Source organism: Rhineura floridana, chromosome 1 (genome assembly GCF_030035675.1).
Source record: "Rhineura floridana isolate rRhiFlo1 chromosome 1, rRhiFlo1.hap2, whole genome shotgun sequence".
Taxonomy (NCBI): domain Eukaryota; kingdom Metazoa; phylum Chordata; class Lepidosauria; order Squamata; family Rhineuridae; genus Rhineura; species Rhineura floridana.
Genome location: NC_084480.1, coordinates 129,458,179 through 129,564,307, shown reverse-complemented (window position 1 = coordinate 129,564,307; position 106,129 = coordinate 129,458,179). Strand labels below are relative to the sequence as shown.

At 42.5% G+C, this 106,129-nt stretch overlaps 1 protein-coding gene across 1 annotated transcript; it reads right to left on the bottom strand.

Moving 5' to 3' along the window:
• Positions 1 to 25,218: 25,218 nt before the first annotated feature.
• On the bottom strand, positions 25,219 to 93,795 carry MUSK (muscle associated receptor tyrosine kinase). Its single transcript, XM_061631899.1, has 17 exons — positions 93,571 to 93,795; positions 87,137 to 87,263; positions 82,730 to 82,881; positions 77,903 to 78,030; positions 77,099 to 77,240; positions 68,342 to 68,466; positions 60,406 to 60,565; positions 57,262 to 57,268; positions 52,821 to 53,087; positions 46,656 to 46,831; positions 45,664 to 45,687; positions 44,531 to 44,619; positions 43,520 to 43,679; positions 40,178 to 40,367; positions 37,778 to 37,969; positions 32,786 to 32,934; positions 25,219 to 29,744 (listed from the first exon to the last, which is right to left on the bottom strand). Exons 1-17 carry the CDS (start codon positions 93,647 to 93,649, stop codon positions 29,062 to 29,064), a joined length of 2,850 nt encoding a protein of 949 aa, XP_061487883.1. The 5' UTR covers positions 93,650 to 93,795; the 3' UTR covers positions 25,219 to 29,061.
• Positions 93,796 to 106,129: the final 12,334 nt, after the last annotated feature.

Below are 106,129 nucleotides of genomic sequence, written 5' to 3'. Positions count from 1 at the left end.
TCACTGCTGTATGGATGTTTCAATCGGGCATAAAATTAGTCGGGAAAGTTGTATCACGTGTTACACTGATGTTCAACTGCGTGGGTTTCCTCTTTCTTGTATCAGTTTTCAGGCTCCTTTGCACATTCCACCGTTAATTCCTTTGTATAAGCACTTTCCTATTTTACATGATCCATTTTATACTTGAGCTCAGCTTTATAAACTCAGATGAAAGATGTTATGATTTTATTTAAAAATTCCTTAGAAGTTATTTTATACGTGATGTGAAGATATCCTAAGAATGTGTGTTTAAATTCACTTAGGCTTCCTGGACTTAAAGCTACTCACAGGCGAGGAAATGTCCATTGAAATGTCATAGAAATTCTCACTCCCTGTTGAAGCATAATTTCTACGAAAGGAAAAAAGTGGTTTTAAGAGGGAACTGAAGACTGGGAGTCACTTCTCTATGGGTGGCATTTCACCCAACTTCAGTAGTATCTGAATAACAGAATCACATCAGTTGATCAGATCACTAAAGAACCACACATATATACCCCAGAGCAGCCTTTCCCAACCAGTGTGCCTCCAGATGCTGTTGGACCACAACTCCCATCAGCCTCCCATTGGCAATGCTGGCTGAGGCTGATGGGAGTTGTGGTCCAACAACATCTGGAGGCACACTGGTTGGGAAAGGCTGCCCTAGAGTTTAATACTTGACAGTGTGTGAAAAGGTATACTGCCAGGGACTGAGATGTACAGTCTGGAACTCTACTGTGTATGCATGACCTGCACAGCTTAAGCAGGTGCACTAAGTGAAATTTAAGCTGCTTTTTACAAAACAAAACAAAAAAAACCATCATCACATTTTGCTCATAATATTCTGGCAACTCAGCCGAATTTCTGACTTGTACACACAAATGCCTGGCAACAATTCCAAACACTGTAGGTGATCAGTTTGCAATCCTAAGTAGGTAGCAGAAAGTATCTGTTTTGCAAAATAAGATTGAAAGACAAACGTACTGGTTGCACATATTTAGTGCATCCCTTGTCACTGTGAGAAACTCTGGACTGCTGCCTCATTTAAAGAACAGCATACCTTCAGCCTCTCAGGAGAGAATCCTTGGCTCTTCCTGAGCAGGATCAGGGCCAGCCTTAAGGGTGGGCTACCTGGGTGGTCTCCCAGAGCACCCAACTGGCAGGGATGGGAACAAGTTGAACTCTGTGGCTGTGTTTTTTGAATGTACTGTCTGCAGTGAACTAGGGTGGCAGAAAGCAAGTTGTATCTAACCTTTTTTTCAGGATTCTACAAGTTGTTTGGGTACTAACTACAACAATGATCTTTTCATTAGCTTTAAAGTTTATTTCTCTTTCAATTTCCACTTAGATGTCATTTGCGCCAGGTAAAAATCTGGAACACAGCTTTTCTTTGAGGCAATGTGAGTGAGCACTTAGCACTTCAAATACTATAAGCACTATAAGTACTATATAAATAATAATAAATAAAGCTGTAAGAGGTCAGCTGCTTTTTTATCTATAACTTTTCTTTATTATTTTTAAGGATAAAAATAATGGATGTTCTAAAATAAAGAATGCTTACCAAAAGATATTAACTGCTACAAACAAAATATTAAAAGTAAAACCTGTGATAGATGAGGAGAGAGTGTGGGACCTCAGGGAGGGGAGCTTGCAGTTGGAGCCATTTTGTGTGTGCAGAACATAATAAAGAATATAGGCCTACACCTCAATGAGGCCTGCAACTCCATAAGAGTTATCCTTTGAGACCCAAGCACACCACATAACAGAAGCTTCACTGGAATCCTAGAACTGGAGCAGGAGTGCATTGAAAACAGAACAGCAAATAAAAGGTCACTTTTCATAGGCATTGCTGAGGAAAAGCCTGGGAATAGCAGGGCATGTTACACTGCTATGTCTTGCAATCCTGCACAAGTAACACTTGGTAACACTGCAAAGCTGCAAGATTGCCCAGAAGGGGGGGTTAAACTGGAGCAATTTGCCCCAGGCACAAGCCCCCCGCCTCAGTTACTGTGTGTACCATTGGCCCCTGCCCTGACCCTGCCACATCGCACAGCAGAATTCTTGATGTTTTGTTTAAGTTTTCATAAAAAGAGGAAATGGTATATTGGGACATAAGATTACACTGAATTTTAATATATAATTGTAACATAATGGAACCTTTTTAAGTAACCAATGGGTAACGTCGTTACATTTTGCTAGTAACAGAACAACTAGCAATTTCTTTACTTTTTAGCAGCAACGGTAACGTTTTCTGCGTTACTTTTGGACGTTACCTGGAATGGGGGGGGGTCTTCTGCTCCTGTGATTGGTAGACAAAAGACATGTGCCTTGCACTGGGCTTCTGCACAGCTTCGCTTTTCCCTCGTGCTCTGTGTTAGGAGGCACAAGGGAGGAAGTGGAGAGCCAGACCGCGCAGGAGGGCAAGGATGAAGGAAGAGAAGGTAGCAGCAGCAGCAGCAGCAGAATGGAGGTGAGTGATGATGATCTGAGTGTGTGTGCATGCGTGTGTGCATGCGCACGTGCCCCCCCGTCCTGCTACTCCCCCCTGTGCTTGCCTCTTCTTTCCTCATTGCTACTCGCACCCAAACCTGCAGCTGTGTCACCTCAATGGGAAACAGCACAACATGACTTAGAAGCCTCAGGTTTCACCTCTGTCCTTTAAAACATGATCCCACTGGGGAGGGGGTGAGTGTGGGGCTTTCCTTCCCATCCCTGCCAGAAGAGGCTCTAGATCCCTTCCCATGCAGCCCACCAGCCTGCCTGCCTTACCTTGTTCAACCCTCTCCTCCCGGTGTACTGCCCTTTTCCTGTGCGTCAGTGTAAGGTCTGGGGGCTTTTGGACCCTCCCTCCCTATGCCACTCCTGTATGCTTGGTGGCTCTGAGCACCCCTGCAACTCTTCTCTGTCTTCCTGCTCCCTCCCATCCCTTCCCTGCCGATTGCTCTCTCCTCATGTTGTGCTCTCTTTCTCTTGCCGCCTCCATCAGAGTCTGTTTTTGGAGGAGGGGGGAACATGCACTGGGGGGAAGGTTCCATGTTTTTGCAGCTGCAGTGATTCTGTCCTCATCTCTGCCTTGTTCCTTCATGGCTGAGAGCGAATGGGACTGGTTTCAGCGAGAGGAGCTGATCTCAGAGTCCAAAATCTCCAATGTAAAAAAAAGTTTATACATATGTGTATATATTGACCCCATCCTCTGTCTCTGAGTTTGTGTGTGTGTGTGTGTGCGCGTGTGCACGTCTGTACCCAAGGAGAGCGTTCATCTCTGGGTTTGGCTTCCAGATAGATTTGATTTGGGGACTTTAAACTCCTTCCCCCCCTCTTAATTCCCTCTGTGCATTTGAGCACTGTTTCCTTTTCACTTGCTACTTTGATCTGCGGTCTCCTCTTTCTCCCCCTCCCCTTCCTAAATCCTTTCATAAATATCCATACTTTCAGGAGAATAAGTAAATAAATGTGCCAGGCTGGTAACTTAGGGCAGAGTTAGCAAGGGCAAGGGACGTTTCCTGATAAGTTGTAACAGGCTACTTCCGATAGTCCAGTGGTTCTCAAACTTTTTTGGTTCGCGGCACACTGTAAAACATAATTAAAAATATTTTAATATATTTTAAACTATGAATAAAAATAAACTATAGAAAACTATTACTTACCCTATACAAATGGGTTTCTTCTCATTTTTAAAATATACTTTCATAATATTTGAGGCACACCTAGCTACCTCTTAGGGTGCACCAGTGTGCCTGGGCGCACCATTTGAGAATCACTGCTATAGTCAGTTCTTGCTTGCTCCTCCACATCATGTGGCTGAAGAAATAATTGTACATGTTTCTCACAGGACAAGTAGAAACGTCCATTAAGAGTGTAGTTACTAACAGAAGGTTTACTGTAGCACTGAGAGCAGGGCTGGGCAATCGCCCCCCATTGGGGCCAATTTCGTTGGGGGTAATTTCTTCCTATTGGGGCTTATTTCTTTGGGGTTGGGTGTCAAGGTACCTCTTATGTACACTTACCTGTTGTTATTGTTATGTGCCTTCAAGTCTATTATGACTTAGGACGACCGTATGAATCAGTGACCTCCAAGAGCATCTGTCATGAACCACCCTGTTCAGATCTTGTAAGTTCAGGTCTGTGGCTTCCTTTATGGAATCAATCCACCTCTTGTTTGGCCTTCCTCTTTTTCTACATCCTTCTGTTTTTCCCAGCATTACAGTATTGTCTTTTCTAGTGAATCATGTCTTCTCTTGATGTGTCCAAAGTATGATAACCTCAGTTTCATAATTTTAGCTAATAGTGGCAGTTCTGGTTTAATTTGTTCTAACACCCAATTTTGTCTTTTCGCAGTCCATGGTATGCGCAAAGCTCTCCTCCAACACCACATTTCAAAGGAGTTAATTTTTCTCTTATCAGCTTTTTTCACTGTCCAACTTTCACATCCATACATAGAGATTGGGAATACCATGGTCTGAATGATCCCGACTTTAGTGTTCAGTGATACATCTTTGCATTTGAGGACCTTTTCTAGTTCTCTCATAGTGGCCCTCCCCAGTCCTAGCCTTCTTCTGATTTCTTGACCATTGTCTCCATTTTGGTTAATGATTGTGCCAAGGTATTGATAGTCCTTAACAAGTTCAATGTCCTCATTGTCAACTTTAAAGTTACATAAATCTTCTGTTGTCATTATCTTAGTCTTCTTGACATTCATCTGCAGTCCTCCTTTTGTGCTTTCCTCTTTAAGTTTCATTATCATCATGGTTTGTGGGTGGGTAGGAGGCGACAAGGAGGAGGTGGAGAGTGAGACAGGGTGGAGTAGAGAAAACAGTTATGTTAAAAAATGGAGTGGAGGGAAAAAGCCGGAGGGCAAGAACATGGATAAAGGAGGAAAAGGAGGCAGCAGCAGAATGGAGATAAAGAACTGTGGAGGTGAAAGATGGCAACGTGTGTGTGTGTGTGTGTGTGTGTGTGTGTGTGTGTGTGTGTTTGCACTTGGCACATAAAGTGCCCTCCACCACCCTCTCTGGCTACTGTGCAGCATTTGCAGTATTTTAACTTTTTTGCATCTCAGGGGGAAATGTTTGCTTGGGTGAGTGTCCCTTAGTTGGTGGCAGGACAGGGTCCGGGAGGTGGTTAAGTGAGAGAGATTATGCTTGCTGGCGGGGGGGGGGGTTGCACTTGGTTTGATGTGCAAAGATCTGAGTAGTGGCCTCTGCCTCCCTCCCCACGTCCCTTACCAGTGGAGAGACCACCATTCCTATCATGGATAAAAATAATGATTCTGCCACCTCTGTATGTGTGTGTTTATTTTTAATGTTGTTTTAAGATACTTAGATATGCAGCAGCCAAGGCCAGCACCTTGTAGGCATTTTTTTAAAGTAACTGAAATGTAACTGTAGTGATTACTTTTGAGAAAAAGTAAAGTAATAAGTTACTTTCAGAGCAATTGTAATTATAATGGTAATTACTACTTTTTTGGGCCATGTAACTGTAACTGTAATTTATTACTTTTTAAAAGTAATCTTCCAAGCTCTGCCTCTTCCTGGGCATGATGAGTTGTTGTGTGTAGTTGGGCATGATGAATAGTTCTGTATGAAACAGAATATATGCTAATTTGAGACTTAATTTGGCTGTAAAATGTATCCTTGGGAGGCTGGAAGGGAAGGTCTTGCTTATTAGCTAGGTTTGCAGTATAACTGTATGGGTATCTAAACCAGTCATGGTAAGGTAAAATCTTTATGTTTGGTTAGCAATAGATATAAGATTGTTCAGGCAGGTTTATGATTGGCCCAGGCTAAATAGCCTCAGCTACAGCGTTTGTTGTAAGGAGAAAAGGAACTGGGAAGACCTTAAGGAGGGATTCTGTGGCAGAACAGGTAGCCTATTCTTGTTACAGAAAAAACTCCAGGCCTGCTGGGGAAAGAGTTCAAGGAGTGAGTGAGTGAGCTGATCACCACCTAAGATTTCCAAGCAAGGTGCCACTGGAGAGTAATTTCTGTGGTAGTTACCACAGGGAAAGGCATAGAAGTGGTATGAGGCCAGGCCAGGTCTTAAAGGAGAATCCTTCCTGAGTGAGTAGTGGAGAAGGCCAGCAGCAGGCTAGAACCAGAAGACCTGTGAGACTGAGCCCCAGGAAGCAGAAAGAAGCTTTGCCAGAAGGGGTTTGGAATTTGGAGGTACTCAGGAGAAGCCAACCCGATCCCTATTCCCTTATCCCCATGTAAGAAAAAATGAAGCACATCTATCATTCTGCTTGATCCCAGGGCAAGGAGGAACTGCAGGTAAGAATTCTCACATGTAGTCCGTGCATGCATTAATTATCGCATGTGGCCCCCAGCTTTGCACACACATGCATGGGGCCTTGTAGGGGGCATCAGCAGAGTCCCCAACATCATACCTGCACTGGACCCCATGAACCCTTTGCAAAGCTGACTACGAAAGCACTCTTTGCCCAGCATGCTATTTCTCCTAGGACCGGCCCTTACCCAGGAATGAGCCCCATTAAATATGAGGGGGGTTACTCATGTGTAGAATTTATTTTATTTATTTATTTTATTATACTTGTATACCGCCCCATAGCCGAAGCTCTCTGGGCGGTTTACAGTAACTAAAAACATTAAAACAAATACAATTTAAAACAGATCTTATAAAAACAATTTAAAACACAATTTAAAAATTTGAACAGTATAAAGCTGTGCTGTTCTCAACCCCAAATCTATATTAAGAAAAAATCCTACAAGGCTTGGCAGCCCTTTCTTCCACCTGCCTTTTAAACGAGGTGACAGGCCTCTAGAAGAATCTGTCCCACCTTTTAATCAAGCATGGGGATCCTGTTGTTGGACTACAACTCCCATCACCTCTGGCCATTGGCCACATTGGTTAGGCTTGAAGGTAGTTGGAATCCAGCAACATCTGATGGTCCCTCCAGACATCCATTTTATTGGGCATTCATGATTATTTGCGCTCATGAAGGTATCAGGGCAATTACATTAAATCCTCCTTTCAGTATTGTTCACAATAGGCTTCCCATCCCAGTTTTAGAAGAAGGCTAGTGTGATGGGTTGGGGAGGTTAATCACTTAAAAACTTTACTAAACAACTAAAAAGTGTTTTAACAGTATGCTTAATGTTGTGATTGCTGTTTGGCCTTCTGCTGACTCAGGGAGCCTGCTTCTTGCATGCAATAAAACAGCTTGTGTGTGGTCTGAAATGCCACACAAGAATTGTTGGATGTCTACTTTGGAAGGAGATCTTTTGAACTTTGGTCTTCTTTAAAATTGGAGACCTTCATTTAGAATCTTATGGAATGATATATTTGGGAAGGCAGTGAGGGAATAGTGACCACCCCACCTCCACTGAGTTGAACGGGAGCTGCACAAGAGCACTAAGTGGGGGAAAGCCAGCAGCCAAGCAAGTTGGCCTCATGCAGTGGGGAGGCCACTAGCTGCCTGGCAGGTCAAGGAGAATTGGAAGGGGGGGGTCAGAGAACCTTTTGTTTGTTTTGTAACTGGGACTGCCTCCGTGCTGCCATTTTGTGACTGGTTCCACCTTGAGTTGGTATGGGCCCTGAATCATTTAAATACCTAGTGACAGCCCTGGGTTTGCTCCAGTGTCAAACAGCACTGTCAAACAACATAAGAAGTGAGGAGGCACACATTTAGGGCTGGTTCTAAAGGGCAGCCAGGTGGGGCTCTGGCCCGAGGGCCCGTGGCTACAGGGGCCCCTCTGCTCCCCTTCCACAATCCACATTGTTGGTTGATGGCAGCAATGCACGCGTGTACAGAGGCTTCAGCCCCTTAGGGAAACCTCGGCCACCATCTTGATTGATGGCAACCCTGTGCGCGCTGTGCGCACAGCTGCAAAAAACAGCAGAGAAAGGTAGGAGAAGCTGGGGGATGACGGGCGGCTCGGAAGCTCCTGTCCTGCAATCCGCGGCTCCTGATGCGGATCGCGGAAGGGGAGCGGAGGGGCCCAGGGCAGGCTGGTACCCAAGGTCCCCGGCATGCCTGGGGCCGGCCCTGCACACATTGATAATCTGATGCACATATTGCACTGTAAGAAGTCAGTGGTATGTATGTATGTACATCTGCATTTATATGCTGCTTAATGCCAAAATAGGCTTCTAAATTCTTTACAAATATAAAAACCAGTACACAAACATTAAAATATAAACATCTGTAATTAAAATATATGATAAAAGAATCCCGTTAAAGCAACACTTTAGCGGAAACAGGAAACTCAGACTAAGATCACGGGGGAATGCCTGTGGCAACAGGTGTGTCCTCAAAAGCATGTGTGGCTTGCAATGTGCTTTTAGGTGATCTGGAAGACCACAGCAGAAACAGAAGGAAATGCTGAAAGGCTTATCTGAACTATCTAGTGAAGAATGTTCACCTAGTGATGTTTCATCTTCTGGTTTCTTTTCACCCTCCATGTTTAGTTTAACTGTAATGGGTGGTTAAATGGTTTCAGTTCAATAGCCTTTCAAACAGCTCCTTATTGAAGAGATCAGAACAGTAATTTGCAATGTTAACTCTTATTTGCATCTGGGAGGTGTAAGACATCAATCGAAGCTAGGGATGGGGAACTTTTTTTCAGCCACATTCCCTCATGGCGCCACATTCCTTCATGGGCAACTTCTCGAGGGCAGCAATCCAGTGGGGGTGGGGCCAGAGGCAAAAGTGAGTGGAACAAAAGGTGTATAAAATCAAAGCTCTCTACATACATGCACATCCCCTTCATACGCATCTCTCTAGCCTCCATCCAGACAACCGAGGCATTATCCCAGTTGAAGCATACATTCCAGCCAGGCTCAAATACTCCAGGTGGGTGCAGAGCAGGGCCATGGAGGGGTGAAGCCTGAGAACAGGAGGTGTAGCCTGGAAAGAGAGCCAAGGGCCAGATAGAGAGGGCTGGAGGGCAGCATTCAGCATCTGGGCCTGAGATCCCCCACTCTGGGCCTAAGCAAACGTCTCTCCACTGAATCAGAACCTTTCCATGAGCTTTCCTGGAATTATTATGGGCACTCTCCTCTCTTGCTTTTATGTCAAAAACAGTCTTATCTTTCTAAACCCTCCAGAATGTAGTATACATCATATTTTATCCAACACATTTCAAACATTGCTGTCAAGTATCTAAACTGTTGGGCTCACTCAGTATAGTCTGGCATGGAAAAAGGAACATTGTTTTGAACCAGCTGCTTAATTGTACAGTAAGTGAGCCAAGAAGAATATTTGTGCTACATCTTGCTGAGTCAACATATGGTTTAGAATAAACAACATGCTCATTTTGCTTGGTGTGATGGTTTGTGTCATGGAAGTCTCTAAGAAAACATTATTGTGACTGAGATGCTGCAGCCTGTCCTGCAAGCTCCAAGAGAATGTTTATAGCACTGTGTTTATGACAATATAGTGATGAAGGCTTTGTCACTGGTTTATACCCAGCTTTTAAATACATAGAACGCTGTGTGCAGCTGAAGCACTCAGTCTGGAAGAATGTAGAACATGACTAAGGAATCTGTGACCTTCCTAACATAGCTGAGCTATAACTACCTGACCTTTGGACATGCTGGCTGGGGCTTATGGGAGCTGGAGTCTAACAACATCTAGAAGGTCATAGATTTCCTACATTTCCAGATGTATAAGATATGATGTTGATACCCCTTTTGTATTTAATCGTATGTGTTATATTTCTCCCTGTTAGCACCCATGACATGCAACATGGGAGCATTGTTGCCTTCATAGTTACCTTACTCTGGAGCTTCCTGGAAACATATAGCTAGCCCCTGTTGGACACAGGATGCTGGATCTGAAAGGCCAGCTTTCCCCAATCTGGCTACCTCTAGATCAGTGGTTCTCAACCTGGGGGCCATGACCCCCAAGGGAGCCGCGAAGTAATCCAGGGGGGCCACAAACAGTAAAGAAATGAATTATTTTTTTTAAAAAGTCTTCACTCCCTGAATGCTGTCTTCTCCCCACTGTTGCTGAAGACAATACCTCCCGCTTGCTCCAAATGAGAGGGAGGACTTTTGCTGAAGCAGCAGAGCATCTTTCAGGCACGCTAAGATCAGGTGTCTACCTATAAAATACATGGCAGACGCTGAAGTAGACTGAGGATGGAGCTACCAGAAGAAGAGGGGATTACTATTGCCGACTCCCGACTCCTCACACTGCCGCTGCTGACGCCCTTGCTCAGAACGAGAGGGCTTTTCGAGAAGCAACAAGAAGCAAGGCTGCAAGGAAAATTTACTTTCTCCCTTCCTTCCTGGCCGCCAGCCCACCTGCCTTTCTTGGCTCCTGCTTCACTGCCACCTCCTTTTAAAATTATTCTTATTTGCGAGGCCGCCAAGATGTTGCCTTCGGCCCAGACGGAGCCAAGGAGCAGTGAGGAAGCCCAGGACTTGCTTGCCCCCCATCTCTGAGACTAAGTGTGTGTGCCAGTGTCCCCCCTTTCTTCCACCTACACTCTACCCCCCAACACTCTACCCCCCAACCTATCTCCAAAAGGCTGTGGCAGTTGAGGGCCGCCCCCCAGATGCCTGAATGCCTGCATGTTCCTGCAGATGCTTGCAAGAGGGGCAGGTGTGTTTGTGTGTGTGCATGCGGTGATCTGTCGTCTGCTCCGCCCTCATTCCCCAAATGCAAGCTAACCAAGTCATCAGTTCTGATTATCATTCCAAGGCCTAAAAGCACTAACCACCCAACTTAATCCATCCACCCTGTTGTCTGCAGTGCATAATCTAGCATCTCCATCACCACCACATTGCTGCTTCTTGACTTTTTTTTAAAAAAAGCTCAGCAGCTCATCACTGTCCCCCACTGCTGTTGGGAGACAGGACTGTACATCTTCAAACTGTATGGATGGATGGGGAGGGGGATACCAATTTGTTTGGACTCTTGCATTAAAAATGTGCTCCTACTGGGAGGAAGGACGGGATATAAATCATCATCAACAACAACATCTAAACAACAACAATAATAATAATAAAAGAAAGCACCACCTCCCTGCAGATAGAAATAACATTATTAAGAAAAAAATGTCCAGGAAAGAAACCCAAAATTGAAGACCTTGTCTAAAAAAGACATCCATCCTTTTTCCTGCAGTGTTTTGCATCTCAATGTCACAATTCTCTCACATTTGGAGATGTGATTTTGCCACACACCATCTGAAAGTGTTCACTCCATTTCTACTGTTGGAGAATTTTGTATTTCTCCTTGGGTTCTTTTGCTGGGGGTCCTTGAATAAATGTTTTGAAGACACAGGCTTGGAGCAAAAAGGTAGGCCTTTATTGGATGACAAGTGTACACTTGGTCAGTCTCCCTCCTAGTGAGTGGAGAACTGCCCAATGGCACTGTTTGCCTGGGTTTTTTATACATTTCAGGACAAAGACTTTAGCATCTACCAATCAGGATTTAACACATCAGAATGACATAGACATGACAGTATTACACAGGCATTTTGCATAGGCATTGCATAGGTACTGTACTTCTCTGCATCGTGTTCTAGTGAATATGGTGTTCTAATGAATTTGGCAATGTTCAGAACTTCACATGAAAGTACATTTTCACAGTGAGCTAAGCATTTTAGTTAATGCAATCCTTTCTACGTCTTGGAGAGTACAGGGATGTTCAGTGTTCGTTCAGTGTTATCAATTGTTCAGAGTACAAATAGTTCCAAGCAAACCCACATGGTCAGGGGTGATAGCTCCAAAAAGAAAAAGATCTAGTTTCCTACTAAACTATTAAAATGTTATGAACCTTTATAGCTTTATAAAAGAATACATTTTGCTTATTGTTTATGTATATTGCATTCCCCATTAGCTATACATGTATGTATATATAAAATTCCCCATCACTACCACTTAAGAACTGAACATAAGAACAAAATCACAGTAGAAAACATAAGACTAAAGGAGGCTCAACGAATGTAGGATGAATCAGGAAAAGGCAAAACTGGAAATCAAAAGTGCTAGGAAGTCATAAAGAGGGAAGATAGGTACAGAGGTGAAAGCACTGACCCCCCCCTCCTCAAACAATGCACCATTTGTCTTCACAATCTAACATCCCTGCCACTATCACATGACTGCTTCTTGAGTATTATAATTTTTTAAAGCTCAGCAGGTTGGCTTAGGCTGGGGTCCACATACTGCAGCTGAAATGTATTTATTTATTTAATTATTATTGCATTTATATCCCACCTTTCCTCCAAGTTGCTCAAGATGGTGTATATGGTTCTCCCCCTCCTTCCCCTTGTATCTTTATATCCATGCCGCCCTGGGCTCCTGCTGGGAGGAAGGGCGGGATATAAATTAAATAATAAATAAAATAAATTCTTACACCAACCCTGTGAGATAGGTCAGGCTGAGAGACTGTGTCTGGTCCAAGGTCACCCAGAGGGTTTCATGACTGGGTGGGGATTTGAACCTGGATCTTAGTCCAACACTGTCACCCACTGGTGTTGGGAGACTTGACTGTACATATTCAGACTGTGGGGTGGAGGAGGGGCATACCAGTTTCATTGGACCTTCGCATTAAGAAAGCAACACCTCCCTGTCTGCAGGGAGCTTGATAGGGAAAGGGATATTTGGAGATGTGATTTTGCCAAGCACCATTTTTTCAGTTAACAGAGATTCAAATTACAATTGGGGGGGGTTGTGACGCCCTTCCCTGGCTCTCCCTGTCAGGTTCCTACCTGCTCGTGGTTACTGCCTGTCTCTAGGCACCACCAGGGACTCCACCAGTCCGGACTGTCCTTTCTTACGGTTTCTCTCCCCGCTCTAGCATAGATCTCAACAGATCCCCCTGCTAGGCAGCACCACCAGTCACGTCCTATAATCAGTAGTCCCAGAGACTCTGCCTGAGTCTCTCTATCTGGTTACCTCTGTGACTGAGTGCTAAAGCTGTCCCAATCCCTTTGATTTACTCAGACTGCTTATAATTCTGGTTTGCTCTGAATACTTGTGGTGTTATTCTTCCCTTCCCCGCTGCCACCATTTGTCACTCTTCAGCCTTGGTATTTACCTCACCCTCCCTTCTGGTCTGTGAAACCCCAGCCAAGGATCAGGCCTTTGGTAAACCAAATAAGTATTTTATTATATAACAGAGATAACAAGATTTCTTTAAAAGGCACTTAAGCATATGGTTACATCTATTCCTGAGGTACTGGTCTTAGTATTAATCCGAACTCCACCCTCTCCTCTCAAAACCCACCAAAACAACCCTCTCAAGTCCACCAACGTCCACCAACGTCCACATACGTCCACACCACATCCCCCTTCCTCTTTCATTCTACTTACCATGTATCTCCTATACAAACAGCACTTACCCTATTTACACTAATACAGGAACATCACATTCCCCCCCCTTAAAACAACGGCAGAGTATTATTCCTGTTCCAGGATTTATACGTCGCGTTAACAATATAAACAAGTCTCTCTGGGGAAAATGTCTTTCTTTGTTCCTCCGTCTGGTCACGTCACTGCAGTCCCAGCCACTTGCCTGGAAAGTCCATCGGCCAGTACATTGTCTTTGCCTTTTATGAACTGGAAGTCCACTTGATAGTCTTGTAGGGCCCAGGACCACCTCTGCAGCATAGTGTTATGGTTTTTCATAGTCTGCAACCATAACAAGGCCCGATGATCTGTTGTTACCGTGAATCTTCGTCCCCACACGTATGGGCGCAACTTGTTCAGTCCCCACACGACCGCTAGGCACTCCTTTTGGACCGATGAATAGTTTTTCTCCCTCGGCGTCAGCTTGCGACTCAGATACGCCACTGGATGTCTGGTGCCTTCTCTCTCCTGCAGCAAGACGACTCCCAGCGCGAGGTCTGACGCATCTGTAGCCACGATGAATGGTTGCTCATAGTCTGGTGCTATTAATATGGGTCCTTGGCACAAGGCTTGCTTCAGCAGATCAAAAGCCTTCTGACATTCATCCGTCCATACCACCCGCTCAGAACACTTCTTCTTTGTTAATTCATGCAAGGGGGTTGCTATTTCCCCAAAATTTCTCACAAACTTCCTATAAAAACCAGCCACACCTAGAAATGCCCTTACTTGTTTTTTGGTTAAGGGGATAGGCCACGCTTGTATTGCCTCCACCTTGCTCCATAAGGGGGTGATTTTCCCACTCCCCACCTTATGTCCTAAATAGATTACTTCCTTTAGCCCAAACTGGCATTTCTTAGCTTTTATTGTGAGGCCTGCTTTTCTTAAGGCCTCTAATACTGTTGTCAGGTGTTGGACATGCTCAGGCACCGATTTGCTAAAAATGGCCACGTCATCGATATAGGCCACTGCAAAATCTGACATGCCTCGCAACACAGTATTGATTAGCCTCTGAAATGAACTTGGTGAGTTCCTTAGTCCCATGGGTAAGGTCACAAACTCATATAACCCATCTGGTGTACTGAAGGCAGTTTTGGCTCTGGATTGCTCGTCTAGTTCCATTTGCCAAAATCCTTTACAGAGGTCTAACGTAGAGATAATGGTTGCTGCCCCCAATAACTCTAACATTGCGTCTACCCTAGGCATAGGATACGCATCTGGGACCGTGATTTTATTGATTAGCCGATAATCAATGCAAAACCTTGTCGTTCCATCTTTTTTCGGAACCAGGACAATACTTGAGGCCCAGGGACTGATGGATTCCCTGATCACTCCTAATTCCAGCATATCTTCCACCTCCTTTTTGATCTCACTCAAAACTTTCCCATTCACACGGTATGGCATAGATCTGATTGGGGCATGATCTCCAGTATTAATGGAATGTTTGGCTATACTGGTTCGGCCAGGTTTATTACTAAAGAGATTCCCATAGTTTTTCAAAACTCTCAAAATCTCTTCTTTTACTTCCTCCTTCACCTCCTCTGACCATTCCACTTGATCTACCCCTCCTTTGTCTTTGCTTTCCTGTACCAAATCCGGAAGTTCAGGCCCACTTCCCTCAGGGAATAAGGTAACTTGCAACACCTGTGCATCCCTGGTATGGTAAGGCTTTAACATATTTACATGAACCACTTTGCTTTTGTTTAATTGGTCTGTGGTGATTACATACGTCACTGTGTCAAGCCTTTCTCTGATGGTATATGGTCCTTCCCAGTTAGCCTGTAATTTGTCATGTTTCCTGGGTATGAACACCATAACCATATCTCCCACATCATACACACGTTCCCTGGCTGTTCTGTCATACTAGTAACTTTGCTTCTGCTGTGCTTGACTCAAATTCTTTTTCACCACCTCCATCATTGATGTTAATTTATTGCGGAATTCCAATACAAAATCTACTACAGATGTTTTGTACTCTCCCAGGGTTCCTTCCCATGAATTTTTTAATAGTTCTCACTTTTCTAGTAAACATGAGTTCAAAAGGTGAGAAGCCTGTTGACTCTTGAGGGACTTCTCTGTATGCAAATAAGAAGCATCCCAAACGTTCATCCCAGTCTTGTGGGTGATCTTGAACATAGCTTCTGATCATGCCCTTCAAAACGCCATTGAATCTCTCTGTTAACCCATTAGTGGCGGGATGGTAAGTAGTGGTCTTTAGATGTTTTAGACCACAACATTTCCACATACATTGCATCACTTCTCCCATGAATACACTGCCTTGATCCGTCAGCACTTCATGAGGGAAACCCAGCCTCATAAAGATTTTTAATAAAGCCTCTGCCACTACAGGGGCTTCTACAGATCTTAGTGCTTCTGCGTCTGGGTACCTGGTGGCAAAATCCACCACCACCACTAGATATTTCTTGCCATGCCTTGTGGGTTTGGAAAAAGGGCCCACCGAATCTATTCCCACTCTATAAAAGGGTTGTCCAATTATAGGAAGGGGCTTTAAGGGTGCCTTAGTCTTTATTTTATTTATTATTAATTATATTTCTTGGCATATACCACAAGATAGACAATGTTGTTTTACATCTTTGGAGATGTTTGGCCAATAATAGTGTGCAGCCAATCTCCTCTTGGTCTTTTTTATTCCCAGATGTCCTGCACATGGGACATCGTGGGCTACCTCTAGCAATCTGGTTCTGTATTTGCTAGGTACTATCAATTGCTTCACTGGTTCACATTCATCCTTTCTCTCAGCAGGCATCCACAGTCTATATAAAATCCCATTCTCACACACAACTTGATTCCTCAGTTTGTCAGTGAAAGGAATCTGTTGGGTCAGGGCTTGCTCCTTTATTTGATTCAGACTGGTATCCTTATTCAGTTCTTCTCTGAAATGCTCTGTCTCTTCCCCAGAGACCAGCTGATACAGTTTGTCTCCTTCAGCAGGCCTGCTAGTGGTTGTTATGGCGACCTGAGGCTCGCTAACAGTTTCCACCCTGTTTGCTTCAGCCCCCCTTAACATGGCTTCTTTTTCTCTTCCAAGTTGCTGTCTGGTCACCACATATATTTTCCCTTGGGCTCCCATAACATCCCTTCCCAGTATTACTGGTTCTTGTTGCTGGGCATTAATGCCTACTTTATATCTGCCCTCTCGGCCTCTCCACGCCATTTTCACCAGGGCCACAGGCAAGCTTTCTGGTTGACCCCTCACTCCTTGGATATTCACCGTTTCCTGAGGTAATATTTCTTCAGATTTTATTAAATCTGGCCTCAGTAACGTCTGAGCGGCACCAGTGTCAAGCAATGCCCAATAATTTGCCCCTTGTACACTCACTTCCTCTCTCAGACTTGAATCAAGGTCTGTTACTTCTGTTCAGTTTATCTGGCAGAACTGAACCTTTTTCTCTGTTTCTAAAGCCTTGGGCTCTGTTTTCACTGCCCTTGTCTGAGCAGGATTACTAATGGGGTTGGCAACCTCACATTGAAAACGTAGGTGCCCCAGTCTACCACATTTGTAGCATAATTTCTCCTCTGTTTTAGGGTACACAGATCCACTCTGGGGTGTCCTGTGCCCTTCAGATTTTATTGGAGGACTCACTCGCTGTGGTACCACATCCCTTCTGCCAGCATTATATGGTCTGGGTTTAAAATCTCTTGATGTTTTCCCCACCCAGCCAGTTCTATTGGAGGCGAAGTGATCCGCCATCTCTGCGGCCTCCTGCACAGATGTAGGGGAACGGTCTTTGACCAGGAGCCTTATTTCTGGTGGTAACTGATGGTATAATTGATCCAGTATCATGAGGCTTTTCACCTCTTCCACTGACTGAGCTTTGGCACTACTCATCCACTTTCCAAATATATCCATCAACTTTGCTCCCAGTTCAACAAAAGACCTTCCTGCTTGGATCTGACAGTTTCGGAAAAGCTTTCTAAAATAATCAGGCCCTAGTCTGAATCTTTTGTAGACTGCCTCTTTAAACTCAGCATAGGTGACGGGCTTGTCTGAGGGGAAATATTGGTATACCTCTGCCAATTCCCCTTTGATCAGGTTTGATAAATACTGCATGTATTTATCTTCAGGTAGCCCCCACAACTGAGCTGCCTTTTCAAAGGTTGTGAGATAAATTTGAGGATCTTGACCAGGCTCATAGACAGCAAAGTCCTTTGGAGTAATTTTTATTTTTGCTCCATCTCTGTCTTTCCTTGTCTCCTCAGAGTGAAATTTCTCTCTATCCAATTTTAATCTTTCCCCTTGTAACTCCACATCCACTCTCATTCTCTCAGTTTCCATCCTCAATCTCTCAGTTTCCAACTCTCTCTGTTTTTCCTTCTCTGCACCTTCCATGCTCAATCTCTCAGCTTCCAACTCCCTCTGCTTGTCTTTCCCATCAGCTTCCATCCTCAATCTCTCAGTTTCCATCTTCAACTTCTCTCTCAAGTACTCTATATAAGCGGGATTGCTTACGTATCCTTCTGGGGTCTCTTCCCTGACAGGTTGTTTTTGCTGGGCAGTTGCAAATCCTATAAGTGCTACCCTCAATTCATCTACCCCTTTACCCTCGTGAGGTAAATTGAATGTTATACACTTCTCCACCAGCTCCTCTCTTTTCATTTTTATATATTCAGCCATGGTCACTCACTCTTTGCCACACACTCTTTGCCAGTCACTCTCACAAATAATCTTGTTTTGTTATTTCTGTTAGCCACACCACTGTTAGGGATTCTCTAGTATTCGTCCCACCGCTACCACCACATGTGACGCCCTTCCCTGGCTCTCCCTGTCAGGTTCCTACCTGCTCGTGGTTACTGCCTGTCTCTAGGCACCACCAGGGACTCCACCAGTCCGGACTGTCCTTTCTTATGGTTTCTCTCCCCGCTCTAGCACAGATCTCAACAGATCCCCCTGCTAGGCAGCACCACCAGTCACGTCCTATAACCAGTAGTCCCAGAGACTCTGCCTGAATCTCCCTATCTGGTTACCTCTGTGACTGAGTGCTAAAGCTGTCCCAATCCCTTTGATTTACTCAGACTGCTTATAATTCTGGTTTGCTCTGAATACTTGTGGTGTTATTCTTCCCTTCCCCGCTGCCACCATTTGTCACTCTTCAGCCTTGGTATTTACCTCACCCTCCCTTCTGGTCTGTGAAACCCCAGCCAAGGATCAGGCCTTTGGTAAACCAAATAAGTATTTTATTATATAACAGAGATAACAAGATTTCTTTAAAAGGCACTTAAGCATATGGTTACATCTATTCCTGAGGTACTGGTCTTAGTATTAATCCGAACTCCACCCTCTCCTCTCAAAACCCACCAAAACAACCCTCTCAAGTCCACCAACGTCCACCAACGTCCACATACGTCCACACCACATCCCCCTTCCTCTTTCATTCTACTTACCATGTATCTCCTATACAAACAGCACTTACCCTATTTACACTAATACAGGAACATCACAGGGGTGTCATGAATTTTTTTGAGCTTACAAAGGGGGTCCTGTAATCATGAAGATCGGGAACCACTGCTTTAGATGTTTCAGAGTATAACTCCTTTCAGCTCCAGCCAGCATGAGCAATGGTCAGGGAAGATGGAAGTTGTCGACCAACAATATCTGGAAGGCACCGGGCCAGGGGAGGTTAGGATTAGGGATGGACTTTTCTTAAAATCTCAGTGTTGAGTTTGTTTACTAATTCCCATCTCTCTCTTTGATTTTGATGAGGTCAGAGTTGTTGTTTTTACTGTCCCACTAAAGATAAGAACAACTATCACATACTGTATGCATTATTATACATATACTATATGAACATACACTCATTTCCCTAAACTAACCAGCAGATACAACAATGCATATAACTGTAGAAAAACACTTATGTATGAATATTAAATTACGCTCCAGAAATATAGTGCTGCATGGAGCTCAGCTCTTCTATGGTGTTATAGGACTGGGAGGCTGGTTTGGATAGTTTTATATCTGTAAGAATAGTCTGTAGTAAAAGGAACTGCTGAAGTGGTCACACCACTTTGTTTGTTAAGCGAGTCTGTTACGCATCCTATCTGCATGACTAAAGAGTTGGCCCTGTTGCAAAACTAGATAGTGGTTCTTCCAGAAGGAGAGGAAAATCTTGTTCCTCCCCCCCCATACCTAGCTGAAGGCCATGTCATCCACATGCAGGATAACCATGGGCCAGGGACTAGCCTTTGCTTGTCTTGTCTGGTGCTAGGAGCTGTGAAGACTCAGAGGCTGAACTCACCTCTCTGTGTTGAAACCAAAACTACGGCTTTGGGGGGAGGCTCTCTGGCAACCTAATGGGGATGCAAATTCTGTTGGCATGTTCATTCTGTGACCCCTTCTGTCTTATGCCCAGATTGTATACATGTGTAAATTAAACCATATATCATAGAGACACCACAGTCCAGTGACCTTCATTTTAAGGACACTGAACCCTGGGTAAGTGCTGGAACCCCTGGAGTCTCGCTGCTCAGAGACTGTGATGTGCACAACCATATGTATTACACATATAATATCTGGGGGAGAGGGGGTATTGCATATATAATTTTGAATATAATTAGTTGGGTTTTTGTTTTGTGTGTGCACATGTGCTGTGTTCCCTGCTTAAACACTTGAGTGCAAGCATAAATTAATGTATGCTGAGATTAAGCAATTCATTGTGGCTGAGTCAAAGAGAAGCATACACACAACTAGGGGCAATGAACTTGACTGTATGAGAGAATCAAGATCAGAAATTGCAAACAATATATTTTAAATTAATAAAAATGATGGTGCTGGTACTGGTGATGAGCTAATAAATTGAGATTAGGCTGCGGCTGTGCCACCTGGAGCATTTCAGATGAGGCACAGAAATGTCTTTTCCTTCCTCGCTTAACAGCCTGATTCTAGCATCTTCCAGAGCTGCCTGGTCAATCAAATGCCACTGCGGCAAGCTGCATATCTGCAGGCCAAAGTGGCCAGAGACATTGGAGCTCCCATATTCCAAAAAGAATTTGAAGAAGGCAGCAGTGGTGAGAAGGGACGGGAGAGAAATGTCGTTCAGTTTGCCGTGTAAGGCAAACCCACCTAATTTGAGCTTTAAGCATCAACAAAAGATCTGAAAGACGGCCATCCTTTCAAATCCACACTTCTGCAAATTTGGCAATGCCGTTTTCTAGCCAACTGTGAACAAAAATGCATATATTGAGGGGAAGCGTGCATAAAAATGTGTATGTTGTTGAAAATATGTCATATCAAGGAAAAATAGCTCCGCAAAAATGTGTATATTAGGCAAAATGGCATGCAGGCATGCTTTTATTAGGAGAAATTTGTGCTAAAATGCTGATGAATTTCATGATTCATCAGGCCAGGAAGACAACAGTGACTTAAAGAGCTCCTACTCCACCAGAGGAATAAGTACTCTGGAAAGGATGGAACCAGCAGGCTCTTCTTGAGAGGTCATGTATTATCCCAAGACAACCCCACTGAAATGCATCCCATTCCTGTTAAAAAGGATGTTCTCTTTTCTCATGGGCCCCACTTCATAGGTAAGAAATACCAGAAAGATGCCCATAGGCTACCTGAGGTTCCTTCTCACAAGTCAGGCCCAAAGACATGTTTCTGAAGTTTTGTAACAAGACACTGCAAGACGTTCTAGACACAGGCAAATTCAGGCAGATCCCTCAGGAGGGAAATCTACAGGATATCACACTCTCCTGCATCACTGACAGTTATCATTCAAAGGGAGCAGACAGACACCAGTCAGAAAGAACCACTATGAAATGTGCAACAAAGATCTACCTGGTGGCGTTTCCCTGTTAGGCCTGGGTGTGAAGACAGGAACAATCTGGAGCAGGAGGGGTGAACACTGTGAGGAAACAGTGTCATACACAGACACCTGCAAAGGTGCTAAGCAGATCCCTTGGTGACCTGCAGCATTCATCACAGCCAAAGGATCTGCTGTTCTTGTTCCAAGGTTACATTGGTCTGGAAGGGATTATCAACTGGAAAGTTGAAGATATCGATTGAAAGGAAGAACGACATCGTAAAATTTGAATAAGTGTGAATTTTGAAGGATGCCTATGCTTCACTTCTCATATTGTTTCGGAAAGTGCAAATTTGATAGATTTGGCTTGAAATGCAAACTGAATCAAATTTCTTCCCCATCCTTAGGGTGGTATATGCTACCGGTTGCTAGTCCACAGCCTCCAATGTTTCACAGATGAAGATATGGGCCTGCTTCTAATGGGGGGAGGGAGGGAAGACAGTTCCACTTGCAAGCTACAAAAACTTTGGAAATCATTCCAGCAAGCAATGAACTGCTCAGCACCTTAATGTTATATGTGCAAACATGTATACTAGTGACAAGTGGCATCCGCTACTTCACTTGGAGATCTGGGGAAGGAGGAAAATCCTGACAATACTAAGGATGCTCATACTAACCATCCCAAATGTTACCTTCTTGCTTTTTACTTGCTTAGTCAGTCAAAGCACAGAGACTGTTTGGGTCCTGGGCAACTAGTACAGAAAGGATAATGGAGGAAATGAGCAGGAAGACAGAAGCAGAAAAACATACATGCAAAGAATGGAGGGCACATGGAAGAGTCTAAGGGGAGCAAACAGACAATGATGATGATTGATTTATATACCGCTTACACACCGTACTGGCTTCTAAGTGGTTTACAAGCATAAAATCAATTTTAAAATCCATACATACTTAAAATACTTAAAATACACAATACAACAATTCCAACAAAACATTAAAACACTCATCTTCCACATATGCAATAAAGCAAGCCTACTACAAAACATAACAAGCAGTTAAAAGCAATTTCTCCCAATATACACCTTTTTCTTTGCCATTTTACCTAATGTAAGGTGAAGATGTACTTCCTTTGTCTGTCCTGAATCTTCCAACATTCAGCTTCATTGGATGGCCCCAGGTTCTAGTGTCATGGGTGGGTGGGTGGAGGACTTCTTTCTACCCACTTCTCTCCACACCACAATGCACGAAGATAGATTCCATATCACAACTAATTGTGTAAACCAGATTGGCAAAGGAGGAATGACTTAACGGAGATAGAACCATTAAGTTTTCAGTTCATGGGACAGGAGCCTAAACTTCTGTCCAAGAAGAGTAACAGGTTCTCTTGCCATATGCAGAGGGATTTTTGTTTCTGTGAATGTGCATGGGGCTATAGTCCCACACCACTTGTCAGTTTGGGGGGGGGCAGGTTGCAAATAGAGGCTAACAGGAGTCTGACGCATTCCATACTTCTGCAGGCTTTTCAGCCTGGGGTCAAGTGCACTTGGCATTTCCTGCAACGGACTGTCACACGTCTGGATGTTAAGAACTTCCTGTTCCCCTGCTGTTCTTTTCTTGGAGACATGCTGTATCATCCTGCTAATTATCAGCCACATACCAGAGGCTTCCAAGTCCTCTTCGCTGTAACCCAATCCTGACTGCTTTATTCCCTGGCATCCCGTCTTGTGAACTAAATCCAGCTCCAAATGAAAGCTGGTAAATTTAGAAGGCAATTATATCACCGCCGAGGAGAGTGAATGATGCTCTTTTCATTCACATAACCCTGCTGGCTTCGCACTGTATAGCTTGGCTCATTCAAGGAGTTGTTTGTTTACCCAAGGCATCACGCCCTCCCTCCAATTTAAAGTTATGAAAATTCAGTGTCTTCTGTGATGGATGCCCAGGAATATCCACACAAATTCATTTCATTTGCAGCCAGTCAGTACATGCAGTGTACTCTGCTTTCAGGCAAAATAAATGTATGAAGCTTTAAGAGGGTAGATTTACAGCACGTGGAACAGGACCTCTCTCTCTTCTTGACCTACACATATTAAACTGTCACTCATGCTAATCTATGGAGGGAAGAGGCTTACCACCCACCAGGGAGGGAAAGATCTGTCCATTTTGGTTCTCTCAGTTTCTCGTTTTTTTTCCTAATCTTGCATTCACTTCTTCACTTTCTGCACCAATTTGCAATTTTTTTTAAAAAAAATCCTCATGAAAATACTCCAGCATTTTAGTGCAAATTTCCCGATAAACACTTTTTTCCCCTATGGTAGGCAGTTTTGACTAATATGCAGATTTCTGCAAGCAATTTCTCATCATATAACGCATGTTAATGTTATCTTCACGCATACATTCATTCTTATGCACACTTTCCCCTAACAGGCAATTTTGTAAACATTGGTTGCTGAACTACATCGCAAAATTGGAATACGTGTGAATTTCAAAGGATGGCTGGGTTTCGGGTCTCATATTATTTTGAAAAGTGTACATTGGATAGATTCAGCCTGAAATGTGAACTGAATCCCTACCACCCACCTGATCCAGCCTTTCTAATGAGGTCTAAGCTAGGTGAGACCCATTCATTTAAACCCCATTCACATATAAAGGGAAGCATGGGAGGGGTCTGATATTTATGTCTCTCTTGCATTTATTTATTTATTTATTTATTTATTGCACTTATATTCTACCTGTCTTCCAAGGAGCTCAAGGTGGTGTACAATAGCTCTCCCCCTGCCCATTCTATCCTCATAATAACCCTGTGGGGTAGATTAGGCTGAGATAGTGACTGACCCAAGGCCACCCAGTGAACTTCATGGGCAAGGGGAGATTTGAACCCTGGTCTCCCAGCTCCCAGTCTGATACTCTATATACTACATCATACTTTTAAAGCAAAAGGGATGTGCAGGGTGCACATTCACAGTTTACCCACTGGAAAAGCACTAGGGGCATGGGCTGCAGGGGGGGGTTATGGGAAAGTAAGCAGTGGACATGAGAGAGTTTAACTCCCCACCCACTTCTTTAGCTCAAAAATTCAGATCCTACCAGTCTCCTGCTCTATATGTGGTTGGGGCAGAAACACTGGTTTTGCTACCATCACATCTACTTTGGCATGGAGGTTTTATTTGGGGTGTTCTGTCCATAATAAAGTTGTTTTTTAATACACACGTGTGTGTGTGCGCACCCACCCACACACCAGATGTAGTTTGTTTATATTTTTTTTTGTACAGGCAGAGTTGTATCATCAACAGGTTTCTGACAGGTGGGCCTTCTGTTTCAAAAGTACATGCTTGAGAAGACCTCTTTAGAGTCAGCAAAGAACAGCAAGTCTGTGTTTGTTTTTAAGGCTTCTTGTTTTGCAAATATAGTAGGTCAATAGTGAGTTACTTTGTCACATCCATTCTGAAAGCTGCAGTCTGCAGCTGCAGGGATAGTAGTAATAAGAGGCTGCAATGAATATTGAAAAAATAAAAGAAATGTAAGAAATAAAACTCTGTCCTATTCTCCCTCCTTCCTAGTTCCTTATCTGCCCTCACAACAGTCAATCAGTGTTCTGTGACCACTAAGCATGTTCAGTCCTCACTGGGCTGTTTTGGGGGGTTTCCCCCTCTCCTTAGGGTTTTTTCCCTACTTTAAAAAAAAATACATGCACTTCTGGAGACCTTGAGGTTTCTCCAAACTGTAGATACCTCCCCCTTGGGCATGAATGGTACTGTTTTGGCTATATATGCAAAGGTCCTCACCTCTGATCACTGGAAACAGAGTGAGTGATGTTCCATTTACTGGCTGAAAGGGGGGCACCTCTGCCCCCCCCATTGTTCTGGGTGAAAAATCCTCTAAATCAATCATTAGCAGAACATTATGTGCACATCTTGTTTGAAAAACTGTGTAAGATAAGGGCTGTGTTCTAAAAAGACTTTCATGTGCACAAGCAGCTACACTGCTAAAACCCAGCAACTAATTGCCAGGGGCCTAACTGCATATTATATACTCTTGAATCTAGTATGTTGTTAAACCCCAAGAAAAGGGAGAAAAGTGTGGAAGGATCCAATTTCAGTACAGAATCCTAACAGCACACCAGAACATGAAATCATTATTTAGGGAGTATATTTATTATTTGTATTTGTATTTTATTATTACATTTATGTCCCACCTTTCCTCCAAGAAGCTCAACATGCCAGACATGCTTCCCCCCTCTCCATTTTATCCTCACAACAACCCTGTGAGGTAGGTTAGGCTGAGACACAGTGACTAGCCCAAGGTCACCCAGTGGGCTTCAAACCTTAGTGGGGATTTCAATCCTGGTCTCCCAGGTCTCAGTCCAACACTCTAACCACTATACTGCACTGGGGGCTCATTCACACAGGAGCTGAACTTTGTATTAAAGATTAAGCTTTTGCCATCATGATAGTTTTGCAAGGTTCAGACTTCCCTTCCAGTTCGCTGTTTTCCATTTGCACTGAAGGGAAAGGGTCAATCACGCAGCTTCCTAATCACCAAGTCTCTTAAGGTCAAAATTCCACTTCCTCTGGTTACCTTGGCAACCAAGCATGCTCAGTTTGTTGCAGAGTAAGTTTCATTTTAAAAAAAGCAAAAACCCTGAAGTGCGATTATTTGTACTTTCACAATTCAGCTGAAATACAAATACTTGTTCGAACAGTGTTATGCTTTTTTGCACAAATTAGGGGGGAAAGAAAAATAAAGCACCGTTTGCATCAGGCTTGCAGAACAGGAGCCAGCAGCCAAAGAAGGGAGGAGGAGGTAGTGTGCATGGAGAGGGAAACGATCGACACACACACCTAAAAGCATTGGAGCAAAATGTCTGCAAGCATTAGAGATCCCTTTTCGGATTAGAAGAGGATTGGGTTAGTACGGATTTACAGGGGGGAAACTGCGTGCTAGGTTCTGTTTGCCAGTAACTTCGTGTGAACCATGAGGATTAAAAGGGGCTGTGTGTACCACCCTGGCTCTATAACCTTGATCTTATAGATCTTGGGCTGTCCATGTGATGCTATTCACCATTAAATTATGTCAAACAGGGTCATTCTCTGCAACAAAGGACACACTATTCTCCTTTGCTTTGAAAAGTATTACTACTAAACATAATACACTTTCACTCTCTAGTTCACACTAGTAATACAAATGCTGGAATGCTGGACAACACAAAGCCACTTTTTCTTCTCAGTTGTTCCAGTTCATCTCCACTGAAACTAAGTGGGATGAAAGCAACATACTATACATGAGAGAAGGCTTTGACAGGAAAGTGCAACAATAAGATTGTTAACTTATTACCACTTTGTACAACTCCATTTTCTTACTGAAACCTCACATGGGATGTTGAAGACTGCATGCAATACCTGCTAAGAAACTCAGTCATCAAGAGATGCGGGACTAAGAGTGAGTGGAAGCCAGACTTGATTTGTGGACATATAATCTAGATCAGCCTTCCCGACCTGGTGCCCCTATATGTTTTAGACAACAACTTCCATTACCCCTGACCATTGGCCATGCTGTTTGAAGTTGTTGGGAGCTGTAGCCCTAAACATCTGCTCTAGATATGTATCTTTGTAGCTGTAAGTATATAGGTCACTATGCTTTAAACTATTTGGGACTCAGTGAGAAGACAGCTGATAATCAGCAACTTCAAGTGGCAACTCAAAAACAGAAACTGCAAACAGCTTTTGCCAGGGTCTCTTATTACATGCTGTTATATGGTAGCATGGCCTTTTAGTAAACCGAACCTCAAATGAAGAGCCATTTAAGAAGGATGGTTGTAGGAGCAAAAGTTGTATGAGAATATATGGAAGCAGGGTTAGAATTAGAATTAACTGTTTGCCTGTTTCTTGTCCCTAAATATTTACAGCTTAGGCCCCCTTCATACGCGACTGTGGTAGTATGTGAATCATTTTTCATTGGCTTCATCAGTCTAGACTCTAGAAGCATAGGAATAGGGCCAATCCCACGAGTCCTTCCCACACCTGATTGTCGCCCTCTCACCCAGCTGGAGCCATTTGATTGGCCCGAGCCATATGGTTCCAGTTTCCAAACTGAGATTTCATGGACTGAAGCAGAGAGAAATATTTCGTGTGCTGCCTCTGTGACCTATGAAGAACTCTTAAACACACAGCATGTCCCAATGCCCATGAAGGAGAAAAACCACATTATTTTCCTTGTATATAGCAGTTGTCTATTGTCATTGTTAAACAGACTTCATCAGAGGTCGCAAGGAGGAAGGTCGTGAGGCACACATCTGAATAGGAGAATATTGGCTCACAGGCCAAAATGTAAACATCCAGATGGTAAATGGTGGGTACCAGGCATGCTGATTCAGCATACCCAGTGTCTCCACTCCTAATCTAAGCTGGTGATACCCCATTAGACTATATAGCATATTAAGGGGTTGGCAATGCAGGCAGCTACAGCATAGAAGAAATGAGGGATTTCCCGGGGTTTTAATTCAATTTTTTTAAAGTACCATTTTTTAAGATTCTGGGGGCCATAAAAAGCCCGCAGGTTAGCCACTCCTGTCCAGAGCATAAACCTTGTACAATGCTGAACTTTTCTCTTACAGGAATTGCTTTCCATGCAAACTACAGGGCAAAGGTCATAAACATAGGACAGGATGAGAAGGGAGGGGAAATGACAAAAGAATATTTTGCTTGGCTGGAAGTATATTTGCTCAGCTTTGCCTGTCATTGATGTTTTCAGATAATCATTGGCTTTTGCACTTGTAAAGCCTGTCACTCACTGGATCCCGTCCAATAGGTTCCAATTTGCATCTGGCTCTACAGCTATCATTCCTTAAGTAATATATAAAGAGACATAGCTTGTCCAAAGAGTGGTGGCTGAGAGGCTACTGTATTGTGCACCCACTGATGCAACTCAGGTTCACTTAATTTCCGCCTCTGCAAAAGTCAAAATCATTGAGGGGGACTGGTTGTCTGCACAAACCCCAAAGCTGTACTCTACAAACAAGGGTAGTCAACCATTTATAACCTTGTGTTAGGTTAGGAAATTACAAATGGAAAACAGGTGCTTCTATGCAACTCTCAGACTGAGAGCAAGACAGGCTCCACCAACAAAACTAGCTTCTTTCAGTTTCTGAAACAAATGTCTGCCTGATGTGTGCATACTTCTTCCACTTCCTTTCCAACCTACCAGATAGGACTGCAGAGTTCAAACCACTTTCACTACAACACTCCTTCCCATTTCTGTGCTGAGTTCATGGGTTAGTGATAGAACACATAGTTTGCATGTAGATGGTCTCAAGTTCAATCCTTTGGATCTCCAGTTAAATGATCTCAGATAGAGGAGCTGGGAAGACCTCTGGCCAAAGACCCTGGAGAGCTGCTTCCAGTCCAAGCAAGTAATACTGGCCCAGATGGACCAATGTTGTGACTCAGGATAAGGTAACTATAAAGACATTATATAGAGACATATGTCAGGTGTGAAGAACTTCCTAATTCTAAAAAGTTGGTTTTTTAGAATTAACCTGAATCTTGATGGAACTATATTCCCCCTCCCCCTTTGTTTCCTTTTTGATTTTGTATTTGAGATTCTGCTGCTGTGTTTATCTTACTCTGATCTTGGTTTTATTAGCACTGGATTTTATGAGTATTTTATTTTTGTATGTTTCTGGCAAAACAAAAAGTCATGATAAAAAATGTTTCAAAAAGAAATAAAAAAATAAAAAACATGTCAAGAACAATGTTATTTTTTTAAAAATACATCAATGATGCTTCATGATCCTGTGGTCTTCTCTCAAGCAAAATACCTCACCTATTTCAATTTTCTATTGGGAACGTTGCCTGAGTAACAACTGCACAGACTGAGCTGTCACAATTGTTCGTGGTGATATATTCAGGTCCAAACGCTTTCATCCAAGCTTAGTCATTCAACAGAAGTCATGAAATGCTGCTTTCTACTGCACAATTCATGCATGTTCAGAAGCCACTGCACTCTCATACATGCGCTCCAGAATACGATGGATACTAGCAAAGCTCGGCCTGTCAGAAGGCAACTTGCTCCAACAAAGGCGCATGAGGTTGTACAGCTCCAGAGGACAGTTATCTGGGCAAGACAGGACATTTCCATCCCTCACATAATAGATGACTTCCTCGTGAGCCATCCCATAATAGGGCTGTAGGCCATAGGCAAAGATCTCCCAAAGGACCACGCCATAGGCCCAAATGTCAGACTCAGTTGTATAGCGATTGTAGAAGATAGACTCAGGGGGCATCCATCGTATGGGAATGGCATCGTTTTCATTTGCTTTGTAATAGTCTGCAGAGTACATGTTCCTGGAGAGGCCAAAGTCTGCAATTTTAACCACCATATTTTCTCCCACTAAACAGTTCCTAGTGGCCAAGTCCCGGTGCACAAACTTGCGCTCTGAGAGGTAGGCCATGCCAGCCGCCACCTGCTTGGCAATGCAGAGCTGGTCGGTGCACGAGAGAGCAAACACATTAGGGCTGGAGGGCCTGATCCGTACATCAAGGTTATTGTTGCTTAGGTTACAGAGGTTGCGTGGTGATCGATTGCGCAGATATTCATTGAGGTCCCCAAAGGCCATGTATTCAAAAAGAAGGCACATTGGCTTTCCAACAGCACACACCCCTGAAATAATTAAATAAATACTGGTTCACTTGCAGGCCAACAAGCTCGTATGCAATAAAAATGTTCAATGATATGCAGGCATGGAAGAAAAATCATATAGGTCTGTCCCCCTGATAATATGACATCCCTTTGGTTAACTATGTAGGGAAGGGGGTTAATATAACACTTCTCCAAGAGGTTCATGCATCTTCCAACTGTATTTTAAGTGTTATTGCTGTTTAGGTTAACAAGAGCCATAACAACTCAAACTATGAATCTGAGTTGCCAGAATGACGAATTGTATCCAACAAAGGCATTGCATAATTAGAACAACTTCCACTCATGCGACAGAACCTTCCCTCCCTTTATATACCTTCCCAATCTGCCCCAACCCTTCAGAGCAGATGGGGGGTGGTCCAGGGAATGTGCAGGGGGAGGAGAGGAAGTTCTGCTGTGCAAGCAGAGTCGTTCCACTCATGCAATGATTTTGTAGGGTTCAACTCAATCTGATTTTTGCCTTCCATCACCTGAGTGCAGCTCTTGCATGTATTAATGCTGTATGACTAACCACTGCACTAATGTATTTACAAACTGTATTTACAAACTTCCCCTTCCACCTGTATAATTTTGAATGCACATTACTGCTCATAACACTTTTTCCTGATTTTGTTCTTCCTCTGCAGGCTGAGTGGGAAGTAGGGAGGAGGGAGAAATTTGATTCAGGTCGCATTTCAAGCCGAATCGATCAAATTCGCACTTTCTGAAACAATATGAGAACCAAAACACAGCCATCCTTTGAAATTCACACTTAGTCTAATTTTGCAATGCAGGTCACCAACCAAACAGTGTTTACAAAAATGCATATGTTAGGGGAAAGTATGCATAAAAATGAATATATGAGTGAAAATAATTTACAAAAATGCATTACACGATGAGACATTTCTTGCAGAAATGTGTCAAAACTGCCTACAAAAATGTGCTTATCAAGAGAAATTCATGTTAAAATTTATGGAGAATTTTAAAGAGGGTTTTAAAAAACAACAACACAAATTGCTGCAGAAATGTGGAGAACTGAATGTAAGATTGGAAAACTGAGAAACTGAGAGAACTGAAATGGATAGACCTTTCCATCCCTAGTGAGAAGGCACCTCAGTACTGACATTTTCCCAAATTTACAAAAAAAAAGATAGAAATGAGAAAGCTATCCTCTGCACTGAATCTACCCCTGCCCCTTCTATACCTGAAGATCTAGCGCTTTAGATACTAGATACATGATAGCATGCATCAAAAGCTGAGAGAGAAAGGTGCAAAGCAAAACAGAACTGCAGAAAGGCCCATTACTTTTAGTATAGAAACACAGCATTTAAAATGCACCCCCCCAAAAGAAAACTAAAAAGGGAAAAGCAAGCAATATAAACAGAGATGCCATTGATTCATTTCTTCTGGAAAGTTAATAGTTAAGGGACACTGGAGAGAATAGCATGGCTTCTGTGGCCAAAGAGATTAGCCACTGTTCTGTTTGGAAAGTGGTTTACCTCTTTCCTACAATACGTCTGACTGCTAACAAAGCTCTACCTATATTTATGGTTGTCTCCCACATGTATATCTCCTTTATGTTGATGCCAGCTTATGACTGTTCAAGATTTTTACATTTCATTTGCTGGAACATTTATCACCGGAATACAATGATGCAATATTTTATACGTATTACAGAACACATATTAAACCTATGAAAATTGAGTGAACAGTGTAAATATATTTACACCTTTAATGTCCTAATGAACATTTGTGTCCCATTTAGTAGTTTGGGTTGAATTTTCACTGGTGGCCTCACTCTTGCCGTTTGGAGAAAAAGCAGACATTTCACATTGTAACAAACATCTGGGCTAGGCAGAAAGTAAGAGGTTCCAAGGTCAAATGATGTTCAAGAGTCCCACACCCCCACAACACAAAACTGATGGATTCCTTTGGCCTTTCCTAATTTATCCAGCATAGTGGTAACAAACAAAGGGATCACTCCAGCTGAGTGTCCACTTCCCATTTCCTCTTTCTGCTGCTGAAATATATGCAGTCCTTTCAGCCAGAGAAAGGAGCTTCAAACCCCTCTGTACACCCTCCACTGACACCCCCAAATGCTTGCTTGACAATGTTTCTTGCAAAATAAACTTTGAGTCAGATTCATTACTAGCATCAGTCATATTCAGATAGAGAGGTTTACAGTTGCAAAATTCAGTGGCCTGTGATATGATGTAGGGGAGAAAGCAAAGGATAGTATAATAATATCAAATCATGCATTGTGCTACATTAGACATCATCAGGAAGAGAGAAGGAGAGCCTGGAGTATTAGCAGTTGTGTGTCTTTTGCAGAGGATTCTGGGAGCACTCTCAGTACACATGGGAAGCCAGTAGGGATGGAAGGATCTGACCATTTTGGTTCTCTCTGTTTCTCATTTTTCCATTCTTAAACTCACTTCTCCACATTTCTGCCGCTATGTGTGAATTTTTTTAAAAAATCCTCATGAAAAGTCTCCAGCATTTTAGTGCAAATTTCCGCTAATAAACACATTTTTGCATGTATTTTGACTAATGTACACATTTTTGCAAGGAATTTTCCCTAACGTGGTGCATTTTTGTACATTATTTTCCTAAATATATTTTTATGCATACTTTTCTCCAATGCATGCACTTTTGTGAACACTGGTCAGAGGATTGCATCACACAATTTGCATAAGTGCAAATTTGGAAGGATGGCTGTGTTTTGGTTCTCACATTGTTTCGGAAAGTGCAAATTTGATAAATTTAGCTTTAATATAAACTGAAATTCTTCCCCATCCCTAGGAGCCAACACGTTAAAGGCCCGGTTCACGTGACCCTGGACAGACACAGAAGAAGAGACTGGATTCCATGTCCTGTTGCTTCTGGCACAACAGCTGCTTCTTCAATAGGTCACCCGAGAAGGCTGCCTGGCCTGCCTGTATCTTTGAGCTAAATTGGAGGGGGGTGCTATAATATCTTTAAAAGTATATCAATACTTTGAAGGGGAAATCTGTCAGGTTCAGTACCTAAAAGTTTGACAATGTTTGGATGATCAAATTCAGCCATGAGGGCCGCCTCTCTCTGAAAGTCAGCCTGCATGTCCGCTGAGGCTTCTTCTTTGAGCATCTTCACTGCCACCATTGTGAACGGCTCGTAAGGAAGCAGTCCGGGGGCCCTGAGAGGAGAAGGATAAAAGGGAAAGAAGCAGAGGGAAAAGTCATGAACATCACTTTCATAACAAGACTCATACTTTGAACCACAGGCTGCAGGTTTCTAGGAAGGCTGTAGAACTTCTGTTTCAGAAAGTCTTTTGGTCAATTGATAAGTATGGTGATTTTTGTGGGCAAACTGTTCCTTTTATGCTGTTGCTGCTAACTGCTCCTCATTTGTTTTTAACTTTTAAATTTCTGAGCCATCTGGGGAGGGGCAATGAATGAATGAATGAATGAGTCCACTGAATTCTGGTCCAGGTCACCTTTCCATCCATTTATTTAATAATTTTCTGACATTTATATCCTACCTTTTTCCTCATTATGGAGCCCAACGCAGTGTATATGGCATTCCCAAGTGGTCACTCAACCAGGCACTGACCAGACCCAGGCCTGCTTAGCTTCAGTAAAGTAGTGGCCTCATGTGCTTCAGACCATACCCTGGAACGTGTCTGTTCTGTCATATGTCTGCATAAATCTATGCTTATTATTTTTAAAATTGTACACAGGTTCACATTTAAATATGTATTTTGTCTCAAAATATGATTTTTTAAAACAAAGCAATCCTATGTTTGAGTTATGCTGGCAAAGAGGCAATAGGATTTGGTAGAAGCCCCATTACACCAACAGGATACAAGCTATATTGCCAACATAACAGATACATTGGTGGAGTACCCCATCTATGCTGGCAGAAGATTCTGATAGCACAGCTGTTCCTCAAGTGAAGATACACTGGTGGAATGGCTAAAAGAGGGCAGGGATGTAGGCAGTATGGTGGACAGTACATTTACACCAGATCCTATGCTACGCTAGACCATAACCTAGCCCCTGTAAATTGCAGAACTTTACACCAGTTCCAGACCTGAAAGAAATTTCCTTTCCTTGAATACCGTGGTGGTGGGCAGAACTTAAGAACAGACTCTGGAGCAACTCAACACTCCATCACCGCACACCACTATTCATATATAAACCCTGCCCAGGAAGACCATGACTTGGATGGTTGGGTGCTTGGCATGTGGCTATGTAGTTGTGACCTCTGGTCACTCTTTCTCACAAGGGGAAATGCTCACAAGAGAGGAGCATTTTGCTCAATCCAGCACACACACAGGAACTTGAGCATATTGCCAACACTTCTCTGCCTAGAACTCTTGCAGGTCCCTCACCTTGGGGCTCCAGAAACCCATCAGCAATTCCTACTTTATTCCCATAGCTGAGGATACCAGGAGAGAGCACCTCAGGCAGATAAGCAATGGAAGGGGAAAACATCTGCTGCACAGGATAGCTGCTGTGACCATCTCCCATGTCTCCTCACCCACTATCCCCTTTGCTAAGGGAAAACGAGCTCTTGTAGGGATGGGGAAGGCATTCATTTGCTCCACTTTTCACAGGGGAGTGACCTGATCTGGCATTCCCAAACTTGCTTGTGGATCGGAACGCAACTCCCAGTCAGGTTACACACTTTCATGGATTTTGCAGTGCATTTCAGTGCAAAGAAAACTTGCACACACAAAAATGTATTTTATGTAAAAGAGGCATGCAAAATGCATACTAAAAAGATTCTAAAAGTGTGTATTGTACATGAAAGTGCATCGTTTACTGAAAAAGTGCACATGAAATATGTACCAAATGCATACAATAAGACAGAATGGCATTTAACTGGATGGAAAGGGAGTTATGACTGAGTGCCTGTGAGGTGGAATTAGCTACTAGGCCCATCCCTAGTATCTTGTCTGAATGGTATTGCTGCAACATTCTCCCCTCCCCCAACAGCAGGGAGCAGGCTAAGGCATGAGGACTAGCAGGTGACACCATTCACTCATTTCTCTTGCTGCCTCATAAACACCAATTGTGCATCCAGCTCCAGGGACAGTATAGCAGCTGCTGACTATTGCTCATAACTCTCCCAGTCTGTGCCTCCTTTTCTGTTCACAGACCGCTCTCTCATAGGTACCGGATCCATCCAACGCCCTGCTTCACGCAGGCCTCAATCAATAGCCTGACTCCCTAAACAGTGGTAGAGACCAGGGTGCTCCCAGCTAAAGATGGAAAAATCTGTCTATTTCAGTTCTCCCTGCTTTTCTAATCTTAAATTCACTTTTCAACATTTGCAATTTCTTAAAAATAAAAATCCTCATGACAGCTCTTCAGCATTTTAGTGCAAATTTCTCCTAATAAAATCATTTTAATGTAGTTTTGACTATTGTACACACTTTTGCAAGCAATTTGCCCTCATGTGATGCATTCCTGTATCTTATTTTGATGACTATATTCATTTTGTGCCCACTTTTCTCTAATGCATGTATTTTTGTGGACACTAGTTGGAGAACTGCATTGCAAAATTTGCATAAGTGCAAATTTAGAAGGATGGCTGTGGGTCGGTTCTCAAATATTGTTTCAGAAAGTGCGGATTTTATAGATTCACCTTTAAATGCAAACTGAATCAAACTTCTCCCCAGCCCTACTCCTAGCTCTCTCTGTGCAAGTATTCCTACCATGAGGCCGGTGCCATAAGGGACACTGCACCTGCTCCTCTGCTGTCTGTCAAGACACCATCCAAAGCAAAAGAGCCTTGCATACAGATCGCTTTCCCATGTCCTAGTATTATCTGCCTTCACCTGGCCTCTGAAAGGGGTGGGAATGGAGCTTGATAGGCGCAGGGCCAGCGGCCCCTTCACTGTCTGCCCCCTCAAGCTCAATACCCATTCTTGCCTTAACAAACCACAGCTTATTCAGCTGAGATAATTTATGTCTGAACTGGCCCACAGCCTTGCCTGGGAGGATGTCGTCTCCATGCTGCTCCTACACATGATACTATGCAGAAGGAGCTACCCACCTGGGGAATGAAGTGGCTCCACGCAGCCAACTTGCTCAGCTGTCGTTTAAATGTCAGGATGTTTTACTATTCAGTAGCTGCAGGAAGTCCTAGTCTCCAAAGCAAACTTCCAGTCTTTGCGTTGTCTGCTCCTGACATATGGCAGTGTGACAGGTGCAGTGTGGATACAGTAAATGTCACATCATTGTCAAATGCCAGAGAATGGCCAAATGCCCATCTGAAAACAAATCTTCCAGGAGAGCCACACAGCCACAATGTGGGCCTGTGTGGTTTTTTGCAACCAAGAGCAACACAGCTCTCTGGAAATGCCTCTGCCAAAGTTAAATGCCTTTTTGACCTCTGCCTTTTGGGAAACGTTGGTGACATTGGTCAGAATAAAAGCTCATAATTAAACAGGAGAGCGACTTTTTGAATGGCATAATCCTATGCATGTATTTCTGTTCTCGGAGGTCCCATTGTGTTCAGTGGGATTTACTCTAAGTGTGCAAAAGATTGCTACTTAAATGAAGCAACTCGGCAGCCTTTATCACCATGGAAAATGTATAAATTACAGCTGAAGAGAAATGCACTTTTTAATGATGGTGCTGTACACGAATGCAAAAATACTGGAATCTATGGCGTCACACATCTTCGCTAGTCAGTACACTCACAGCTGCATTTTGCATAAGCTGCAATCTCCAAACCATCCTCCAGGGCAGCCCCACATAAAGTGTACTACAACAGTCTAACTGGGAGGTTAGACACGAATTACTGTGGCCAGGCTGTCTTTGTCCAGGAATAGCTGTAGCTGGCAAACTAGCTATAGGGGAAAGTAGGTCTTCTGTGCTACTGTGGCCACTTGAGGGTACAGTCAAGGTGTACCTCTAGTGTACTTATATCTTGCTCTTGCAGTAATAGAGGAAGTTGCCTTTTACCAGGTCAGACCATTTGTCCTTCTGGCACAGTACTGTCTATAATGACTGGTGGCAGCTCACTAGGGTCATAGGCAGAGATCTTTCCCATCACTTGCGACCTGGTCTTTTTTAGCTTGAGATGCCAGGGATTGAACCTGGGATCATCTGCATCTGCCCAAGACATGGGCTTTACCATTGACCTAGGCCCCTCCTGCATACAGGGAGCACTCAAGGGTCTTCTATTCAAGCAACTGATAAGATCTACACCTGCTAGTTTTAGTAATGCAGCAGCATCAGATCCTCTCTAGATCACATACTGATTCAATGATGAGTAACATCTTGGTACACTTTAGTCAACATTTGTTTCAGTCCTAAGATGATTGCCTTCCATTTCCTCTCTGCACTTGTACTTTTAATACACTTAGTAAATACTTACATACCCAGGGCCAGCCCCAGCCTGCCCTGGGCCCCTCCACTCCCCTTCCGCGATCCACGGAAGCAGCTGCAGCTCACCGGACAGGAGCTTCCAAGCCGCCCACCATCCCCCGCTTCACCTACCTTTCTCTCTGCTGTTTTTTGCAGCTGCGTGCACAGGTTTGCCATCAATCAAGATGGCGGCCGAGGTTGTAGCACGCATGTAGCACGCATACTTGCTATCAACCATGATGGCGGCAGAGGCTTCAGCCCCTTAGGGAAACCTCGGCCGCCATCTTGATTGATGGCAAACCACTAAAAACAGAGGAGAGAAAGGTAGGTGAACCAGGGGGATGGCAGGTGGCCTGGAAGCTCCTGTCCAGTGAGCTGCGTCTGCTTCCGCAGATCACAGAAGGGGAGTGGAGGGGCCTCTGTAGCTCCAGGGGCCCACGGGCCAGTGCCCCACCTGGCTGCCCTTTAGAACCGGCCCTGTACATTCCACTGCTTCCTCCAAATCACATAGTTATTCCACTCAAAACAAGTTTAGCATGCCTTGCTTAGTTAATTCAATGAAATAAATGCACATTTTTTGTTTTGTTTTTCTAACTCTGGGATTCATTTAAACACAACCAGAGATGACAGTCGTTGATCAGGTAGTTGGTCATTTACCTTGCTTGGAAGACACGTCCAAAAGCTCCTTCTCCAATATCTCTCACATATTCAATATTGTTTCGTGGATACTCCAGACTGAATAACTTTGGGTTCAAGAGTAGAGGCATGCGTTGGTACATGGGATTTGGGTGCAATCTGTCCAATAGGAGCTCAGAAGGAAGTGTCGTCAGGGCTGGTGGTGCTGACTCCCTGGAATGGTGGAGAAAGGATTTGTTGCTTGATTAGAGCAAGCATAGTGTTGTTAATATTAATATTAAGCAGTTTACAAGTAGAAAAAAATCAATTATACAAGCAGTATGGAATAAACATCAATAATTAAATGCATCCAAAATTAAAATATGCAATAAAACAATCCAGTTGAAACAATAGTAATTAAAACAGAAGACACTGTTTGACAGATCAAATGCCAACAGGCAACTTTTCAAAACCAAGGGCTGTAGGAGCCAGTCCGCAGAAAGGGCGAACAAATACACTGAAATAATTAGCATGTGAGAAATATATAATGGATGGGGTATCTGTATGAAGCTATTTATATTCCAGAAGTTGATGGGGGTACAATTTATGAAGGGAGAGGTGCCATGACTTTCCCTTTGATTATTGCTCAGAAACATCTGAATTCCTGGTTCTCCATACTGAGTGACTACAGTTACAAACAATTAAACTGGCCTATATAGAGAATAAATGTGCCAGATACATTTTCTTTGCTTTAGAAAAGGGCATCTACATTATGTGACCTTGTGTTGATAACATTACTATAGTTATTATGAAGTTATAAAAAGGTAACTACAACAAATGCTCTTAAAATACATTACTCTATTGTAATATAATCTTGACCATATCTAATAGCAGGCCTTTAAATCTTGCTGAGAATCTCTGCATCCCTGAAACGTCTTTATCACTCTGTCTAACATTAGGGCTGGACCAACCCCTTAACTACGCTGCTTAGTTATGCTTAGCTAACAGCTCGTGCTAATTCTTATCTCAATAAAACCTGTGTTTACCACATTTAAGAGACCTGTTCGTGAACAGACTTAGAAAGCAGTTACCGGAGAAGTTGATATATGAAGGCAAGTTGCCTATATGCTCCAGTATATGTGCTAGACAGGTGATAACCAAAATGGGGAGAGACTTCTACATAATTCCAAGATCAAAGACAAAATTGTGTATTATGTTAGCCTATGACATAAGCCAGGTTTTAATATGTTGAAGTGTTGAGCAATTGTTGTGACCCAACCTCAGCTAGGGATAGATAGCTCAGTCTCTTTCTGGTCCATATCAGTCTCACATGTGTTGATTCATAGATTCATTCCATCCTGTTTCTGCATCAATCTGAGAAAACTGCACAAAACACACGTTTTGATGGATTTTGTCCTAAAATATGCATTTTTGTACACATTTTATCCTACAATATACATCTCCACACATTTTTTGAACTGAGAACTCTACCACAGAATTCAGAGAAGTGCAAAGACAGAATCATAACTGTGTTCTAATTTGTGCATTACCCTAGAAAGTGCCAAAAACAAAATTTTCAAGCATCCCAAATCTTAACTCATAACGGACAAGAGGTACCCAACACAACTGGAAAGTGCAATCACCCATTTGGTGATAGTGGTAATAATCGGCATGATAACAATGATTTGTAATGACACCTCAAATTTTCATTCACAACTGAAATAGTGCTCTACGTAACCCAGAAACTCTTGTATTATTCAGTGTGAACTAAACATTTAGGTTGCAATCCTAAGCACACATACCCTAGTGGGGAACCTCAGAGCCAGGTGTCAAATGTGGCCCTCCAGGCCTCTCTATCTGGCCCTTAGCACTCTCATTAGGCCACACCTCCTCCCCAGGCCACACCCCTCACTGATCCTGCTCCACATCTCCTCCAGTTCCATTGTCAGGCTGGAATGTGTCCTTGAATTGTAAAAATGCCTTTTACTTCCTGCATGAAGAGATGTATCTCTAACTTTTGCATGGCTGGACTGTATTCTCCTTGTACAAAGAGAAGAGTCACAGCCTTTGCCCAACCCACCACTGGCATGCAGCCGCCAGAATGTGGCCCTTGGACTGAAAGGGCTTCTTCACCCCTGCTATAGTGTAAGACACATTGGGCTGAGTGAGGCTTACTTCTGAGTAAACATGCTTAGGATTGTGCTGCTATTGAACAAATGCCCATGTTGTTAATGAGCCAAACTCGTCACTATAACTTAATGCTTCTAATTATTTTTATTTGTGATGGAAAAATATCCCTTATAAATATCCCTTCTTTGTATAAAAATATGCAAGCATTGCATTTTCAAATTTAAATACCAATGCAAAGCTGAAATTAATTGTAAGAAGCTCTACATGAGTTTTACTAAAAGGGGATGATATCCAAGAAAGCCCAGATCTTACCTTGTTTTGTTTTTCCACTGCTTGCGTCTCCGGCAACAAATGAGAGCAAGGATAATGAGGATGATAAGCATGGCAAAGCTGGAGATGATGGAGACAATGACTGTCATGGAGGATGTCGCAGAGAAAGAGGAGGAGGAAGGAAAACGTGGAGGGGCTGCACTCAGCTTGGTTGTTTCTTGAGACAATGGTGCTGAAATAGAAACAAATAGTGGCAACAGGAATTTGAGAGTGACTGTGACGTTCATACACAGCCATGGACGGTACTGGGGTATCACAGTGAGAGCAACTTGAGCAGACAGAATGCTGGGGATTCTCAGGGTACCTCTAGACGGTCACTGTTTTGCAGGAGGGATTTGAGTGCACACCAGAAATCTAGGTTTACACAATTGAAGTGGATGAAAGTGCTCTCTCACTCTAGCATAACAAATCCACTTGGGGTGGGTGGGTAAAGGGTTTTTTTGCGGTTAGGAAAGTAATGGGGAAAGTAGGGGATGGATGAATGATTAAGGGGAAGACATATAAACATCATGGAAGGAAATCAGGATGAGAGCTCATTGTCATATAAGTGACCTGCAAAAAATCTAAACTAATGTTCAGCAAAGACCCGACATTGTCTAACCTCCACCTAAGCTTTGTGCAAGGAAATCAGGACGAATGCTCCATGAACAGGTCACCTGGAAGAACCTTTAGGCTTTGATCCCTGCTCCAAATGGAACTATACGTGGTGAGGGGAAGCCAGAGAGTGACTTTCTCTGCCCAGTGCTTGCACACCCAATCCCTCCAACCTTTGCCTCCTTTCTATCAATAGTCTTGAAAAGGGGACTGAAGGGAAGGGGAGTTGCAAAATCAAGGAACCAGAGGGAGGGGAGATCAGCTTCTCTCCCTTCAGCCAGATCCATGTGTGGTGGTGATGGTGGTGTGCGTGCACTGTATGTCCTGTGTTCTTTTGCTACTCCTGAAACTGACCAGCCTGCATCTTTGCTTTACTAAGGTGAAACTAATTAGACTGCCTCTTTCCTTTGCACAGACTCCCCATCCAGATGGAGAGGATGGCTGGTGGTGTCTGTTTTGTAGATGCTCTCTGCTTCCTCCTTTCCTGCTCTCGCTCTCTCTCTTTCTCCTTTAAGCAGTCAGTGCAGTTCTAAAAACACAACAGAGGTAGATAGTCCGTCCATCTTTCCATCAAACCAAGCCAAGCCTCTGCTAGAAAAAAAATCCCAACCTGTCTAGAAAAACAGCATTTAAAGGTAATTACCACAGAGATTAAAAGGCAAGCCTAGAAAATCTTAGCATGGCCACTGAGCCAGTTTAACATACAAGGTGGCATCCCCTCCCTTTCCCCAAAGCTGAGCCTCTGCTGGAGCTAGAAACAATTTCCTGAGTTCTCTAGTTGTCTTGCAGGTGCAGCACAACAATTAAAAGTTAAGCCTTAGAGAGTTTTGACTTGGTTACTGAATGACAGGGAGGCGAGGGGGATGAGAGGGGCTGCTACCTTGTCTATTTACCTGACTCAGTGGCCTTATTAAGAATTTTTAGGCTTGCCTTTTAATCTCTGCAGGATTAACCATTACGGAAGTCTCTCCAGCTGTGAATTCTCTTACTATCCATTTAATGTATTATACTTTTGCATTTTTGCATTTTTTACTTCACAGGTTTTTATTTAAAATGCAACATTACATGAAAAGAACTTGCATTCCAAAACATAGCCTAGGTTGAATCTTACCTGCCCCCAACACTTCCACGTAAATCTATTGACCCTCTTGAAATGTCCTTCCGCCCTCTTGGTACTTCATGCCCAGGATGCCCCAGTTACATTAGAAATCACCCTTTAAATATTCTCTTTTCTTCCCTACATGCCCAATCATTTTATTTGCAATCTCACACTCACAAACCCTTTTCCTTTGCCCTTCTTTTCCTTGCAGCCACTTTCCCCACCACTGTTTCTACCACCACCATATTTATTATTAACATTAACAATAACATTATTTTCCTCTGGGGAAAAAATCAAACCAATCAAAGCAGAAAACAACAAACATGGAATGGAACCACCTAACAGTTCAACGGAATGTGGTACCAAACTGACTCCCAACAAGCAGATGCCATCCCTAGTGCAAATGAAGTGTTTAGTCCTCCACTGTCCATCAATTCTCCCATGCATATTCCCCCAGGCCTTTTCTAGTTGTGTTCCTCTGCCCCAACCAGGATCTGAACCTTGAACAGAGCTTGGAAAAGTTACTTTTTTGAACTACAACTCCCATCAGCCCAATCCAGTGGCCATGCTGGCTGGGGCTGATGGGAGTTGTAGTTCAAAAAAGTAACTTTTCCAAGCTCTGACCTTGAAGTAGTGTAGAAATAATCCTGGCTGAAAACAACCAGGGGAGTAGTTGCAGGAAGAATCAGCAGGCACAGGAGAAGTGACAAACCCCTCTCTTCTCCCACTAGTCAGTTCCCCTCTACAAATGCCCTTCCTCCACCCTTGTATACGTGTCATCTCATGGCTTTCAGAACATACATTTGTCAAGGTGATGTGTAGTTGCACCCTTGCCCTTGTAGCTCATGAGATGATCTTTGATCTTTCTCTGTTTCTGCTTCTAACAGGATGTTATGAAGATTAAAAAGGGTGATCATGTAAAGTGCCCTGAGCTGGAAGGTAGGCTGGTAGGTAATAAATAAGTAATTAAGATTGTGTGATAATATATATTTTTTTAAAAGTCTGTTAAACACCAACAGCCTGCTAAATCTAGAGCACTTGGTCCATTGTAGTGTTTTTGGTAAACTGAAATGCTGCAGTGTGGAATGCAACTGTTCAGGATCTTAGCCACCCCATTCCCCCAGCCCCCCCCTAGTTTTCCTTTGGCCCACCTTCTCAACAGTCAGTCGGCATTCCCTGGCCACTGAGCACACTTAATCCTCACTGGACTGTTTTGGGGATCCCCCCCACTTAGGGTCCCCCCTCCCCACACAGATTTGTTGTACTTCTCAAATCTTGGGTTCCCCCAAGTCTTCAAATACCTCCCATATGTGTGTGTGTGTGTGTGTGTGGTGCCACTTTGGCTACATAAGTAAGAGCGCTGACAGCCTCAACCTCAGAAATAGAAGGAAAGATTGATTAGTACATATGAATACTGGTATCTAGTAGACTGGCTCAAAGCTATCAATGGCCCAATGGAACACAGATCTATGTCATGCCTGTAACACCTTTGAGTACAATTTATTGTGCAATATTAAAAGTTCTGCAGTAGTGAATCTACAGCTTTCTGGACTAATTGGACTAGATCCCATTCAACAATTTTATGGGACAATGGTGTCTTAGGCTACAAACTGTACGTTATGGTCTCTTACCATCTCCACAATGAGGCACATTGCAGTATTCCCATTTTACAGATGAGTCCATTGTGTAACACCAGGGTTGTGCATTTTCACCTCCTGGATTACGGCAATAGTTTTCTGCATTGGACAGCTCTGGAAAAACCAGAGGAGTTTTCCTATGTGAATGGGGAACCTGGTGACAAGAAATAATAAAAATGAATTGTTCTTCAGAGTGAGTTAAGTTATGCTAGTATCTTGCAATAAATAAAAATTACTGGAGATGGGTAGGTAATGGGATCTTAGCCCACTACCCACCATCTCCTCCTCAAAGTGCCCTCCGGTTTCATGTCCATCATTTTGCCAGTCAACATAGTTCAGCTTTTCCAGTTCATCTGAGATTGAGCAGCTTCAAAGATGAAGCTTCTGAGGTTTTAATTTTCTTCACCTTGAAAGAAACTTGAAATAAACAACAACAACAAAAACACCCTTTCCATTTCCAAAAGCTTCACTTCCTATTTGCCTGGATGGGATTCTTACCAATGGCTCCCAGGTGTGTATATACTTCAAGTCTGCTTTACATAAAAACCCTCCTCCAGATTGAAATGTACCTTCTCTAGGGATGATAGGATCTGTCAGTTCTCCTAGTTCCTTAGTTTTCCAATCTTAAATTCAGTCCTCCATATTTCTAATGTAATTTATGATTTTTTTAAATCCTGAGGAAAATTCTTCAGCATTTCAGTGTGACTTTCTCCTAATAAACACATTTTTATATGCAGTACACATTCTTGCAAGTGCTTTTTCTTAATGCAACACATTTTTGTATGTTATTTTCACTAATACATTCATCTTTATGCACACTTTTCCCTATGTGCATTTTTGTAAACACTGGTTAGTTGGAGAACTGCACTGAAAAAGTCAGAGAAGTGCACATTTTGAAGGATGGCTGGGTTTCAGTTCTCGTGCTGTTTTGGAAAGTGCCGATTTTGATAGATCTCCCTTTAAATGCAAACTGACACAAATTTCTCCCCCATCCCTACTTCTCACCTGTTCATTCCACTTCTGACAAGGAATGCCAGAGGCTGTGACATTGACAGGGCCTTCATATGCTAACCCATTGCCTTTGTAACAAGTTGCTGAAGAGAAACAAAGAAAAACAGAATGGTAAAGTGAAGTAACACGTTCCGTTGGGCTGAATAAATCATATTTACTCATGCAATACTGAAAGGTTAAAGAGCTTTTCCTTCAGGAGTCAAACGGGGAGCCCCACTACACTGTGACAGCAATTGGCTGGCTTTTGGCAAGTTAGGATCTCAGCCTAACCACCCTTCTAAGCAGTAGTGCAGTGGTAAATTCAGAAGTGCAAGGCCCCTTCATGATAGTCACACCACGACCCCTCACAGCAATGTCACCTTCTATTATACAGCCTTCTAAGATTATACAGTATAATGAGCTTTCAGTCTCTTACTGTGTCTGCAGTTCTGTTGAGCAATGAATGGACGATGAGGGTATGCCTTTTTGAGATTCAGCAAAAATAATACTATGATAGCTTCCAGAAGACTCTTCTCAGAGGCTAACATGCTCCCCTTTCATGCTGCTTGGTCCGCAGGATGCTGGAGACATAGGGACACTGCTGGGACCCTGCTCCCAAAAAGGTAAGGGGTCTTTGACCCCCTGAGTGCCTGAATGACTACACCCCTGCTTCCAAGACTGCTTGTGGAGCTGTTTCAGCAACTCTTTTAAGCCTGTTGAAGACCATACCTCCTTCTCAATGCCCTTCCACTGGACAACAACCAGGCTGGAAATCTTAGAATGCATTACACCAATTGCTGGGAATTTAATTGCTTTAAACCTTCAATCACATTCAAAAATATAACAGATATATGATGGCTAGCATGAAAGCATATTTAGAACCACACCATAATATAACACAACACCAGTCTATATAATAGTTCTAATTATATCAGTGCAACATTGGATGCTTCCATATGACAGCATATAGCGGGCTCGGTGCTGCTCATACATACATGCTTTGTGCAGTGTCCCTATGACACCCTCAGCAATGGTTATTTTCCCATTTAATACAGATTTATTGTTTCCACACAAAATCCAAGAAGTAAAAAACAACATTTAGAAGCCACACTTCTAATAAAGTGCAGATTCTGAAGAGAATCACTTACTTGTTATATCTTCCTTTTTAAGATCTGAGGAAGGAGAAAGATACAACAATATAATCAATGTATATTGGAATGATTTTGAAATGCAGCTGTTCAGTGGCTTGTTTTTCAATATGCTCTGATTGTAGGGTTGCCAACTTTTCAGCCAGTCACTATAGCTGTGCTTCAACTGCAGCTGGATGTACAAACTTCAAAAAGTGATTATGCTTACCTCTATGTCATTAAAAGTTTTGATTTCTGTGTGTCAAGCTGTTATTGAACGCCCCAGAGCACAGGATTAAAGGTGCCTCATACAATTCTGATTCAAATCAAACACATTCACATACATGCTGAGATGTGGGGCATTTCAGAGGAGGTGAAACACAGCTAGTTTGACCACCTCCTTGGCTAGAAGAGGTGCTTGTACTTTTAAATACATTGAGATACTGTCTGCTGTGGGGCGAAATTAGAGTTCTGCTGGTCACAGAAAACAGGGAAGAAAGGCTAGGCAAGATCTCCAGGTTGACAGCTAAGCTGGCAACTTTGCAGGGTTCACAGCTTTCACCTTTAGCATAGCTCATTTTATCACTAGGAATGGGGAATAAATTCAGTTCGCATTTAAAGCTGAATCTATGAAATGTGCAATTTCTGAAACAACATGAGAACCAAAACACAGCTATCCTTTGAAATTCACACTTATCCTAATTTTGCGATGCAGTTCAACAAAAATGCATACATTAGGGGAAAATGTGCATAAAATGAATTTATTGGTGAAAATTACATTTTTAAAAATGCATTATATTTGATAAATTGCTTGCAAAAATAGGTACATTAATCAAAACTGTATTTAAAAAATGTGGTTTTTAGTAGAAATTTGCAAATAGCTGCAGAAGTGTGAACTGAATTTAAGACTGGAAAAATGACAAACTGGGAGAACCAAAATTGACAGATCCTTCCATCCCTGGTTATCACATAATCATTGGTTGAGACAATAGATCACTTATTGAACCACTTACCAAACTGTGGAATCCTCGTACAGGCCTTGTGGTCCTGGTGTATGCTGGGAAGTCTGTTGCACTCAGGCAGGGTAAGTAACATCAGCCCAGGTTTGTAGATCCCTTTATGGGCATTTTCTTCCATGGAAAGCCATTCCTTAAAGCAGTAGAGATCCTTTACAGCAAGGCAATGCTCTCTACATTGTTTTACAAACAACAGTAGAATGCACAGTCAATGGTGTGATGACAATACTGCTATAGCTATGGGCTGCAAACAGCTCACAAGAAGGTCATGATGCGGTGTAATCAGCATTGTTACATTAATTCAGATGCTTTTTAATACTAGCTGAGAATTTGGTCCATGCACTGATATTTTCCTGCTCTTTTATCCTGGATTTCAATGGGACTTAGTTCCATCATGTGACATGTGATGCATTCATGTGCTCAGGGTGTCTCTGAAATGCTACCAGGAGCACTTGGCAGTGCCGTATCATCTGTGTGGATCAGACAGTAGGTGTATAATTTGAAAACTTCCTTCTTTCTCTTAGAAAGATGTCCCATGCAAGCTTAAGATGTTTTTCATAAATACAATCATATGGGATTTTCTTCTTCAAACATACACAAACCCCACAAACCTCATACCAATTTTGGGGCCAGTGCTGATCGGTTTCACTCTCTGCATAAGGCATGACAACGACAAAGAATTGTTCTTTTATTATTATTTATTATATTTATATCCTGCCCTTCCTCCCGAAGGATTGTCCTGTGCCACTCTGGACCTTCTACTGATGACAGGAGCTTCTACTGAAATTCTGGTTTGGCATTAAAAAAAACAAAGCTCAGAGTGTCCATTTAGTCATTCCCTTAGAATGTGTCCAGCTAAAGCAGAGGGAGAGGTGAGACAGTGTGTCTCACTTCATCACTTTGGCTGAGACTATTTGGCCCCTTCTCTCCCGCTGTATTTGCATGTCACATTAAAATCCATGTTTAACTATGGTTTAAAACAAACAAGCAGTGTGCTCAGGCACACTGCTCAAAAGTCCTCTTTTTCTTCCTCCCCCACTCTTGGTTGTGCTGAATTGGGAGCAACAGATTACAAGCCTTGACTTGTCATGTTGTCTGAACCAGACTTGTGGTTTGTTTTTCCCAGGGCTGGTGTAACATGGTAAGCAAGGTAAGCATGGCAGGAGGGCACAACGCTCCGGCTCCTGGCCGCTCCAACTTCCTTTGCCCGATGTGCACAGCGCACGAGAGAAACTTCTCCAAAAGGGAGCGTGCCTACGAGCGGTGGCCAAGCTGCCCCGAAGGCTGCCTCCTTCCCCAACGGGACTGGGAGGGCTCCACTGGAGCAGGCCGCCCGGCTCTCCCATGGCACCCAAAGGACGCCCCTGTGGGGCAGCTCCCTTCACCTGCTGAGCCCCTGCCTTTGAACAAGCGCTCGAAGAATGCTGGCAGCTGCCGCACCGCTGGCTCCTTGGCGCCGTCTGCCTCTTGTGCTCGCGCGCCTCGAGGGGGCTATCAGAAAGGCTGCCCCGGCCCTCCCTCCACCGCAGCCGGCTCTTCTCCTCCCGCGAGCACTGTCAGTGAACAGGCAGGAAGGAACGCACCATAGGCCAGGGGGAGAGTGCCGGCTTCTCGAGCAGGCAAGAAGACTGCGTGCTCCTGGCTCTCTATCCGGGAGGAAACCCCGGGGCACTTTACCTCGGGGAAACTACTTCAGAGTAAGAGTGACAGGCAGCTCCATGGTAGTTTGTTGTGCTCAGGGTTGTGTGCTCCAGGAGAAAACAACAGCCCCCCCACCCCAAGTCAGCTGCACTTTGTCTCTCTCTCTCTGCCTCTTGGGAAGGTTTCTCTGAGAGAGGTGGGAGATTTTTGCCTCTCAGTTGGAGAAATCCTGGCTTCTGCGCAGCATGACTACGAGGGTGTTGCTGAGCATGGACAGAGGGCCCCCGCCTCAGTACTGAAGGGTGGTAACTATATTGAGGTGGGATTAAAGTGGGAAGGGTGGCTATAGCTCAGTGTGGGGCTGTCAGGTAGACATTCAGGAGGTGCGGCTTTACCCTGTCTGGCCATGCAGAGATGGGGAAGCCTGCTTCTGTTGGATTTCTGACAGGAGCCCTCCCACCAATCTGGTGCCCACGTTCTGTAGTCTTGCCTGTCACCGCAATGGTGGTGCCAGAAACCTCCCCCATGAATCTGTCACTCTATTCCCACTGGCTGGAATGGGGTGAGCCCCGCACAGCTGCTTTGGGTTACCAACTTCCCTGGCTGGGCCATGCTCTTCTGACTTCTAAATTAGCCAGCTGAAATAGACAGAACACAACTATGGAAATGCTCTTCCTGTCTTTCTCTCCTTGTTAGGATAATCTTTGTCTGCTAGATTTTTGCCTGTTAGAGCCCAAAAGCTGGCATCTCATCTCTGTGTGTGTGCCTGTTTGAGAGAGAAAAATATTATAGGGGTGCAGACTTGGTAGTTGTGAAGTGCTGGGGGGACTCCTGTTAGAAAAAAAAATCTTTTTTAGAAGTCAGGCTATAAATGCATTAGAATAAATTGATAAAACCAATAAATTCACATGCACTCCCAGCAGCTTGGAAACTCAGCAGTTGGCATAGTTTCAATTGAAAAATGAACAGAAAAAATTATAAAAGGTAAGGGCACTGGTTTATAATTTGCAGGGGGGCACCGAACATGCCAGCACCGGCCCTGGTTTTTCCCAACAAACCACAAGCATTAAGCCAAAAACAAACCTTGGCTACTGCTCATGGCTTGTTTAGAGAGAAACAAGTTGCAAGCGGAGATTTGGGTGATGCAACAAGCCAAAGCTTGTTTGTTGCTCTCAGCATGGCAGGAGTAGGGGAAGAATGGAGCAGGGACTTTTGAGCAGCATGCACCAGTAGCACCCTGCTCATTTGCATAAAGCCACAGTCAAACATTAACTATGGTTTAATTGACATGCAAACCAGGCCTTCATGAGTAGTCATTCCACCTGATCAATATATCAACCTGCTCATCTTGCTCTTCCCTCCCCACTCTTCCCCTTCCCCTTTTTGCATCACAGATCTTAGACTGCAAGGCATTACTATAACATGTAAACTGTCTTGAGTGCTTTGGCAGAGAACAGTATGCACATGTAGTAAATAAATAAATAAATAATGGTCTCCCCCAAGTGCATTGATGAATCATATGGGGGAAAAAATACTATTCCTTGGATTTTAGTAGGTTTTTGACACTGGAATTATAACCTTGAAGTGGAAAGCAGGTTGATAGGCCATTTATAGCAAACAAGATGGCAACAAGGGAGAGGACCTTTTCAGTGGTGGCCCCCAAATTATGGAATGATCTCCCCAATGAAGTTCGCCTGGCGCCAACATTGTTATATTTTTGGCGCCAGGTCAAGACTTTCCTTTTCTCCCAGGCATTCTAACAGCATGTGCTGAGCTTTGACCCCAGGTCTTTTACCTTGTTTATCTGTGCTTCATGGTTTTAAACTTTGTATGGTTTTTAAAATTGTATATTAGTTTTTAATGTTCAATGTTTTTAATTTTTGTATACTGCTCAGAGAGCTTTGGCTATGGGGCGGTATATAAATGTAATAAATAAAATAAAATAAATAAATAGCAGTTAGGAGGTTAATAAAAGAGAATTGCTTCTACGTCTTCACTACATGTTGGCAATTAGCTATCTACTAGTTAATAGCTATTGTTATGGGATTGAGATAGATGATTTGTTTGTGTCCCCTTCAAGCCTATAATCTCGTATCTGAAGTTGGGATATGCAAGCAAGAAACCTGCTCTACTGGTCAGGCTAGTTTCTTTTGTTAATGGAGCCTGTGAGTTAATGGACTTATTGAATGGTCAATCTGCATATCCAAAGGGAGCTTTCGGAATTCTTTCAGGTGAGTAGCCCTCCTCCCCCCATGCTGGAGCCAAGGAGAGGCTTGTCTTTTTAGTCTAGTCTGGAGAAGTTGGGACTGAGGGAGATAGAGAGGTTTGTTTGCTGTTTGGACCTCCAAAGCTATGGGCAATGGGGAGCAAGATCTGATGTACTGTTAATGCTGTAAACCCCTCCATCTGAAGCTTAGTTTGGAATGTGTGTTAATAAAAACCACGTATCTTACAAGACACCATAGTCTCCGCTGACCTTCATTCCAAGGGTAAGAGCAGGAAACCCTGGACATCTCACACCATTCGAGGTGGCGCGCAACATTATGTACCAGCCATAGACTAACAATTACAAAAGAATATCTGCTGTATTCCATCAGTAACAAGGAGTACTGGCTGGTTTCATTGCTTTCCTAACAAAACATGAAATTCCTCGTTGCCCACCCTATTCAGGGAGATCAGAGTCAGTTGGAAAGTATGAACTGTACAGACCTATTTTTTGTTTGTTTGCAACTGGAGGTCACATCTACAAATGACAAGATATATGCTCTTATAAACAAAACACAAAGCTTGTACTAACAGGTGATGGTCACAGTGGCTGACTGGCCACTAGGGAGAAAGCCCTGCTTTAGAATGGATTTGGGAAGGCTTAATGCTTTAAGAATGACCTATGAGTCACACACACATAAGATGAAAGGGTTCACTGGCTGGGATCCAAGGCACTCTATCATTGGTTCCAAGTGCGTAGGGAGATCTGCCATTCACAGGAGTCAAAAATGTCTCTGAGAATGTGCAAACCTTTGGGTGCACCTAAAAAAACACTTTGGATCAATGCAATAGTAAATACAATAATGAAATGGATATTAAATTTGCAATAATAGACTAACGTAATTGATGCCAATGCAGTTCCATTGGGCCTGATCACCAAATTAGCTTAGGACGCAGTATTCCAGTTTAGGAAGGTGGGTGTTGGGAAAGAAACAGACACTGAGCCTTGCCTTGCCTAACACTCAAGAATGACTAGCACAACTGTCTACAATTCATATTAAATAATAGATGGTACTAGTAGAAATGATTAAAGCTTAAGCTCATGTTCATAAGGGTATGTCTAATTTGGCTCAACGATTTTAGCAAGATTTATAAATAGTGGCCAACACACCAACAACCAATTAATGATCTCAAACAATTAATTAAATGCTGCTATTTAGGTATGAAACTGTTTGAACCCTATCTTTGTTTACTCATTTTATATTTTCTGTACTCAAATCCAGATGTTCTGGATGTAGATAGAATCAACATGTTGAGAGCGGGATGAGGATCACAGCGGTAGGCCCCTTCCATGACCTTCATGCATCCATCAGCTTTGTACCTGTGATTTAGAGAGCCTACGTGCACAACACTGTACACATCTCAGCCCAGTGTGCCCAGAACCAATCCATGCTTGGAAGTCAGGGGCAGGGTCTTCCACCATGTTCTAAATCTTCCTCCACTCGCTGATTTTGCACGGACTGATACTACTCCCATGTGGAACTTCTAATGGGTCTTACATTTTTCACTTTTAGTCGTTTTTGTTTTTACCATCAGATATCATAAAACATGGCTTATTGTAACAGGAATATACCTCTCCTCCTCTCCCCTCCTTCCATGCAGCCACAAGGAAGAAACTGGAAGCTTTTGGTTCCGTTTATGTTTGACTGCAGCTTATCATTTTGTCCAAACTCAATAAATTGTGGCTAATCTTAACTATGGTTTGAAACAAGCTGACTTCAAACCATGGATTTCCCCTCTCTATTTCCTATTCTTTTTCTCTTGTCTCTTTTCAGGTTATAGTAACTAGGGACCTTGTTGGTTTTTAAATGATATACAGGGCCTTGTACATATTTTAAGTTCTTTAGGAAATATCCTACAATGATGATGATGATCTGGGTATTAATTTTTAAAGCAGTGACTCTACTTCTTTAAACCACATAGAATTCCATGTATCAATGGACAAACCAAAAGTACTCCTTTTATATACAGATACAGATTTTATGTTAACAACAGTTATAACACCTTCTTATAGAGAAACTATAACTACTAATGCCATATTTTGGCAAGTCACGTTCAGGATCATTGTATCTTACTGTAACAGGGGTAATGTAATACCATAACCATATCCAAAATTTGACATAATTATTAGTATTTCCCTATGACCGTTTCCTGAAAAAATCCCTCCCGTGACCCCCCCCCCTTTCTGCATGATATGGTGAAATTGTGTGAGGCAGAACAAGACCCAGTTTTGTTTGCTTTGCTTGCTTGCATTACCTGCAAACAGGTTTCGGAGCTGGTCCGATCCTGGAGGGATTGCAATCCTGGAAGATGTAGTGACACAGCAGTGACTCAGCAGCTGTACGGCAAAAAGGACTCACTGTTTTCAACTCAGCCCATGCAACGCGGACAAGCAGTTCTTGGGTCTCCTCTGGGTCTCCGTAGGAGGCATTGAAGAAAACAAAGGCTTCCTTTGCCAACATAGCACTACACACCTCTCCTCGGTATGTGCTGCAGTAGCCTGCATCACCCTTGTAGAGTCTGCTGGTGGGAGAAACATACACAAGTGAGGATTTCTTTCTGTGTATTGACAAATTATGCTAAGATTCAGGGAAAACAAGTAGTTATTTAGTTATTTTTTAAAAATGTGCAAGTCATTAATCCCTTTCAAAAATTAGCCCCTACACATGCTGCCACCACATTGCTGTCCCTGTGAGCTCCACACCCAGCCCATCAAGCATTGGGTGGACTGAAGGAGGAACCTACATGCATTTAATTTATTTAAGAATTGGCACCTGAGTTTGCTTTTTTCATCTTCCTTTCCTGCCCCTTTCCCCTTTTGCATCCTGTCTTTGTAGATGGTAAGCCTGTGGGAGGGACTATCTTATTTTAATTGATTGTATGTAAGCCACTCTGGGAGCCTTTTTGACTGAAGAGTGGGGTACAAATTCAATAGATAAATCAATAAAGTTCAGCTGTCAATCACAGGGAGAAGCCTATGTGCACTCAGCAGAACATGTATTGATTTCCCATTCAGACCTTCTGCCCCACACATAAAGGTCTGAGGGTGGAGCCAGCAAGGACAGTAATCTTGGGGGTAGGCCATCATACATGGCCCTGCTCCCCTCTCTATATGTTTGTTGTACATGCAGAAGCTAATTTCTGAAGGGAGATACTGTTGCTAAGGCAAAGAGGATGAGGAAAAGGAAAGCAATTCTGAAGTCAAAGAATCCACTTGGATCCAACTGGACAGTTATTGGGTAGGGCGATGTTAGAGATGGACACCGAGCTGTCAGCTAAGGGCATCTCTGGCAATGTCTCACCTAGGCATGAATTCATTGGCTTCAGAAACCAGGAGATCTTACGTTTAGGGATTCCTTGACTGCAGTCTGGGCTTGCCTGTCTTGATGGGGACCAGGAACCACCTCAATGTTCTCTAATAGATCGAGGCACTGAGGCAAAAGTGGAAAGTCCTGCTCCATCTCCCATGGGAAATAAAGGACACAACTGTAGAATTTTCATGATCTCTGACGAAAGTGAACTCTAATATTTTATGTCAGAAATCCGAAGATCTCTTCCATATGGATAAAACATGCCCAGGATCTGGATTCCTAGGTACAGTCTGGCACATTGGAGTGAGAAACCGAATGCCAACTGAATGGCTGCATATTCGGATGTAAATGATATAAGAGACTGCTAACATTCGGAATTGTAATTATCTATTGCACTCCATAGAGCTCCATTGTAAGCAAGTCCACAAAGGTTACTAGCCAACCAGCATTTTTACTAGCCCACTTGCCCACATATAGAAAAGTATCCTTTGTGAAACACAGGCAGTCTGAAATTTAAAAATAATATCTTTTCTAGTTTACAAAAGTTTTCCTACTTGGTTACATGAAGGTGTTTCCTACTCATCACAGGTGACTAGGGAAGTGTGTATTCCCTAGCCTATCTTTAACCCTACCACCAATGTGGGCCTAGCAAAAATTTGTAAGTACTATTCTGGTGGTCTCTGCATTGCCTTTCCAGCTCAACATAACTCAAATAAATAAATAAACATTAAAGAAAATACAGGAGAATAATACTTAAGTGGAAATATCCTTGCTGCTCATTCTGTGTCAGTTCACACAAAGGTCACAGAGTTCAGTTTATATCTATCCTAAATATTTGGAAATTCCAATTGAGCTATCTGCACCTTTGTAAAAATTTCCTTCCCTCAGCTCATATTCATCATCAGTCTATTTGCCTGAAGGAAAGTGAGCTGCCTGCCATTGACAAGATGACTCAAGCTTTTCCAACATTCAGTATGCATATGAATATGAATTCCAGCTGTATGAGCATTGATCTGTGTTTGTGTGTGTTGTGTTCCATCCCACAGTTAGAATCCTTAATTCAATTTCTTTTGGTACACTATCAGGGTTGGATTTTTTTTTTGCTCATGCTCACAGAAAAGTGATTAATCATGACAGTAACATGAGAACAGTGCAACATCACCATGGATATAGCAGGCAAGCTAAGATTAATATTTCTGTGCTGTAGTTCAATCCCTTTTCATGAGTGATACACACACACAGTCTGTGGCTTTCCCCATTACTGGGTCTCACTGGGTAAGGGATGGCTTCCTAAAGAGTGCTACATGTGGGACCTGCAACTACATTCTGCAGTATTTCCTCCTCCCCCCCGCCAGCAAGAATGCTCCTGTGTCAGTCAGCCATGCCTTCCACTATGAGCGTGGAAGCTGCAAGGGACTCAAGCAGGTCATTCCATTCCCTGCTCAATTCCCCCAGTGTCCCATTTTTCTTTCTCAAATGATTCCAGTCATGCCCCCTGACAAGCCATAGAACACACCAGGGACTGAATGTGGCATTTGCTGTGAAAGTGGCAATTGGCTCTCAATAAACGGAGATTTTGTTTTCTTGTACTGGAAATTGGAAAAGGCACCTCAGGATCTCAAAGTTGGAAACTGAGCCATTAGCAAACGAGTACAAAGCCTGGACAGCAAACTGCCCCCCATTGTAACTGTATTTGGAACTGTACCTTCAAGACTTTAACTGTTCTGAGATTTGGAGGGGGTATGGGAGACACCAGATAACCTTGAATCCTTTCAGAATAAGTCATTTCCAACCATACTAAGTATTCTTAAACACATGTCTTGAGGGATTTTTTAAAGACTTGAAATCTGTATTTTGCCAGCAGAAATAAGAGTGCATTTATAGCTGTTCAACTGTTGGATCATATTATTGAACATTCCTGAAAACAGGCTTCCGAAAGTCTGTTAAATGGAACAGATCCAATCTAGTTCAGTGAATCAAACTGCATGGTTTCAGAAGGCTGGAAAAATTATTCACTCTAAAGGCTTTTCCATGAATTATTTGCTTTTGTTCTATCAGTTGTAAAGTAGCTATTGCAAATTTTTTTTAAAAAGCTGAGGGATATATATGCAGCATAATTTCTCTCTTTTGGCCAACACCAAGTTTGTTTTTTGATCTGCTGCGGTTTACATAATTTTCAAGTACCAGCGTTAGGTTTTTTTCTGTCATTAACAAACTTATGCTGAGAAATACAGTCCTTGTTGGGAGATCCCTTATATTCTACCTTATATTCTAAGGCTTTGCAAAAGTTGAGGACATTACACAATGTTTGTCTTATTCTCACAAGTAGATCCTGTCTTCTTCCATCTTGGAATTCAAGAGAGCATCTATAAAGTCCATAGGTGGTCTCTCATCCAGGCACTGTCCAAACCTAAACCTGTTTGGCTTCCACAAGGTAGCTGCACTGTGTGCATTCTGCTCTGGGACCTGATTTATAACTGTTATACAACTCTGAATATGCAGAACCAATTTCCTCTCCAGCTGTTAAAAATCTCTGAATATTAGTAACATTTACAAAAATAATCACACAAAAAAGATTAATTGCTTGCTAATTAAAAGAAACAGATTGTACAATCAGCAGCAACCTTTGCCTTGGATTAAATATTGTCAAGATTCATACGGTTGTTTGTCACTTGGACGGCTAAGCCAAATACATTTGACTTGGCTTGACTTTTATTTCTGGAACAAACAGGCATAGACAGGCATTGGTTGCTGTAACAATTAAAACATGTCGGTTTGAAACTAAATGGAGTCCAATCTATTCTATCATTTTAAATGCTGTTGGTTTAAGAGGCGTACAAGGAGATTGCAAATATAAACTGTAACACTATAAATGGTAAGTTGTGCATGTCACCACTTGATAAGCTCGTCATTTCCTCATCCTGCCAAGTGGTGATGAGAATTTTACCATTCTGCTGCACCTTAAGATTCTTCACACCACTGACTGCAGCTGGCAAGAGTGGAGAAACCCTCGACGTGATGATATCACATCATACATTTTCCACTGGGGATGTGGCTGATGCTTTTAATGGCAGCCATGCATCACCCTTAACATCTAATTGGCAGAGCATCTGCTTTGTATGCAGAAGCCCCCGGGTTCAGTCCCTGGCACCTCCAGATAGAGCTGGGAGAGAACCATGTCTGAAATCCGAGAGAGCCGCAGCCAGTAGGTGTAGACAGTAATGAGCTTGGTCAGTAATGACCAATGGTCTGAGCAGCTTCCTACATTCTTATATTCTTCATTTCTGCCTTAGCAGGAAAATGTAAATGACAAGTTTACCAGGTGGTGTCATGTACACTGTTCTTATCCCACAATCTCAATCATACAACCCCATGGTTGCTCTTACCTCCATTCTAATATCACAAGCACGAGGTCCATCCAAATAAACAGTAGGGTTGGAGGGAGGCAGAGAAGGGAAGAAAGGGGGAAGGAGAGAGGTGAAAAGGTCAGTGCTATTTGTATTGTACTCAAAAGATATTTATATCTTTGTAGGAACACAAAGTTTAAAAGAGTTTCACAGCCTTTTTCTTTTAAGTTTCTAGGAAGATGGAAGTGAAGAAAAATAGCCCTGGATAAATAGTTGTCCTTATTCAGCTACAGAGCATGCATGCATAGAAGCAAGTGTCCAAGACATATCCCTAGCTGGATAAGAAGTCCCATCAGAGTGAAATCCAGTAGTGTAGTGGCAAATTCAGAAGTGCAGCATCTCTTCACGTTAGTCACAGCATGCCCCCTCTCAGCCCTGTCCCCTTTCCACTTTCTCTTGTGTCCCTTGCTCTCCATGTAATCTTTGAGTCCACACTCCACTACAAGAGACATCCTACGGAGCCAATCAGCATGAAAGGGGAAGCTTGTGTTAGCTACTGAGAAGAGTCTTCTTAGTGGCTGACTCACTTCCTTTCACTCTGATTGGTTCCAATAAGCACAAAAAGACAAGGACTCTTCCAGTGGCTAACATGCTCCCCTTTCATGCTGATTGGCTTGTACGTAGGAACCTGGCTGACACCCTGCTCTCTAAGAAGTAAGGGGTCTATGAGCTCTCATGACCCCAGACAACTACATCCCTGTAGAACTACACACACACACACACATGCTGTATGCATAGTTCCTCCTTCAGTCCACCTCCAGAATAGTTCATGTAGAGCAGAAAATCATAAACTTCGCAAACAGATTGGATCATCTGTCTCTCAGAGTAGTGTCTGGTGAAAGCTGCCAAGAATACAAAAATTAGCCTTGGCAGTTTTAAAAGGACTGAAGTGTGATAAGGGCAAAGTTGTTCAAAAATGCTTTTAATAGTACAATCCTAAACATGTCTACTCAGAAGTAAGTCCCATTATGTTCAATGATGCTTATTCCTTGGTAAGTGTGTACAGGATTGCAGCTTAAGAACATGACATACATGGAAAGACACCATGGGCAGACGCAGCTTGCCGGGGGAGGGGGCAGAGCCACTGCATCAGCTTCTCAGCAAGCAGGTCGCTGTTGCTTATCAGAAGGGAGATGGCGAGGTGGCAGGGAGGTTGGCATGGTACAAACGTACTGGCAGAGCCAATCCAGCACTCCTGCCACTGCATTTGCACCACGCAGATCTCCCTGCCCTCGCCCCTCCCAGTAATCAACGGCAACCTACCTCCTTGAAAGCTAGGCCCCCACCCTGGTAAGGCACTTCCATCCATGAAGTTAGTTTTTTTGTGGTGACCTGATCTCAGAAAAGCACCCTCTTTCAGTTTTTGCATGGTGATTTCACAAAAGTGCCCCCAGTACGATTAGGCTACAAGTCATCATGTTTCATCATATTGCAGAAGGAGCACCTCATCCCACATCAACCTGCCTGGATGTTAAGATCAGTAGGGGAGCCCCTGCTGGTAGTGCCATCACCCACTGCAGTTCAAGGGGTGGAGGCACTTCAGAGGGCCTTCTCTGTGGTGGCCCCCAGGTTGTAGAATGGCCTCCCCTTTGAGGTGTGCCTTGTGCCATCACTGTATGCTTTTAGCTGAATCATCAAGACATACTTCTTTACCCACACCTTTGGTCAAATAGGTGTCTTCCCTCCTCCTGCACTGCTGTGCACTGCAGTTCTGTTGCTGTTTTGCTATTCTGATGTTGGTTTCATTTTATGATTTTCAATGTATATTGGATTTATTTTAATGGTGACATGGAGGGGAGAACCTGGGAGCATTTGGTGAAGGTACAAACAATAAATTAACACATAAATAAATACCACACAAGAATAAAATCAGTCATCTCAGTGCGATTTTTCCACCTCATAGTGTTGTGCACATTGTGCCCTAGTATGTGAAAAATAGGAATGGGGGAGAAATTAGATTCAGTTCACATTTAAAGGTGAACTTACTGAATCTGCACTTGTTGAAACAATATGCAAACCAAAACATAGCCAAAATTTAAACTTCTCCAAATTTTGCAATGCAGTTCTCCAACCAAATGTATACAATAATGCATATGCTACAGTGTACACTGAAATTTATATGTGTATTAGTGAAGGTAACATACAAATATGCATTGTAGTAGGGAAAAATGTATACAAAATGTGTATATTAGGAGAAATGCACACTAAAATGCTGAGGAATTTTCATGAGGACTTTTTTCAAAAAATGTTTCCTAACTGATATGGAAATGTGCAGAACTGAAGTTAAAATTGGAAAAATTAGAAACTAAGGCCACATTCACACCATACACTTCTTCCACTATTATTCCACTTTAAACAGCCATGGCTTCCCCCAAAGAATCCTGGGAGCTGTAGTTTCTGACGGGTGCTAAGAGTTGTTAGGAGAACCCTATTCCCCTCACAGAGCTATAAGTCTCAGAGTTCTCTTGGAAGAAAGAGTGAACATTACACCACTCGGGGAACTGTAGCTCTGTGATGAGATTAGGGGTCTCCTAACAACTCTCAGCACTCTTCACAAACTACACTTCCCAGGATTCTTTGGAGGAAGCCATGCCTGTTCAAAGTGGAATAATAGTGGAATAAATGCATGTTGTGAATGTGGCCTGAGAGAAACCGACATATTTCCCCATCCCTAGTAAAGGTCATGGTATTTACTGAACAGTTTGGGATTCTATATGCTTTCCTTTAGGACCAACATGCCACCCATTCATGTAAGTAATATTCAAGATGTTGGAGTCTCGCTGAACTATTTTCACATTGTCGTTAGGTGATATTAATATAGGGCTTCATCACAGTTACTTCCGTCTCCAGGATGAGTTTACAGAATGTCCTAGGACTCTGTAATCAGGATGGCAGCAAATATGCCGGAAATTATAGCTGTGCCAACCTCTGAAGTGTAATAATATAGGAAGAAATAGCTGGGAATAAAGTGTACTCCTAGATCAAATTTATCCGCTGTAAATTGCAAGGAAGCCAAGCCCTTCACTTTCTATAAGATCTCTCTTGGCGTTTGAGTAAAATCCCAGTGCTGAAGGTAAATGTCATTTAATCCTCCACAAGCTGCCTCTTTCTCTTAACACGTACCTGATACATTGATAGTGGCTGCAGCCTTTGCGGTGCCGTAAGTCTCACTGTGCTTGTTGGTAGCAATGCAGGTAAATAAACCAGGCCGGGAGACATAAACTTGCAACCTAGAATCAATCACTCTGTCTTTGACTGTTTCTACTATGGAACCTGCTGAGACCTAAAATAAATGGACAACAATTGATCAAGTCAAATGTATTGCTTAAAACCATAGGCCATCAAAATATAGAACTATAGTGGGGGAGGTGGGAAACAGACCTAATACGGCATAGGTCATCACACTCTGAAACAATAATGCTGGGGATGGGGGATAGATCAAACATAACAAAAGTGGAAAGAAACAGAATAGAATTAAGCCTAAATCAATAAAATCAACTCAATTAAAGCCTAGTAGTCGACCCTTCACATGGCATAATTACCAAGTCCATCTCAGCCAGTTATTTATCTAGATTCCGTCATGCCAGTTTCTAATGCGATTTTTTAGGTAACCATTGATCACAATGAAACATACAAAAATGAAATTGATACAGCTGAGACAATCAAGCTTCTCTGGTAGAAGCTTTTACATTTGTCTTGCAGAATTTGGGTCATGCCTTGGTTAGTGCCATTAAAAAGGTAAGCAGCTCTTCTCAATATCTAGTTATCCTTGTTAAAAAGCAAGGATAAACAACAGGATTGAAGCACAGCAAATAACTCTAACAAAGGATTTATCTAAATAGAGAAGCTGGACCATGAGATCCTATATGCCTCAGTGGGCAAATTGATCTTCCAGCTCTTAGCTCAATTTGTGGCCATGGGCAAATGACTATTCCTCTCAGACTCCATTTCTCTATCTATAACATGGAAACACTAAGGAACAACCTCAGAAACTGAATGCATTAAAGGCATGACCAGTGCTTTGTATATTAAAAAGAGCAATATAGGCCAATTTTAGGATATATCTATATTACAAACACAAAATAATTATTTTATTTCATTTCTTACATTTAAATCCCACCTTTTCTCCAAGAAGCTCAATTTTGCCTACATGGTTCTGTCCCTTCCCCACCTTTTATCCCCTTTTATAACCCTGCGAGGTAGGTCACTTCATTTTATACCAGCCTGTCATGGTTCCTCCCAATTAAAGAATCCTGGGAAGTGTTGTTTGACGAGGATGCTGTGAATGGATCCCTTGTTACAGTTCATTAGCACTCATTACAGAAGGAACTAAAGTTCCCAAGCAAAGAGAATGACTTTCAAATCATTGCATGCACAGAACGACTTCCCCTCCCTTTCCTTCCCCCCACCCCCAAATTTGTTATGGGACTTCCCCCAACCCTCTCAAACAGATTTGGAGGTGGGGGGGTGCACAGGGGGAGGAGAGGGAGGGGAAGTTCATTTGCGCTCAAGGAAGTCATTCCCCACATGCAATTCTTTAGTGGGATACAACACTAAGGGAGCAATCCAACCCCAAGATGCACCAGGATGAGCACGTTAAGATCTGGTGGGTCTCCAGTTCCCAACTCCTGCTCAGCCGGAGATATACTGGCTGGCATAAGTCCTTCAGCCCAGCTCAGCTGGCATAAGTCCACAAAAAGGGGCATTCTGCAGGTGTGGTAGGAAGCAAGGCCGAGGAGCGGTGTCTTCTCCTGGATCCTAACTCTGTTTAGCTCAGGCATGTGACCTGCCAGGCTGGTGGAACTTACACTAGCAAAAAGTGCAGTGTAACTCATTTTTAAAGGCTTCTTTTCCCTCTGCCAGGATTGGGCTGACTCACCTAGCAGTAGCCTCACTCCTGAACAGGGTTTGGATCAGATGTATGTTACCCTGGCTTCTCAGCCAGCATAAATTATGCTGGCTTCCCATAGTTAGGATTGCTCTGTAAGTCTGTAATGTCGATAAACTTTGTGGCACTGCAGATTACTGCTATTTTTAATGATGAAGAACCAGCCCATTTGCTTGTCAAAAGCAAAAGAGCAAAGGAAATATGGGCTGTGAGGTTAGGCACATAATTCCTATATTAATAAACATGCTCATGCAAATGTTTAAAGCAAATGTGCCTGTGTCAATGAAATCACAGGGTGACCTGGTTTCCCCATTTCTGTTTAAACATTCCACTTTGTTCAGAGTAAAATATTTAATCAAATTGTCTCTTTCTTAAGAAATCATTTCCTTGGATTTAGTGTGAAGAAATCATTCTTGCTGATGTGCAGAAGCAATTTCCTCAGGGCATGAACTCAATTTTCCTTGAGTTCATCCAGCTGCTTTAATTTCTGAACCGAATGCACCAGATTTAATAAAATCCCAAGTTTAAACTGCTTTTCCTTGTTTTCCATAGGACATCAGTAGATTTCTTTGCAGTCAGAGGAAGTCAACTACATACTTTCAGCAGGAATGGTGGACTGGACCCAGACTTTGCTCCTGCCAGCAGCAACATTTCCCTGAGTGGGGGATGATCCCACTAGCAGAGGAGGAGGGAGGTGACTTTGGCAGATTCCCCTCCCACTGCAGACCCCAGCATCCATCCAGACCCTGCAGGCATTTTAGCACAAAAAAATTGCAAATTATGAAAACAAACTTAAATGTCTCCATTGAGACCAAAATTGGCCTTTGGCATATTAGATAAGTTGTCCATGTTTTCTAAATGATTGCCACTGGACTGTGGTTTTAAATATATTTATTACTTATATTTAACCACCTATATTGAAACTTATTTAAATATAGCAGAAGCTCATTATAACACGGCTTGCTTTGCCACGGATCTGAATATACCACAGGTATGACGATGTCTCTGAGTACAGTACTGTATATAGTACTACGGTTTGCTTTATAATGCAGAACCCCTATAATGCAAGTGCATCCTTTGTCCCCGGACCCCTGCATTATAATGAGGTCCTACTGTATTTCTAAACTGCAATTTCATATATGGTTTTGTGTGTGTGTGTAAAACAAGGTGATGTAAAACATAAAAACATAATACAACAATAACAACACTGGTAAAAACGTAAGTAACATATCAATAAGAACTGGATGGCAAAAAAAAATCACATCAGTTCTTAAAAGACATCAAAAAGAAAGCAAACAGACTTCTATTGCCAAGGAGTTCCACAGGGCCACACTAAAGGCTCATCCCCTGGTCAATGCTGATAAAACCTCAGGGGTGTGTGGGACAGAAGAGCTCAGTGATCATGGTGGAGCATAAGGAATCAGGCGGTCCCTAAAGAACTTTGGTAAATTGTACTTTATGGCATGGCAGGAGCAAGGAATCTTTTTCAGATTGGGGGCTGCATTCATTCTCTCACAGGCAACCTTCCAGGGGCCATATGCCAATGATGGGTGGGACCAGAGGCAAAGCAGGCAGAGCAACAGATCTGATTTTGTATATTGCACCTAAGCAGAAGTCAGAGGATTCTACATAGACATAGACGCATGCGCGTGCACACACACACACACACACACACCCCTTCATCAAGGCAAGCACATACATAGTTCAAGGGTACAAAAGCACTTGAGGGCGGGCAGGTGAGGGCCACATGGACAGGCCTAGAAGGCTGTATGCTATTACTGAATCAACTTTTTTCTTTCTCGCCTTTACCAGTGGTCTCAGCAGACTGATTTGTTGCAACTGCTGTGTTAACTCTGCTGACTTCCAGTGGTGGAGGGGTGTCTCTGTGGTGGGTGTTAAGGGGTTTGTATGGCATTGGGGAATTTAAAGAAGACTGAGTTAAGGTAAAACCCTCAAATGCATATTATACTAACATAAACTTTTAATGTTCCAATTAAAAGTGAGAGCTCCTTAGGCATTTGGCCTATAAGCAGAATATAGGAGTGCATTCTTAATACGCTATTTGTCTTTAGTGCATATTTTATCTTATGGAATACTAAAAGATTATGTTTGTATCCCTTATAATTGAATGTTTTGTCTTAACTCATTCTTTTTGAAGTTGTATGTGTTAAGGAGAATGGAACTTTTTTCCATTTTTTGGCTTTGGGGGGATAACATTTATAGAGATAGAAGGGAAGAGTCATGGGGAGTAACAGAGATAGTGAAGGCTGATCCATTAGGGCAAATGGGCCGCTGCCCCACCAACCTCAACCTGCCCTCTGCCAGCCCCCACCTGCCTGCCTTCTTATTCATAGCGTTGCACTGCCTTTCAGCTTCCTCCTCCTTAGTCTCAGCATTGCCCCTCCTGGAACTCAGGAAGGAGGAGGATGGGGACAAAACTAGAATTAGTTGGCTCTGCCTGTCATTGGCTCTGGCTCCATCTACTCTTGGGCTCTCTGCCTTCCGCCCCACCAATCACAATGGGCACCAGCTGCCACTGAATAGAGAAGTATACCTTCTGATAATAAAAAAATTCTATCCTGCTATGTTGGGGTTCCTGACTTTTAGTTCACACTTCTTTTTTAATACATACGAACTAGAAACTTTCTTTAAAAATAAAAAGGGGAAACGGAGATTCTCTAGATATTGGAAGTGTCCCCGAAGTCAGAATACTGTTGTCATCATGGCCATTCAGATGCTTATATTCCCATTGTTTTCAGCGTTATGGGCCCCCTCAAAATTCCTTTCCTGTCTGGTTCTTCTTTGTCCTTATAGAGGCTGTGCCTAAGCCTTAAAGGGCCCATGTCAAGTCAGGGATATTTTCTGTGTGTAGCATTCTGTTCTGGCTGCAGATTTTGGAAAGGAAATGTGAGAACTTTAAGGGTGAGTCAGAATGGCTCATTCTCAGTCTGGACCACACAGTAAAAGAGGCTTTCTTTCCAATGTTCACTGATAGAACTCACAGGGACAGGAAAATCATGTAGGGAGGACTGAAAATAGCTTCAGTATATGGGCAATCTCTCACCAAGCTCTCATTAGGTAAAACAATCCTTTACTGCCTTGGCACAGCTAACTTCAAAACAGCTTGAAAATTAGTTAAGCACTGTCCTCTGCCATTTGTATTATGGAAACTAATAGAAAATAGCTGCAAAAAGCCTCACAAACATTGCATGTAATCACATTTTTAGTCCTAAGCAGACAGACTTTCAACTTGAAATAGGAGACCCTGTTAAATTATTATAATTTCTTTTATACAAAAATCCCATGACTCACTCCCAAGGAATCTTATTTTATCCTGAACAAAAATCAGTTTAAGAATTTAACAAGATGAGACCAAGTACATATCTAGGCTACACATTTAAATCAGTTTTTCACCAATTTCACTGACAGGACTTTCTCCAAAGAATGCAGCGACTTGTACTTTGGTGGGGATGCTGAGAATTAGAGATGCTCACTCTCTCAATTCCCAAGGTTCCTTCCAGGGCAGAGAGTGATGTCTTGAAAATAATTAGGGGACTATAAGTGGGTCCTGCAGCAAAATATTGCTGTGTAGAGTGCACAGCCAGCAATGCCTTTTCCCACAATATTCAATTCCATTCTTCTCCTCCTTTTCTATTTTTCCCTAGCAACAGACGCACAGTATTCTGTGGCCACTGAGTACGCTCTGTCTTCGCTGGCTATTTTTATGACCATTTATTTCCCTGCTGCTCCCCAAGATTGTTTGTACTTCTGCAAACCTAGGGGTTTCCGTGATCATCTGATACTCCTGCTTGTGAGTGGGTGGTACTGTTTCAGCTACATAATGATTGGCACTCCTGAACATCCCTAACAGAGGGCATGATAACTTTATGCTGCTAGGTGCAGACAAAACAAGTGCCCTGTAGAGGATCAGCTTTCACCTTTCTTTGTTAGCTTATTTGCTCAAGAGCTACCATGTTTTCCTCAGAACACATACGTGAGTACAAAACATGTGCCTGCCTAACAGAGAAATGAATATGCACATTGAATTAAGGTTGCATCTTTTATAAAATGCAGAATTGGTGGCCCAATCTTTCATTGTCACCACTTCTAAATGCTTTGATAAAAAATATGCCTAATTGGAAGAGGCCAAACATCTGTCTAGTCCGATGTTCTGATTCCAACAAGGGCCAACCAGTAGGTATGGGAAAATCTGTCCATTTCCATTGTGTGTTACTTTTGCATGTTTCCACCCATAATACTATTCAGTTTCTGCGTTAATGTGCAAACTAAAAGGAGAAGAAACTCCTCAATGTATATTTAGATAGGTATTTAATATGTATTTAAATGCATATTTGAGAGCTAAAACTGCATCACTACATTTGGAGAAGTATGAAATCTGGTGGATGACTAAGTTCTGAAATGTACATTAGCCCAAGGGGTGCAGATCAGGTCATTTCATACAGGAATTCGCAAAGTTCAAATGCCTCAAGCAACCCTAATAGCCAGTTGCCTTTGGAAGCTTCCAAAGAGAAGGTAAATGTTGTGGTCACCCACTGCTGTTTATTCCCAGCATCTGATAATCCAGACAGTGCTTCCACCTCTTAAATTAAATGTTGAAGTTCCATTTAGAAACCATGGCTAATAGCCACCTATAGACCTATCCTTCATGCATTTATCTAATCCCTTTTTTGAAACCATGTAATAAGCTACTTGCTTCACTTAGTCTTTAAATAGGTACCCTTGATTCCATCTGTTCGTGGTTAGGAATTAAGGCGCACTCATGCAACAAAGGTCTGCTTACCATCAGGTCTTGGAGAGCGCAGATGATTTTTGCCTTGCAGGCACAGGCACGAATGCCAAAGAGCTGACAACCCAACCCAAACATGGCCAAGGTAAAGGAATGGACTGTGGGTATAAAAGCTCTGCACATAGAAGCAGGCCAAATGTAACATGCTCCCCCAAGGCCAAAGCCACTCTAGATTTCAAAACACAGCTCCACTGACTTTTCATGTTGAGTTGCCAAGTTTGTGCTTTCACGTTATGAATGCTGTCAGATTCACTGCTGGAATGGAATTCAGCCTGGGATTCACTTTGCTTGTGGCTGGCTCCATGTTATTTTCCCAGATGCTGGAAACTAACATTTAAAGTATCACTGCTGATAGATATTATAGGGAAAAGGTCAGATATGGTCATGGCATCTTGGTGGGCTGAAGAATCCAACTGGTTTCCCAATTTTATTTATTAGGGTGGGGCAGGATCCACTGGGAAGTTCCCCTGTGCAAGTTCCTTTTGAACTATTACAATTATTTATCTCTAAAAACTGCTGGTTGGCATACAACATTTAAAAAAGCAGGAACTTCTGCCTATAGGCCTGCAATCTAAATATATTAGGGGCAGGAGGATACAGAAAAGACCGGAACAGGGTGTTATTTGCTGTCCTGTCTAAAGGAATCAGAATAAAGGCAGGAGAAAAAGTGAAAGATAGAACTAAATGTTCAAGAAACGTGCAAGGGCATCAGATGATGTCTTATACCAAATCAGGCCACTGGGCTATTTAGCTCACTATTGTCTGTGCTGTCTAGCAGCCACTTTCCAGGGTTTCAACCAAAAGTCTTTCTCAGCTCTACCAGGAGATCCTGGGGATTTAGCATGGGGTCTTCTGCACACAAAGCATGTGCTCTACAAGTGAGCTGTGGCCCTTCTCCATGATCAGCTAGACATTTGATCAAATTGGCTTAGGCTAATGATGCTTAAACTCTGCTGTCTCGAGGACCACTATTTTAGTGGTCCTTGTTCTTGGTGGGCTACCACATTTTCTTACATTGTAGCTGCCACAAAGCTTAACAATCCTACCTAGCTGTATTGAACAGGCAAGATGAATGAAAAAAAGGAGAGCATCAGGGGCATTCATAGGTTTGCGCATGCTTCAGATCAATCAGTTACATGTCAAACAAAACAGGGCTGATAAGTCATGCAGTCTACCTCCATCGGAATGTAGAATAAGTTGTGTTTTCATTCAGTATCACTATTTGCTTTATAAAATCCTTTAGCATTTTTCTTCTTCTTCCTAACCTTCTCAAGGCCCAACAAACAGCATGTGGTCCACAGACCTCAGTTAAAAATCACACATGTTCCCTATCACCAGATCCTAGAAAATGCAGAGAAACTTACAGCTTTTCCATTTTCAAGCCATGTTACAGTAGGGGTTGGAATGCCTGTTGCTGCACATCGCAAAGTCACCACAGAGCCAAAACTGACATTGTAGGATTCAGGAGCTTTCAGGATTCGAGCAAACACTGTATGGAGGAAGGCAGAGACATTAGTAAAGTGATTAATAGTAATAATCCATAATTAATAATAATAATTGGTCAAAGTAGGTGAATTTCTATTTTGGAAACCTCATCAAATAGCTGAAACTCAAGCTAATCCAAGGTAAAACCAAACCATTACTGGAGGCAAAAAAACCCACATGCATAGATTTCAGGGCCTTTCAGTTGTGCTTTGTTTTTTTTGTCTTAAAATAAAACTATATTTCCACCAATTCTACAGTCCTATATGCAGAATTATGCATACTCCACATAAGAAACATCAGCATTCTCTATCATGCTAAAACAAATGCTGTTCTCAGAAAGCTGACTTCTGTTGCATGAATATATTATACAAATTATGCACATTCATCTACAAGTAGTTGCTTTAAATATTTTTTTTTCTGCTTGAGCAAGGCAAAGAGTTGTGGACTGGGTCACTGAAACCCTAACCCGTTCATCAACAGGCCCAATCCCAGAGTCAAACTAGGGCAGCACTACAGATGTCAAAATTACAGGGACACATGCCTTATCTATGTAAATGCCTTGGAGAGAGAGAGAGACCCTGCCTACACTTTGGAAGGAAGGGCACAAAGGCAATTTAGCAGCAAATCAGCTGGGTGATATTTCCTGTATTTGAGAGGACATCATTGAGAGCCTTCCGGTCTCCATTTGCTGCCTAGGGCAAAGTTACAAGGAGCATGCAGGTGTCACCTCCCCATGCATACACTGAATGTGAGGGGAGGAGCAAGCTTGCTGGCCACATCCCCTGGCAGCCCCTTATTCAGTGTGAAAGAACCCGGTCCATGTACATATAGCTGTACATTCTGCCACCTCAGGAATCTACCACCTCATTCTGCTGTATATAGACCATGCCCCTCTGCCATCTTTTCTTCTACACCAAGCTGAGTTTCCACCCAGCCACAAGGTTCCTTTGATCCATTGCAAGGTGCCAGTCCACCAATTTCAGCTCTATGTAAATGGAGATGGGAGGAGAAATTCAGCTCAGTTCACGTATTAATGAGATTCTATCTAATTCACACTTCCTGAAATATGTAAACTCAGACATAGCGATCCTTCAATATTCATGTCTCCAAATTTTTCAGTGCTATTCTCAAATAACAACATGTGTTCAAAAGTGTGTATATTAGGGGAAAGTTTGCATTAAAATGTATATGTTAGTGAAAAAATGCATTACATTAGGGAAAATGGCTCTCAAAACTTTGTGTGAGGGGAAATTACATACAAAAACCTGTATATTAGGACACCTTCTCACTATTTTTCAGGACTTTTTATTTTAAAAAAGGTTCACAAACTGATGCAGAAGTATGGAGAACTGTACTTAAAGTTGGAAAAATGAGAAACTGAGATAAACCAAAACTGAGAGATTCATCTGTTCCTGTGAACTTCCTGTTCTATGGTGGCCCAAAACATCAACAGAATGGGCCATATTCAACTAAATGACTGCATTAGCAGAAGCCACCATAAGGATTCCTGCTAGCACAATGGGACTCTTCTCCCCCTAAGCATCCCCCTCTCCTCCTCCTAAGCATCCCTGGGTCACCCCCAATCTACTCTGGGAGTCAGGAGAACCCCCAGAACAGCACACAGGAGGAAGAAAGGGGATATTTTTCTGTTGAACAAGGAGAAATGCTTGCACTGATGGAACAATCTCCTTAGCACTACACTGAATACAACCGAATGACTCTTGACCTCTGGGGCCTGCCTCAGACATTTTCACATCTCCATCTCATGTCCGCAGAGATCAGTAGCAGTTGGCCATCACCAGCCGCCTCTGCAGCTTACCAGGAGGGGGAGAGGCAGCAGCTCAACGGGCACGGTGTAAACACAGCATCAGGAGTGCTGGATTGGCACTTCTGGGAAGGGTGACTTCGCTTGTGCCTGCTTTTGAGACAGGCTCCCGCCTCAGAAGAAGCTTATTCAGATATAAATCAGTCAGAACATTTTTTTTTTGACTTATGAAATTTCTCCCGGGCAGGGAGAAACGTAGAGATCAACCTCAAAAGCCTGTTTTTGTTGGGAGGACTGGATTTCATTAATATATGAGAAAAGGTCCAGCCAGCAATGCCGGACGGACTTTCGAACAAGCTCTATCTGATTAATGCGATATGTTTATCTTTTCTTCAAAGAGAAAACGGACTAACAGGCAAGCACCCTTCTTTCTATTATTTTTTTTACTTGGTTTAAATTGTTGCAGCAAAAAGAGATTTGTCAAATGAATCAGCTTTAAAGAACTTCTGGGTGAGCTATAACTCTTCTCTGTTATTCACAAAATTAACAGCTTATCTCTGTTTCTATTGCAAAAAGCTGTCCTGGAAGTGCATTCTAAATATATAAACAGAAGAGGGATTTCTATTCCGAGGAGAAAAAAATAAAAAATATGAACTTTGGAACATTATATTGTCTGGGACTATTCTCTTTTTGGTCTATTTTATTTTGACGAATCTGCTTCTTCACGACGCCACTAACTGTTTTGATGCTGGGAACTAAATTTGTTTTGTATTCTTGAACATAGAGAGATAAGGCAGGCTGCTCTGTTTATACTGTGATGTCATCAAGCCTGGAATATTAACCCAATTGTTGCTGAAATAAGAAGTGGTTCTTCTTTATTTTTGTTTTGTTTTGTTTTCGTGGTTTTAAAAATGGCAATCAAGAAAGTGGCTGAGAATCTGGAAGTAATTATGTTTCAGAAAATAATGGATGAGATTGAGATAACGAAACAAACCCTGCGACAGGGCAGTAAGGAGCTGAAAATTGAACTGAGCAAAATGACGCAGGAGCTTAAAGAAATAGGGGATCCTGTGAGAGAGGAGAATGAGATCAGAGATGAGAAAAGAAAAAATAAAGGGAAGATACAAGCCCTGGAGATTGGAACAAATGTGGAATTGGAAAAAGATCTGGAGTTTATGGATATTAGAAATAAAATCTACTGTTTGGAATTTAACGTTATCTCTGAAGAAATTAATGAAGATATTAGAGATAAAGTTATCAATGGCTTGGATAATTTTCTGGACTGGAATGACGTGATGAAGCTTGATATAGAGAAAATCTATGGAATTAACTGCAGCCATGTGACAATGGAAAAACTCTTAAGAGATGAGCCAGTGCATCTTGTAAAAAAGAAGAACAGAGATAATATTTCAGCAACTTATTCAGAATCGATGGCAAGAAAATATTTGGGATAGAGGAAATTCCCATCAGACTCTTATTATATGACTATGGCTATGACAGCAAGATTATTATGGAATACTGATAATGGAAGATTGGACACTGAAATTACTGGACTTAACAGGACTATTGAAGATGGAAGATGGAATTAATATGGATAATGGAATAATGGCTATTGAAATCATTGGACTTAACAGATTTGATGAGATGGATTAATCGATATGTTTATTTGGACTATGGTTATGACAATACGATTATTATTATTATTAACGAGATGGATTAATCGACATGTTTATTTGGAGAAAAATTGATAGATATATTTCTTAAAGAATTGAAACCTCTCTTTGACTTTTTGTGGAAAGAATAAAGTAATGTCTATGAGATTTGATGATTAATTAAGATAACTACTGGAGGAAAGTGATTTTATAATATAATTTAAGAGACAGGATTGTTATATATTGTAGACCTATAACTGATCTGTGACAAATGGGAAGTCAACATTTTATTTTTTTGTTTAATCATTTTTGTTTTGTTTTGTTTTTTGTCTTTGAATGTTTTATGATTTTGTTTTGTTTGTTTTATGAAAATTTGAATAAAAATTATTGTAAAAAAAAAAGGAGTGCTGGATTGGCTTCACCAATGCATTTGTACCATGCTGATCTCGCTGCTACTTTGCCCCTCCCCATCTCTCTCCTGGTAAGCTGTAGCAACACTGGGGATGGGAAGTCAGGTAAGCACGATCACTGCCCCATCAACCGCTACTGCATCCCAGAATCTGTTGCAATGCCTCAAAAAATTCTGGGTTGTGACTCTCCGATTATATTCAACCTCTGCACCCTCTGTAATACTGCAAAGAATACTAGGATGCAATGCTCAGACTGAATGTTAGTTCACTGTGCAGCTAAACATTACTACCCCAAGTGCTTGAATTCTTTGTAGCAAGGGTGGGGAACCAGTGCCAACTCCAACTCCCATCAGCCCAATCCAGCTTTGCAAAAGGTCAGAGAAGATGGTGCTGTAGTCCAACAGTATCTGGAGGGCCACAGGTTCCCCATCCCTGCCTTGTAGAATCAGGCCAGCCCTGATAAATCATGTAGACTAGCATATTCATTTATCAGTAGTGAAAAGGGGTTCATACGACATGCATTCCACCAGTGAATTATTAGAAGAAATCCTTGCAGACAGAGGCAGCTATAGATATAGTAACTTGGGATTATAAAAAATGTAAAATAAAACAAAAAACTTCTTTAATCCAATGTATCTATATAAAATCCGGGTAATACAATGACTCATTTCTGTATACACAGCAGTAAATCCCCAAAGGCAAGTGCATGCAAGGATAGGATGTGTTCAAATTACCTTCCCAAGGAAATGAGTAAGGAAGTTCTTTTCATGCCAGTGCTGAACCTTGTTCTATGCACGCAAGGAGCTTTTGGTCACAAGGTAGGCCACGTCTCTTGGCTCAGCTGTCATTTGCATCTGATGCGTCTAGTCCATGAAAGCTTATGGCATAACCATTTTTTTAGTATTAAAGGTGCCGCAGAACTCTTTGTCATCTAGGGACAACTGGGGACTGGAAATGTCCCATGAATGATTGTACAAAGGGGTTCTGGAGAATACCAAATATAGGGACCAGCTGCTCTTTTATATCATGCAAGAGTTGCATAGTGCTTACATAAAATCCCTTTTGTTTAATTCTCCAGGCTCCATCATGTGTAAAGTTTGCAACAGCAAATATTACAGGGCTGAGTTAAAGAAACATTCTGCATATCCATCAGAATTTGACAAGATACTTCAAAATAATAATAATGAATAAATAAAATTATAAAACAACAACCCCAACGTTTTGAAGGGGTGCTCAAATCTCAAAGTGTATCAGGAGGTCAATTTATTGCTTAGCAACCTGTTGTCAAGTACACAATCAACTTGGACATTTTAAAAGAAGTGGAGGCAGGAAAAAGCTTATGTAGAAGAAGTGCTGGGTGGATTGAGCCCAGCACTGCTTAGAGGCCAAAGATACCAGCTGAACAGTGAACTAAATAAAATCTCACTTTGATCTAAACCAAAAATTCCTTTGTTTCCAAGGTTTCCATGGACACAGCATCAGTAAGAGGTGAACTATGTATTGTGAGGAAAACATGGGCATGTTTTCCTTGTATATCAGATACAGACACAGGGAGTTACGGAGAGGGAGAAGCAGATACATAACAATTTCCCACCACCAATGATTCTCCCCTGCAAATGCACCCGAGGCTGTATGAATTTATTTTTCCTTACTGGACTCCAACACTGGAATTAACCCCAGCTGAGGGGGGAAATAACCTGATGGAGCATTTTCAGGGAGAGAATTGGCTAGTGGAGGAAGAATTAATCATCCACCCACTGTCAATTTTCATGTACAAATGCCTCCTCCACCTCCCACATTCTGTTAAACACAGCAAATGAGGGTTTGGGAATATACTTTTGCGAACTTAACATGCAATTTGCCCTCAGTTTAATGCAAACATTTATCTAACTTCCCCATATATCAGGAGGAGGAGGAACAGTTCCCACACTTAAGGAAAGAAAGTCATATATTTCACAATGTACACCTATCTTAAATGTAGGACATATTCATGCCACAGACTTTAGTAGGTTTAACAGTCATTCCCTGAAGACGGGGAACTGGACTTCAATGGGGTGGCCACCAAGGCTGTGGAGTTGGTACGCCAGACCTTCGACTCCGACTCTGACTCCTCTATTTTTCTACTGTCCGACTCCAACTCCTACTCCTTCATAAATGGCAAATGTATATTAACTAGTAATAACAAATTTACTGTAGTAAAATGGTAGCACAAGGCATTTCATCACCACCACGTGAATCCAGAGCTTGGAAAAGTTACTTTTTTGAACTACAGCAAACACGAGCCCAATCCCTGGGGCTGATGGGAGTTGTAGTTTAAAAAAGTAACTTTTCCGAGCTCTGGATTCACGTGGTGGTGATGACATGCCTTGTGCTACCATTTTACTACAGTAAATTTATTACTAGTTAATATACATTTGCCATTTATGAAGGAGTCGGAGTCGGAATCGGAGTCGGAGTCAGAGTCGGTACATTTCTACCGACTCCGACTCCACCCAAAATTGCTCCCAACTCCGACTCCACAGACTCCACAGCCCTGGTGGCCACTCTAAAAGAATTCTTAGCACCTTCGCCAGACTACAATTCCCAGGATTCTTTGGTGGAAATCATGACCCTTAAACTAATATAAAACACATATTTGTATGTAGCATAGAGATACCCATTCTGTAAGTCATCAGTCCTTCCCTGATTATCAATCATAAACGTTATGTGTGCCCAAATATAATTAAAACACAAAAAAATACATGTGAATATGTATTTTGTGGGCTTTACTGTGATTTTTTTCATGACCAGTTTCTATCTCACCCTTGAGATAATCCCACTGGCGTCACTTGGTTTATGTCTGGAATGTATTTAGTTTTGCGAAATGATCCAAGTCCTATTACATCCAAACAGACTTTTACCATTCATTTTGATGGATCCAGGAATTTCACCTTCAGCTGTTTCAATGCTAGCATAGTCCTGCAGTTATCAATGAGGCTTAGGGTTGCCAGGTTCAGGGCCTGAGACTGATCCTGTATCTTTAGGAGAAGAGAAAGTCAGCCAAGTGCAGGTGTTTTTGCAACCCTGTAATGGGAAAAACCACAAGGTGAAATTCTCCCTTCCCCCTGTATCTTTAAAAGTTGTGCAGGGGGAAGGGAGAATTCCACCTTGTGGTTTTTCCCATTACAGGGTTGCATGAACACCGGCACTTGGCTGACTTTCTCTTCTCCTAAAGATACAGGATCAGTCTCAGGCACTGAACCTGGCAACCCTAAATTGAGGCTGCAACTGCTTACTATAAATATCCCACCTATGTGCTTCATAATAATTGTTATAAAGGCCTCTGCTTAAAACATGAACTTTATTAAACCATGCAATATGTGTGCGCAAAAGGGCAGTTTGCATAACTGTCAAAGAGTTGCTGTTTTCCAGTGCAGTACATCCATATATACCAATTTATCCTAGATGACTTCCAAATCATTCAAATAGTTGGAAATTTGGATAAATGAATTTACATTCATACATTTATATAAATGAGGTTACATTTATGCTACTCTATGCAGCAAACACAGAGAATGAATTTGTATAGGGCGGTGGTTAGATTAAATAAGGTTTGATTAATGGGATTCTATTGAGCCAGTGTGGCTTAGTGGTTAGGAGACCAGGGTTCGAATCTCCACACAGCCATGATGCTCACTGGGTGACCTTGGGCCAGTCACTGCCTCTCAGCTTCAGAGGAAGGCAATGGTAAACCACCTTTGAATACTGCATACCATGAAAACCCTATTCATAGGGTTGCCATAAGTCGAAATCGACTTGAAGGCATTCCATTTTTTTCCATTGAGTATACAGTGGCTTTCACTATTCTCCAATGCCAACTTTCTCGTATGTTCTCCTTTCTCGTATGTTCTCCTTTCTCCATCAATCCCAATAAACAATGTTAGTGTCATCAACCAAATAGAGTTGAAGGGTTGGAATATTGCCACTTCAAAGATCATCAATGTTATATTCACTAACACAGCACAGATGGACTTTTAAAATACCTCCATCTGTTGCATTTCTCTCATTAGGAGCTGCACAGCAAAGAAACTGATAAAACAGATGAATATTTTAAGTTCTCAAAACAAACAAACCCTGCATACTCCGCAATTTTAAAAAGGCAAATGACTTACTTTCATGATCACAGCTTAAGTGCAATACTTAACTATGCTGGGAGGCAGGATTAAAAACAGGAGCTGTGTATTCACTAGCTGGCCATGCTGTGGATGTTTACAAGGCTGAAGTGTTGATTCAAGCCTTGCAGTGTTGCAGTAAGCCACGGGAGACCCAGTAAGCCAAAATTTCAAAGCAGTTTCAAAGCCCAAGCCAGGGACCTTGTGCCATCAGTCAGAGGACTCTGATGCTCTATATTTTATACCATTTGTTTGTTTTAGTAGTTTAAAACTGCAACCTGCCTTGGCAATATATACATGTGTGGAAAACTGGTATTCATCAGCTGCTACCAAGTACATCACTCCAAAATACCTTGGAACGGCTCTAATTTATATCCTGTGTGCAGAAATGGCATGAGAGGAATTCACAGATATATGTTCCTGGAAAAGTTTCTTTATTCAGAATTTCCAAAAAACAAAAACAAAGCTGAGCTGATAGGGCCTTCACAGAACAGACATGCTGGTTAGCTCTTAGGTCACTCCTGAAAACTAAACTAATCTGGGGGGGGGTTCCCCAAGACTCATCTTCCACATGTCCCCAAACATGTGTTTCCAGTCAAAAGCTCATCAAAGGATGAGTCTACAGCTGAACATTTTGTGCGCATATGGGCTCACTCACCTTCCACTTCCAGAACTACAGGTTTTGAGCAGGCTGTCCCAAGGCTGTTCTTTGCCATACACCAGTAGTGACCACTGTCTTCTCTTCGAACATTATGAATTCTTAAATTGCCCGATTCAAGAATAGCAATCCGAGCATTTTCCTGCCACAAAAAAATAGGCCCAGAATGAGAAGGGAAGGAATTTGCTTTATGTCAGGAGTGAGGAGCTTTCAGGCTATGGGCTGATATATATGGGCCTTTTGAACCAAGTGTGACCAGCTTACTTCTGCCGGTTTTCTCGGTTGCTTCCTGATGACAGACAAGCCAGTCGTTAATACAAAAAACTTTATTAACAAGAAAACAAAGGGAAAGGCCTAAGCCATGGCTGCACAGCCTTCTATTCTCTCTTAACTACAGGCAGGCCCCGCTTATACGGCAGGTTCCGTTCCAGACCCCCGTCGTAAACTGGAAATCGCTGTAAAGCAGAACCCCATTGAGTATAATGGGGCGTGTTGCACAAAAATGATGCAAAAATGATGCAAAATGATGCAAAAGTGGCAAAATTGGCTTTAAAATAGGGAATGAAAGCCGCCGCATCAGTGGAACGCCAGGAAGCAAAGCACCGGGAAGCGGGGCCCTACTGTACACACATTTTTCTTTCACTTTCCCCTTCCTTTCCCAGGGACCGGGACAAAAATACAAAGCTTTGTATAAGGGACCATGGTGAAATTTTAAAATTTTGGGGGAAAGAAAAACAATAAACTAAACACCCTTTTGCAACAGCATCTCACACAGAAATCATACGCCTGCAAAGGGGTGCTCACCTTTATAACATTTTCTCCTTTGATCCATGATACTGAAGGTTTGGGGTTCCCCACTGTAGTGCATGGAAGAACAGCCTTCAGTCCTTCTATTACTTTCACATTTGAAGGTGGGCGGGTTATTTTGGGTTCTAAAATGTACAAGATCAAAAATGAGATGGAGGATTACTACAGCATATTCAAAAGGCACATAACATTTTTTTAAAGGGACAACAGACCACTTTTTCTGTCACTATTTGTGCTATCAGTATTTTTCCTTTCAGGGGAGAACAGAAGCAACACTTTTTAAATGAAGATTGCCCCAAATCCCTGTGACGCAGGAGAATGAGAAGACATTTGAAAAGAGACAAGTGAGAGGAGGGGATTGAATGCTCCATGCTCACAGCCTCTCCCTCAGGTTGTTTTTCCCTTACCTGGGCTCATTTGTAGGTTTGGAGCCTGATTGGGAGGAAACTACAGATACATGTTAAAAATCTCCCCTTGGAAGTGCTGTTGAAAGAGGAAATTCTTTAACAGGTGCTATATGATACATAATGGGAGGGAGTTAAGGGTAGGTGCCACCACCCTAGGGACTAGGGTTGCAACGTTCAGGGCCTGAGATTGATCCTGTATCTTTAGGAGAAGAGAAAGTCAGCCAAGTGCAGGTGTTCTTGCAACCCTGTAATGGGAAAAACCACAAGGTGGAATTCTCCCTTTCCCCTGCCCAACTTTTAAAGATACAGAAGACCTCTTGGAGGCTGGGGGCCTGGCAACCAAGAGGTCTTCTGTATCTTTAAAAGTTGGGTAGGGGGAAGGGAGAATTCCACCTTGTGGTTTTTCCCATTACAATGTTGCAAGAACACCTGCACTTGGCTGACTTTCTCTTCTCCTAAAGATACAGGCCCTGAACCTGGCAACCCTACTAGGGACAGAAACTTCTGTTCTCTCTGTTTCCCATTTTTCAAATTTTAAATTCAGTTCTCCACATTTCTGCAGCATTTGCAATTGTATAAAAAAAACCCTCATGCAAATTCTCCAGCATTTTAGTGCACATTTCTCCTACTTAACACATTTTGTATGCAGTTTTGACAAATGTACACATTTCTGCAATCATATCATGTACTTTTGTATGTTTTCACTTATATATTCATATTTATGCACACTTTCCCCTAAATATGGATTTTTGTAAACATTGGTTGGCTGGTGTCATAAAATTCAATTAAGTGCAGATTTTGAAGGATGGCTATGTTTCAGTTCTCATATTTTTTTCAAAAGGTGAGAAACTGATAGATTCGTCTTTAAATGCTGAATCAAATTCTTGCCTATCCACACTAAAGGCCCAATTCTAACATTGTGCAGAACAGATCACCTGATGATAAGATGGTATGTGCAGGAGGCCCCCTCCTGCATTGAAACATTCATTTAGGTTCATGTTCCCAAGATGTATAAAGCTTTGTACACCAAAACCAACACCTTGAACTTAGCTCATTAGCTTATTGGCAGCCACTGCAATTCTTTCAGCAGTGGTGTAACATGGTGGTGAAAGTCTGCCCCAGTAAGCAGTTGAGTGGCTGCATTTTGCACTAGTTGCAGCTTTGGGGCCAACCTCATAAAGCATATTACAGTAATCCAAATGGAGGTTGCTGTCCTGCCCAGAGCCCGTCAACGGAAGCGGAGGCGAGACTGGTAATAATTCTTGTTTAATTAAAGTAACGGTTACATCAAAGGCAGTGCATTTCATAGATCTAACTAATCTGTCTCACTACTGATGCTAACTAAGCATGCTCTGCAGCGTGTGGAGTAAGTTGACTCAGCACTTGGAACAGGGGTGCGCCGCCTTAAATAGGGAAGGTCTTTGTCCATCATCTCTGACTTCTCTGAAGGTCCACCTGACCGACCCGCTTCTCGCGGCGTCTCATGCAGGGTGAAGGGGGACGAGCCTCCACCTGTTCATCGGACAATACAGGCTTGCTAGGTGCCGGAGTGACCTCAGGGGGCAGGGCCGCCTTTGGCGGGGAGATGTTTGAAGTGTCAGGCTGAGTGTCCAGGGGGGTTGGTGTTGGACCGCAAGAGATGTCTTTCCCCAACAGCTCCGCAGGGGTGTCTGTAGGTGGAGCGAGCTCTACTTGGGCGGGAGGATCGACCATGGGAACTAACAGGCTGTCGACTTCACCCCCTTCCTCAATGTCCTCGAAACCCTCTCCTGCCTCTGACTCTTCCCCCGATCTATCTGGGGGAGTGGGGGTGCCAGCAATTCCAGTCCCTGCTCCCCCTGGGGCATCTGGGGCTCAACAGTTACCAGCACATGGATGACAGGCTATCCCACTCCAGAAGCTGTATGACCAGCCCACACACAGTGCGTTCATCTTGCCAGCAGGATTCAGAGTCACTTTGTTGGCCGTCATCCAGCCCACCACTGCATCCAGGCAGCAACCCAGGATTGCACAGCTTTACCTAATTCAGATGTTACAGAGATCCAGAGTTGGGTATCACCAGCATACTGAGGATATCTCATCCTAAAACTTCTATTGACTGCTCCAATGGCTTCTTGTGAAATATCTTTGGGGACAGGATGGTAATCTGCAACACCCCACAGCACAACTACCAGGGGGCCAAGAGATTATGACCCAATGCTATTCTCTGAAATTGGCACTGGAGATAGTAAAACAATGCACCCCAATGCTCATCGCATAGAGATAAGGAAGAGATCAGGAAGATACCATGGTGCACTGAAAATAACCGGGTTGCACTCCCCCTGCCCTTCTCCCCCCTGTCATTTTTTTCACTTAAAATTGCCCCTCTACCCTCCTCATTCCACTTTTTAAAGTATTTGATCATGACCCACATTTGAAGGCACAGGTCCAGCAATGCCACATGTAGTTTTAAAAGAATTCCATTAATGCAAACCAATTAACATCATATTATTTTTCTTCTTTCACCTTTCCCTGTACTTTTTGTATTGTGATGATAGTCAGTATTAGTCCTTTAAAGACAGACTTCTGAAATTGGATACAGCACTGGGTATTTTGCTGAAACCTGAGGATGAACTCCGATAGAGCAGGTCAATGCATCATTAGGACTAAGGTGCCCTGACCTTTTGTCAGGTTTATCTGATGGAAGGGTGGTGGTGGATAAATTGGTAAAAATACTGTTTTCCTGCAAAGTTATAATGTTTTTTGCTTTAATCTGATACCTCATTTGTCTCTATGATCTAGTAAGTGATGCATTTTTTAAATGTTGTGACAAGCCCTGGGACCTTTGGGTGAAGGGTGGGCAATAAATTTTAACAACAACAAGAATAACAATAACCAAAGCTGGTATTGTATTCAATATAGATATCACAGGAGAACTAGACAGTACTGAGTCAGTTTCAAGGTCATTGTATTAATTTACAAAGCCCTGAACAACTTAGGTCCAGAGTATCTTAAGGACAGTTTGAACCCTTATATCCCAGCTTGATCACTGATATCATCTGGAAGAACGTTATTGGTTGTCCCCCGAGTTGGTGAGGCTCATTGACACAAAACCGAGTCTTTAGTATCATCAGCCCAGTCCTATGGAATGCTCTTCTAATAGAGATTCAGCACGCATCTTCTATTTTAACCTTTAAATGTTTGCTGAAAAACTTTCTATATTGCCAGGCTTATGCAGACAATTAAGAAAACATCTTCTGTAATAATTAGCTGGTGTGATTTTAATTTTAGTGTGGTTTTTATTGTATATTTATTGTATATATATATTGTTGTAAACACCTTTGATATTTTTAATGAAATTGCAGTATGCAAGTATTTTGATACATAAATAAAAGTAATTTCACCTAGCTGGGTTTTTAATAGAGAACTCAACATACTCTGAAGCACCTTGCCTGGACCATTTTACCAGACATCAGCAATCTTGGTATGTAATATCTCTAAGGATTTTATTAACAGTGCTATCTAGCCCTCGTCATCATATTTAATTTATATTTAATAAAGAAATACCGAAGTCTGATGTCTGAAATGCAGCGATTTGTCTTCCAAGTCTATCGGTTGCATCTAATGACTTCTACAGATGTTTCATGGACCAATATTATTCTTAACATTTTAAATGCTGGAGTTAGTAGTAAATTGTTGGGGGTTGCAATATCAGTTGTATTACGCAGGCTATCAAATCCTATTTCCCATTTGGGAATTTTCATACATGAGGATGAGAAATCATGGTAACAATTAATCTCAAGATCTTCCTTTATGTAGTGTTGATCATACAATAGATTTCTCTCTCTTTTTTCAATATCAGAGATTTAGCCTGCATTTCTTAAAATTCAGGTCCTAACAACCCTCTGCCAAATCTACCCTACGAAGAGAAGTTGGAAGGGTCTTTGCTCTCTCTAAAATAAGTGGTGGCCAGCAAAATACAGCTGTTATATGGAGGGCTTTAATTCCTTTCACTGGGAATTGAGCTTCAGAATGCATAAGTTTCCTGTGACTCAGTTCCAAAATGAAATGTCAAGGAAGCATATATATTGTTTTTTAAAAATACACATTTTAAAGATGTCATATGATTTACTGGACTGCCATTTGGAATTTGATTATCAGAGGCATGAATGTCATAAACTGCTGAAAAACATGTATAGGAATATGCTGTAAGTGATCTTGACCACACATCCCCAAACCTGTGTTTTTCATAAGGCAACTGACACATCTATGAGCAATTTTTTAAAAACTATCCCAAGCCATAGATGCACCCTGAGGAGGGAGGGAGACTGAAACATGAAATATGATATGACTCAAGGCAAAGAAAATATTGCTTTGCTTTCTTTTTCACATGAGGACAAAACTGATCTTTAATTCCGTACAATGTATGTATACTCACTCATTTTCACCTGCAACGCCCCACAACTTTCTGCTGGTACCCCTACTCCATTGTTTGCTGTGCAGCAGTAAACCCCATCATCGCTATCCTCCACACTCAGAATGGTTAGGAGCTGCCCATTTTTCTCTATGCTATACCGTGTGTCAAAGAACCTGAAAAATACATAAAGCGCAGATTTAAAAGGCTGTGCATTCTAGCCCTGAGCTTATTCAAAGCAAGCCCAAGGCAAATTTTGAACCTAGGGAAGAAGCCGTTTTAGTTAGGTATAATGGATTCCATGCTGCCAATCTGTCTCTAAGCGCTGCCCAAAATTAAAAGCATAACGCTTTCTGAAAATTAGGGTGATGTAGAACATATTTTGTTGCTGGGAAGAGGCCACAGCTCAGTGGTAGAGCACGTGCTTTGCACGCAGAAGATCTTAGGTTCAGTCCCCGGTATTTCTTGGTGAGACTGGAAAAGCCCCCTGTCTGAAACCCCCAAGAGCACCTGCCAGTCAGTGAAGACAGTGCTAACAGTTTCTGAGTTTGTTGATGAGTTTTTTCACCAAGTCTACAACAACCAGTAGGCTGCAGCTTATCTATGCTCCCTGACGACTGTGCCTGAACAATATACACTTGTTGACGCATGGGTGCTTATCACATTCACATGTGTACACATAAAAAAGTCTCAGGTGTACAGCTGTAAAGGTTGCATGTGAACATTGCCGTCACCTCGCTGTTTTGGACTTTCCAGCACCGCCCTTACGTAGACCTGTAGGACTATTGCGACAGCCGAGACTTGGTGCCCAGCCTGGTGCCCCACGAGCTGATGGTGGCCATTGGGCTGCTTTGCTTATTTCTGCTGCTTAAGCTCAGCTTGAGATCTATGAGTAGGAGCTGCAGCTGGACTTATAGCGCTTCGTCGCTTATCGTCTGTGCCTTCTCTTGCTCTACGCGGTGGACGAGAGCAGCAGCCGGGTCGCCTTCAACAAAGCAGCAAAGACTGGATTGCCGTTGGACTTGGGGCATCTTGGTACAGTTTTAGGGGTGGGGGGCCGGCCTGAGAGGCGGATAGGGAGTGGGATATGTGCAGACCAGAGGGGGGTACCGTGGGGAGGTTGGGGAGCTATGATATTAAAAAGCTAGATCCTGGAAAGGTGCAGGTGGCAGGCCATACCAGTATAGGGGAACAAGGGATAGATGCATAATATCCATCCCCTGTTCCGGGCCTGTCCATCACCAGCAGATTACTGAGGGACACAGGACTCCGTCCGACCTTCGACTGCTGTTGTGTAACGCCAGGTCTGTGGTACAAAAGACAGCGCTCGTCCATGATATGATCCTGGATGAGAACGCAGACCTGGTGTGTATTACAGAGACCTGGCTGGATGAGGCCTCGGCTCCTACGCCTGAGGCCATGTGTCCAGCCGGTTTCTGTTACGCACAGCAGCCGAGGGTTGGTAGGCGGGGAGGGGGAGTGGCAGTCATCTATCAGGGGTCCTTGGTCTTCACCAGACCCCCTCTCCACGAGACCAAGTTTGTTGACTGCATGTACTGGAGGCTGGGCACAAAGGGCAGTTTAGGGATTCTGCTTGTGTACCGCCCACCCCGCTGCACAGCAGACTCCCTGACCGAGGTGCTTGAGGTGGTCTCAGGTGTACGGATGCTCTCCCCCAACCTATTGGTTTTGGGGGACTTCAACGTGCACGCCGAGACCATCCTCACTGGAGCCCCTCAGGATTTCTTGGAAACCATGACTTCCTGGGAACTGCACCTTAGTAATACAGGGCCCACCCATGTAGCCGGTCATGCTCTTGACCTTGTGTTTGTCTCAGGAGGGGAGGGAAGTGCTCTGAAAATGGGGGCGGTTTTCTCTAACCCCGTGTCATGGTCAGATCACTATCTGGTGAATATAGACCTCTCAATGCCACACACCCTCCGTAGGGGACAAGGACCTATTAGGATGGTCCGCCCCAGACGCCTGATGGATCCTATAGGATTCCTGAATGCGCTGAGGGATTTGGAGCCTGCTGAAGGATGCCCGGTCAAAGCCCTGGTGATGGAGTGGAATAGGGAGATCACTAGGGCAGTAGACCGGGTGGCTCCGAAACGTCCTCTCCCCCTGAATAGAACTCAGATAGCACCCTGGTATACACCACGGTTGCGGAGTTTGAGACAGGAGGTGAGACGACTAGAGCGCCGGTGGCAGAAATCTCGCTCTGAAGATGATCGGACACTGGTTAGAGCAGCAATAGCTGCCTACCAGGTGGCAATAAAGGCAACAAAGAAGGGTTTCTTTGCTGCCTCTATTGCGTCTGCAAAGTGTTGTCCCAGGAGGTTGTTCCAAGTGGTCCGAAGCCTGGTCGGTCCAGTTGCTCAGGAACCCATGGAGCATTCTAAAGCCTCTTGTGACATATTTGCTAAACACTTTGCCGATAAAATTGAGCGCCTGAAGAGCATGATTCTGTACGCCGTGGACACAGGAAGTGAGCTAGAGTCGGCCAGCGGCATCCTGGTCCGGTGGGATCGTTTTCAGCCTCTTCTCGCTGAGGAAGTGGACAAGGTGCTCTCTACTGTGAAGCCAACCACCTGTCTGCTGGATCCTTACCCCTCATGGCTCATTATGAGCTGTAAAGAGAGACTGAGCAAAGGGATCAAGGCAGTGGTAAATCCTTGGAAGAGGGTGCAATGCCATCAGCCCTCAAGGAGGCAGTAATAAAGCCCATCTTGAAAAAGTCCTCCTTGGATCCCCAAGAGTTAAATAACTTTCGCCCAGTCTCTAATTTACCATTCTTGGGCAAGGTGATTGAGCGGGTGGTGGCCAAACAGCTACAGACACACTTGGATGAAGCAGATTATCTAGATCCATTCCAATCGGGCTTCAGGACTGGACATGGAACTGAAACAGCCTTGGTCGCCCTGGTGGATGATATGAGGAGGGCGTTGGATAGAGGAGAATATACTCTCCTAGTCCTCCTGGATCTCTCAGCGGCTTTTGATACCGTCGACCATGGTATCCTTTTAGATCGCCTGGAGGGATTAGGAATAGGGGGCACTGTTTTACGGTGGCTCTGTTCCTATCTCTCAGACAGGCACCAATGGATGGCATTGGGGGATGAGGTTTCAGACCCTTGGCCTCTCAATTGTGGAGTGCCACAGGGTTCTATCCTCTCCCCCATGCTATTCAACATCTATGTAAAGCCGCTGGGGGCCATCATCAGGAGGTTTGGGCTGCAGTGTCACCAATATGCGGATGACACTCAGCTCTATCTCTTGTTTAAGTCCTCACCAGAGTTGGCTGTGGATACCATGTCCAAGTGCCTGGACTCCGTAAGTGAATGGATGGGAAAGAATAGGCTGAAATTGAACCCCAACAAGACTGAGGTATTGCTCGTGGGGGACAAGAGAGGGTTGGGAGATATAGACCTGGTGTTTAACGGGGTAAAATTGCCCCTGAAAGACCAGGTCCGCAGCCTTGGGGTCATTCTTGACTCCCAGCTGTCCATGGAGGCTCAGGTTTCGGCAGTGAGCCGGGCGGCTTGGTATCAACTTCATCTGATACGGAGGCTGCAACCCTACCTTCCTGCCCATCTGCTCCCACGGGTGATTCATGCTCTGGTCTCCTCCCGCTTAGACTACTGTAATGCACTCTATGTGGGGTTACCCTTGAAAACGGTCCGGAAATTACAGCTGATACAGAATGCGGCAGCATGTTTGATTAAGAACAGCTGTCGCCGTGATCATATCACTCCGGTGTTAGTAGATCTACACTGGCTACCAGTTGTCTACCAGGCCCAATTCAAGGTGTTGGTGTTGACCTTTAAAGCCCTATACGGTTGCGGCCCAGTTTATCTAAAGGAGGGCCTCCAGCATCACCATTATGCCGCCCAACCAGATCAGCCACACAAAACCTTCTCTCGGTCCCACCAGTTAAAAGAGCTAGGCTGGTGCGGACCAGAGAGAGGGCATTTTCGATTGTGGCCCCTGCCCTCTGGAATTCCCTTCCTTTCGATCTGCGTCATGCCGCCTCCCTGATAGGTTTCCACCGGGCCTTGAAGACCTGGCTGTTCAGGCAGGCCTATGGGATTTCTGAGATGGGTTAGCTTTTAATGCTGTTTAGTTTAATTATTGAATGTGGTTTTCTGGTTTTATATTGTATTTCATTGTGTCAGTGTACGTCGCCTAGAGTGACCGTTAATTCGGCCAGATAGGCGACTCATAAATAAAATTTTATTATTTTATTATTATTATTATTATTATTATTCATGCGTGTGGCATGCTGCATGAGCAAATAAAAACTAGGATGGGAAGTAATAACTAGTGGCCAAATGTTGGGCAGTATTTGATGAATTCTGGAGTTGGTTATCATCTCTAGTTCATTTGTGGAGATACTGACATACTGTTCCTCTTTTGCCCACATAATTCTTACCTGATAGGAATGTTATTACGTGTCCAGGTAACCTCTGCCTGAGGATAAGCCACTACTACACACTCAAAGATGGCCACTTCTTCGACTTGGGCATCCAATGTTTCAAGAGGAGTGCTGATGATGGGGGCTACAGACAGAAAAGAAGATGGCTTGAGAAAATGAACAATATTCTTGATAGACTCTTGAGCTCAGTGAGAAGAAGAACAAGCCCCCAAGGCAGCTCACAGCAGTTGAAAAGACAACAGCCATTACAACAGACTGAAAGTTATCAAGTTGAAGGACAACTAAGAAACAATCTGAAGTAACTAGTAATGGGGGAGAAATTTGATTCAGTTCAGACTTAAAGGCACACCTACCCAATTCGCACTCTACAAACCAAAATGCAAATCGAAACATAGCCATCCTTCTAAATTTATGTCTCCTAATTTTGCAACACAGTTCTCTGGTCACGGAATGTGTTCAAAAATGCATATATTTGTGAAAACAACATACAAAATACAATATATTGGGGGAAATTGCTTTGCAAAAATGTGTATATTCAGAGAAGTTCGCACAAAATCACTGAGGAATTTTTATAAGGACTTTTTAAAAATATGCACACTGATGTGGAAATATGGAGAACTGTCCTTATGACTGGAAAAATGAGAAATCGAGAGAAAGCTGAAATTGATAGGTTTGCACATCCCTAGTAATAACAGCGTTATTAAGCAGCTAGCCAAGGAAAATGATAAAAACTCATACAAGCAACCAAAAGGCTTTCAGAAAACATTTTATAAGACTTTTATACGTCTTAACTGTTTTCCTAACAGCCTGCAAAATGAATGCCTTTTTGCATCCTACACTGTAATATTCTATAGAGAAAGTGCTACATACATATATACATAACTATATATTATTTTATGTATATCACATCTTTGATTAAGTGGTTCATACATTTTTCTAACTAGAAAATACATCATATATAGACAATTCTGTTATTTATTGCTATGTGTCAAATCTCAGAAGGTGTTCATTTTTGGAGCAGAACCTCATCAGATATCTTAAGATGAGGAAGATAGATCTCTTGTGGGAGTAGGTTCTCCCTGAGCCTAGACCATGTATGACTTTAAAGACAAGCACTAGCAACTTGAATTGCACCTAACTGCTTGGGAGCTAATGATGAGCTAATGATGATCTTCTCAAATAGCTCTGATGGGCATCCATTTAATTCTTGGGCCACTGCACTCTGAGCCAACTGAAATTTCCAAACAATTTTTGGTCAATTGTAAAATACTTCTCTGTGTCCTGCGCATGTAGGGATAATTTATATAATTACAACACTAAGCTTTTAAATAGTACACCTGATTGTAAATATTCATGGATTTTATCTCTCAGTAATCCTTTCAACAGTCCCATAAGGTAAGCTAGCATTATTATCCCCATTTTGCAGAGGAGGACTGAGGCTGAGGAAAAGTAGCTTGCCAAAAATACCTAGTGAGTTCATGGCAGAGGCCACATTTAAACTGGGGACTTTCTGGTTCACAGTTCCACCTGTTACCCACAATACTACAGTATCTCATTTCACTGCACTGAAACCATGGCTGAGTCAAAACAGCCCCCAGCTACTTCACCACTAGTTTGTAGCTGCAAAGAGACCCTCTTTGGGTTATTCTGTAATTGTCCACTGGTCCTTGGCTAATATCAGATTCAGCATTATGTCCAAAGCCAGATCAGAGGAGAAACGATTCCTTCTGCCTTCATTCTGGCGTAGCCGATTAAAAAAGTGGTGCCAACCAGCTGTTGGAAGCATAATCACCACCATTGCAGTACCACAAACAGATGGCTAGGAATATACAAGTAAAGGAAGCAGAGAGACTTTCATGAAACGTTTCACACCCACACAGCCCAAAGCAATCCTTTTAAACCTTAAATTTCATTGCAGAACATCAACCCTAGTTAATATTTCATTTATAAATAACAAGAGTGTGATCCCCAAAATTACACTGATCTCATCAATGTTATTTTACCTTTCCTTGAATTTCCTACATGTTTTTCTTTTTCTTTTCTTATACGAGATCCCCCCATTTTGTGCCAAATTTCAGTTGAGGCAAAATTCACAGGCAACTCTATGAAATATCCTTGTTCCATAGCAACATTAGAATACAGCTAAGGATGGATCTATCTGTGAATTTTGGTTTCTCTCCATTTCTCATTCTTCCAGTTTTTAACACCACATTTCTGCAGCAATCTGCAATTTTTTTTAATCGTCACCAAAAATTGTCATTATATTCACCTAAATTTGTCCTAATATTTAGTTTTGACTAATACACACATTTTTACAGGTGATTTTCTCTAACATAATGCATCTTTAAGTTATTTTCAAGAATATAGGCATTTTTATGTACACTTTTCCCTAATACATGCATTTTTGTATACATGGTTTGGTTGGAGAACAGCATCGCAAAATCTGAAGAAGTGTGAATTTCAAAGGATAGCTGTGTTCCAGTACACAAAGTACAAATTAGGTAGTTTCTTACTAAATGCAAACAAAATTGAATTTCTCCCTCATCCTTAAATATAGCACACACCTATTTTCTTTTTCTTTGAAAGTGTAGCAGATTTTGTGATACAACTAATAAAGACAAATATAATTCTCTGTTTAATCCAAGCGATATGTATTGCCTGAAAGAACTGTAAATACTTTTATATGACGTCATAAAGTTATGATTAATGGAGATCAGAAGGGCACCTCCTATGAATTCTTTTTCCTCTACAAGTTGCACTCTGCATACAAAAGTATTCTGCGAACAATTCTTTCAATGTATGTTTGCCAAAGACATCCATCCAACGCTTGGCATACAAGATATTGTTGACAGCTGTGTTTTGTATTTTCTCTGCAGGACACCACAGGGAATGTTACAAATGGTGAGGAGAATCCCCTGACCTTCATGGAATGCCAAAACATTGCCCCTCTCATAGATAAATTACAAAATCAGTATCATTACAAAGAATGAGTGAGAGGAGTTGATGCATGAGAGTCAAAAAGACCTGTCTCTTAGATGGACATCTGGATGGATAAGATCTGAAACAGGAATGGTCAAATGGAGGCCCAAGGGCTGGATTTAGTCTCTGATCCATTTTATCTGGCCCATGGCAGAGCCCCTAAATTCCACAGTGTTGCATTTAAAAGGGTCTAATAACATGTTGCTAGCTTTCCACTCTTTATTTTATTCTGGGCCTCTGACTTTCATCGTTAGAGCTGGAGATTCCACTAATGAGATCTCTTTTTAGGATGTTATTTTGAACATACAGCTGAAAAGGTAAAGTGTGAATGCAGCAAAATATGTGACTGCAAGGGCATAAGGTTTACACATAGGTAGGTTGGCTGCTGCTCCTTCTCACTGCTAGTGATGTTACCAAATATCAAAGTAACCCAGTTTAGAATACAAATTTGGCCCATTCATGAAGTGCACCAATATTCTGAACAGGGCCAACCCCCCCCCCCGAGTTCTTCTCTGGCTTGGATTGAATTTCCCTGCCCTCCCACTGACTCTTCTCCTTCCACCCAATTATTCATGTAGTGGCAGGGAGGACTGCCTCTTACTCTCTTCCTTTCACCACCAAAACACGAGAGGGGGGAGCAGGAAGGGAGAAGAGAGCCCTCCTTTGCTGCCACCATCATCTCCAAAGCATTGACATCAGTGGGTAATGCAGCAGCGAGGGGAGGGCATTTGGATCACTGTCATATTCCTGACTATGTCCATTAGATGCATGATGGGTTCTGAGCTGGGTTCGGTAATGGGCTTGGAATTAACTGAGGTATTTTCTGATCTATCTATTTGGGGGGACAGTAGCTTGGTTTGCTAAGCTCAGTTCCGATTCACGCTGGGGTGGGGTAGGTGGGATCCACCCATCACTACTCAGGTTTTCTGCCATAGGAAACAGATCATGTGATGGTAAGAGGCAGGATCCTTTATGTTCTTCAGGGCCCTTGGGATCAAGTGTTCTCTCATTAGAGCTCTGTACCTAGCTATTGCTGAGCCAAATATCTGTAAAAGCGGTACAAGGCGCTCCCAGTATTTTCTTGACAGCTTGCTTACATTCTAAAAACCTTGTATGATACATGATGATCTATGTAATCCTGACATTCTTTGGCTTTCTCAATGAAAAAAAATTCAACAAGAGTGTTTCTTTGAGAGATAGTAACTCCTTCATGGAAAGAGTTAGGAAAAGAATGCCATCCTTTTCTTTGGGTTCTATCCAACTAAACTGTTGTGCACAGGGAACAACTTCTGCAAGCAAAACAGAACTTTTCTTCTCCCCCCCCTTGTGCCCCCTGCCACAACATTTGCTCCAGAGGGTTGGGGAAAACTCCAGTGCAGATTTAGGTGGTTGCACAGAGGTGGGGAGAGAGGGGACGTTCATTGCATTTGTGGAAGTCATTCCTTATTCAGAATGATTTAATTGGATACAACTTTTTTTCCCATTGCTGTGAGCCATGCATGGTTAGTCACCTGCAGCAATGTGTTTCCATTGGACACACTTGGAGGGGGAATGGGGCTGATCTGCCGATCGGCTGCAAAGTGTATTTGACGTTGAATTTTTTAAAAGCGCACTCAAGCTGATCCCAAATGGTTTTACGGTAATGTTTTTACTAGCTTTGGCTATGGGGCAGTATACAAATGCAATAAATAAAATAAACAAAAAAGGGCTGGGGTTTGACCAGCATCATGTGCTCCCATTTTCAGAAGAGAGACACATTGGAACTGGCAGAACAGTAAGTGTATCTGTTACCCCCCCTCTCTTTTTGGCACATAAACAACAAAAAAATCCTGTGGCACCAGTTTTTGTGGGTCAGGTTAGGAGCTCATGTTTTTCACTTGTGACTCGCCCTGTTCTATTTTCTAAGCTGTTGACAGTGCTATGCAGTTGTTTACACAGTCTTCATGCCAGTATTTTAATTAACTTCATTCAAACATTCTGTTTGGAATATTTGTGTAAATCTTCCTTCCACCACATGAAAAACCATTTATATGTATTCATCTCGAACTGGTAAAAACTATTTGCATAACCAACAGCCCTAGAAGCCAAAGTACATGTTACATGCAGCTGAGTATCTCTTTCACCCAAGACTTTGGGGGGGGGGTTACCTAAAAAGTTGCTTGGGAGGCTGCAACCAAGAGCAGAAAAGGGGACTGGAGGAGGGGCTGCCAGTTCTTTCCCTCTCTGCTGTATGAGCATCCAAAACATCACCCATCATGCTGCTTTTCCAGCTATATGGGAAAAGTTACAGGGTCGCCATATTTCCCTCTCATGGGAGAGAAAGACACGCGAGGGGGAAGGGTGCTGAGCAGACAAAGGGTTAAGCACTCTTGTTGTCCACTTCCTATTTCAGCCTCCCAGAGTTGTATTTAAAAAAGATTAGGAGGAAGAATCACAGAAATGTGTAGCTTGGCCCCTAAACAGACCCTTAATCTGCCAGTTGGAGTCAGTCATCGTTTAAAAAATTAAACTAATTTATAGTTTAAACTTTGGCTGCCCCATACAGATATAGTTGGGTAGGATAATATTGAATGTAATTTAATATATTTAAGGGATATAATTATAAATCTTCAAACACAAACATTGGTATACAATATATAAAGCAGGTACAAGCCCGACTGAAATTAATTTGGCAATGTCATTCATTGTTCACGGGGCTGCAATCACTATTTGTATCTGTGTATATGAAACATATACAGCCACATGGGGATATCAATCTGTCTATGGATCTGTATTTAAATGCATCTTTTAAAATGTGTTTTCTTTCAAAATATGCATTTCTAAATGTACTTGGAAATGTAAGACGTGTTTAATGTATGTTTTTGAACCGAACACTGCATCAGAGCATTCAAGAAGCACCAAAGCCAATGTATAAATAACTAAGGTTGTAGTCCTATGCATACTCAACTAGGGGTAAGCCCCATTGTACAAGGTGGGACTTACTTCTGAGTAAAAATGCAGAGGATTGCACTGTAGATTCTGAGGATTGATCCCATGCAGCCTGATCATATGTGTATTTACTTACAGAGCAATTGATCACAGAGATCAATGGGACTTATTCCCAAGGAAGCATTCACAGGACTGCTGGCTGAAGCATATTCTGCTAACAGCAGAGGAAAACATTTTCTGTTTTAACACTTGTGTTTAACATGATACGGAGGATAAACAGACTTCCCACACAAACAACGCAGCGAAATTCCTTCCTCCATCAGAGCACAATTTATGACAATTTGTAAATACAAAAGAGAAACATTTCTTCCACGGTTATCCTTCAAAGGCAATTACAGATGCAACCGCAGGAGAAAGGAGTTCATTCATACAGATTTCTGTGGCTTAAATATTGATCCCAGCCTACGGAGTAAGTATAAAACCAGTGGCCAAACCAAGAGAAGATGGACATTATTTACACCAACCTTTAGGGAGTTTCTCAGCTAAGCTGAAGGCTGCAAGAGTGAAGATATGTACAAGCGGAATGTTCAGCAAGTCTTTCATGATTAATCCAGGAGGGAAAAAGAAACCCGTCTCCTTCGGTCAAAGACACACATATTCCTTCGTGGCTGCTTAATATTAAAGCATGTTTTGTTGCACCGTTCCTTTCAGCCACTGACCCTGCTGTGGGTACTAAGTATAATCAGGAATTCTCAGACTTGGCTGCAGTGATGGACATGACCAGCTGCTGCATTTCCACTTAGGTCAGTATCAAAATGTGGGGGCTCATGAAACAAGAGAACGCAAATCCCTTTAGAATTCCTTCTAAGCAAACAAGTCAGGAGCACACAATGCCTCAATGCCTTTCTAAAATAATAGCTTGACCCAGTACAACAAAAAGTGCTTTGCTTCAACAAATAAGCTCAGTGTTCTTCTTTAATATTCTCTGCGTTTAAAATCTCTCTTCCCTGCTGGACCAGACTAATGGTCCATTTAGTCAAACACTCTAGGAAGTGCCAAGAAAGCAACACCCTTCCTATGAATGCATGCAGCTACCTTGTACTGGGTCAGGCCATTGGCGAGGGATGGGAGAATCGGTCAATTTAAGGTTCTCTCCCTTTCTCATTGAATCCCAGTCTTAAATTCAATCCCCACAGGTTGTGATGTTTTAAAAAATCCTCATGAAAATTCACCAGCATTTTACTGCGAATTTCTCCTATGCAATTTTAGCTAATATACATATTTTTGCAAAGCATTCTACATAATCTAATGCACTTTTCATTAATATATGCATTTGTATGTACATTTTACCCCAGTTTATGCATGCTTGTACATATTACTTGGCTGGAGAACGGCACTGCAAAAATTTTAAAAACCCTGCAAATTTCAAAGGTTGGCTGTGTTTCAGTTGTCATATTGTTTCAGAAAGTGCAAATTAAATAGGTTCACCTTTAAATGCAAACTGAATCAAATCTCTCCCCCGTCTCTGCCACTGGCCTGCCTAGCCCAATGCTGTCTATTCTGATTGGCAGTAGTTCTCCATGGGCGCATGCAGAGTGGTCCCCCTCATTTAGATCCTTCTAGCTGCAGATAATTTCCTCTTTACCCCAGCATTTGATGGCTGAAGTGGACTGCTCTTGGCAACCTGAAGATCACGGATGAAATAATATTTTTAACTGAGTTTTAGAATGTTTTCAAGCATGTTTTGGAATGTTTATAATTGTAAATTGTTTTGGAATCTTTTAAGCTCTTTTTAGTATGCTTTTCTTTTTCTTGTTAAATTGTTTTGTTTATGTTTGCTGCCCTGGGCTCCTTCAGGAGGAAGGGTGGGGTATAAATTAAATAAATAAATAAACCTAGTATTTAATGAGGCTTCATTAAGCTACCAAAGTTCATCCTTTCCTTTTTATCTTAATTTTGATTGAGATTCCCCTGCTCTCTGTAATCATATACATTATTAATGAACTCATTCGCCAAATGTTAATCCTTATGTGGCCAAAAAGGGACAAACAAAAGGATAGCATTAACAGGCTTGGAGGACGCTAAGGTTTGCAGAAGGACTAAAAACTACATTGGGAGGGACAGTAGAGCAGGGACCCCAGAACAGCAGAATGAGGTCAGACCATGCTCAGTGGGCATGAATTCTAATTGACTTTGAGGAGGGGAAATGACCATTGATCACAGTATCCTCCTAGACCAGTTCCATAGGATGGGTACTGTTTTACAATGGATGGGGATTGGGGATTACAGACACTGTTTTACAATGGTTCCATTCCTATTTGCAGGGTCGTGTTCAGAGAATAGCACTGGGAGACTATGTCTCGGTCCTTGTATTGCAGGGAACAATTTTTTTGCCAATGCTGTTTAACATCTATATGAAGCTGTTGCAGTCATTAGGAGTTTAGGAGCAAAGTGTCATCAGGACTCTGATGGTACGCAGTTCTATTTCTTAATAACATCTGAGTTAAAAGAGGCAGAGTATGGTCTGGAATGTTGCCTAGATACAGTTGTGGAATGGATGAGAGCTAATAAACTGAGCTTGAACGCTGGGGAAGACAGAGGCATTGTGGGTGAATGGTTCATGTGTCTGGGAGATTGGCTAGTTGCCTGTTCTGGATGTGGTTACTCTCCCTCTGAAAGAACAGGATTATAATTTACGGGTGCTTCTGGATCCATCTTTGTCACTTGAGGCTATGGCTGGTGTGCGACTACAGCCATTCTTGCTCAGGAATAGCCTGGCTGCAGCGATTCATGCATTGGTAACCTCAAGACTTGCAATGCTTTCTCTGTAAGGCTATCCTTGCACCTGGTCCTGAAACTCCAGCTGGTGCAAAATGCTGTGGCTAGACTGTTGATGGGGACAGACTACCGCCAGCACATAATCTCAATGCTTAAAAGCTTGCACTGGCTGCCCATATGTTACCAGGCTAGGTTCAAGATTCCTGTATTAATTTACAAGACCCTTAACAACTTGGGTCCAGGATATCTTAAGGAATGTCTGATCCTTTATATTCCAGTGTGATCACTGAGATCTTTGGGGGAGTCTCTGTTGGTGGTCTCCCATGGCTCAGATGCTAGAAGCTGTGCATTCAGTGCAGTAGGCCTAAGCCTATGGAACTCCCTGCCAACTGATATTAGACAGTCACCCTTCTTGCTGAACTTCAGGTGCATGACAAAGACTTTTTTATTCCAGCAGGCTCTTTAAGATAGTGTTGAGTTTATTATTAATTTTATTGCTTTATTCTCTGTACAGTTTATTTTTATGTACACTGCTTAGAAATGCCAGAGAGGGAGAGAGAGAGAAAGAGAGAGAGAGAGAGAGAGAGAGAGAGAGAGAGAGAGAGAGAGAGAGAGAGAGAGAGAGATCTTAAATAAGTAAATATATTTTAAAAGGGGGGATTAGAAGAATGGTGTATCCTTGGAAAGGGCATGGCTGGCAGGCTGACTGGAATTCTGAATAGCATCACTTCGCACTTCAACGTTTTGTTGCAGATTATACTTGTTTTTAATAAGCAGGGTTGAAATACTCTAGAAGGCTTTAAAGTCATAGCCATCATCATGATGGCCAGTTTCAGACACAGACAATCTCAGCCTAATTATAAATCCTGATTTCGCTTCTTAGTTAATAAACACAGATTAAACCACAGCTTCTCATTTTGGATGTAACAGGAAACTGTGGTTTAATCAACCCGGTAGAAGCACCAAAATTAGGTCCATTAGAGGAGGGGAAAGAGAGACACATAGCTCAGTGGTAGAGCATCTGCTTTGAATGCAGAAGGTACCAGGTTCTATCCCTGGCATCTCCGGGTAGGGCTGGGAATGTTCCCTGCCTGAAACCCTGGGAGCTGCTGCCAGTCAGTATAGACAGTTCTGAGCTAGATGGACCAGTGGTCTGACTAGGCATAAGGCAGCTTCCTAGCTTCCTATCCTCAATCTAATAAACCAAGATTGTTCCATCTAAACTGGGCTATTGTGTGATAATGAATTTCTTAAGTGTGAAGAAAAATAAGTTTTTTGAAGAATTTTGTGTTGTGAAAACCTAAAGGAGAAACTGGAGCCCTTCTCAATTATCCATTTTATTGTTAATCACTTTCTTACAGAACTGGGATCTGTTTCAATGTGTGAACTGAAAGCAAATGTTGCTTCTCTAAAAGACAGATACACAGTGTCATTTTAAGATCTGGAGCAAAGTGCAAAAACAGAGTCATGTCTTGGAAGTAGATTCTGAGCCATGCAAGTGGAATACTGATAGCTGTAATGAGAAGTTCAGCAATTACTGCCCCTGAGGAAAGAGCATATTTTATTATCATGCCAGCAACAGTCCTATAAATTGAGATACCTAGCGTCTGATATATGCATTCTGCAAATACATAACTTAAGAACTGATTGTCTGTTCATGAGTATACAAAGTGTTTTTGTTTCATACAAACCAAAACTACCAAATCTTCCCAAGAGGTCTGGGATTTGCTCATTGAAAAAAAAAATCATTTTACATGCGTTAAATGAAAACCAAACAAAAAATTGCATTGTTCCTAACCAACGTACATTTGTGTTATCAATTCCACTTCATAACAAAGCCAAAACTTTGAGTTTTGAGGTCTGTGATCTGGAAATAATTAAAAAAAAAATGAACCTAGTTCCAAACATATCACCTGTAATTCTCCCTCATGCTCTTCTTTAGCCCCATAAACTTTCGTATCTGTCTAAAACTTTGCCATACATAGCCTTGTAGCTTTGAAAGAGATTAAACCAAGTAATGATTTTTTTCTACCCCTTGAACATTTCCAAACAAAGTGGCTTCTCAGCCTTAAGAACATAGGGAGTCGCCTTGTCCTGGATCAGACCATTGGTCCACCTGGCTCATTGTTGTCTATACTGCCAGGCAATGGCTCTCCAGGATTTCACGCAGATGTCATTCTCAGCCCTATCTGGCGATGCCAGGGATCCAACCTGGAATCTTCCACATACAAAGCAGGTGCTGTACCATTGAGTCAAAGTCCTTCTTTGAATTGCCTTCTGGCAATCAGGGATGTAGTTGTCTGGGGCCCCAGCGGGGGAGAGGGTCTTAGATCTCTTGCTTTTTTGGGAGCCAGTCCTAGGAGGGTCCCTATGTCTCCAGCATCCTACGAGCTGACTAGCATGAAAGGGAAGTGCGTTAGCCACTGAAAAGCATCCCAATAAGTGTTAATTGCAAGCATGCCTTTTGTAGTCCCTGCTTCAAAAAGCAAAGACAAACTGGGGAGAGTGAGAATCCCATAACTGCCGAGGAAGAGACAGTGAATGTGGATGATAGCATCCCATCTATATCATCAAGCAGTTTGGCGGCAGCAGGAGATAAATGTGTAGACACCGAATTCAGTAATTCAAACAATACCTCTGCCAGTGAGAAAGGACAGTCAAATGGTGACAGTGACAGAGAAGCAGAAAGCAGTAGTCAAGCCTGGCCAGATTATTCTATCATCTTAGACGGCTGTATGATCATTGAAGGGGGTGTGACAGTGATTATCATGAAGGGACCCTGGAATTCTGAATTTGCCAGTACACTACTGCTGGCAATATAGACTCACAGAGTCTGCTGGACTCTGCCATGGGGGGGGGGAGAGGGGCTGCATTGCTGGTCCTGCTGAAAGTGCAGAGGAGTTCACACAACCGTTTCTGCTGACAGTAGCTGTTGTAAGGACCCAAAATGGGTGTTAAGGTGGCAGAAGCAGCAATAGATCCAGAGGATCCAAAGCTGGATCATTTCCTGCTCCCCCACCACCACCTTCTGCCCTGCCCAGCAGCAGCTGGCAAGGCTGCAGATGTGGCAAAGAATACACAACTCTGCTCCTCCCTGGCCCCAGCTAGGATTGCTCCCTCATTCATCACAGGTGAGTCAACCTCTCATTCCAAAAAGAACTTTCTTTTGAAACAAGTATACCACATATGTAAATATATACCCTCCAGACCACAGTTCTTCCGACAAATTTTATTTATTTATTTATTATTTGATTTATATCCCACCCTTCTTCCCAGCAGGAGCCCAGGGCGGCAAACAGAAGCACTAAAAACACATCAAAACATCATAAAAAAACCCCTAAAATGCACCAAAACAAAACAACTTTAAAAACATTTTTTAAAAAGCTTTTAAAACATCTTTTAAAAAGGGTTTAAAAATATATTGTTTTAAAACACACACATTAAAAAGCAATTCCAACACAGACTGGGATAGGTCTCAATTTAACAGACTGGGATAGGTCTCAACTTAAAAGGCTTGTTGAAAGAGGAAAGTTACCTTGGATTCCACATATCCTTTCAGAATATGAACCTTTTAAAGTGACACAGGGTGAAAAAAGAGACCTGGTGTGTTTCCATACTCTGGCTTTGCCATGCTCTGTTCACTCATTGTTTATGGAGCATGTACATGACATTGTTGTCAAATTGTTGTCGTCCAGTGTTTTATCCATATTTTTTCAGACCACAGAATTTTTCTTCTTCTAAGAACCAAACAGTCATGCAATAACTATAGTTGTGGATGGTTCTTAACAATACTGTTCTATTTTTTTTTTTTTAAATGTGGTTTTGATGTGTGCAGTGATGTATTAGGCAGATGATCCTCCCCATCTCTTCCCCCGCTTAATTGTGCTGACTCATAGCACAAGGAAACAGCGGGGCAGCTCCCTAGGTTTTTTCTTAACATCAAAAATGGAGCAAAGTACTTATTGCCCTTCAAAATAGGTTTGGTAAAGCAATTATTACATTTTAAAATTATTATTATTAATCTTGTTTTATTTATTCCCAATAAAGCAAACTAAATGGAAGTTGTCAGTGATGACTTAAATACAAGAATCACTGATATGCAATGACATCTACGGTGGAATGTGACAGCTGTTTTAATACAAGCAAGAGCAATTCCCTGTCCGTAAAAGGTCACATTCAGTTTTCCATCTAGCAGAATTTTTTTTTAAAAAAGTTAACAGTTTCAGCTACCATAGAGTTCCCTCACTGATCTGACCCCATAGGATTTCTTCTAAAGTAAGAGACTTCAAATAATTGCCATGATTCCTTTCTCTTTACTTGGTGCGTGTACACACGTAGCCTTTGAAACAAGCACAGGGCGTTTTCCCCTAAAGCACTTTTATACATAGTGCTTTGCAAATTTACACCACCATAACTTTTATTGAAGTAGACGCTGTTGTCCATGCTCTCTGCATACACTGGTGAGGCTCATTTACCAACTAGAGTGCACTGGTCTTCTCTATACCCCTCCTCTCAATTAGTGTTTCCATGCCCCCTGAGTGCTGCCAGAAATGATGTAATGCCCTGCTGCACCTGCGCATGTGCAGTTCCATCAACCTTTATTTTATTTTTTCACTGGTCTTTTGAAAGACAGGATATGGAAAGAGAGGGGCTGAAAGCTGGGCGTATTGATATATTGATATACAGTTTGTTCCCTGCTTTTCTATCTCTCTAGTGATATATTCAAACCAGTATGGTGCAGTGGTTAAGGTGTTGGAGTACGACCAGGGAGACCAGGGTTCGAATCCCCACATAGCCATGAAGCTCACTGGGTGACCTTGGGCCAGTCACTGCCTCTCAGCCTCATGAAAACCCTATTCATAGGGTCGCCATAAGTCAGAATTATTATTTATTTATATTTATTTATTTATTGCATTTGTATACCGCCCCATAGCCCAAGCTCTCTGACTTGAAGGCAGTACATTTATATTTATCATAATTGCAGTGGCTGCTTCTAAGCTGTTCTTGAATATTTTCTTCCCCCAGGCATCTGGTTGGCCACTGTAAGAACAGGATGCTGGACTAGATGGGCCACTGGCCTGATCCAGAAGGTTCTTCTTATGTTCTTAAGAAGAATGAAGATTTATTGTGTTGTTCACAAAATGCCTCTTCCCTTCCTATTTACTGATATACATTTGTCCTTCATTCCAAAAGCAGCAGCCCTCAGCTTTATTGGAAAAGAAAGGGAAAAGGTAACTCCCAGGTGAATGGGCACGGAAATGAGGGGAAGTGGCACAGCCCTGCGACGTCAGAAGGTCCAGCTCAATAGGAAGTCACCTGAGGAAGAGCTCTATATGTACACATTCAGGCAGCAAGTGCTTGAGAAGAGCATTCTTGGGACAAAACGGATTATAGCCATTCCAGCAAAACGCACTTCAGATCAATGAAGAGTGTGGGACAGGGACAGCATAGGGATGATGTCATGCGTACAGCAGCCCAAAAATGTACCTGCATCCTGCACTGAATGCACATTAACGCACAGCATGTACACAGCCGTGGTCCCTCAAAAGTATTTAAATGCCTCATACTCTTGTTCAGGTCAAACTCAAAACACATCTGTAGCTCAGTGGTAGAGCATATTCTTTGTCTGTAAAAGGTCCCAGGTTCAATCCCGCGTATCTCCAAGAAGGGCTGGGAAAGACTCCTGCCTCAAACTCTGGGGAGCCTCTGCCACTCAGTGTAGACAATACTGAGCTAGATGCGGCACTGGCCTGACTTGATATAAAGCAGCTTCTTATGTCCCTGTTCACATCATTATTATTCCGTGCTAATTGGACATTTGAATATGGGCATTTTCCCCCTTATATTGCTGGGGAAAGGTGCTAACACCTTGTAAATGGATTCTGCATGTAAGGTCTTAAGCATTAAAATCAGTAACTGAAAATCGAGCTTCCTAATGTATGGGGTACAATTTGGACAGCTGGTTGCCAACCAGGGGCAGGAGGGTATATTTGTAGGAAGAAGTGTCTGCAGCCATGGGATTGGCTATCAGTCTCCTTTGGCAGGATGTGGTGAGAGTCTGGCCCTCCCATCACCATGCTCAAGTAAAACTAATTGTTGTTATGTGCCTTCAAGTCGATTACGACTTATGGCAACCTTATGAATCAGTGACCTCCAAGAGCATCTGTCATGAACGACCCTGTTCAGATCTTGTAAGTTCAAAAACTAATTGCTCCTAGTGAAACTAGTTGCTCCCAAGCAGGGGTGTGTGACATTACTTCGGGATGATCTGTCAAGAGGATGCACGATAGCAGTGGGTGGAGCCAAAGCCAATGATGGGTGGGCCAGAGGCAAAAGTGTTCAGTACACTAATACCTCAGTTAACGAAGTACATGCATTCCTGAACATTCCTTCTTTAACAGAAACTTTGGTACCAGAGTTAGGTTCCCACACCGCAAAAAAAAAAAAAGGAGTTCAACATATTTCAGCAAACCTTTTATTCAAAACTAATAATGTCCATGTCTGAAATGAAACAACCAGGTCAGGCAAGACTTGCATATAGACCACTTGAAAGCTTTTTCCAAAATGCATCCAGCGAAGCCTGCTTTGCCTTTTTTCTTTTATCATGTAGCATCTTGCTAGAACAATCTAAAGCTTTGAGCACAGTTCTCCTCTCTATACACTCAGCCAGGCAGGCGAGGGCAGCCACCACCACCATCCTGTGCTTGGTTTCTCTTTCTCTTTGTCTCTGTCTTTGCCATTCTCCCCTACACCCATGCAGACGAGTCTGCAGTAAACAATGCTTCCAGGGCACCCGAAGCACTGTTTACTGTGGGGGCTCCTGTGCCATCTGGCAAGGAGCACCATTCCAGCCACATGTGAGAGAGCTGCCTGCAGCCGCCGCAGTCCAGTAGACAAGGAGCCACATTCTGACTATGTGAGTGTGTGCCCCACCCCATGCCCCACTCACCCAAAAAAGACTTTGTTAAAAGAAGCTTCTTTCCTGGAGGATCTGTTCGCTGAATTTACTAATCCAGAATGAAGACAGGTCTGCTTTAGCGTCCACCATGGCTACCTCAGATTAGAATTCTCAATCCTATACAAGTCTACTCAGAAGTAAGGCCCACTTGGTCTGATGGGGTTACTCTCCTCTCAGGTATAAAGAAGGTTTTATTTATTTATTTAATTATTTGTTTGTTTGTTTGTTTGTTTTAGTATAGCAGACCAACAGAAATAGTGTTCTGGAAAGCAAGTGAAAGTAATTCCTTTCTGACTTTAGTGTGGTGTATATATGTATGTGTGTATGTGTTAGGGTTGCCAGGCTCAGGGCCTGAGAATGATTCCGTATCTTTAAGAAAAGAGAAAATCCAGCCAAGTGCAGGTTTTCTTGCAACACTGTAATGGGAAAAACCACAAGGTTTCTGTATCTTTAAAAGTTGTGCAGGGAGAAGGGAGAATTCCACCTTGTGGTTTTTCCCATTACAGCATTGCAAGAACACCTGCACTTGGCTGAATTTTCTCTTCTCTTAAAGATACAGAATCATTCTCAGGCCCTGAGCCTGGCAACCCGTGTGTGTGAGAGTAGTAACTTGGATATATAGGCTATAGCCCAGATCCAACAGGAGCAATGTATTCAGATTTGTAGATCCAACTCTGTGGCATTTCCTCCCAGCTAAGGTCAGACAGGCCCCCTCCCTTTTGAACTTTCAGCACTTAATGAAGACTTTTTTTAATGTCAGCAGGCATTTTAAGTAAGTTTTTCCAGAATCTTTTTTGTAACCTTATTGTACACTGCTTGGAGATTACAGTGTTAAGTGATATACAAACTGTGCACGTATTTCAGAAACCTACCAGTTTGTTCTCAGACAGCATTTTTCAGCTTCTCCAGTCATACAATCAGGAAAAAGGGTTTAAAAAAAAACACCACCAGTGTATTTTATTGAATAAAATACTACCCCTTTTACTTTTTCTGAAATTAAATAGAAATAGGAGGGGGGGAGAGAACAAATAGAAATCCATGAAAAATAAGGAGGAAACAAACAGGAAGGAAGGAATTCTGATGGGATGAAAGAATGTAGCAACTTCAGGAGATGTTTGAGTGCATATAAAATGAGGTCAGGGATCACATGTGGCTCACCTGCACCTTAGATAAGCCCTGGCCAGCAAGGCCAACGCCAAGGATGGTGGGAATTGCAGTTCCTATCCCTGTCTTAGAGTTAGCCTTTGTTTAAATCTTAAGTAAACATTTTGAAACAACTTTATGTGAAAGCAGCGATAAACAAAAGGTGGGCTGGGTGGATTTCCATGTGGTAAACAGGTAGATCAGACTTAAACTTAAAAAGTCTACAGTTGAAACTGGCGGAATTGGCAAGACTGATGGAATCAGATAGGCTTGCTTTATAGTGTGCTGCAATAACTCCAATAAATATCTTTTGGAGAGGGGAGTCCAATGAACCCACCACAGGATTGAAGGGTGTGTTATGCTGGGCTGAGTTCCCAGCCTTTGATGGACTTTATTCTTTCTTGGCATTAATAAATCATCATTGCCTGAAATGATTAGCATTGCTGAAGCAAATAAAAATGCTTAGAAAGAACGAACTGTTTTGCTCTCTCACGTCCCACTGCAATATATTCCAGAGGGTGGGTATCTGTTTCTTTGCTGTATCTAACCCTGACCTTACTCTGAGGACCAGCAACCAGCAGCCACTTGGCAGAATCTGGCCCTGATGTGTTGAGGGTAACAGAGTTGCAAGTAATGCTTGTGTTGCTGTTTTAAACTAAGGCAAAGCGGCCACAGCCACACATAACATTAGAGATAGGGGAGAAATTTAATGCAGTTTGCATTTAAAGCTGAATTTATCATGTTCACACTTTTCAAAACAACATGAGAGCCAAACCCAGCCATTGTTTGAAATTCGCACATATCCAAATTTTGCAGTGCAGTTCACCAACTAAGTAATGTTTGCAAAAATGCATGTATTGGAGGAAAGCGTGCATAAAAATGAATATATTCATGAAAATAACATACAAAAATGCATTATGTGATTAGAAATTGCTTGCAAAAATTAATCATTAATCATGTACATTAATCAAAGCTGCATATAAAATGTGTTTAGTAGGAGAAATTTACACTAAATTGCTAGAGAATGTTCATGAGGATTTTTTTTTAATTGCAAATTGCTGCAAAAATGTGGAGAACTGAATTTAAGAATGGATAAAAGGGAAACCAAGAGGACTGAAATGGACAAATCTTTCCATCCCTACATAACATCCCAACCACATAATGTCAAGTGGGTTAATAAGGCTAACCTAGAAAGGGATAATTGAAATCCTGTATTACTTCCAGGGTTAAAAGGGGAATTACACAGCTACTAGAGCCAGCGTGGATTTTTCACATTCTGCAATGATAAATTGGAAATACTCCCCCAAGCCATTCTGATGCTTCCCATAAGCTCATTTCAAAACAAAACCTTACAAATCTTATAGTCCTGAACTCAGAAATGCTTGCTTAACAACCCTCTCAATTTTCATGGCGATACATAAAGCAGTCAGAGAGAATAAAGAGTTCAAAGTCTAAAAAGAAGGGGAGAAACCCAGAGCCCTTTTGGACTTTTTTCTGTCAGAGTTCTCATAATCTGTTGAAATTCATTAAAAATCAGCCATGTTCACAGAGTACCTGTAACCCTAATACCGACTTTGCCCCATACTCTGACCTTCATCTCCTGCGGTTTAAAAGTTAAAAAAAAAGACTGGCTGGTTTTTAATTAATTTAAGAGATTTTGGCTGGCAGCCTATGATAATGCGGGGCATGCTCAGTAAGAACCAATTGTCAGTGTTCTAAAAGCCTCACAGCTGCTGGGCTTGCCTAATCGGGGGCCCCACCCACACCAGACTTTGATTTCACTTGAGACAGTCATGGCTTCCCTCAGAGAATCCTGGGAAGTGTAGTTTGTGAAGGGTGTTGAGAGGAGACTCCTGTTCCACTGAGAGAGCTTCAGTGGCCAGAGTGGTTTAACAGTCAGCCACTCTGATTGAAGGTCTGTGAGGGGAACAAGGCGTCTCCTAGCAACTCTCACCATACTTCACTAACTACACTTCCCAGGATTCTTTGAGAGAAGCCATGACTGTCCAAAGTGAAATAAAGGCCTGGTGTGGATGTGGCCAGGGACAGCTTTGGTTTAAATTTGGGTGGGAGGCTACATGTGCCTGCTGTACAATAAAAACGGGGAAACGCTGAAAAGCAATGATACTGTTCACAATGAAAGGAAAGGGGCTTCCCTTCTGCCCAGTGCCCACCCACCCAATCTCCTCCCCTCCCCCTCTTCT

Bases quoted from the DNA above. Each gene is read 5' to 3' on its own strand.
- MUSK (XM_061631899.1), bottom strand. From the start codon at position 93,649: ATGAAAGACTTGCTGAACATTCCGCTTGTACATATCTTCACTCTTGCA. The intron at 68,467-77,098 runs GTGAGTGAGCCC...TCCTCCATACAG, and splicing joins TGTAGTTCTGGAAGTGGAAG to TGTTTGCTCGAATCCTGAAA. The intron at 37,970-40,177 runs GTAAGATCTGGG...CCACCATTCCAG, and splicing joins CAGTGGAAAAACAAAACAAG to GGAGTCAGCACCACCAGCCC.